The 144,179-nt window shown below is 39.7% G+C and overlaps 1 protein-coding gene across 8 annotated transcripts; it reads right to left on the bottom strand.

The window, feature by feature from the left end:
- Nucleotides 1-77,522: 77,522 nt before the first annotated feature.
- On the bottom strand, nucleotides 77,523-132,343 carry BDNF (brain derived neurotrophic factor). Of its 8 annotated transcripts, none has more exons than XM_081062276.1 (3): nucleotides 130,708-130,742; nucleotides 79,861-79,946; nucleotides 77,523-78,787 (listed from the first exon to the last, which is right to left on the bottom strand). In XM_081062276.1, the coding sequence occupies exons 2-3, from the start codon at nucleotides 79,879-79,881 to the stop codon at nucleotides 78,020-78,022; spliced, it is 789 nt and encodes a 262-aa protein (XP_080918402.1). In that variant the 5' UTR covers nucleotides 79,882-79,946; nucleotides 130,708-130,742; the 3' UTR covers nucleotides 77,523-78,019. The 8 variants fall into 8 exon arrangements, with proteins under 8 accessions (XP_080918402.1, XP_080918401.1, XP_080918403.1 ...); XM_081062275.1 differs by lacking the exon at nucleotides 130,708-130,742 and adding an exon at nucleotides 111,151-111,457; XM_081062277.1 differs by lacking the exons at nucleotides 79,861-79,946; nucleotides 130,708-130,742 and adding an exon at nucleotides 131,775-132,343.
- Between the last annotated feature and the right edge of the window lie 11,836 nt (nucleotides 132,344-144,179).

The raw sequence follows: 144,179 nt of genomic DNA, 5'->3' as shown, positions 1-144,179 counted from the left end.
TCTCAGTAATGAAACTTCTCCTAATGTCTCCACACATAAGATTCCGGTCCAACTGACCCTGCATAAAGAGAGGAAGGCTTTTGTTCTTATAGTCAAGGCGTCAGTAAACTATGACTCAGGGTCCAAATCCATTGTCCATCTGTTTTTGTAAATAAGATGTTACTGGAACACAGCCACACTCATTTATTTACATATAGTCTATGACTGTTTTCACACTATAGTGGCAGAACTGCAAGGTCATGACAGCGGCATTATGGCCTGCAAAGCCAAAAATATTCACTATCTGGATCTTAACAGATAAAGTTTGTCAACCCTTTATTTAGTCTTTAGGCCTGCCATATTTTCTGCCTGGAGAGAAACTTCTGTCTAGTGGAAACATCATTCCTCTCAAGGGAGAATTGATATTCCTCCCTGCTAAGGTATGATCTTGTCTTATGATCTCCACCTAAAAATCACACTCTGCAAATATAGGGATAATTTTTCTGAAAGCTGTGCTCTTCTGTCTTATCTCTAGTAACCTTGTTATATGTACTTTTTGTATAAGTCAGCAATAGTATAAATACAATCATGTTAATAGTTTTTCTAGCTATCATTTATCTTACTCTCTCATCTATCTATCTAAACATAACTTGAGTTATATATACACATATACATCTGTGTAATATAGTATTTTCATAAATATATGACTTTGTTCACTGAACAATAAAAGAGAAATATCATTATTTTAAACTGTTTTATTATCTATTTATCTAATAAGTCTTCTATTATTGTACATTTAGGTTGATCACAATTTTAACCTTCTTTGTTCTAATTTACACTGTCTCCAGAAAGATTTCATTTTGCTCCAACAGAAGTGCCAGGGAGGCTCACATTGGCCCATCTATGGCCATGTGAGCATGAATGGGGCAGAGGTGCTATGCATAGGGAATAGCACATTCCAATTGACTTTGCTGGGATCAAGGCCTGACCTTGGAGTTTGAATGTGGGGTCAGCCCTACACAATACAAACTAGTAAACAGAGGTTCCTCAGATAAGGTAATGTCAGACTTCTATAGATAGACACAAACTTATTTTTTCCTGAGGTCTGAAGAATAAAGAGCTGGATATGAAGATGCCAGGGCTTTAGCTGCCCTCCCTTTTCCTCAGCTGGGGCTCCCAACTCTGTTACAGTCTTACATCCACCTCAGTCACTGCACCAGACTGACTATAACAGTGGGGATACCTTGCCAGCCACAACTCATTATTCTGTAGTTCAGTGGGAAAATGAAATATTCAATCAACAGATGGCTACTGATCATTTTCAAGACAGTAGGATAATGCTAAGGATGGAATGGTAAGCAAGAAGAGTCTTCACTGTCCTGGGACGTGTAACAGAGGAGTGAGACAGCGAGAATTACAACAAGGCAGGATAATGTATGAAAGAGAAAATATGTGATGCTTTAAGAGCACGTTGCTAAGGCACTCGCGTGACTCTGGTTTATAGAGAAGTGATGATATCTCAGCTGAGATTAAAGGAGAGCTGGCATACCCAGATGAAGAAACTGGAAAAGTGTTCTAGGCAGGGGAAACAGCACTTTGCAAAGGCCTGGAGGAAAGAAAATGTTTAGAGAACTGCTCATTGTTTAGTATTCCTGGACCACAGAATATTAGGGTGCCTGTGGTGAGAAACAGGACTGGAGAAATGAGTGAGGACCAATTCATGAAAAGAGTTAAGTCATGTTAAGTGTTCAGACTATCCTGAGAGATACAAAGTTACAGGGAATGGTTTTAAAATGGAAGGTGAAAAATAGGATCAGATTTATACTTTAAAAAATTTACTCCAGTTGCAGTGACAAGAGTAAAATCAGGGTAAGAGAGCAAAACTGGAGACAGAAAGATCAATTAAGAGTGTGTCCCAGCAATTTAGGGAAGAGTTGATGGTGGCCTGAAGCAAAGCACTCGCAGTGAAAATGATGGCATGGATTTGAGAACTGTTGGGGAGGTAGTTTATCGGGTATTTTAATCTCTCTTCTCTGGGATCTAGCCCTCAAGCTGCAGGTACCACAATTCTGATTATGGATCTTCTGCCTTATTTCTAGAGTCTCCCTATTCCTCATGCTCTCTCTGATTCTTCTTCTTGCACCTGCCGTGCACTAGTGTACAGTTCTCCTACTTTTGCCTGATTGCTGGGGCTCTGCTATGTCCTGATGATCCTTCATGAAGCAGTTGGAGGACCTCTAGCACTTGCCCCCAACCCCCATCCCCACCACAAGTCTTCTCTTGCTTTTGTCCACATATAGAAAATGCTGCTTACTTGGATTTGCAGTGCCTTCTGATATCATAGACTGGAGCCTCTGTAGGATTCCATGATTTCTCTCTCAGCCTGACACTTTTGCTAGCAGTTATATATTTCAGAGAATAAATCTAGGTCCAAATTCAACTTTTCAATGTAATTGACTATTTTGTCAGTACTTGAGATGTGCTGAGCCAATCCAAGATACAATAAAAGAAGAGTAGGTAAGTGTCCTGTGGCCTCATGACATTAAAAAATGCCAATTCTGTGCTTTTTCTTCACATATCTCAACCATTTGAGAATTTTTTGTTTGTTTGTTTCGTGTTTTTTTTAATTAATTTTATTGGGGTGACAATTGTTAGTAAATTTACATAGATTTCAGGTGTACAATTCTGTATTACATCGTCTATAAATCCCATTGTGTGTTCACCACCCAGAGTCAGTTCTCCTTCCATCACCATATATTTGATCCCCTTTACCCTCATCACCCACCCCCCACCCCCTTACCCTCTGGTAACCACTAAATTATTGTCTGTGTCTATGAGTTTTTGTTTCTCATTTGTTTGTCTTGTTCTTTTTGGTTTATATACCACATATCAGTGAAATCATAGGGTTCTCTGCTTTTTCTGTCTGACTTATTTCACTTAGCATTATTCTCTCGAGATCCATCCATGTTGAGAATTTTTTGATGGAATGAAAAGTGATAACTCTCTCCTGCTTTCTTCTCTAGAGTTCTCTATGCATTCTACATCCCTGTATGCTGATGACTCCTAGGTTTATGTCCTCTCCTGAAATTTCCCATATATCCACTTCCCACTGGATTCCTCCAACTAGATGTCCCCCAAACACTTAAAGTCTAATCTGTCTAAAACCTGAACCCTTTGTCGTATTGCTACTTTTACTTCTCTTCCTCCCATCTTCTTTGTGCTGATAAATGGCCCCATAAATCACCCTGGTCAAACAAGCAAATGATGTGAGAGCCATCCGGGAGTTATATAGTAAACCTTCCTATATTTTTACTCTACATTTGTTAAAATTCTGTCTCTTAAATACATTTTAAAATGCCATATCTCTTCTACATTCTTATTGCCTTATTTTAAGTCTTTTATGTCTCATGATGACTAGTCATTTCCTAGCTTCTCTCTCTTCCTCTAGTCTTGTTCTGATCTAGGACAGGAACCAGCTGTTCTTCAAGGACAGGAACCAGTTGACCATCATCTTCCTGTTCTCAGAACCGAGTAAGAGGTAGACAGATGGAGTATCCTTGCTGAATATACATTTAACTTTGAAAAAGAGGATGATTAGGGCCACACATGTCTCTTCCTTTTGATACTCCCTCTAAACTAACATCTTCTCTTATCATTATATTTTCCTTCTGGGTCCTAGAAAATTCCTTTTGTGCTATGGAAGATGTCAACTGAGATTTCTACCAAGACTTTGAGAAGATTTGAAGCTCTTTTTTAAATAAGAAGCTCAGCTTTTTCATAGACGTGGCTACTGCTCAGTTTGGGGAGGGAGGAAGGCCTTCTGCTGGGTGAGAATATAAGTCAGGCTCCTGAATTTTCATAACAGAATGTCAGGCTTGACACCTGACAGCCTAAAACATATGCCTAAAGCATATGGATATCTTTTCAATCAACACAATGTCTTCACTTCCTCTAAAGAGCTCAATCTTGGACCGACTGATATTCAGGCCTGTCAAAAAGCTTAGCTGAGAAGAGTGATATTTGAGGGATATTTGGAGCTCACCATTCAATCTCTACATTTTAACCTTAAACCAAGTTAGAAATTTATTTGGACTACAGCTCTAATTCCATTAAAAATGCCATCGCTGGATAACATTTAAGTAATATGCTATCTGGTTTTATGTAGCAGTGGCAAAGAAATGTCTACTTCTGAAGAACCATCTCTAATGAATTTTTCTATTATCTTACTAAAGGTATCTTCAAGGAAAAAAATGTCTCTAAAGAAGTCGGACTTATTCATTTAGCATAATACCCTTAAGGTCTATCCATGTTATTGCACATGGCAATACAATATTTCATCTTTTTTATGGCTGAGTAGCATTCCAGAGTGTGTGTGTGTGTGTGTGTGTGTGTGTGTGTGTGTGTGTGTGTGTGTGACATCTTTATCCATTCATCTGTCAATAGACACTTAGGTTGTTTCCATATATTGGCTGCTGTAAATAATGCTGCAATGTACATAGAGGTGCTCAAGCCTGTCTGACTACAAAGCCAGTGCTCTTGACCATAGCGCCATACTACTAGGGTCCAGTGGAAACATGCCTATAGGCACAAATAAGTAGGCATAAATAAAGGGCTCTCCCAGCTATTCCGCATTCTTTTTGTCTCCTTGGGCACTAGGAGGACAACATACAAAAGAGGAAATGGTTACTTGAGACAATTATGGCGTTTGAAGCAGGATGGTTTTAATAGATTTTATGTATCAACTCTCTCAGGAGAAATCACACTTGCTTGTTGTACAGTGATCTCAGAATGTATTATGAATTCTCCTTGCTAGGTTTTCACATCTATATTCACACATCACCTTATTCTAGATGTTTATCCCTTGAATATATATTTTTTTAAATGTGCTTCTAAAAGCTTTTTCCTATCATTTTAGCCAGTTAATTGAGAGCTAAGCTTAAGGGACACCAACATGTTTAAAATAAGCTTTTAAAATTTGGAGGCTATAGGCTTCTTCTTCTTCTTTTTTTATCCTAATATCTCATTCGTGTTATTATATTTCTGAAATACTTAAAATAGTTAAAAGTGTAAAAAACCTCAGTATTGAGAGCTCTTAGGAGACTGCATTTTGAAGCTTTCAGAAAACGTTAAGTGGGAAATACATGCTACAACTCTATTTGTCTGGGTCAAGGTCATGGGAAATACATCTGTTTGCATTTGTAGAGCATAGTGTCATTGTAAACTACGCTGCACGAAGCGCTGGTGCAGAGAGCACAGCAGGGGTGTGCAGTTACATCATCTACGAAGCATGTATATCACAAATTGCTGGAAAGCCACCATCAGAATATTCTGGGGCCCACCAAAATGTTATGATGAAACACCCACAACAAAGGCTGTGCCCAGAAGGCCCCGCTTTTTTTCTGAGCAGGGTTGATTTGAAGAAAATGGAATGTGATTATAAGAAGCCTGGGCTGCCTCTGTCTCTTCAACTCATTAGGCTGCCATAATGTGCAAGAGGCAATAGGGTGGCGGGGGACAGGCTCATAAGTTCCACACAACACCCTGGGGCTTGACAAGGGAAGAGGGGATGACAGGTGCAGAGGAGATATATGAAGTCCTCCGTCAGATAATTCCTGTGGAGTTGGCGTCCTGGCCTTCAGGGCAGAGTTGTCAGGAGGGTGTACTCTATCATAGTCAAAATTTCCAGTGATACATTGTTCATGAGAAAAAATCAGACAAGATAATTACAGGAAAGAGCAGGAAGCCACCTCCGTCTTCCAATCAGATTTTCAATATTTAACCATCACTTCCTAAGTACAGTTGGGCTTGGTGAATTATGCAGCATCCACAAGGCTGTCCGAGAAGACTTGCTCCTAATAATGGATTATTGCATCACAAATGAATAGGGCTGTTTGTCTTGATATTCATCTCTATTTCCCGTCATTACTTCTGACTCATTTGCATTTTTACCTGTGATTTGAGCTTTATAAGAAATGTGAAAAATATGAAAAATCTAGTTTTGTTTTTTTTTACCATGGCCCACCAGTGCCCAATCTGGTTGACCCTATATTAATTAAACACACTTGTTTGGACATTTTGTTCTCACTTGCATGCAGGGCTTCAAAGAGGTACAAGTCCTAAGAATAGTCAAATCCAAATGTACTATTCCCACCAGAAGAGTAAAAACAGGCACTGGCTTGTTAGGAGCTGAAATAAGCATAGTTGAGATGGATCAAATAAAAAGAGGGAAGTGGAGCATGTAGAAACAGAGTAGAATGATAGTTACAGGGGCTGGAGGGTGGGGGAAATGGGGAGATGTTGGTCAAGAGTACAATTTTGATATATATATATAAATTTGAGATAAGAATATAAGTATCCATCAATGCATCAATGGATACGTAGATTGTTTCCGTGTTTTGGCTGTTGTGGATAATGCTGCAATAGACACAGGGGTTTCTGCCTTTATTGAGGCTGTGCCAAGAAAAAGCAAGAACACCTATATAATGAGCAGTATCTGTCTCCTCTCCTCCCTCCCTCCCTACTTTTTTCTCTCAGCAGCGCCCACCATGTGTCAGACGGGCACTGTGCTAGGCTCTGGGGAAATCACAGCTAACAGGATGCAGCCGGTGCCCAGGGATGACTTTATCATCCAGAGTGGAATATGAAAAAATAAACAGGGAATTGCAACTCAGTGTAATAAATGGAATAATATGATGATGACGATAACAATAATAGGGATTTATGTTCATTAGGTCATTCTCTCTACTATCCCTTGAGCCAGGTACTAATATCATTCCTATTTTACTGGTGAAAAGCTTGAGGCTAAGTCAATTTTGCGAGTCCGTACATTTTACCACGTGTAAAACTGGAATTTGAATCGTGGCCTGTGGCATGTGGATCCTGCCTGTGCAGTTGTAGAACTCATGCACTTTGACACGAAGGGGTTGTCATGGTGATGGGAACATGCAAACAACGTAGTCTTGAAAGGTCCAGAGCATAGTTAGGAGAGACTTCTTTGAGGAAGGTACAGCCAATCTGAGAACTGAAGAAATATTAATACTGGAAAGAATAAGGCCTGAAGAATAAGATAAATTTGGGTCTAAAACCTGGCTATTCCCACTTCCTAGCTTGGGGGATGTATTTAACTTCTCAGCTTCAACTACCTTATCTGCTAAAAAAATAAGTCTGGTATTATACCTATTTCAGAGTTGTTAGAATGAAACAAGAGAAAGTTCTAGCAAAGGGCTTGGCATTAGGCACCAAGTAAATGCTTTTTTCTACATTGTGCCAAACAATAATGTTCTGGATTTCACTGTGTGCTCGGGAACATGTGATCTGCACTAACCCCGAAGCCATGGGATAATTCAGATAGTTTCAAATGAGAGTTTAGATTATCTATTCTAATTTACATTAGCACTAATCCTAATATTTTCTTGGTTATTTCGGGTATTTCATTTATCTACTTGCTTAACAACTCATTCAGCTATTACTGGATACATTTAAGATAAACATTCATGGAGGAAAAAAAGATGTTTGGCTATTTCTCAGAAATAACAGAGCCTGAAAGGAGCATTTATCAAAACACTCAATTAAAAAAAAAAATCACTGTGACTGGTTGCTGGGATAAAAAGAAGACATGAATCTAAAATACCATCAGCTTTCTAATTGTTTCTCCAGTTCCTGGCCATTTGTAACATTTTAAAAAATTGTGTACATTATGACGGAATCACTCCCAGATGTAAGAAGCCCTTCTTCTCCACACCGTTTAATAAAACATTAGACACCATTGAAACAAACTGATGAAATTGGCTTAGGACAAATGGATGTACCACCGATACCTCAAGATGAGCAATCCCAAGCAAGATTCGTGATCTTTCTCATTAAACCTCTTTTCCTCTTGTGTGTCATATCTCAGTTAGTGACTATACTCTTAATTACTCAGGCTAAAAACTTTGAGTGATGCAGAATTCTAAGATAGCCCTTAAGACTCCTACCCACTCATATAATAGTTCCTGTATCATCCCTTGCCCTTCAGTGTGGGTAGGACCTGTGTGTATGATGGCTATCACTCTAGGGATCATGTTACATTATATGGCAAAGGTAAAGGGATTTTGCAGATGTGATTAAGGTCTCTAATCCGGTGATTTTGAGTTGATAGAAATGAGAATATCCTGGATGGGCCTGGCTCAATCAAGGAAGTCTTTTAAAAGACACTTTTTACCTTCCTTGAGCCAAAAAACTCCAGGCCACAGAGATTCCCTTGTTGGCCTTGAAAAAATAAGCTGCAGTGTTATGAGAGGAGAGAGCACGTGGTAAGAATCTGAGAGTTCTTGCTAGTAACTAACAGGTGTTCCCTGCTGACAGCTGCCATTAAAACGGGGAACTCAGTCATATAACCACAAAGAAATAAATTTTGCCAACAATCCAAATGAGCTTGGAAGTAGAGTCTTCCCCAGTCGATCTTCAGAGAAGAACCGCACTGACACCTTCACTATAGCCTTGTGAAACCTTGAGCAGAGACTCAGCTAAACTGTGCCCAGACTCATGACCCACAAAAATTCATGTATTTTTAAATTAAATTTATTGAGGTGACATTGGTTAGTAAAGTTATATAGGTTTCAAATGTACAGTTCTATAATATACCATCTATATATTGCATTGTGTGTTCATCACTCAGAGTCAGTTTTCTTTCCATCACCATATATTTGACCCCTTTTACCCTCTTCTCCAACCCCCCTCCCCACTAACCCTCTGGTAACCACTAAATTATTGTCTGTGACTATGAGTTTTTGTTTGTTGCTTTCAGTTTTATATCCCACATATGAGTGAAGTCATATGGTTCTCAACTTTTCTGTCTGACTTACTTCGCTTAGCATGATTATCTCAAGATCCACCCATGTTGTCGCAAATGGCATTAATGTAAGTTGCTGTAAATGACTAAGTTGGTGTTAATTTGTTATGCAGCATAGAAAACTAATACATTAAGTTCTCTTACTTCTCCTTTTCCAATGTCTTTATCCATCTCCTATTCTTTATTGCTATTGCCCTTATTCAGGCCCTCATGTCTCTCACCTCAACTGATAACTTTCTAACTAGTCTTCCTACTTTCAATTTCTCACTTCTCCAGGAAATCTATTGTTACAATTTTTGTTTTCCAGAAACACAGCTCATGTTTCCCTCTCAAAAACCATTCATTGTTCCTGTTTTCTCCACAAAAGGATATATAGCTTAGTCATTTTGGCTATGGGTTTTGTATTTAGAGAGCTATGGATTTTGGATTTAGAGAGCTATGGATTTGAATCTAAATTCTAAAACTTAACTAGCTGTCTGAACTTGGGCATGTTAATAAAATTGTTTAAGTCTCAGTTTGTAAAGTGAAGGTCATAATTACATCTTTTTTATAGGGTTATTGTAAGAATTAAATGAGACAATGTATTTAAGTTTTTGTTATATAGTGTGTACTCAAAAAATTGTACCTACTATTGTGGTTATTATACAACTAATTTCAATCTCCTTCTTCTGATATTTAAAGCCATAGATGATCCTCAATAGCTTTTCCAGTCGCATCTCCTTGTATATCTCTCCACAAATCATACCAATCAGCCACATCATTTTATCAATGACCTTGAAGTTCTTGGTTACATATCATGCAATCCATTTTTTTGTCTGATGTTTATTTCATTTCTTTAGAGGGTTTTGGGTTTTTTTTCTGCTGTTCTACACCTATCAAAATTCCACAAGTCTTTTGAGACTCAGCCTTTATGAGACCTCCCTTCTAACCAGAGCTAGTTTTCAGCTGGCACCCACCAGTATCACTGTGCTGGATACTTAATGCCTAAGTCTACTCTGATTTTGTCAGAGGTCCATTTGGATTGGTGGTATCATGTAAGTTGTTATACATATTTTAGTAGCAACCCTATTGTACACAATCTGCCCCCTTCTTTGATCTCCCAATTCAGAATTATTGTTTCCTCTCTTTATGTTCCCATAGCAATTTGCTTATACATATGGGTATGTTTGGTGTTTCAAACTATGTTTTGAATTTCAAACTACACACATGATCGTAAAGAAAGAAGGAATCTTCTTTAAATTTCCAGTTCATTTGGCACATAATAAATGCTAAAATATTTGTTGGATGACAGACTTCAGGTGGGGAGCACACAATAGCCTATACAGATGTCATACTATAAAGTTGTACACCTGAAATGTTATTAACTAATGTTACCCTACTAAGTTTAATCTAAAAAGAAATTACTTTCATTGACCTACTTGTCAATCTTCAGAAGGATGAAGCAAATTTTTATCTACTAATGGTTGACTGGCTTTAGCAGCATCTTATTTGGCTTAAATAATTAAATATTCTACACAAGATTGCATCAATTACTATGTATGATTTATAAACCTCAATAAAATCATAAAGACTTGGATGCCTATTTTATTTAAATGAGCATATCTCTGTCTCCATATCAATGTTTCTTTGCCAGAACTGTTTCAGATCTTCATTGCTACAACAAATCTTTTTACGTCAAGCAATTGCATTTACGATCCTGGGAAAAATCTGAGACCTAGTCTATGGATCTGGAGACTTGTGTCCATGGGAAGTAGGAACTCTGTCTTCCTTTTCTCTCTTCTGACCTATTTTTGTACATATTCTTTTTGCCCGGTTTCCTCTTTCCTTTCCAGTTGAGGACCAGTCTTCTTGCTGGGACTGTAGACCTCAAACAGAAATTACATAGTTCTGCCTTTTCTTTTTCATCTGGTAGGTAACTTTACATAGTAGTCACTGAAGAGGACATGTGTTCTGTTCCTCATCTTGTCCCACAAAATGTAGCCAAAAAAGTTTTGTCTTCAGAAGTACACATTCATTTCTTTCTGAGGACTGTCATTTAAAACTATTTTTAGAGATTTGTGATAGCCTTTGGTGTTCATTCTTAGTCATATCCTCCTTTATTCCATCTTCTATTCATTTTAATTCCAAGTTAGACTATTCTCTTTCATGAATCCCTCACTTCTTTCTTAGAATTTCAGAATCCATAAAATATGTATATAATGTGTGTGTATGTGCGTTTCTAATAATGCTTAGTATTTACCAAACACAGTGCTAGGTATTTTACATGAATTTTCTTAGTTAATTCTCCTAACGCATATATGTGGTATATATAGTTACTACCCTTTTTAAAAACAAACAAACAAAAAACTTAGAGTTTAAGTAATTTTCCCAGGCAGTTGTGCTCTTCCTTATTACCTCACTTTGCACAGGAGAACTGAGATTTAGAGAGTTTAAATACCTGCTCAGTGTCACACAGCTGGTAAGTGCATACTGAGGTTTCAAACCTACATTTTCATTGAGTCTGTAGTCTGAGCTCTTACCCTCATGCTCTAACTCCTTCCTTTCCTTTGAAGCTTTTGACATTAGCTTCCTTAAAATCGTCAGCACACGTCAGCCTCTACCCTATATTTCCTTTCCTTATTACAAATTCCAAGATGACAGGGTAACCACTCATTTCTTTCCTGTTAGAGAGAGGTTGGTCCAAAATAGCAGTCTCTTTGCTGTAGCTTCTATTATTTCAGAGATGATTCTGTCAACAAGGTAAATAAAACAATTTTTAACCAGTTTGATTTGAGCTGCAAAAGACTTCTAGTAGATGTCAAGAGTGTTGAGATTTCCCATCAACATATAGCTTGCCTCTGTACCATTTTTTTCATAGAGGCAGTACATTATTTTAGCATATGATAGTTCCCTAAGACTGTGCAGAAAATCAGGTACACAGATATTAAATAGTAGACTTGGATATTATAAGTTGAGCATTTTGCTTCCAGAATAATAAAAAATCTTTAATTATACCACAACTTTTAGAAAAAAAATCTGATGAAAGTTACTTTTTTAAGTATTTTCTTTAATATTATTCTTTTCTTTTACAACTGAGTCTCAACTTGACAGCATAACCCCAATGAGCTCAACTGATGGCAAAGAATCACTATTTTTAATACAACTAATGACTTCAACCTTGGTTTTAATTGCAATAGGATTCTTATGAGAAATACATTATTTATTACTAGCACTGATACTAATCTTTCTGTTCTCCATGCATTTTAGAAAATAACTACAAAGTGGTGTAATGGAATACTCAGATAATTGCACAAACACTGCAGTAAGGGCAAAGGTGACTACACTGCCAAAACTAAGCTGTGTTGGCCAACCAACAGGCAATGCTACTCAGGGATAGCTTGAAATGTTGGTTTGAAAGCTCGCAGATGAATGTCTAAATCCAAAGCATAAAAGTAAGTTTAGGAGTATCAATATGTAATCATGAAAACTCAGGGTTGCTAGTATATTTTAGGAAGGCATTAATGATCTATAATTTCTATCTGATTAAATGGGCTGTAGAATGCTTCCATAACTATCAATTCTGTTTTCTCTCATTTTATTCTCACTCATATGGTCTTCACTCAAATGCTTTCAGTGTCAAGTTTAAGAATTCCCATTAATCTTTTACCTTATTTATCTCTTATTTTTATCTCTTTTATATTTGAGCCATTGCTTTCCAGGAAGATAATTCGTTTTGGTTGATATATTCTTGACATGAATTCAACCAAATGTCAGGAATGCCTATGAGTTATAGTTACTTTCTTATATTAAAATATCGAATTTACCTTTGTTATGTATTTTAATCAAGCTGCTTTATTTGCAATTAACAGAAATCCGCTTAAATTAGCTTAAGCAAAAGGGGGAGCAAGGATGGCTCATTAAACCCTAGGATAAGAAATAAAGGTGAGGTTTTTGAGGGTCTGGAACCAGCATATGGGAAGCTAAGAGCTAAGAAATCACTTTCTCCTCTATGGGGTTATGGGCTACTGACTTGGTGGTTAAGTCCACCCCTTCTATAGGAGCCATAAGCAATAAACCATTTTCAGAATAAATAATTCAGAGATTCCCATGAGATGCTTTCCCATTACCCTTATATAAATATTTATTGCTGTTGTAAATTTTCACGTCTTCTCAAAACCTCCATCATTTACCAGGTAGGCATAGGGTCATGCGCATGGTAGATGTTGAATAAATGTTTATTGAATGAGTAAATATCATACCTCACTTTTAGAGTGCTGTCACATATTCCTTCTTGGATCTGATGGAGATGTGACAATGACATGTGTCACTCCACTGACTGACAAGATTGATTTGACTCATCTGACAATCTTTGTGCTTCCTACGGACCCGGCCTTTCCATATAAAGTATGCAAGTCTTAGAAGATCAAATGTAATGATACAAGTTCATGATAATTACCTTGAAAAGCCAGGCTTCCTGATTTGAAAAAACTTTTTTTTAAAAAAAAATAATTGAACAGTTTTTTTTTTAATTTATTAGTTTCAGGTGTACAAGACAAGGTAATACTTAGATGTTCATCATTTATATTAATTGAACAGTTTTAATTAAATACCTGAATTAAGGAAATCTTTATAAGAATAGACTTCATTTTAAATTTTTCCTACCAATTCCACCTCTACTTCAAAGCCAAAAACGTAGTGCTTTAAGACACCCTGATAATGATGAGACCAAGTCAATAAAAGCTGGAGGAAACAGAAGGAAGTTGCTTGACAAAACTGTCCTATATCAAATCCTCCTTGTCTGGAACTACTCACTCCCCTGATACTTGATCAGATTTGGTCCCTGGGATTCTGGTCCTTGGATCCGCTCTTCTCTTAGCATCTTGCCAGTCCTTTCTGATTCCCAACGAAATTCTTTCAATCCCACTTTCAACATCTCCAATTTGGTTTTTAGAATTTATCTTCAAATATCTCTTGTCATCCTCTTGTGAAAATACTTATTGTGATCCACCTACATGATTTTACTCCACCACCCACACTACAGACTAAGACTGATTCCTAATCACACACTCTTGTTACCTTGTGAGGATACAGTATTCATTAATATATTTCCAAGCATGGGTTTTTGCATCTGCTCTAATGAAGAGGGACAGCTTATTTATTATTGTTAATATCAATAATAGAGTTACCATATAATGTACTGCCTATACTTGGAAATGTTTGGGAGTGAAAAGAAGCACTATCTATACTATTAATAAATACTCTGGAATAACAGGTACACATCAAGATTGCCCTGGGCAAACTGAAACTATTGCCACCCTAATCATTAGCAATTATCTGATTTCTCTAGGAAAGTTTTTTTTTTTTCTGTTGAGATTCATCTATTTTTCTTGATGTGTTTACAACTCTCTTTGACATTGATGATTTTTTAAAATGAGTGATTCAAGAAATAGATTAAAGACAAAATTTATGGAATTGCTCTTTAAAAGCAGACAAATACCATTCCAAGGCAAAAATAAGGAACATTTGACAATTTACAGGGACACTTGAGAGGGACACTTTTCTTTTCAAAATAAGGAATTGATTATATTGTAAGAAGGAGTTATATACTTCTTTATTTATGACTAATTACCGGCTTTACATTAGGATGGAATTAGGTCTTCAGGTTCTCTTGAGAAGCCTCTGTAACTTGGACCAGTGTACATATTCTAGAATTTAAAGTTCTGTTATAGAAACACACATTGACTGAGTAGTTTAGCCTCTTTTATGTAGTAATTTCTATGTTTATGATAATTCTTTACATATAAATTTATAATTATAGAATATCTGAATTGACATGTACATTAAAAACCATTTACCTCTGTGGTTCTCCATCATAGCTACATATCTGAACATTTGAGGAGTTTAAAAAATATTTTTGTCTTTCCTATTTCCAGAACTTCTGATTTAAGTACTCTGGGATGAGACCCAGACATAGGCATTAAAAAAAAATTGCCTCAGGTGATTTTAATGAGCAGTCAGGGCTGAAAATCTCTGATGTAATTCAACTCCTTCATTTTATATCTGAGAAAATTGAGGCCCTCTTCAGCTGTCACTGTGGGTTAACAAGCCAAATATCCCTGTGAATTGTGAGATGTTTTTAAAAGGGCTCTGCGAATGTGACATCACCTTCTTTATTTAGAACTGATCATAATTTTTATGGCTTCCAACAGATGTCTTGGTTTCTTGAATTATCCTTTCACGTCATGGGGCTTCTAAGGCACTTGCTGCCAAAGGAGCCGGAAGGTATGCCTCTTTTTTTGTTCTCCAGGTAGTAGAGCATATTTCAGCCTTTTATTTCTTGCCAGTACTTTTGCTTCAATTTCTTCACTTATCTTTTTCATCCACTGAGTTTTTCTTCTAACACTGTAGATTATGTAGAGTATATTCCTGAGGATCTCACAACTTCAAAAATATTTTTCTTTTGCCTTTTTACCCAAGGGATAGTTTAGCTCAGAGGTCAGAAAACTATGGTGCATGGACCAAATCCAGCCGGCTTCCTGGTTTTGTAAATAAAGTTTTATTGGAACACCCTTTCATTTATGTATTGTCCATGACTGCTTTCAGGCCCAACAGCAGAATTATGACAGAGACCATATGACCTACAAAGCCAAAGATATTTACTACCTGGTCCATTACTGAAAAAGTCTTCTGACCCCTGTTTTAGCTCGTTTTAAAATCCTTGAAATGCAAGACATTTATAGGTCACTGCTCCTCTATCTTGTAATATCAAATGATGCTGGGGGGATGTCAGAGGTCTAGTTGGTTCCCACCCACTCTTTCTTTACCCTCATTAATGACTTGGCTTTTTGCCTGGATGCCCAAAGCACTCTTTCATTATCTTTGAAATCTAGTAACTTCTAGTCTATAACTTGGCGTCAATTGTTTTACATTAATTTTCTTGGAACACTGTACATTTGATTCTTTTTTGTTTATTTGTTGAATATTATCTTGATTACATACAGAATTGAACACCTGTAATCAATCCCAGGAGAGCAGGTATACACACCTTCATTTAACTTTGATTAGCCTCTATGGCACTGTGTTTTTTCATATTTATTTCATTTTGCTCACTTTTTAAGCCCTGTATTTTGTGTACCTTACAGTATTCTCAGTAATATCTATTCATTCCTTCCCTGATTCTTGTGTTCTGCTTTAAGATTGTTAAAAGTCTTATTAAATTCTTTGGGTATATGGCAACATGCTTGACCATAATTTTATCTGCTTGGTGGTAACTTTTTTTTTCCGAATGTACATCTACCATTGTTTTTTCTGTTTCTTGCCTCCTTTTCCTTGTAACATCTTTATGAATTTGTTTACTAGTTTCTTTTTAATTGCTACATATCTTTGAATGAGATTCGTTCTTTCTGGACTAGCTATTTAGCTTTGTTTTTTCAGTGTTTCTTAGCTTTTCTGCATGTTTATTTTTCCATACGACTTTGATGTCATTTTGTCTGACTCTACAAAATAGCTTGTTGGTACATATTTACATTGTTATTACATTAAATTTGTAGATAAACTTATAGATAACTGACATCTTTGTAATATTGAGTTACCTTAACCAAGAATAGAAGGTGACTTTTCATTTATTAATTCTTCTTTTAGTCCTTCGGGAATTATTTTCAATTTTCTGTGGAGTCTTTTGGTTGATCTGAAAATGAGGAAAGACTATCCTATATCATAAGTGATCCGGAAAGAGGAAAAAGAAGAGACCAGAAAATGTACCAATGATCTTTAAATTTATCTACATTGTCTCATTAATCCCCGCAACCATTTTGTATAGTAGGCATTCATTAGCCACATTTTACAAATGGTTACAATGAGATTTAGGTAATAAGGCTAGAAAGTGGTAAATAGTGGAGGGACGACATGAATTCATCTGTCTGGGTCTCTCCACTATACACTGTATTTGCAAAACCATGTCAGGTAATGGAACATCTGTAGAAAGCATTTATAATGGAGTTTGGAATCTTCACAGGGAGGCTAGAATGATGGCTAGCCTAGACCTCACATTAGAACTCAATACCAGAACCTGGTATTCAGTTCCATGCAGTTCACTTTTAGAGAGACAGTGCTAGGCTTGGATGGAAAAATATTTCAACTCTCATGCTAAAATTTATCGTTTGATTATAGCAACCTAGACTGCCGTGTTGAGGGGTTGTGAGGCTTCATCTGGGCACAGTGGCAAAGTACATGGGGCCAATTAGCAATGTCTCCCATGGGTATGAAGATAGGGAGAGGGGCCATGCTGACTACCTGTTAGCCAATCATTAACTGTACAACATGTCTAAAGAGAAGGGAAAGAAATTATGTGGGAACTTACAAGCATGTCACATGATGGAATATTTGAAATTTCAGGGCTGGGAGAGGGGAAGTTGTTGCTAGCTATTTTTAAACACTGGAAGAAAAATGTGGGGTCAACTTTCTGTGTGACTGCAGTGGTTAGAACAATGTTGTTAAAAGGTCAATCCAGATTCTGTAAAAGGAGGAACTGTTTAGTAATTGAAGTTGGATGAATATGGAAGACAGGGATTAGAGATGTTCATGTATTAGCTGACATCATGGTGATGTAGACATTCAGAATTCAGGCTTTGGGAATCACAATCATTAATTATGTCTGAGATATTAGACAAGTCAATTACCTTTTTATATATACTCCTAACTTCAAATAGCATGTAGGGTTTTGGATGTTGCAATTTTACCTTTATTGCATGATCCTTTGTTTAAAATATGTGTCCCCCCACCACATGTGCTCACTAATGAAGGCAGTGACTAGTCTTTTTGCTCACAATATCTCACACATAATAAATGCTCAATAAATGTTTGCTGAATAAATGAATGAGTGAATGCAAGTTTGTCACTCTCTGTTGTTTCCTTCTGGGAGCCACTATCAATCTGGTGCTCAGATCACCAATAACACTTGCTCTGAGGTACCGACTTATGTTAATCAATAGATGGGGCCCCAAGAGACAAAGGAGTCACTAAGTAATACCATACGTACTTCATGTCAATTTCACTCACTGATGCCAAATTTTACTCATAGATCCAGGGAGGGGTGAGGCACAGGAGGAGAGAGTTTGGGAAGAAAGGAGAGAGATAGGTGGGGTGAGGATAGGAGGGGGGTCTCTTGATAATTGCTCCTCTAGACTTTGTACTTCCATTTTATAAACCTCATCACACTCTTACTACTTGTGAAATATTGTTTTTTATATTAGATCCTTCTTGTTCACTGTCTTATTTTCCTTTTATACAACATGTCCTATGGGGGTAAAGACGATGTCTTCTTTACTTATAGCTATATTCCCAAACATCTAGAATAGTGCCTGGCACATTGTAGGTACTCAATAAATATTTGTCCAATGAGTAAAATATGACCTAGACTCTTTGTGTCAAATAAAGTAGTGTGTAAGATGTAAGGACACATAATACATGGGCTATGCCTTCAAGTACCCCACAGCCTTTGTGGATACTTAGGAACAAGCACACAGAACTCTGATACACACACAGAAACAGGCTCTCCCGCAGGAATTAAGTCGAAACACAGTGAGTTGCCTGTGACCACGGCTTCAGTGACCAATGCAAATTACTCTAATCCTTTTGGTGATTGCAAAAAATATGCATGTCCCTGCCTTTTCTCGTATCATCTTCTAATAGAGAAAGCACACGGGACTGACATGAAGAAGTCCAGGATACAGTCTCTTAACCTCTCCAGCATTCAGTTTCCTCATCTGTGAAATACGTGTATGAATGGGGTTGGCCTTTGGAGCAATGACTTACAGGACCTTTCTAGAGATGATCATCTTGTAAAATTCTTAGGAAATCTAAATTGCAAAGTGAGTATATAAGGGAATGATTGTGCAAGCATCTTCAGCCCAAAGATGCTTCAAAAATACTCTGAGTCATCACAAAGACAGCCAGAAAAATGGACCTTATCTCATATAATCGCATGCAAAAGAAATATTTTTTTTTTCATATAGCACAAAATAAATCCCTGAGAAACTCGAGAACAATGTCTTGGTTAAAGGAGTTTTTGATATTAGTTGAACTGTAAATGTTTAGGAATTTAATGTTGATTACAGTTGAATACATAAAGGACATTAGGAATGGCATGGGTTTCTATCAATCAGGAAATAGTGTTGCACTTCAAGCCATGAGAAATGTGTGAGTGGTCATGGTGCTAAAAGAATGGGACTGAGGGTCGGCCCGGTGGCTCAAGAGGTTGGAGCTCCGTGCTCCTAACACTGAAGGCTGCCAGTCGATTCCCACATGGGCCACTGGGCTCTCAACCACACGTTGCCGGTTTGATTCCTCGACTCCCGCAAGGGATGGTGGGCAGTGCCCCCTGCAACTAAGATTGAACACGGTACCTTGAGCTGAGCTGCCACTGAACTCCCGGATGACTCAGTTGGTTGGAGCAGGTCCTCTCAACCACAAGGTTGCCAGTTTGACTCCCAAAAAAGATGGTGGGCTGCTCCTCCTGCAACTAACAACGGCATTGTACCTGGAGCTGAGCTGCACCCTCCGCAACTAAGATTGAAAGGACAACAACTTGACTTGGAAAAAGCCCTGGAAATACACACTGTTCCCCAGTAAAGTCTTATTCCCCACCCCCAATAAAATCTTTTTTTTAAAAAAAAGGGACTGAAATGGGCTACCAAGAATGCACGAATGATTAACACGTGAGTGCTGTGATGGGGATTGGAATATACTACACATTTGATTGAGTGGAAAAAGTGTGTGTGTGGGGTAACTTGTCTCTATAAATGTGTGTGAGATTATTTTAATATTATGCATTAATAGACACAGCCAGATTCATTAAGAGGTTGTCATTGAGACTCGTCAATTTTTCCTACGTTGTATTGCTTGTATCCACACTTCTTTTTAATCTCCTCTGCCTTTTCTCTAGTTTAGACATAGCATTTCATGTCTCGACTATTGCAATATTCTTCCAATTAATCAACATACCAAACCAGGTTGACCACACCTAAAATCATCAGGTCAGTATTTCTAAAGCATCCCTGTAATTATGTCACTCTTTTGTTTCCATCCCTTATTCTCCTTCTCCCTACTCCCACAGAATTGCCCAGAATAGTGGGTTTCAAACTGCATTCTAAGGACTATGCATAGTATGTTCCAGAAATAGGGATTGTGTTTTCTTTTATTCAGCCATTGTCTGTCCAGTGTCTAGCACAATGCCTGGGGCAGAATAAGTGCCCAGTAAATATTTGTAAAATAAATGAATGAATGAATGAATGAATGAGGTGACTCATTGGTTGCTGGGAAATAGAAGTAGAAAAGACCAAGAGACTAGATTCTGGGCCACCTACTTCCTCTCAAATCAGCAGCTCCGTTGTTATCTACTTATTATATTGGTGTTCCCAAGTTAAATTTTGTTTGAAAAGGAGTCCTGTTGCTTCAAGTGTTTGAAAATCAATGAATTAGACAATGATCTCTTATTTCTTACACCTGGCATTCAAAATCCCAAATTAATTTTCCAAAGGCAATTACGATTACTCCCTAAATGTAGAGGATATCATCTTGTATTTTTGCTTAAAATTCCTGCCCTCAAACCCCATGGATCTCTGAGGGCAGCCATGTTTGTTATTATATGATACTATCCCTGAAAAACAGGTTTTGACTCAAGCAATTAGAATGCCTTGACATCTAGGCCAGAGGTGATTTGCTTGAGGGGGGTACCTGAACACCGCTGATCTCTTCATTATCCTTTCCTGGCATTTAAAAATTTTTTTTAAATAAGAAACTAAATAATAACAATCTGTTTGTCCATTCCTGTGGTGAAAACTATGAGAAACTCTTCATTATGAGGTTTCCCAATATTTAGAGAAAATCAGTCTGGAGTGGGAGAGACAGAAGAAGAGATACAGAGAGGAGAGACGTGAGACAAAGCATCCTGATGACATTTGAGCCCCCATGTTCCACATGTTTCTTAGGCTGTCAAAAGATTGGTTCCTATGGCATCAGACCCTGAGATGAACTTTGGGGTGCTGGATATTTATTAGGGAGCAATGCTCATGGAAAGGTGGGGAGAAAGTAGGATTTGGTAGAGGGAGAAACTGAACTGCAATGCAGTTATAGCAAAGACTTGGCTGACCCCACGTAGAGCTCTGTAGCATATACGGCCCAATGGAATCATTCTGCTTAAGCCAAAATGCCCTGGCCTGTATACTGCCACAGTGACCAGTGACTTCATATGGGCTGCCCAGGGAAGGACTTGTTCTTCAGTAAGGCAGTTCTCCACAGCTCAGGCAGAGCCTGAAGCAGCTGACAGCTGCTGCAGGCTGTCTACTTACCACATGGCCAACATCTGGGGAAATACATGCTTTGAAAGGGATCTGGGCAGCACATCTCAGGCCCAACACAAAAGCCCACCTTCACCCTGCCTTCCCTATATTTAATGTTCCCCTCTTTCTTTTATTATGTGAGACACTCCAATATGCTTTCAATGCATTTTCATTTTTGCCAAATCAAGGTCAAGTTAGATTTTCACTTGCCACCAAGAAAGTCCTGACTAATACCCTCCAGCCAGATTTCTCCCCAGAATACCTTCTCTACTCCTTTGGCCATGAAATGCGTATATTTTTCCCTGTCTACCCACTCATTCATGCAACAAGTATTTCCTAAGCATCCACTATGTGCCAGGCAGAAATCTAAATCCTACCTTTCCCAAAGCTCCAGCTGCTACCTCATGGTACTTAGGAAGCCCTTCCTGACCAATGGACCCTCAGCAGGGTTGCCCTTCTTTGAACGCCAATAGCGGTCATCTCTGTCATTCACTCAGCACTACTTTGCCTCTCACTGGACCATTTGCCTCTGGCAGAACTGTTTGCGTGATGCTGTCCTATGAAATAATGGGCCTCAATGAAAACTGGGATGAGAAAATTCTGTGGAACTTGTTGCAACTTCTAAGGATGTTATTTATTACATTTCAGTGTTCTTTCTATGATACAGTCAGGAGAAATTTCCTTCCTATCTCAGGATCAATGCCACGTGTGCTTCTGAATACTGCTTGGTTTTTATCTCACAATGCTGTGAGCTGTGTAACTGGCTAATTTGGTTGCTAAGGGCTCAAGCCAAATTTGTGACATCCTCTTAGCAATCATGTAACATTCTATGTCAGTGTCACTAACTGCTGCCTCCAGGTAATTGAGGCTGAAGATGTGTTTTATTTGTTTAGTTGGGGTTTTTAAAACTATAACCTGAATGCCTTTGGGCTAGGCACACAGTCTCTTGGTTGCCACAAACACACCCATTCACTGTTATACTGTGTTTTCCCAAAAATAAGACCTAGCCAGACAATCAGCTCTAACGCATCTTTTGGAACAAAAATTAATATAAGACCAGGTTTTATGTTATATTATGTTAGATAAGACCCGGTCTTATATTATAGTAAAATAAGACTGGATCTTATATTAATTTTTGCTCTAAAATATGCATTAGAGCTGATTGTCCTGCTATGTCTTATTTTTGGGAAAACAGGATAAATACAATTCATCACTTCACAGGTGTATGCTACCTTCTAGCTCCCTGAAAGTATTTGATTTCATGATTCTTCATCTGTGGTGTCACAAGAAGTGGGTAACCTGGGCCTGTACTGGAGTGCCTCCCGAGAGGACCCAGAACCAACATACTTGAAGCTTGGCTTCAGACCACAGCAGAACACTGCCCAATTCGCTCCACAGGCATCTCACAGAAAGGGTGGTCTCAATAGGCACCAGAGCTTGCTGGGGCAAATCCCACTCAATGGGGTAAGTCCTTCCCTCTCCCTCACAGCAGCCCATAAGCTGTGAACATGGCCAAACCCTACAGCCTGTCAGTTTAAGGATCAATCCCACCCACTGATGTGCCAATAGCAATCAAGGCTCAACTATAACAGGAGGGCATGCACAATCCACACAAGGGACACTCCTGGAGCACCCAGAGCAAGTGGCCAGGGAGACTGAGCCACTGGGCCCCATAGGACACTTACTACATAAGGCCACCCAACCAAAACTGGGAGACATAGCAGATCTACCTAATATATAGAAGCAAACACAGAGAGGCAGCCAAAATGAAGGAAAAAAGAAATGTGTCCCAAATGAAAGAACAGGAGAAAAATCCAGATAAAAACTAAATGAAATCAAGGTAAACAACCTACCAGAGACAGAGTTCAAAACAATGGTTATGAAGATTCTCAAGGAACTTAGTGAGCCCTCCAACAAACAGACAGCAAGAATAACAAAAAAGTACATAGAAACCACAAAGAAAAATCAGTCAAAAGTGAAGAATACAATAACTGAAATGAAGAATACACTAGAAGGAATCACCAGCAGACCGGCTGAAGCAGAGGATCTAATCAGTGATTTGGAAGACAAGGTAGCAAAAAACACCCAATCAGAACAGCAAAAAGAAAAAAGAATCCAAAAGAATGAGAAGATTTTAAGAGACCTCTGGGACAAGATCAAGTGTAACAATATTCGTATCATAGGGGTAACAGAAGAAGGGAAAAAACAAGAGATTGAGAATCTATTTGAAGAAATAATGACAGAAAACTTTCCTAACCTGGTGAAAGAAATAGACATAGAAGCCTAGGAAGCACAAGATGAACCCAAACAGACTCCCACCTAGACATATTATAATTAAAATGGCAAAGATTAACGACAAAGAGAGAATCCTAAAAGCAGCAAGAGAAAAGCAACTAGTAACTTATAAGGGAGCTCCCATAAGACTGCCAGCTGATTTCTCAACAGAAACTTTGCAGGCCAGAAGGGACTGGAACAAAATATTCAATGTGATGAAAAGCAAGGACCTACAACCAAGACAACTCTAACCAGTAAGGTTATAACTTAAAATTGAAGGACAAAGAGCTTACCAGACAAGGAAAAGCTAAAGGATTTCATCACCACCAAACCATTATTACAAAGAATGTTAGAGGGACTTCTTTAAGATGAAAAAAAAAGTCAAAATTATGAATAATACAATGGCAATAGTCACATATCAATCAACAATTACTTTCAATGTAAATGGATTAAATGCTCCAGTCAAATGACATATGGTGGCTGAATGGATAAGAAAACAAAACCCTTACATATGCTGCCTACAAGAGACTCACTTCAGATTGAAAGACACACATAGACAGAAAGTAAAGGCATGGAAAAAGATACTTCATGACTACCCTATGATCCAGTAATTCCACTCCTAGGCATCTACCCGGAGAAATCCAAAACTCCAATTCAAAAATCTGTATGCACTCCTATGTTTATTGCAGCACTTTACACAATAGCCAAGATATGGAAACAACCAAAATGCCCATCGGTAGATGACTGGATTAAGAAGCTGTGGTACATTTATACAATGGAGTATTACGCAGCCATAAAGAAGAAAGAAATCTTATCATTTGCAGCAACATGGATGGATCTAGAGAACATTATGTTAAGTGAAATAAGTCAGAAAGAGAAAGACAAGTACCATATGATCTCACTTATATATGGAATCTAAAGAAAAGACTATGTGAATGAACTAATCAGAGTCAGTTTTGGGGACGCAGAGAAAAAACCGAGAGTGGTTAGATGGGTGTGTGGGAGGGGGTTGGGGATAAGGGGAAAGGTAAAGGGATTTGGAAGCAGCTGGTAACCACAAGATGGCCTCAGGGTTTTTCTTTTGAAAATTAATTTGGGGAAGGTATTCTATAATGTTGTAAAGATTTTGTTGGGTATCCGATGGACATGCGTCCTATTTGGGAGACCACCTCAGGGATACTGTGGATACCTGATCATGGCATTGTACATCAGAAGCTAAACATTAATGAATGCCAACTATAATTTTATATATATAATGTGATGGTTCAGTGTGAGGTCGGAGGGATAGTGGATGGGGGGAGGGGGGTTCACAGTATGAGGGATATAAATGATGAACGTCTAAGTATTACCTTGTTTTGTACACCTGAAACTAATAAATAAATTAATTAATAAAAAAAAAAAAAAAAAAAAAAAAAAAAAAAGATACTTCATGAAAATGGAAATGAAAAAAAAATCTGAGGTAGCAATACTTATATCAGAAAAAATAGACTTTAAAACAAACGCTATAACAAAAGACAAAGAAGGACTCAGTAATTCCATTTCTGGGTAGTTATCTGAAGAAAACCAAAATGCTATTTTGAGGGGACATGCGCATCCATATGTTCTTGCAGCATTGTTTACAATGGCCAAGATGTGGAGGCAGCCTGGGTGTCCATCAATGGATGGATGGGTAAAGAAGAAGAGGTACATAAATAATGGAATATTGTTCAGCCATGGAAGGGAATGGGTTCTTGCCTTCTGGAGCAGCATAGATGGACCTGGAAGATGTTGTGCTGAGTGGAGTATATCAGACAGAGAAAGACATATGCAATATCATTTTGCTTATATGTGGAATCTAAGAACAAAATTAATAAACAAAACAGAAACAAACTTATAGATACAGAGGACATTTTGATGGTTCCAGATGGGAGGGGGTTGGGGTCTGGGTGAAAAGGTGAAGGGATTAAGAAGTACAAATTGGTAGTTACAAAATAGTCATGGGGATGTAAAGTAAAGCATAGGGAATATAGTCAACGATATGGTGATAACTATGTTCATAAGATACCAAAACTACTATCTGAAATAATCTCATTTATTTATGTATTTTTTTGTCTACTCCAATAGAAGGTAAGTCCCATGAAGGTAGGAACCTTGTCCTCATTGTTCTTTACTATATTGTTAATGCATATAGTAGGTGTTCAATAAATATTTGTAGCATGAACAAATACATATGAGCTTCTGAGGTCAGGAACTGTGTGGTCTTCACATTTGTATCTCTCTATCCAACCCCATCCTTATAATTCCCAGCATAGTGCTGAATAAATAGTACCTATCATAAATAAAAAGTGTTGTAGAATTAAATTAAATTGAAAATAGTAATATACCATTTTAATTTGTGTAGTTTCAAATAGGTTTAGCAAAAGGTATTCATTTGTCGCAGGTGAGGTTGGGTGGAATAGCACAAAAAATCATGAATTTTGATGGGAAGAAATGTGATAAAATGGATTTAAGACATATGACCCTTTCAGTCAGGATTAGCAATAACATCTTTAAATATCAAGAACAACACATCATAGGTTATAATGACCCCCTCCCATCTCTGCATTCAGGAGATATTTAAATTACCTTTTAAAATATGAATGCCATACATCAAGATGTTAAAAAGCCTTTATCTCTAGATAGCAGGATTAAGAATATCTTTCTAGTTTTCTGTATTTTCCATATTTTCTACAACAACCATGCATGATTTTTTTAAATAAGAAAAAATTATTCACAACCAAATTAACCTTTTGGTTATATTTTATTCTGGCTTCTACACTAGAATATGCCAACAGATCAATAGAACCAACAAAGGAGCTTAAATTCTGCAGTTATTTTTTCCCTAGATTCCTTATTCATTAATGTCTCAGAATAAATGTGAATTCCTAAATTATCCTTCATGAAATCTATTCAGAGTTTCGATATTAACTCCAGCTAATGAGAGCATAGCATGTTACCATGTCGTGCAAGAACAGAAAATAGCCTGGTAAATTCTCCATGTCCCTCTACTGATGTTAGCTCTGCCAACATCGGTTACTGACGTCCCCAGAACTGACATTACCCTTTCATTGATGTCATTGAATCAGGAAGCTGAAAAGCTGTTGCAAAGTGACTGTTTCTATTGCAAAGGTTTAAAACTTTAGAGATTGAAAGGTTAAAGTTAAAAATATGTATTTTAATTTGAACAACAGATGGCCTTGGAGTGACTACACGGCTGAATTAACTCTCGAGGCTCTATGGCTGTTTGTGGAAGGGGTAGAAAAAAAAAGACAACTCAAACCCTTAAAAAGCCCACACTAGAACACACAGCTCAAGTGCTGGTGACATCAGCAGAATCTCTCTGTTGAATTAGAGTCCCGAATTTGGTTTCAGAGCCATCTGTCAGCCTCCAGATAGAATAATCTTCTATGAAATTATACTGCATAGTTTCACTAATGAACCTTTCCAATTGTCAGGGCCTCAGCCTCACAGCTGTCTCACCTCCTGCAGCCGCCCTGGCTCCCTGAGCCTCTGAGATACATAGAGAAATCCACTTGCTAAAGTCCACAATGGAGCTGTCCTTTGGAAAGCTGTGTCCTGTCTTATATTGAGTTCTAGGGAAACAGACTTTGAGATGGGAAGTTGCATGGAGGTTTATTAGAACAGACTCTTGTAAGGAGATGAGAAAGGCAGTGTGGGACAGAGGGAAAAGCTGACCCACAAGCTGGTGCCTCAGCCTCAGACCTCCTACGTGGAGCTCTATTGCTGAGAAAGCCCCTCAGAGTTATTCCAAATTGAGTCACAGGAGCCAGGTCCTTGTATCCTCACATCAGCTATCATCGGACACAGGCTGCTCTCTAAAGGAGAGCATCTCCTTTGATGATATTGTTTCCTGTGGCTGAGACAATTTCCACTGAGCAACTCAGCCAATATTGCCAGTAGCTGAGGGATGTGTGCGGTGACCCTGATAAGGGGATCTGAATATAGCACTCTAGTGTCTACTCCATCCCTATCTACCCAGACCCTTCAGTGATTGTGGCATCAACACCTCTGGCACTCCTAGAGAAGTTCCTCCTGCCTTCTCTCTCAGCTTTGGCCAAACTTCTATTCAGGACCATGCTAGTCTAAAGGAAAACCTCAGTTACCTGGAATATTTAGGTATTCATTCAATCATTCGTTCTTTGAACACTACCAATCACATGCAGGGGATAAATCTCTTCTTCCAGGGAATTAAGGGCGGAGGGTAAGAAGGGTTGCAAGAAGAAGGAATGCCATGTGTAGAGGCCTGTAGGCAAGAGAGAGCATTGGGAAGTTCAGAGATCTGAAAATGGGTCAGAGCACAAGAAAAATGGGGAGAGAAGAGAAGGAGATTGGGAAGGGTGCTGTCTCCCATATGACAGATCTTTGGAATTAGTCTAGACATCATCCCATCATTCTTCCATTGCTTTGGCAAAACACTTTGCTGTCACCCTTGACTCAATATATATACATATATATATGTATATATATATATATGCATATACATGCATATATATATACATATATATACATACATATATATATACATATATATACATATATATGTGTGTGTGTGTGTGTGTGTGTGTGTGTGTGTGTGTGTGTACCGTATGTTCCAACCCCTTCTCATCACTGCTATTGGTACAAGCCTCATAATTTCTTGCCTGGATTATTAAACTAACTTCCTAATTGGTGTCTCTGCTTTTGCCCTTGCCCTTTGGGAGTCTGTTCTCAATAAGCAGCCAGAGTGATTTTATAAATACATCAATTCAGATTATCTAATGCCGAGTAAATCCCAAAGTTCTTGCTTGGTATGACCTCCAAGGCCTTGCCTACCTCGTCTATTTCCCCCCACCATTACCACTCTGACTGTATCCTCCTCTCTCACTCTGCACCTCTGGTCTTGCTGATGTTCAAACAAGCTAGACATGCTCCCACTTGGGGACATTTCCTTTTTCTTCTCCCTAGGATGATGCTAGCCAAACACTGACTAGCTACCTTACTTCTTCCATGTCTTTATTCAAAAGTCACTTTCCTAGTGAGACCTTTCCTGGCCACCCTGTCTAAAGTTTTAGTGTCTGGCAGATGATACTCATAGACGCCTTGATAACTATTTTTTTTTTAATTAATTTTATTGGGGTGACAATTGTTAGTAAATTTACATAGATTTCAGGTGTACAATTCTGTATTACATCGTCTATAAATCCCATTGTGTGTTCACCACCCAGAGTCAGTTCTCCTTCCATCACCATATATTTGATCCCCTTTACCCTCATCACCCACCCCCCACCCCCTTACCCTCTGGTAACCACTAAATTATTGTCTGTGTCTATGAGTTTTTGTTTCTCATTTGTTTGTCTTGTTCTTTTTGGTTTATATACCACATATCAGTGAAATCATAGGGTTCTCTGCTTTTTCTGTCTGACTTGTTTCACTTAGCATTATTCTCTTTGGAATATTTTTCTGGATGATTGAGTTGCCAGATAGCAGGTCTGTCTTACTAGGAAGTACATCTCCTTATTTTAAAGTTTGAGTGTATTTAGTAGATAGCTTTCCAAAACCTGTTATACCATTATCTGCATTTTTCAATAAGCACAATTAGTTCTGTACACCAAAGCAGTGGTGCTTTTAGAAGCTCTTGAGGTATGTTCCCCTGTACTAAATAGTCACTGCTTATTGTGTCTTGTGCCTGTGTTTTATAGTTTTCCTACTGTTATACCACTGACTAGTAGGCTTTTGGCTATAAATGTGCCTAAGACTTCTCCAACTTATCAAACTAGACAAGAGCCAAAGACAATGGCCTAGCATTTTACAATAACTGGAGAGTCAAAAGATTCTCTGGTCAACTAGGAAGCATAGAGGACTGGAAGTTAAACAATCTGGATTCTAGCATAGCCACTAATAAGTTAAATGACATAGGAAAGGGAGAGAACTGATCCTTATGGAGCTGTTATTTTATTTGCTTCACACAGTAACTGGGTGATGTTTGTATCATTTTCATTTTACAGATAAGGAAACCAGGCTATGGGAAATTAATCTGTTCAAGATCAGATGGCCTGCCTATAATAGAGTCAGGATTGATTCCAGTTCCCCTCATTCCAAATACTATGATGTCTTTACCATATTGAGGTAAAGCATTATTTATTTCTTCACAACAAATGGCAAACCCATTAAATCAGAGTGAGTATAATAAAAAAGTCTCCTATACCATGGGTTGATTGCCTGCAAGAATAGTGATTAAGAGAAGGGGTAAATGTTAAGCAGATGCAGATTAACTTCTGGCTCCCACAAGTCATTTAAACTTTCTGAGCCACAGTTTTCTTATTTGTACTCGTAAAATAGGGAAAATAATAATAACACCCAGATCAAAGGGCTGTTGGGAGCTCTTCTAAAATAATATATGTAAAGCATTTACTTTAGTTAGTACCTGGCATATAATAAGCACTCAGTAAATGACTGCTTTATTATTATTATTACTAAAGTAAGTGAATCCTTCCCCTTGACACCAGGCACCATTCAGAGAACTGTGGGGCCATTTGTACAGACCTCAAAGGCTTAAGGGTAGAGAATAGAACATAAGTTAGCTGTGTAGCACTGGAGTTAACAGAAAGGCAATGTCATCCAGGCATGGCTCTAAACATGTTTAGATATCAAAACATGGGAAGAATCTAGTCATCCTACAGAGCAGGGTCAAAGCACTAGAGTCCACTGGCCTGGGCATCTTACTGATTTCACCGGAAAGCTCCCAGCCTGGGCTGCCACCAGAGTGGGTCTGAGCAGCCTCTTCTTAGACAGAACATTATGTGGATTGGATTACATGGCTGTAAACTGATCAGTGCATATTCACATGCTGTCAAACAATTGGACTGTTTTAATAAGATTAGCAACTTGTTCCCTGCCTACAATTTTCTCACTGCAGGATTTCATTCAGAATCCTTCCGAGAAAAGTATCTTAGGGAAGTGGTAGAGTTGTACGATGCTCTGCATCTTCCTTCCTGAGGAAGACATAGCTATAAAAGACTTCCATGTCTGCTGCCCAGAACCACCTGTGCACCCAATAATATGCCAGAGTGTAGGGAAGATATTGAAGAAAATTTGTCTTCATTGGTTGATGTGAGCTTTTGTCTATTAGCTTTTATCTGTTCCTGTCTGTGAGGGGATTTCTGTGCTGTGATCTGGGGTCAAGTAAATTCCCCCTTTGGTCTCATTCTCTAGAGCAGGGGAAGATATGAGATAAGGTTTTTTGTTTGGTCTCATTCTCTTAAGTAGAGGAGATATGAGATGATGTTTGCTGTTCTGTTTATGCTGTGATGTGATGGTTAGCTTAGGGTTAAAGAAATAACTGATCAGGGGTTGAGAGAATTCCCTCTGTTCTGTCTGTTTCGCCCACATCAGCAGATGAAGTGAAGAAGTAGCTAAGTTATATCAGGATGATGTGACAGAAACATTGCCAGGCTTTGGAAGACCTTGGGCTGATGGTCCCAAGCAAGAACAGTAGACATGACTTATCCAGATGAATTGACCCTTTGGCAGGATGGGCAACATTTGTATCAGTAACTGCCGGACCCTCCCGCAACTGGCCATTCCCGGAGGGGAAGGCAGGAACAAAGATCTGGATTCTAAGGTACATCTGAGAAAATATATAAGACAGGTCTCAGTTGGCAGTGTTATTAATTATTATTTCATCATTTGGTCATTTTGTCATTGGTGATTTCTCATCATTCTAACATTTTGAAGACTTCCAGCAACATGCAGCTTACAGCACCAGGGGATGTCCTGACTTCCAGCAATGAACCTGGTGATGGCTGGCTGTTTCCCAGCCTCTCCAGTGTTGTTCCCCAAGATTAGCCTTCTTGAGAACTTGTCAGCATCCAGAAAACTTGTATGCAGCTTGCAGCTTACAAATCAGAAGACGCCCTAACATCTAACGACAACAATAGCAGCAACAGTCTTCAGATTGTTAACACCTTGAAAACTTATAAGCTAGCATCAGAAAACACCTTGACTTCTAACAATAAGAAAGACAACAACAGCAACATTCTTGGTACCTAGCAAGCAGCAGTGTGGGAGACGCCTGAGTTTCTCTCAGCTACAGACCTGGCAAGGTTTTGATTTATGACTTTTCCAGTGCTGTTCTCCCCCGGTTTGGTGAGCTTTTGACATCTACTGTAATAGTTACCATCCTATACAGCTCAGTACTGCTTTTGGATACTCCTTACTGGTGTTATTTGTGTATTTAGCCAAGTGATTTTTGGTCAATAGTAAACATATGTTGGGATCTCTTTAACTTATATGTATGTGTACTCCTTTGACATGACATTGTTATCAATGTATATAGTTTAGTCTTAACCACCTTTACTTTCTGTCATTAGCACATTCTAGTAATTACCTTTGTCTTTTGCTATTGCAGAGTGCTAAATAAATTGATTAGATACTGCTAAATAAATAATCAATTAGCCCCATTCTAGTGTGTGTTCCTCCTCCTTCTTTTTCTCCCACTCGTCATTACACAGAGAAAGCTCAAAGTAAAGGGAGTGGTAATGTGGACAGGTAATGTGGTATTCTGGAATGGTACACCTCACAATGGGTGTACAGACGATTCATCAATGGATTGAGAGCCAAGGTCTGCCTCCGAAGGCTAGAGTATAACAGATGGCTGTACATCCAATAGTGAGGCAGAATTTCACAATTATGTAATTGTTAAGGGATTGGTATAAAGGTTGTGGAATCACACAGACCTGCCTTTTAAATCCCAGTTCCTTCACTTACTAATTTTGAGAACTTGGTGAACTGATTTAATGTCTTCAACCTCATATAGTTTCCTTCTAGTAATACCTACTTATAGCAAATGGACCCAAGCCTACCTGCTTACTCACAAATGTTAGATCTGCCCAAAATTATGTTATTATGTTCTTTTTGATAGAGAGTAGGTAGTTTGCAATAGTTACAGGTAAATTAGGGCTATAGGTTTCCTCCTCCAAAATCTCTCTATCAGGTGCTGCTTTGCAATTAAAGCAAGTCTCAGGCCAAATTCTCAAATTCTGCCACAGATAAATAGGCACAAAAACCATCATTCAATCGGTTCTGAGAGTGTGACAAAGTCCCTGTCATTCTCTTTAGGTGACTGTGACAATTTTTTTGGAGGTATAATGCTGCCTCAATTTCTAGTAGAAACCAGGTAACACCATCCTTTCTTCAGAACCTTAATCCCAGGGATTCCTTTTTGAAGCAATTGGGCTATTGGGTGACTAGATTTTTGTATTCTATTTTAGTAATAGAGAGAGAAAGCACCTGTACAATACTTTTAGCCCATCCAGCATCTGGAACCTTCTTCATTTCACCAGTGAGAAATGATTTCTAACTGTTATTATGCTAGTTAATAAACCTTTGGTGTTGACCAGAGATCGTGATAGCTAAAGGACTAAAGTAGTTTTGTAGTAACTGCCTCTGGAATGTGTGATTCTAATAGGATCTTACAAGGGCTAACTAACTAGCTATCCTTAGAGTATGTTTTCCTAATTAGAGTCCTTTGAATATTACTTAATCTTCCTAAAGTGGTTTTAATTAGGGTAATTAATTAGGATGCTCAACTACCCTAAGGTGTAGATTGAAACACACACACACACATTATTACTACCTATGCTGACATATTCAAAGTTAAAGACAGCAAAGAATACTTCAAAGAATGAAATGAATGTTAGAATTAAATGATGCATATTAGGGACTTAGTGCCCACCAAATACTAAATAGCAGCCATTAACATTATGTAAATTTGTATTTTTCATAATAACGTTAACAGAGTTTGAGCCAAATAAGGTCATCCATCGTGGTGGTTGGATCAGAATGGTAGAAGAAAGTCCTGTGGTGAGTGACAGCCTGTCCTGAATTGTACGATGAATGATACCCCCTTTGCAGCCACCAGAAATACATGGATGGTGGGGGAGATTTCCAAGGGATTGAAATTCTTGGGTGAGGGGTGAGGATGGCTATAGAAAGCTTTAGATCCTAAAATTAATGTGATGTTAGTAGATATCACTAGACAGCAAATTCCATAAGGACAGGAAATTCTTTCATTTCCCCCCTGCTATACCTCAATGCTCAGAACAGGATCTAGTATATTGTACTTGCTCAATAGATAGTATGAGTGAATGAATAAATTAATTTCGAAACTCCATTCTGGTTCTCTTGAATATGTTCAGAGCTTAGTGCTATTCTAAGCATAAAGTAGATGCTCAATGAATGTTTACTAATTGAATGAATGAATGAATGAATGAATGAATAATCAGTTGAATGGACAAATGGAAGAATTACCTAAAGGATATAGGCAAACTAAATGAGAACAATTCTTCATGGAAATCCAGAAATGCTATATTTATAGCAACTCCAATGATAGTATTTTAGATAAGATGGTATGACTATAGCGGCATTATAACCAAATGAATGTCCCTGCCTGAACAATATAGGTGAACAGATCTAGAATGACCTGAATGAAGGGCTCTTGTATAGTTGTTGGAAGGCTTCCTTCCACGCTCATCATAACTTTTGTTTAGGGATTGTCATTTTCCTTTATGGTATTTTTTGATGAACAGAAGTTCTTCATTTTAATATCAAATTTATCAATCTTTTCTTTTGGGTTGACACATTTTTGTATTTGTTTAAGAAATTCTTTACTACTTTTCCAAGTTTAAAAATATATTCTTCTATATTTTTTACTAAAGCTTTAAAAATTTTGCCTTTCTCAATTGTCATCAATCCATTGGGAATCGATATTTTGTGCATGTTGTGAGATAGGAACACAATTTAATTTTTTACCTCCATATCATTATTCTCCCAATCATGATTTAAACACTATTTTATTAAGTAGCCCAATAATTACATTTCATCATTTTAAACTGTTTTTTACTAGAGGGTTTTTTTTTGGGGGGGCAGTTATATAAATAATGTCAATTTCATCCCCCCCAACTAATGTGAGTGGGAGCCTGGGGTTAGGAATTTGATGTGAGGTGACTCTTTCCCCATTTCCTCCCCCTCAGCTCTATTTATAGTCAAGTCTGAGACAGGTCAACACTTTCTTTTTCTTGCAAGTTCCTCATCTACTGAGGATGTCAGTATTTGTTGTGTGGGGGTCCCTTCTTGATTCTAGAATTTCTGCTTTCCCTTCTCATTCTGCTTTGTTCTCTTCCAACTTTTGTACCTCATATGTGGCCCAATAAAATCAAGGCTTTGGGCTACACAAATAGCAGTTTTAGTAATAGATTTTTTTTCTGTTGATTTTTCATCTAAAATTTTGAAAATTCACTTTAATTTCCTGACACCTCATCCATTCGTTAAAATACATTTTAACAATTTAATTCAAATTTTTTGGTATTCTGTACCATGAAGGAGTCTCTAAGGACTTAGTCTCTCATGTTGAAATAGAAGGCTATGGTTCTTTGTGTTTAAATTTTTGATCCATATGGAATTAATTTTTAAATATTAAAGGGTGTAGTAAGGATCCTACTTTATTTTTTCTAAAGTCATCCCGTTAACCCAATTATTTATTGAAAAATTCACAAAGTGGCATGCCAATACTCAACATCTTATAGGGAAAAGAACATTGATACAAATATGAGTAAGACATAGTCCCTCTCTTGGAAGAGCTCACATAAAACAAATGACTCCTATTATTATCATTTGCCAACTTGCATTGGAGATGATCAACTTTTCTACCACCAGGGCAATTTGAGCTAGAGAGGTACTCTTTCTAGCTCAAAATATTTATAGACATATATATACTGCTGAGAGTATAATGGAGGATATATTAACAATTATTGTCATGTTCATTGTTGTGTTACTATACATAGTAGATGAGTTTCAGAAAATTTGTATTAAATTTAAATCATATTTTAAATTTCCTTGGCAAGTTCTCTATTTAAAGGGATTTTACTTTGAATTATTTTCAAAATCATTTTGAAGAGTACATAATGACTTCCCAAGTCTTCCATGATGCAAATAGGAGTTTTCATTTACTAGGTTTCTTAATGCAAGATATACTTACACAATTCAGGTTCTTTTCTAAAGGAGGAAGAAAAATATAAAGAGACTATCTTAAAAGCAAATCAATGTGTGTTTTTAAAAATGCAATTGTTGGAACACAGACTTAAAGACATTTCTTAAGGATCATTTACATGAATTGAATTTGCTTGCTTCCACATGCAAAGCAACATTTTCGATGATTTTTTTTCAAAAGCTGATTTTTAAGCTTTGTAAAGTAGGTGCCAAATGGTATTTTAAAAACACACATTTAAAAAAAGAAGAACGTGCAGTTTTGCCTGGAGTGCAGATGGAGCCTGTGTCAATTGAAGGCATTTTGCCTAAGGACACAGAGAAAATCACTTTTTCATAAAGACCATAAACTCCACTTTTATGTTTCTGTTCATCTTAATTTGTGAAAGCTGGAAAGGAATAGGAGGTTTATGGGACCAGTTGTTTCGACAATCTCATTGCTCAAATTTTGTATCTATTATGCTGCAAAAATTATTGACCTTCAAATTAATAATGAAGGAATATGATAAGGTTTGGTTATTTTTTATTACTTCTCTTACTGATTTATGTTTATTATGTACAGATAGATCCTAATTCTATTTTATATCTATATCTAATTATCTAATGTATATCTTCTATAGCACCTCACCTTGGTCTTTCTAGCACACAATATATTAATACTTTTAAAATGATAGTAGTACTCTCATTATCAAGTGTTACCCTATGCCAGGCATTGTCCTAAGGAATGCAGAGGAATCATTTCATTTAAACAAATGCAATGTAAAACAGAAGTGAAGAATTAGAGAATGTTTGAGAGGTAAGGGGCAAAGGCAAGATCTCAGCAAGCACTTTGACTTGAAGCCTTTCCCTTTGTAAAACGGATCTTTGTAAAAACATGAATGTGAAACTGCTAGTAAGAAGATGATGTAAGTCTTCATTTATCGTCATGGAAATATGTCTATTACATATTGTTAAGTACAAAACAGGTTATAATACAGTGCATGCATTAGGATCCCATTTTTATAAAAATAAATTTGTGAATGTGCAAAAATGGCTGAAAAGATAGACCCCTAAATGTTAATGGCAGTTACTAGTGATTTTTAAAATAATTGTTTTTAAATTTTTGAATTTCATTTTTCAGTCATGGTTCTTTATTGCTGGCAAAAATTCCAGAAAAAAAAAAAAAGCAGCAGTACATGGCTGTAAGTGGGATCTTTGGTTTTAATACCTTATGCTACTGCATGACTTATAGATTATAACCTATTTTTTAAATTATGAATCCAATTCTCATATTATCATATAGTTGAGATAAAATTAATCTGGCTGGTGATCATTTTTCGTAACTTTTTTATTTTTAAAAATGAACTCATTTTTATACCTAAAGAAACAAATATAATATTATATGTTAGCTATATTGTAATAGAAATCTTTAAAAAATGATTTTAAAAATGAGCTCATTTTTGTCTGCTTTTTCCTATATTGTTTAGCCTTATTGTGGTGGTATCAGGCTACAGAAATCTGCACAAACTGGCCATACCAAAAAATGGGGGGAAGGTACTTATGGCTCATGTAACTGAAGTGTCAAGGATCTTAATGTCATCAGGTACCGGACCCATTTTTCTGTGATTCATTTGCCTCTGCTCTCCTTGCTGTGACAGGCCTATTCTTATTCGGGTTACTCATCCTAATATAAAATGTCTGTAGCTATTCCAGGCTTCACATCTTTATCCTGCTCTATTCAAAGAAAGAAAAACCATCCCCTCTGAGAGCTCTTGGGGAACCCTAAAGAAGCATCCTTCCCAGAGAAGCCCCAGCAAATGTCTCCTTGTTTCTTATCGGACCAAATAGGGTTACCTGTATATTCTTGAGCCAGTTACTAAAACCAGGAGCTGGAGATACCTCAAAGCTGAGAGGGGAACAGTTCTCCAAAGGAAAGTTTACATGCTGTTGATGGGAGACGAAGAAAATGGAGGCTAGAGAAGCCACCAACAATTTGCTGTCGCATTCTCATTGGCTTTCAGATTGTGGTTCTTCATAAGCACTTCCCCTCAACTTCTCCCTCCCCCAACACACACACATTCTTAACCCTTTCTTACTTCATTGTAGGCAGCTTTATTTCACTTATCTACTGAATAATTTTTCTCATTAAAGTTTTTATCCTCCCATCAAGACTCCAACATAACTTGCCTTTGGCCATGGCAGCAAAATCAAACTCTAATATCCATTTAAAATTTGCTCTCCTCACCGTTCACCACCACTTGATTAATCATCCTAAATGAAGTTCTCATTTTGCTCCTTCCTTTTGGAAAATCTTCAGTGGTTTCCTGCGGCATAACAGGTAAAGTTCATTCACCTATCCTGTCATTTAAAAATGTCAACAATCTGGCCTCATTTATAATTTAACTTTTTCTCTTGATCTTCAGAAAACATCATATTCTTTCTAACCTCCACAACCCTGAAAACACTGTTTCCTTCCACCTGGAAATCATTCTTTTCATAGATCTGAGTAATGAAGTAACATTCCATGCTATGTTCTTCTGCATACGTATATCTTTCTCTGTGTAGTATAACTGTTCATTAAAATACAAACAATGGCAATATTTATATGAATGCATAGTTCATTGATAAATTTATTTATTGACTATGCTGTGTAATGTCCTGCATGAGCAGGTGCCCACCTATCTCCCAGCTCCGTGTTACGTCCTTCTATTTCTTGCTTGCTAGGTCTTTGCCACGTTACACGTGTTCAATGTTGTTTCCTGTCTAGGGACTCTATACACATATCCTCCTCCCAAGACATGCTTTCCCCACGTCTTCACCTGGATAAATCCTACTCATTTTTTAGTTGGTTCCATGAATGTTATGTCTTTAGGAAAACTTTCTCTGACTCCCAACAGTAAGTTTGATCCTCCTATTACATATTTTTGTAGGACCCTTTACTGTTCCTTTATGATAGTTATTTCAGTTGTAATTAATTATTCATTGTTTATCTCTTTAATATCTATTTCTCCTAACACACTAGAAGCGTCTAGTACAATGACTAGTACTAGTGGGTGCTCATTTATTGTTGAATAAATAATGGTGGGTACTTTTTCCCCACCGTGGTGCTTTTTTTCATCGATCTTCACTGGCTAACAGTACTTAATCTAACATTGGTTTTATCTTTGGATAAAGCAAAGCACCCAAATCATTTCATTATATTTAGAAATATTCCAGGAAATAGACGTGAACGATCAACTCTAAAACTTTGAAAGTAACTTTACTTCCAGCTATTCTTGGTCCCTTCTCCTGTCCTTAATCACCTCACTCATCTAACAAGTGAGTCATTTCTGTAATGTAACATTTAAGAAGGATCTCTCCTTTACTTTATGCCCTATTCTCTGTCTCCTTTGGACAAGTGCAATGCATAAGATGAAAGATGATAAATATTGCATGAACAGGTCTTCCTCATGCCTGGGATTTTCCAATCCATAGCATGTGTGTGTGTTGTGCTTGTATAGTCATTGCTTTAGTTTCAAATAAGATCTAATGAAATGCTATTTTTTAAATCAAATATCAGAAATCCAATTAAGCATTCAAGTGGACTCCAATATTCTTTTAGTTTGGTCATTCTTTTTCACTATTTTAAGACCTATTGAGTCAAAATCTTATACTCTATAAACGGAGACTTTAAAGTTTCAGAATGAAGTTTGGAGAAACTAATTTCAGGTATTTTCTTACTGATCTTGCTATATTGTTCTATGAGGGCTATAGAGATAAATGTTGCTCTTCTTACTTGAAAAAAAAGGGGGAAATGGGAATGATATTAATGGCCCCTCTGTCTTTGGAGAAATGGAAACGTTCTAAATCTTGGCTGTTCAATATGGCAGCATTAGCCACATGTAGCTATTGAGTACTTGAGATGAGGCTAGTGCAATTTTTAATTCTATTTAATTTCTGAGAAACTGAATTTTTAATTCTATTTAATTTTAATTAAATAGTCACATGTGACTACTGGCTACTGTATTTCACAGCACAGCTTCATTTGTTCAAAGTAATGGATGAATGGGGTTCTAGATGGTAAAAAAAAAAAAAGACTCAAGAAATCAGTGTTAATTCTGGTCCCCTCTCTCTTCAGTTTTAAGTAGAGGAGGGAACTATTCAAAAACAGATGCTTGTTTCTAATAGGATGCCCTGGCTACACTGGACATTGCATGCTGTAAAAATTACACATCACCTCATCTGAAATACTGAAAGATAGACTTCCACAAAAAAAATGATTTGTTAAGCATGTTTAAACAGATACACTCCATTTCTTCTCTCTTATAAGGCACAGATGAAGCGATGTTTCAAGGGTTCCAAATCATACCAATAATATGAGCACGTATTGTGCCTGAGTATTTGTGGAAATGTTGCACATCCACCCAACTCATCACCTGTTAATTCACATCATTGTTTAATTTTCATGAATGAAATGATTCATAGTCATTTCATTCATGGGAATTGGTGCCAGTAAATTTCTAAGGGTTCAATTGCTAGTTTCTGGAGTTGAGAAACAAACATCTTATTATAAACAGGCTAAATGCAGAGCTTTCTGTCTTGTTTCCACCTTGGAAAAGTAATTTCATATTTGATCTAATAAGTCGGTTTCTGGAAGAATATTTGTTGACATCATTTTTGTTATTCCCTGCAGATTTGATATGAAAAAAAATAGCCTGGTCACATTCAAAATTGTAGATTAGCATGAAAAAGTGTCTTTCTTACTGTGGTAGCCCTCACGCCTCTGCAGTCACAATTTAGGGGTGTTTTTACCCTAGTACAAGAGACATGCTGTTGTAAAAAGACAGATTTGGAGGTACACTGGGCAGAGCAGCTGGAAATTGATCTCCTTAAAGCACTGATTTCATCATGTCCACGTTTATATTGTGGCTGCTGTTTGTTGTCTGCAGAGACAAGGCAGAAGTCTGCCCGCATTCAAATCTCTCCATAATCACTCAAGCAAGACTTACAAGGTGAATCACACTGCAAAGGCCCACATTTAAATTTTATGTGAATTTTGATCAAAACTAACATCAAGGTCAGCCTTGAAGGCAAAGAGGAAAAGAGAATATTGCATTAAAAAAGCAAGTTGCAGCATTCTGGAAGAGAAGACAGGTTTCCTGTCTGATGCCCCTACAGCCATGATTGTATGTTTGAGAACACAAAGGCATTTTTCATGCATGCTGTTGCTATTTTCCATGTTCTAATTCCCATTAACTCACCATGTCCTTATTGAGCACCTACTATGGACAAAAAACTGGGCTTAGTGGCACAGGAGGATCCATTTTCAGCCTGGTTGATTACTTAAGTCATGCATTTTTTTTAAATGAATTTTTTAAAAAATTTCAAACACGGAGAAAAATTGAAAAACGAACACAATGATTCTCCGTATATCCATCACCCAGCTTCACCAATTAGCAAACATTTGCCATTCTTGAATCATTTATCCTTTTCTGTTGCAGTTATTATGGCTAAATATTTTAAAGCAAATTCCAGATTTCAGGTCATTTCCTCCTAACTGACCTGTACACATCTTCCCCAAATACTAGCATTTTCTTCCATAACCTCAATATTCTTAACATACACCCAAGAATATTAAGAATATTTCCTTGATATCCTCCAATAGCCAGTCTACATTCAAATTTTTCTCATGATTCAAAAATGTCTTTTTTAAAATGGTTTGCTCAAAATAGAAACCAAACAAGGCTCATATATTAAATTAACTCAATCCAAACCAAGTTTAACTATCTATCTATTATCATATATATATATATATATATATATATATATATATATATATATATGAATGATTGACTCATTGAAGAAATCAGGTCAGCTGTCCTACAGTCCCTACATTCCCAAATTTCTCTTTACTTCCATGTAGTGTCTCTTATCTTGATTCTTCATCCCTCTATTTTCAATAAACTGAAAGTTAGATCTAAAGACCTAACTAGATTTATGCCCAGTGTTTTTGGCAAGCATACTTCATAAGTGATGCTATGTGCTACCATGTTCCATCACATCAGGAGGTACACAGTGTTGGTAAGCCCACTCTCAAAGCATCCTCCCTACTCCCAAGACTTAAGGGTGATCTTGGCATTTAACCCTGCAGAGCCTCAAATAGACAATAGAGATGATCATACCACATACTTCTAACATTTGCTGTAAAGAATAAATTATGTAATCTTTGCAAAGACTGTAACATGGTGTCTGGTACATTGAAACACTTAAATGTTAACTATTATTGTGAATAAGGCACACAAAGTATGTATTAGGTTGGTGCAAACTTAATTGTGGTTTTTGCCATTAGTTTTTACCTGCTAAACCGCAATTGCCTTTGCACCAACCTAATAGTATAGTACTAGTCTAGGGGGTACTTCATGATGTTACATACTATCATTGTCATTATAAATTATTTTGGCTGAACAGATCAGGGAAATTTCATTTGGTAGAATTATTTAAAGGATGAATGAAATGAAAGGAGCATAGACACCAACACACTAAGGCTCAAGTATCTTTTCAGGACTAGATTGTAAGATTCAAGACGGGAGGAATTTATTAATTCCTGTATCCACAGTATGTATCCCAGTGCATGGCCCTCAATAATGGGTGAGTAAAAGACTCTGCAAAACACTCAACTTCAGACCCTTATTCTGGTCCCTTATTGCACAATCCCCTGCCCCCACCCCCTGTAGCACCCGTATAACAACAAAGAAATTCCCCGCGTTGCCAGCTCTGGACACCTGCCTGCTACCCCCACTACATAGATAGTTTGGGCCCTTCACTTTTACCAATGTAAATTGGACCAATCTTTCATGCTTGTCTCCTCTGGAAGGACCTTTCTAAGACTTTTCCACCTTAAATCACTCTTTTCCATTTCTCATCACCCATGTCACTTACTGTTTGCCTAACACTTAACAAATGTTTACACTTAAGAAATTTGTAGATTGTCTTGATTTTCAGTAATTCCCTACACTTCCATCTTATTTCATGCAATTACATTGTGAACTCTTTGAGGACTGAGAAGATGTTTTCTTCCTTTCCAACTTCTATTCTCTTCTCCAACACTCATCCCCAACACAAACACCTGGCACAAGAGTAGAGGCATAGCAAAACTTTATATCAACACCCTCTACTAATTTAGTCCCTCCTCATTATACTTTTTCAATGTATTTGGAAATTTGAGGATATAGTCATTAATACACTTCCAGGATGAGGTTGGTTGTGGTTCTGTGCTCACAAGCACTCTGTTCCTACCTTCCCTACCACTTATCAGACTGCATAAAAATGGTCTGGTTGTGGGCCTGTGTCCCCATTAGACTGATGGGGTGCCAGAAGCAAAGATTATGGCTCTCCACCTCTGTTGCCCCAGGAACTAGTGTAGGGCTTGGCACATAACAGATGTTCGGTCAGTCAGTGATGAATTTAAGAAACAGTGGGTCACCCAATTTGACGAATTCACTTTTGTCCAAAATAGAATTTTGACTGATTATTGGGTTGATTTACTTCATCAACAAATTGTGATGCTTGAACCAACTACCTATGTAGGCCCAGTCCTCATGAAAATCTGAAAGATATTTCTAGGAAGCAGATAAAATGAGATCTACAATTGAAATGGAAAAATAAAATTAAAGAGAGACAGGAATTACTAATGGCGTTATTGTTCTATTCAGGAACATTGTGGAACTTTCAAGGTTTTAAACCTGAAGTAAAACTCTAGCCGCAGAATTTCAGACAGGAGACAGAGAGTGAGAGCTGTTTTGAACTGTGAAGCCTCTTGATATTGCTTAATTCACACTATAGTTCTCTCCTTCCTTCTAGAAGCTCCAGTATTGCTCTGACTTCCCCACCAATCAACCAAAACACTGCAGCTTCAGGTCCTAAGAGGAATCCTCTCTGTTTATGTTGCAGGTGTGTTCCTCTCACTGCCTGGGGTGGGGCTCCTCACTCAGGTGCAGCATGTCCAGGTTGTGTTCCACACGCCTTTCCTTTGAATCCTGAGCCCAGGTATAAATCAGACACCCCCATGCTGGCATTCAAGAGAAGAGCTGGCATTTCAGTGTTTTCAACACTGACATCTTCTGATTCAGTGGCCCAGCCAAAAGTAAAGAAAAAGTTTGGTATCCAATTATCTTTACCCTTTGAGTCAAAACGATGTCCTTACTTGTCTATTACTCTACCTGACTACTGCCTGGTTTGAAAAAAAAGAAAAAAAATGATAGCTCTCTCCAAGAGCTGGGAAAATTGACACTGGTAATTTAACACAATTTAGTTAAAAGATAATTCTCCCCTGTTGTGAGCCAGAGCTGATTTTTAGAGAATTATTACCACTCATTATTCATTGAGTTTTACCTTTTTGAATTTCCATTGATGTAGCCTGATGGGTTACTAAGAAAAATATTATGATTTTAAATTGCATTTTGGCATCTTACAAGAATATTTCATACTGCTTAACATCTGTAGTCAACAGATGTTTAAACACAACTCCCTCAATAACTAAAATTTGGCAAAATGTATACTAGTTGGAACAGCTTAAAATTCAAAATGTACTTCTAGGAACATGATACAGGCAGATGAAGTACTACTTGTATATGTTTTACATTAAATATAAAATGTTGTAATATATATACCATCCTTCTGGGAAATGACAGGTTTCAGGGAAAGAATAAGAACAGCCAGGAGACATTCAATCTCACAACACCAGAGACATTCTATAAGTGGGGTTGTGTCTATGGTCACTGCCAACTGCAGTGAGAACCCTTTCTTAAGCACTGTTATTAATTGTGGTTAACTCTGGAGGCTAGCAAAAGCAAAGCTTTGAAGCAAACAAGTTTGTCCTTCTTCCTCTTTTGGTATCTCTTTTCTCTGACTCAGATCCCCCCATAGCTTCCATGAAGATTGAGTCCAAGATTAAGACCTCAGACTTAATTTCAGATTAATCAGTCAACTTTCAGTTAATTCAGGCAAACATCTAGTCAGATCTCTCTCTCTCTCTCTCTCTCTCTCTCTCTCTCTCTCTCTCTCTCTGTGTGAGGCAGGGTAAGAGACCTAATTAATGTTTGACCTACTATTGACTAGTTCACCAACTGGCCCCGTGTGCTCTCTGTCATGGCTAGCTGGCTTAAAGAAATCCAGAGATGATTATGCATTTCATTTCAATCACAACTTTCAACAATCTACCTCCCTGACCCTTTATGACAGTTGTCAATTCAGAGCTTAGCTGAGAGTTGTTTCCTTTCCTCTTGTTGAATTAAAATCCAGATGGAAACCCCCGTTCCACAGCAAGCATCCAGAAGGCTGTAGCAGAATGAACAAGAAGCCCACTTTGATCCCTGAATGACTAAGTTCTCAGTCACAGGAAATATATTTGAGATTCTGAGATTCAGAATTGAGATTCTGAGATTCAGTATTTGAGATTCTGGTTTCTATATGAAAGCCTTCAATAGACACATATCTGCCTAAACTCATGATGTCATTATTTTCCCTGCTCTTCCATAGCTTAAAATCGTACTGAGGAGATCTGATTAAAACACATGAAGTAATAGAAGAGTAGAGGTATAGTAATGGTTAATTTTACATGTCAACTTGGCCAGGCTATGGTACCCAGTTATTAGATCAAATGCCAGTCTAAATGTTACTGTGAAGGTATTGTTTTAGATGTAGATTTTTGACTCAAGACTACTGAAACTTCAAGTCGTAGCTGAATTTGCAGCCTGCAGATTTGCTCTACAAATTTTGGACTTGCCAGTTGCCACAATTGCATGAACCAATTCCTTAAAATCAATCTCTCTCACGTATATAAATATAACATCCTATTGGTTCAGTTTCTCTGGCAAACCCTGAGTAATACAGGTATACATATATATGACATCTTGGTTCAGAGAAGGTGGCTGTGGCCAGGAGGAAGTAGAGTAAGCTTCACAGAGAGATAAATAGAATTAAGCTAGTAGAAGTGTGATGGAAGTGGTTCATCAAGAAGAGCATTCAGCTTGTACAAAGATCTGGAGATTGGACCTGTGCCTTTAAGGGGATCAATGGAGAGTCCTAGCCTGATATTTGGGAGGTTGTGTGATGGAGAGTGGTGGGTTCTAAGACTGGATGGATTGGTGGGACCCAAGAAGTGATATGTAGAAAAGAACCTCTTTCTTTTTCTTTTATGCAGGGGCTTAGATGAAATTACTGCATTTTACAGAAAATTGAGTCATCTTTTCTGAGCATCATGACAGCAGAGTCCATGTCAGGGTGTCTGCAGCTGTCCCCAGCCATCATCATATCCTCTCTCCTTCCTACTTAGCCCTAGAGGCATTTTTCTTTTCTTAAGAGGGAAGCCCTCCAAAGAAACTTTAAAAGAGTCTAATCAAGGAAATATGGAGAGCAAACGAGTGTGAAGGTATATTCACAATTTGACAAACATTGAGAGGAATTCTTGAGTCAGGAGATGGATGAAGAGTTGGCAGAAAGAGGGTTCACTTCTGAGAGGGTAGGGAAATTCTGAGAATTAGAAATTCAGGAACCAGGAGAGTAAGCATTCCTGTTTATACAAGTATCACAGACTATTTGAACAAATGGATCTTTTAAGTGATGTTTAAACAAAAAGACAGCACCCACATCTCAGGGTCAGAAATGATGCTTATGCAATTGAATCTGTCCCTCTAAAGAAGCTGCCACCAGAATAAGAGGGTGAGATGACAATAAACATTCACACCAAATTTATTGTAAAAATATTAGGGGAGAGGCAAAAAAAGAAAAAACTATCCTTAATCTTAACACTTGTAAAATTCCATGATGTAAGAAGTAAAGTTCTCCATTCTGAATCTCTAGCCCCATTACTTGTAGAGAACATGAATCTTATTTTACAAACTCAGATGTACAAGAAAGTACTTTATTTTACAGAAATTAAATCCAATTCTGAGCCCACAGCCACTCTCCTCATCCTATAAGATTATTAGGAATTCAACTAGAAATTCAGCCACTATTGTCACCTTCAGGGTTGGGCAAGGGTCCCAGAGTTTTATGTAACACCAAGTCTTGGGGAGGACTCTTTAAGCCGTTGGATTTAGTGTATGATAGTTACCGCTGAGACGTCCATGGTCTCAGACCCCAAGATCTCTTTTAGTTCTGACTCCTCTCCTCCCTTTTTTTAAAGCCAGGAAAAACTTTGTGAGGCTTTAGAATTCCTAGACCCCATCTGAGGCCTTCCTCCTCCTTAGAATGCTCCAGGACTCACAGACTATTTCCATTTCAGAGGCTTTCCCTTCTCTCTCCTGTTCCTCCAAGATACCAAATGTAACCTCCTCAATGGGTTTAACTTTTATAGAATTGCAGACCAGGATCAGAAGTGTCTTGAAGACAACATTGACTTCTGGCCCTATGAAAAAATTCTCCCTTGTGGCAAGAGACCACAAAAAGGCCTGACCTGCTGCTTACAATGGAGGAAAGGAAGAAACATGGGGAACACAAATACAAGTTAATATTGCAAAAATCAATTTATCACACACTGTTGAGAGTATGGTGGGTATATTTCCAGAATTTTTTTGTGTGTGTGCTTATAAAGCAAAATACCTATCTACATATAAGCTTTCCTTTTTTAAACAAAAAGGAGATCAGAGTTCTGGACAAGATGGTGCAGTAGGCAAATACTGTGCTTCCCTTCTCTCATGATCACATCAAAATTACAACTAAACTACAAAATAACCATCATTGAGAATCGCCTAAAATCTTGCTGAACCCAAGCCCTACAAATAAGGACATATAGAAGAAGCCAGCTTGAAACTGGTAGGAGGGGCAGAGATGTGGAATGGGTTGGTCCCACACCGGCGTGTGATCATTAAACATCCAGAGTGATATTTCGGCTGTGAAGGTCCTCTCCACCCCCCAGAGAAGCGAGGGGACCCAGCTCTTCCCCAGCTCGGGGTTTCAGTACTGGGGAGAGAAGTCCCCATAATTTCTGGTTGTGAAAACCAGCGGACATTGAGGCTGAGTGAGACAGGGTGCCTGAAGTCCCAGGTACTCCTCTTAAAGGAACTGCACAAGGGCTTACTCTGAGTTCCAGCACTGGGCCAGCAGCTGAAGAGGCAACAGAAACATATGGTGGGGAACTGAGTTGTCTGGCTTCAGGATGGGGCTGGAGGGTCAGCTTTCTCCTGACGAAGGAGCTGGCAGAGGCCTTTGTTTCCTTGTTGAAACCTCCCTCTTCCCAGCATGCAGATGCAGGTGGCTGCCATATCTGAATCTCCATCAAGCTGGCTAACACTGTTCATTCACCATGGCCTGGTGATTCTAGACCCCACCCCACACAACTTTCGGGTACATCCAAGCTGCTTCCTGTGGCTTTTTCCTCCAACTGCCTGCTTCGGCTCATGCTGCAGACTTTCCTAGGGTCTCTCAAAGATTTGCGGAACCCAGACAAGCAGCATCTGGCTTGAGCATGTCCTGTACCTAAGCCCTTCACTAGTGGCAGCCAGCCATGGTTTGAGGCTTGGCCTCTCAAGGGACTTCCAAGCATGGCACGGGTGGCAGCCATCTGCAGATTGCTTTGTGGCTCCTGCCAGGTACCTGCAGGTGGGACATGGGCTTGGGATGAACTTGATCTGCAGGAGGTCCTCTCCCAGGTGGTCCTGGTGCTGACACCTCAGCAGCCAACTTTGAAATGAACTGGCACATCACCTAGCTGCCTCCAAGGACAATACACCCAAGAGGTGGACTGGGCAGGCTCAGGAGCCCTAGTGAGGCAGATCCTGCTCTGTAGGGGCAGCCCCTGAACCACAACTCCTCCACTGTAGTCATGGACAGTTCTCAGAGCCAATGAGTCCGAGGGTCAGTTCCTCCCATTGATGTGTAAATAGCAACCAAGTCTCAATTATAAAAGGAGGGCACACACAATCCACACAAGGGACACAACGTGAGTGCATGGCACAAGTGACAAGACAGACTGTGCCACTGAGCCCCACAGCACAACCACTACATAAGGCCACTCTACTAAGATCAAGAGACATAGCAGCTCTACCTAATACTTAGAAACAAACACAGGGAGGCTGCCAAAATGAGGAGACAAAAAATATGTCCTAAACAATAATAATAAAAAACAGAACAAAGCTCCAGAAAAAGAACTAAACAAACTGGAAAGTTCTATATCAAGAGACAAGAGACATAGCAGCCCTACCTAATACTTAGAAACAAACACAGGGAGGCTGCCAAAATGAGGAGACAAAAAATATGTCCTAAATAATAATAATACTAAAAAACAGAACAAAGCTCCAGAAAAAGAACTAAACAAACTGGAAACAAGTAATCTACCGGACACAGAGTTCCAAAAACTGGTTATAAGGATGCTCAATGATCTCAGGGAAAACTTCAACAAAGGGATAGGAAACATAAAAATGGAGATAGAAAACATAAAAATGAACCAGTCAGAAATAAAGAATATAATAATGGAAATGAAGAATACATTATAGGGAATTAATAGTAGATTAGATGAAGCAGAGAATCAATTGAGTGACTTAGAAGATAAGGTAGCCCAAAACACCCAATCAGAATAGCAAAAATAAAAAAGAATCCAAAAGAAAAAAAAATAAGGAGAGTTTAAGGGGCCTCTGGTACAACATCAAGCATACCAATATTCACATTATAGGGATACCAGAAGGAGAAGAGAGAGAGCAAAGAATTGAAAACTCATTTGAAGAAATAATGACAGAAAACTTCCCTAACCTGGTGAAAGAAATAGATATACAAGCTCAGAAAATGCAGAGGGTCCCAAATAAGATGAACACAAAGAGGACCACACCAAGACGCAAATTAAAATACCAAAGATTTAAAAACAAAGACGGAATCTTAAAAACAGCAAGAGAAAAGCAGTTAGTTACCTACAAAGGAGCTCCCATAAAACTGTCAGCTGACTTCTCAACAGAAACTCTGCAGGCCAAAAGGGACTGGCAGGAAATATTCAAAGTGATGGAAAGAGAGGACCTACAACCAAGATTAGTGTACTCAGCAAAGCTATTATTTAGACTCGAAGGACAGATAAAGAGCTTTCCAGATAAGAAAAGCTAAAGGATTTCATCACCACCAAACCAGTACTACAAGGAATCTCAGAGGTACTTTAAGATGAAAAATTAAAAAAAAAAAATAGAAAATATAAGTAATAAAATGGCAGCAACTACATACCTATCAATTACTTTCAATGGAAATGGATTAAATGCTCCAATCAAAAGATAGGGTGAGACTGAATGGATAAGAAAACAAGATCCTTACATATGCTGCCTACAAGATTCACTTGAGATTGAAAGATGCACACAGACTGAAAGTAAAAGGATGGAAAAAGATATTTCATGAAAATAGAAACAAACAAACAAAAACTGGAGTAGCAATACTTATACCAGACAAAATAGACTTTAAAACAAAAACTACAATAGACAAAGAAGGACCCAGTAATCCCACTTCTGGGTATTTATCCAAAGAAATCCAAACTGTTACTTCCAGGGGATGTGCTCATCAATATGTTCATTGCAGCATTGTTTACAATAGCCAAGATATGAAGGCAACCTGGGTGGCCCTATATGGATGGATGGATAAAAAAAACTGATACATATATACAATGGAATATTACTCAGTCGTAAAAAAGAATGAACTCTTGCCATCTGTGACAAGATGGCTGGACCTAGAGGGTATTGTGCTGAGAGTAGTAAGTCAGTCAGTGAAGGACAAATGTCATTTGATTTCACTTATAAGTGGAATCTAAAGAACAAAATAAACAAACAAATGAAACAGAAACAAACTCACAGATACAGAGAACATTCTGATGTTTGCCAGATAAGAGGGGTGTTGGAGGGTGAAAAAGGGAAAGGAATTAAGAAGTACAATGTGGTTGTTACAAAGTAGTCATGTGGATGTAGGGTATAGCATAAGGAATATAGTCAATAGTATTGTAATTATGTATGGTGTCAGATGGGTACTAAATTTATTGAGGTGATAGTAGGAGGGGGTTGGGGGTAGTGTGAAAAAGGTGAAGGGATTAAGAAATATAATTTGGTAGTTACAAAATAGTTATGGGGATGTAAAATATAGGGAACATAATTAATAATATGGTAATAACTATGTATAGTGCTAGGTGGTTACTAGTCAGGGGAATCACCTAAATTATATAAAAGTCTAACCACTATGCTGTACACTTGAAACCAACATAAAATATTGAATGTCAACTCTAATTAAAAAATTTAAAAAGTGTGTGTGGGGGGAAGATAAAGAAGAATAAGAGATTCTAAGTTCCAGGTATAAAACAAATAAGTCATGGGAATGTAAATATACAGCATAAGGAATGAATATAGTCAATAACACTGTAATAGCATGGTACAGTGTCAGATGGTTGCTGGACTTATCATGGTGATCACTTCTTTAACATAGGGAATACAATCAATAATGTGGTAATAACTCTGTGTAGTGCCAGGTGGGTACTGTTGAATAACTACAATGTACACCTGAAACTAATATCATTTTGTACGTTAGCTATATTTTAATAAATATCTTTTTTTAAAAAGATCAGACATATGCAGTTGCAAATTGCCCTTTGTCAATTGGTAAAGCATAGATATTTTTCTAGATTAACCTTATTTTATTTATGACACTTTATCCATTCATCCATTCAGGGACACCCAGGTTGCCTTCATATCTTGGCTCCGTTGCTAAATACTCAGGTTGTTTCTATTGTTTTAGTCTTACAAACAATGCTATATTGTGCACATGTATGTATGTCTTTATGGTATTATTTTCTATCATTGCTTCCAATAAGTAAACTGACTGGGTTGATTAAATGGGTAATGCATGCTGAACACTCAAGTTTATTTGCAAAGTGCAGCATAGTTCTCTTCTGCCTGAACCGTGGGCTCTGGCCAGCTGTGGTCAGTTGGTGACCACAGTTTTCAAGAAAGACAGAGCCCAAAATTGAATTCCTCAGGATTCTAATTTTTATGAGTTTGATAAAAGTGGTACAGTGGGTGCAAAAAGTGGTTCCAAACAGCTCCTTAGTTTTTCCTCCATGAGCAGGACACTCATCATTAGTGTGCAGGCAACAGGAAACTGGGCTTTACAACTAACCTGCTAAATGACACCAGCAAGTCACTTCCCACTTGAGGTTTCAGATGCAAAGTGGGGATGGAACAAACAGATGATCTCTTGTGGACTTCCTGCAGTGATATCACACATGTCATATGGTCTTTCAGTCCTCAAGCACACACTGTTCCAGGGCGGTAACGGTCTGTGGCTCTACGGCCGACTGGGCTGCACTGCTCCTGTTGTGCCTCTCCAAGCTCCTACTTTATATCTTAGCAACAATAATTGGAATTAGCTTATGTTTCCCCAGAAGCAGACCCTGGGACAAAGATTCAAGTTGAAGGAGTTTATATTTGGGAAGTACAGGAAACACCAGTAAGGAAGTAGGGAAGTGACGCAGTGAAGTGGCCAACATGTGGCCGAGATAGGGTGTCATCAAGCCAGCTGTCACTGTGGGTGTCTGGAGCTTAACCCTAAGAAATGGTACAAAACACATGCCACACAGTTATCTTACCTGAAGAGCAAGCAAGGGAGCCTAGGTGTTTATATACCAACTCCCATCAGCACACCTTAATGTGCTGCTTATCACCATATCCGTCCTGCCATGACAAGCAGCACTGCCTCCCTTAGCTTGGAGAAAAACCTTCAGGTCAAGACTGCAAGAAGAGCTCTCTGGAACGCACCTGCAGGATATGGGCACAGCAGCAACCACTGTTGTAATTCTCCGTCACACTCCATATTGTTTTACTCATCTGTGCCTCGCGTTTTCTGATTAATTTATAATCATCAGACTTCCTACGTTTAAGTTCTGCCTCTGGCACTTACTGTGTGACTTGGGCAAGTTACTTAAGCTCCCTGTGCTTTAGTTTCTACATTAGTTACAATAGAACAGTGATAATCCTTATCTCATAAAACAGTTTTTAGGAGTAAATGGTGATGGATGGAAAGCACTCAGTGAAACCAACAAGTCAAAAGTGAGTCTGTGCCCAACCATGCACACAGTGAGTCAATGAGAACTGAAACGGGGCTTTGCAGTGGAGAAAGACTGGCTGTTTTATTATGAATGGCGCCACCCAGGAGAACGGGAAAGCTAATGCTCAAAAGCTTAAATGTCTTCATGGCTTACAGACAAGAGGCTTTATAGAGCAAAAATCATGAGTAATCATGAGTAAAGGGTTTGGGTCTCACTGACTGATGTTTGATTAGGTAAGCAGTTAACTTTCAACTTCCAGTCATTTCTTCCCCTCCTTGCATTGCCTTGTCTGGTTTTGGGGAGTTGGTAGTGTGGTCGTTCACTTTGTGGGCTGAAAAACATCTTACCAATGTGTGTTATCTTGACATGCAAGGGTGGAAGTTGTACATCTTGTGACTCTTACTCATTGTATGCTATTATTACTTCTTGGTTATTTATTTTTTCCTGCAGCCTAATAGACCCTAGGCTAAGCAATTTCTGTGATGGTTAACAGGGTGCTATGTGACTTTCTTCTTGTGGCTGTTAGTCCAAACTAGCTCACAAACCTATTTTGTATTAAATATATTTTTGAGGGAATTAAATCTCGACTTCAGTGGAAGCGTGCCTACCACATATTATTTCTTTAATAAATGTCAGTTATTATTTTTATTGTCCCTCAATAGCCACTGCAAGTGAGAGTTCCTTAAAGAAACCATCCCTGAGACCACAAGTTGGGTTAAGGGCTCAGGCTTCTTCTTAGCATATTATGGTGGCATTTTCCATGTATGAATTTGATTTCTCCTATGGACAGTGAGTTCCAGGAGGGCGCCACTATAGCTTACTCTGGTCTGCATCTCCTGCAACTAGTACAGGGTTTAGTCTGCTTTTCTGTAATCAGGTAATAAACAGAGACTCTGATTTTACTTATTCCTAGATAAACCCTTTGCTTTAAGACTCACTCTGGGTACAATGTAAATTTCACCACACTGTAGTAAATATACTTCCTTTATTCTAACACACACACTCCCACCCTTGTCGCCCTGAAACACACACACACACACACACACACACACACACACACACACACACACAACATTTTTTAATGTTTTTGAAATCAGGTTGAGTTAGCCTTAACACTGAAATGTTTTATCACTCCTACCTGGCTTTCTTTCACAGAGTAAGCTATTATTAAATATATGGTGGGCTCTACTATTAAATCTGACAACATATGCTTTAGACTGCAAAGTGAAAGATAACTTAGAAACGGTTCTCAGTTACTCTTGGGGAAGAAAGCAGTTTCCTCACCCACGCTGTGGATCTCATACTCCCACATTCCCCTAACAATTCCAGGAGCTGATTCTGCCCAGTCTCATCCTCATCAAGAATGGGCGGGGCAGACCAGTGGGTCCTAAGAGTGGAAAGGGACAGATGAGCTACGTTGAAATCATGTTGAACAGAGGTCTGAGGGTCAAAATGGAGAAGCCAAATCAGATGTCAGGATGAAGTAAACAACATGGAAGATGGGATAAAGTTCAGGGATAGAATAAGTATAGGAAGAAAGTGGGGAGTAGGAACCCAGTATAGAGGTGTAGACCCCGCTAGGAAGTCATCCTGTGTCAGATGACAGCTACATGGTGTGTGAATGACTTGGCCTGGAATGGATACCCCAAAACCAAGATCTGGAGCAGAAGGAACCCTGATAATAGAGGGCCTAGTCCCAGGCATCAGATAGTAAAACTCTTTGGGGTAGTGGAAGGAAAGGCATTGGCAATAAACCAAGGCCTTGAGAGGGTTTAATATCACTAAACCAGAAAAAGAATTTTGTAGGGAAAAAATAAAAAACCATCAAAGAAAAACCTAATTGGAATCCTGGCTCCTTGACTTACTGGCTGGAAGAATTCAAGCAAGCAATTTTGGATAAGTAACCTCTGTGCACTTAAGTTGTCATGATGAAATGCAGATAATATCCCTGGGCTGTTGTGAGGACTTAGTGAGATATTAAGATAATGATAGCGATGATATATTGAATACTTAATGTGTACCAGGGGCTTTCATATACTCTGTCTTATTTTCTATCTAATAAGCCTATTAGATAGGTGCACTATCATTGTTATTTTACAGATGAACATTGACTCTCTTGTGCCATGTCCCCTAGCTAGAGAATATATATATATATATATAATATATATATATATATATAAATATTTATATATATATATATAAAACTATCATGCATGGAAGAGAGTAGATGTTTATTTAACACATGTGTATTCTCTCTTTTCATTCTGTCTACAATGTTAGCCATAGATGATTTTAAAATCATCTGATTATTGAAGATCAAGTCTTAGAAGAGTATTCTGTCTCTGCTGGGCTAGGATTTGTTTAATTGTCATCATGTTTTTTGTGAATTTGATAGCTTTTTGATCGTGGAGGCCGTGACCTTATTGTAATGTGTTGACTCCCTCTGCTTCCAGTGTCACTCAAGGGACCTCCATCTACATTTGTTTGTGGCTGTTTCTCTCAGTGACAATTCCTCCTCTACCTGATTCCCGAAATGATTTGCTTCTCATTTGAGCTTGAGCAGCCTAAGAGATAATGTCAAAATCAATCAATCCCTGACAAGCTTTGTAAATGCAATCCCTCAGCTTTGCATAAAAGATAATCTCTATTGCCCAATTTCTCAGGATCAGGGAAGCCACCTAGAAGAGAACCAGGATGAAACGTCACGCCTGGGGGGACTGCAGCCATATAGCACCTGAGTACCAGCAGAAGAAGATGGGAGCTGAGGAGGTGTCAGCCCCTGGAATTTCTGGGAGCTATAGGTGGGACATGGGAGCCCTTGATCCAACATAGATAAACAAAAGCCCCTTTAGAGAGCCACAGGAACAATCCCTGAGTCTTGTCTTTCCTTCTTCCTCAGTATGGCCTTCTGTTTGGGCCAATGATGCCTCAGGTGATTTGAACTGGTTTCTGAGGAGAGATTAAGGCTGAGATCTCATGGTTACCTCTTCTCTCAAGACAAGCCAGCAGCCCTGGACTGAATGCAGCCTGTTGTGGATTTGCCTTACAATGTGTTTATATATATTTAAAAAAAATGAATTAGTCGTGACATTTAAAATGAGAAACTGTACATGAAACTGCACGTTTCTGCTTTCTCTTGAAAAATCACATCTGATAATCCGAGGCTGGCATTTCCATGGCAAGAAGAAGCTGAATCTAAGGAAGCCTCTTTGGATGGGGTAGGCACTCTCATATATGTCCTGGTCCCCATGTGGCCCCACACTCACCCAGGCTATTTGCCTGGTCCCAGGCATTTGGGTTTTAAAAGAGGGAGTAGTCAATAAATAGTGCTGGGAAAATTGGAAAGCCACGCGCAAAAGAATGAAACTAGACTGCTATCTGTCACCATATACCAAAATTAACTCAAAATGGATCAACGACCTAAACATAAGGTCTGAAACAATAAATTGCATAGAAGAAAGCATGTATACTAAACTTATGAATCTTGAGTTCAAAGGTGATTTTATGAATTTGACTTCAAAGGCAAAGGAAGTAAAAGCTAAAATAAATGAATGGGATTAAACTAAAAAGCTTCTGCATAGCAAAAGAAACCATCAAAAAAACAAAGAGGTAACCAATTGAACAGGAGACAATGTTTGCAAATGATGCCTCCAATAAGGAGCTAATATCCAAAATATATAAAGAACTCATACAACTCAACAAGAAAACAAACAATCCAATGGAAAAATGGGCAGAGAACCTGAACAGACACTTCTCCCCCAAAAGACATCCAAACAGACAACAGATATATAAAAAAATGTTCAACTTCACTAGCTATTAGAGAAATGCAAATCAAAACCACAATGAGATGTCACCTCACATCTGTTAGAATGGCTACCATCAAAAACATAAATACTAACGAGTGTTGGAGAGTTTGTGGAGAAAAATGAATCCTCATACACTGTTGGTGGGAATTGGTACAGCTGCTATGGAAAACAGTATGGAGGTTCCTCAAAAAATTAAGAATAGAATTACCATATGACCCAGCAATCGCTCTCCTGGGTATCTACCCAAAAAAATCTAAAAACATTTATCCGCAAAGATGTATGTACTCCAATGTTCACTGCAGTATTACTCATGGTGGCCAAGACATGCAATCAAACTATCCTTTGATAGACGATTGGATAAAGAAAATGTGGTATATGTACACAATGGAATATTTCTCTGCCATGAGAAAAGACGAAATACTGCCATTTGCGACAACATGGATGGATCTTGAGATTATTGTGCTAAGTGAAATAAGTCAGACAGAAAAAGTTGAGAACCATATGACTACACTCATATGTGGGATATAAAACTGAAAGCAACAAAGGAACAAGACAAACAAATAAAGAGACAAAAACTCATAGACACAGACAACAATTTAGTGGTTACCAGAGGGTAAGGGGAGGAGGGAGTATGGTAGAAGAGGGTCAAGGGGATCAAATGTATGCTGATGGAATGAGAACTGACTCTGGGTGGTGAATATACAATGCGATATGTAGATGATGTATTATAGAATTGTATAGTTGAAACCTATGTAATTTTATTAACCATTGTAACGCCAATAAATTTAATTTTTTTTAAAAAAAGGAAGAAAACATAAAAAAGAACCAGTCAGAAATAAAGAATACAATAACTGAAATGAAGACTACATTAGAGGGAATCAATGGTAGGATAGATAAAGGATCGAATCAGTAATTTGGAAGATAAAGTAGCAGAAAATACACAAACAAAACAGCAAAAAGAAAAGAGAATCCCCCAAAATGAGGATAATTTAAGGGGCCTCTGGGACAATATCAAGCGTAACAACACTTGCGTCATAGGGGAACCAGAAGAAGAGAGAGAACAAAGGATTTAAAACCTATTTGAAGAAATAATGATGGAAAACTTCCCTAACCTGGTGAAGGAATCAAAAAAAGGGAGTAGGGAAAAAATAACAATGGGCTTAAAAGAGAGTCCTAGTTTATACCAAAAAAATAAAAGGCATGTTATAACTATTGCCGTTATGTATTATTATACCAGTTTTACAAAGAGATAAATAGGAGACCTGAGAAGTTAATGAAACATGCTCAATGTCACATGGTTGGTAAGTGGGAGAACCATAATTTGAGGTTGGGGCTCTCTGGCTCCAAGTTATGTGACCACAAAATGCTGCTCTGCCTTTCCACCACGATGCCCTCACCCTGGACCTGCTTCCCCCTTATGAATAGGATGCCCACACATTCCCGAATGCCCAGGCCACCTGCAGCCCTGTGAAGCCCCTCTGTGGCCTATACCAATCACTGAACTAGATATCAGAAAATCCAAGTGGAGTCTTGCTTTTCTCTTACCATGGCTGGTATCCTCTCTACTTTCTGAATCCCTAATGAGAACATATGCAGTGATATTCAAATAGGAGTGGAGAAACTGCTTTGTATATCACTGAGGTTACCATTTGCATTGAGGTTAAGAGGTTAAGGTAAAGAGATTAAATGGCTCTCAGTTGTGCACTCAGCAACCATCTGCATTATACATCACTGGCCTGACTTTTCAGCCCCATTAAATTCTTTTAGGTCATCTGGTCCCAATCTTTGTGGTTGCCTGAGTGCGTATTTATGTCCCGGGAGCTACTGCCATTTCTAACCTGTGCTTTACGGCTCCCTCCTCCCCATCACCCTTAACTGCTTTTGCAGTACTTCCTGTATTATTTTAAAAGTCTTGCCTCTCTCAATTAGTTCTGAGAGCCCGCAAGGTCTGCATGGGTATCAGACATTTGTCTTCCCGGTTTCTGCATGGCATCTGCCTTGTTCATCCAAAGCTCCTGGTGAGCCACTTTTGCTGGACAACACAATCTCCCACCTGACACCACTGTCAAAACATGTCAAGGTCATTTAAGCTTCCATGCGGTGGTGGGTAGAACAAATACTTCTCTCCCATGTTTTGTGTTTTGGTATGGCTATCAAACTGCTGGTAGCCTCAATGTTTTACAGTGTTAGCTTGGTTGGTTTCTATCACAGCAGCCCTCTGCTCCCATACATACCTTTACTTTGCTCCATAGCATCCAGAAAAGATGCCTTGGGGAGCTGGGCCGGGAGGTACAATACTGAGTGTACCTTTGATTAGGCTTTATCACTGTACCAAGACTATCGGCCTAATACCTTCTTCTGTTAAACCGAATTTTCTGTGCAAACCCTTACTATCTTGCCCCCACTAGGCATAACTGGGTCTCAGTGATGGATGTGACTTCGGGTCCGGTTGGGACCCCTGAAATCTTAGGTGGAAATATTCGATGTTACCTTCCATCCTTAAATCACATAATCTGAAATAGGCTTATTACACAGCCTCCCTTGAGACATGGGTTGGCTTAAGTGTTCCTCTGGGTGCTTGGGTAGGCACCTTCAGTGTCCTCTTTCCTAAAGAAGCAAGCCGCATGACTTGAAGGCGATCTGAGGTTTGGACTCCTCTACAGTATGGGCTAAGTAACAGGACCACGGGGCCACAGTCACCACTGCAATAGGGGGACTCCTTCAGCAGCTTACGCAACAAGGAGAATACGGAAGTGGAACCCAGCGATGGGATTATAGTTGGGTGTTAGGAAGGCAGTAACTCCTTGTTACAGGCTTCCTCTGCAGATTGGTTTCTCTCTCTCTCTGCAGCCTACCTTTGCTCCTCAGTTCACAGGGTGGCATATGACCATCCCATAGCTCTCAAGTTTACATGTAATAGTTTCATAAATGTGCAAAACTTGTCGTCAATCCTACTTTCAAATTCCCACAGCAGAGAACCTGATTGTTTCCACTCGAATCAGTGTTCCCCTCTGACCCAATCAGCTCTGCCCAATCCACCATGTCTGTGTCTATCAGACAAAGGCAATCCACAGAGAAGGTCGATATGAGCTGGACAGCTATAAACATGTTCATTCTACTTGGGCATATTGTTTTTTCCATCGTGGTATACTCACTTGTACCTTTCTGGGAAGGCATTGAGGAGGTGAGGGAAGGTACTCAAGAGAAGCAGTAAGGTCTAGCAAACAATTTTGGTAGCTATAGTTACTGAATATTTCCTATGTGTCAGATACTGTGTGGACTGTGTCACAGGAATCACCTTCCCTAATACACACAACAAGACCTTATCAGTGGTTATTGGCTTCATTAAGTCACAGTAAGGACACCGGGCTCAGGGAGCTGGTTTAAAAGTGACAAGAAGGCGGGATTTGGAGTCAGAAGATCTGGATTTGAATCTTGTGTCAGCATTATACTAATTTCTTGACCTAAGGCAAGTATTTTCTTTATTTCTATGCCACAGTTTCCCCATTTGTAAAGTAAAGATAACGGAGTATTGCAAAAATGTGTGTGTGGGGGCGGTGAATGTGTGCTCTAAGGATTAAATTAAGAAATGCATGTTAAATGTCCTGGAAACTTAAGACACAACACACTTCAAAGGGATTACTGTTATTAAGGCAGAAAACTTCTAGAATGACCTTTTGGCCTATTGCCTGTTCCCAGGATGTACTAGGCAGCCATTGTTTGCACAGTTCTTTCATACTCTGAATTGGTAGCTGTATGTCTTACCTTTTAGGTGGCACTGTGAGTTTAGGGTGTGTCTTTTAAGTTTCTTTACATAACTTAGAAATGATGGATGCCTAGTAAATGATACATATACAGATGGAATTCAGGCTCTCTATACATCTGTCTTTCATGTTTTTGTTGCAATGTTTTCCAGAAGATAGTCTAGGGACCTTTTAACACTGAAGGTGAAAGACTTTGAAAATCTCAGAAAGCCCTGTATACATGCAAAGGTATTATTAAATTTACAGGAGGTGCTCTTACTGCTAACACTATGCAAATTTATGAGTAGTAATGGAAATAATCAATCTATAAGAAAAATGTTTTAATTTCTGTTTTGTTCGTTGCATTTGGCAAATGCATCCTATACAGGTCAAATTTCTACATTTCTGCATTCTGCCTTAAGGCACATATTGATATATTAAAAGAAGAAAGAAACGTATGACAACATGGAATCACAAAATCTTAGAGCTTAAAAAGATCATGATGGTCAGCCCTGCCTCTTAGAAGACCAGATCTAAGAGGCATAAAATGACTTGTCTAAGGTCACACGACAAAATAGTAATCTTATGTCATTATTCTTCCTCAGAAATATTTTGATGTCTCAGTTATTGTTGACATTTCCTTGGAAAGAGAACATTTAAAATGAAATATTTTCTTCCAAGGGCCAATGCCATGTATTTTAGGCTCACTAACGGAGATGGCAGAAATGAGGCCATGTAGAGAAAGCAGAAAAGGCCTGCAGGCTCACCACTGGTTTGTTGGCTCAAGAGAATAAATACGCCATTCAAGTAGCAAGAACACATCTAGGAAGGTGAATTTCTTCAAATTAAATATCTAGTCGCTTCATTCAAATAACTATTTGTTGAGCCTCTACTCGTGCCAACCGTGTGGTAGGCTCTATAAAGGAAACAAGTTCTACTCACAAACATGGGTAAGATTTATGGGACGTGGCAATATAGCACAGTGGCCAAGAACATGGGCTGTGGAACCAGACTAACTACTTACAGCTATGTGACCTTGAGCAAGATCCTTAAGCTTGTTGTCTCTCGGGTTCTTTATGCGTAAAGTGGGGCTTAACAACAGTTGTTGTGAGGTTCCTGAGTTTAATAAATATCAGGTGCTTACAGTGTCTGACATACAGTACGTGCTATCTGAAGGGTTATTTCACAAAAGATCTCATTGAGTCTCCTGGAAACCCTATGAAGTAAGTACTGCCCACCTTTCACAGAGGAATAAAGTGAAGTTGAGAGGTCAAGTAACCCCTCCAAAGTCACCCAGGTACCAGTGGCAGAGTCAGGATTTAAACCCAGGTCTGTGTAGCAGCTGGGCCTGGTCTCACTACCCACTGAGGTGAGGGCCGGGGGTTAACTCTGAGATGGGCTGCTACACTAACTCCCTAAGTTCCCCAGCAGAACTGGACTCTGGTCAGTGGTAGCTGGCTCAAGAGTGCATTCTTTCCTGGCTCCTTCTTTTGCCTGTGTCACTTCCCTACTTCCAACCAACGCTTTTCATCACCTACCAAATAAACTACTTACACTTTCAAATCCTTGTCTCAGACTTGCTCCTGGGAGAACCCAAACAAAGAGAAAAACATAGTAATAATAGCATCTCTCTGTTCGCACTGAGGGCCAGGTATTGGGCTATTTCAAATATATTCCATAATTGACTCCCTGGGCTCCACTCCTCCCATTACCCCTCTCATTTTCCAGGTGAGGAAACTAAGCCTCAGTGAGGGTAAGTGGTTTGGCCAAGGTCACAGAGCTGGAAGGCACAGAGCTGTGTACTGCCCTCAGAAGCAAATCTTGCTCTCAAGAAAGTTGTATTCTAGAAGCGCAACAGCAGGGCTGATAATGCTAAGTGGCACTAGAGAGGGAGAGCTACAGAGGGATGGAGATCTCACGACAGGGCCTGGGGGATTTTGTTTCCAGCTTGGGAAATTAGGAGGAGCTTCAAGGGAGGAAGTGGCATTTGAGTTGAGTCTTGAAGGATTTATTTATGCAGAGGCAGGAGTGAGAAAGAACAAGCAAAGCGCCAAGGGTGGGAAGGGCAAGGTATAAATGGGAAATAGGCAGTAGGTGTTTTTAAAGGTTCTGGGCTATGTGCAGGACAGCACGTCAGTGTGAAGCCTGAAACCCTAGGTGAAGTCAGGCCACCAGGGCCCTCAAGTCTGAAGCTACGGAGTGTATATCTAAAGGTCCCTGAAATGGTTCTTAAAAAGACCCAATGAAAAAAGAACAAATACAAGAAATAAGACCTAAGACTTTGAGATATAGTGATGACTTAACAGTAAGAATTGGCAAAACAATCTTAGCTTATTTAACTAGTTAGCTTTCTTCTGAAAAAGTCACATCAGTTTGCAGAAAAGTGCTTTGGTAGTTTTTGTTTTTTTTCTAACCACAAATGGAGGTGATTTTGCAAACAACATACTTGTTCATTGGAAGAGCTTTCTTTCTGAAATGATGTAATTTTCATCTTTGAATTAAAATGCCATCATGTATAGTTATTTTTCTATGGCTGGATAAAATATACCTAAATTTTAAATTTTATTTGTGAATTCTTTCCCTCCTCCTCTCCCTTCCTTCCTTCCTTCTGCTTGCTCCTGAGCTTGGATCCGTCCTTTGTCCGAGACCACTGGTTTCTCCTCAATCTTTAATTCTGATTTTTCCTTCATGTCTTGAATGTTGTCTTACATTCAAACTTCCTATTCACGGTGACATGAACTCTCGGCCACTGAGACACCTAGCATGGCAGGGCCAGTTCCCATCAGCACTGGGACCTGAGCTTGTCCACTGTCTCTCATCTAGTGCTCATTTCAGTTCATCATCTGAGAAAGCAGGATGTGGGGAAACAATTTTGGGGGGAAGAATTTAGTTTCTGAGGAATGTTTTACACAGTGACAGCAAACTTCTCATGTACCGCTTCAAGACCTAGAATCCATGGAGCATTTAGAGCTGGAGCCACCCTTAAAATCGTCCAATCCAGTGCCCTCCTTTTGCAGAGGAGATGACCAAGGCTGAAAGAAGAGAGGGGGACTTGCCCCGATCACACAGGATGGAGACGGGCAGAGCAAGGTCAGAGATTCCAATTCATTTTGTCTATGCACATGCTCATCCTTATTTTTTACAAAGTCTCCATTTCAACAATCTGCCCTTTACAGTCACATACACTGAAAGGCATTCGGCTTCACGATGGATGGAAGAGCTTCCAGTGGCCTATCTCCATACCAGGAGGACGCCATTCCCTTGGTTTTCCTCTGGATGGTCAATTTAGGTTGGTGCGGGTGGGGGTGGAGATGTGGAAAGCTGGGCTTTTGCAAGTTTTTCTTCCTTTCTCATCCAAAATGCATCACAGTTACTGACTTCTTGGTGAAACCAGAACCCAAAAGAGTGAAAGTGGAATTGGGAACTAGTAAAGGAATGCCCAATCCAGCCCAAACTAAGACAGCATCTTTGCGTAGCACTTCTGTAGCCATCTTTGTTCCTCATACTCTCAAAGTGAACATGTGGCAAAGGCTCATGGCTAGACTGTACTGTGGGTATGACACGTACAAACATGTCCACATGTGTGTGAAAGCACTGCGTAAAACACATACAAAGGGTAAAACAAAAAGAAGTCCTTAACTCTCCTTCATGTATCCCATTCTCTCTCCTCTGTGATGGGTTAGACCCAAAAAAGAATATTGGTCCAAATCTTGAGCAACCATCCATAGTTGTCAACCTTGCCTGCCCAGTTCCCCGGGAAGTTCCACCTGGGAACTTTGAAAACAGTATCGATGCCCTAGAGCCACCCCTGAAGATTCTGATTCACTTGCTCAGGAATGGTGTCTGGACATAACGGTTTTTTATTATAAAAAATTCCCGCAGATGGCTAACATGCGACTAAGATGGATAATCACTTGATTGGACTATCCAGGAGCTTTCTCTGACTACTACAATCCATTCCTTGTACTGCTGCTAACTTTTTGGTTACCACTTAGGCCTAACTGCACTTAAAATGTGGTGTTGTACTGCATAGTTCCATTTAACAGACACATGTTGAGTGCTTTTGGGCATGTGGCTAGATGGACTGAGGTGGGTACTTAGATGAATGAATGTGTTCACTGCCCTAGAAGAGTGTAGGGTAAAGTAAGGGGCTCAGTCACCTATACAAATGACTACTGCCTGCGAAGAGAGCAATTACTTTTTCCTGGGAAAATCCTGAAGTCTTCACGGGATTGAGCTTTGAAAGCTTTATAACGTGCAGGAACATTTTTTGTCTTCTTAGATTCCTTTGAATAGAAAGGCCTGCTTAATTGAATTTGCTTTGATAAGTCCACCATGATATTCAAAACAGCCTTGGGCCAGTGTTTGGGTTTGGAAGATAGAAGCTTCTCTACATAATAGAGAATGGGAGTGGGGAGCAGGGCCAAATGCTATGTAGGAAAGAGGTCAATAGAACACTTGGTGTCTTTTTGACCAAGAACAGAGGTTCATGAAACCATTTTAAATAAAATGAAATTTTAGATAAAATATTAGGTATTATGGCATATAAACCCCATATTCCATAGTTACTAAGAATCTTGTAGTAAAATACACATTATTCACCAATGATTCAGTAAAAGTGAATTCTGTATGTAAAATCCAAAGAAGTGCCAAATCCCACTTTGAGATGGGCAGAGTAAAACCAGAGGTTGCATATGGGGCAACATCTTATGGGAAGGTTGCCAGATTTATCCAATAAAATTACAAAACACTAAGTTAAATTTGAATTTAAATAAACACAAATAATTTTTTAATTTGAGTATGTCCCATGCAGTTTTGGGACCTACTTATATTAAACAATTACTTATTGTTTATCTGAAATTCAAATTTCATAGGGCATCCTGTTTTTTATCTTGCAGTCCTTGTCTGTGGATTAAGGTTGGGTGGAGTTTTTAAAATCAGAGAGGGAAATAGGAAGTGAACAAAGGCACAGAGGATGAGTTCAGGTATATTTTGGGAATTGAGAGAGGTAAGGTGGGAGTGTAGAGTATGGAGGGTGGGGAGTTGTCTGGGCAATAAAGTAGGAAAATAATCTAAAACCACATCCTAGAAAGTCATAAATGGCAGTCTCACTGATTTATGCTCTGTCAGCAATGGAGAGCCCTTCAACTTGTTAAATGGAGGGAAATCATATGTTCCATCCATCCATCCATTCACCTACCTATCCACCCATCCATCCATCCATTATCTACATCAAGGCAGCACTTTAGAAAGCATGTGTGTTCTGAATTTATATTCTGGTGCTGTTATGTACTCACTGAATGATGTTTAGCAAATCACCTAGCCTTTCTCAGGCTTAGTTCCCTGAGAAATGGGCATAATTAGGCCTTCATCATACAGTCCCCATCAGGATTATTACAATGACACAATTGCAGAGCAGACAAGGCCACCTTGAATGCCTGCTTGAGGACCTGCTTGAAGGTACCAATACTGTATGTTGCAACTCCTACCCTCATTACCCTAAAAACATTTCTTTCAGTCTGTCCCTGTCCTGTAGCACGGGACTTTACCCTTGTGCCCTCACCAGAGAGAAAGCTGCATCCCTATCAACTGCCCAGTCAGTAAGTTTGTGTGTAGGTGGGTGTTGCTATTTGTAGAATGTGTTACAAAGCATTTTCACGTTTATTGCTTCCATTGAACCTTCAGGGAGATCATTCTGCTATCATGATAGATTCTGCTATCCTTTTGCTAGGATACATTGAGGTGAGGGTAACAGATTGGAGGTAGTGAGCCCACAGAAGGCTGCCGTGAGAGTCCAGGCGAGATGGAAGACCTGAACCAGAGTAGTGGAAAGGAGAGCTAAAAATGGAAGGAACATATGAAATGAATGATACAGAAATAAAAACAAAGGGAAGGTCTGACCCACGCCTTTTGGTCTCCTTGCGGCCGCTTCCATTACCCCTAGGGACATGTCCTAGATAAGGGTGAAACTGGCTGCTCCTTGGCAGTTTCAGATGACACCACCTCTAACTTTCCGTTGGATAAAGGAAGGCCCAAAATAGCCTCTGGTCCCACAGGCTAGTGATTATTGGGACTCAGATTCCTGTTTGGAAAACACGAGGAAGAAGCCAGGCCCACTTACCCTCTCACCAGCTGACCTGGGGCATTTGTACCCTGGTGCCCGCTGACACAGAGCATTTGCCAACTTCAATCAGCCCCGTGGCCTGGCTAAGCTGGGCATGTCCTGCCTTGCTGCTAAAACAAGCCTCCAAGAAGGGGCCGTGGGACTAGAGATGATTTTTCCCTACTAAGTCTCCATCGGCACTGACTGCTTGGCGGTGTGAGGGGCGGTGGCGAGAGATAAAAATATTAGAAGCAGAAGACAAAGCCAATGTTAACCTAATGGTTACTTCTGAAAACAGAGAAAACATTCCAAACAATCAATGCAGATTACCTGTGTTTCTTCTCTTTGCTGAACTTCGTAAGGTCCTTTGGAGTCCAGCAGAATAAGCCCAGCGTTAGTGAAATGATATGTGGAAGCCTGTCCCTGGCTCGGAGGACACTGCTTAGAGGTGGGACCAGTGATGACCTTCCTGCTTGCTTGCCCCTGGAACTGTTCTTTGCACCGCTGGGACACCTGAGCCTCATCTGAGCCCTCCAGTAGCAGGTGGCACCTCTCTTGTTCCTGATTACGGGGAATTTAAAGGAATTTGAATATCCTGGTTCAGAATTCGGTGTTAGACTGAGCTTTCTGGTCATCCCATGCTGACTCTGAATGCTGATTTCAGTATCTAGAATTGTTTTTCTTGCTTCTGTGGTGAGGCTCCTACTTGCATTGGATTTCCTCTAGGACTGGGGTTCTGGCTGGTTAATCCCCAGGCATTAGAATTCCACGCCCAAGTCCTGGCCACCAGGATAGAACCCTGCCTCTCGTGAGCAGAATTCTCTGCTATCTCTGACTTGTGCTTACCTCGAAGAAGAAAAGTCTGGGACAGTGGTTCTACTTTGGTTGGTCAACAGAACCCCTGGAAGCTTTAAAATATACAGATGCCTGGGCTCCATTCCCAGAGATTCTGATTTAACGCAGCTGGGATGGGGTTGGTCACAGTTTTTTGTTTTTGTTTTTTTAAGTTACCTGAGTGAGTCATATGTATACATGAAGACTGAGAGCCACTGGTCTGGTGGTTAAGGTTAGGGGCCTTGGTGTTTGCAACAACATGGATGGATCTGGAAACCATGATGCTAAGTGAGATAAGTCAGACAGAAAAACAAATACTGTGCGATATCACTTATATGTGGAACCTAAAAAAGCTGAACTCATAGAAACAGACTGAAATGGTGGTTGCCAAGGGCTGGGGTGGGGGACTGGGGTCGGGGAATGGGGAGATACTGGTCTGAGTACAAACTTCCAGCTACAAGATGAATAAGTTTTGGGGATCAAATGTACAGCATGATGAATTAGTAATACTGTATTGTATACTTGAAAGTTACTAAGGGAGTAGATCCTAAAAGAAATAGTAATTATGTGACATGATGCAAATGTTAACTACCATTATGGTGGTAATCATTTTGCAATATATATCAAATCAACATGTTGTACACCTTGAATTTATACAATGTTTACATCAATTATATTTCAGTAAAGCTGGGAGGAAAAAAAAGAAAAATGCCAGAAAATATAGTGTTTTACTAAGAATGTCAAGAGATTATTGTCGTGCGGGAGACCCTGCTCGCTCCGCCATTTGTCGTGTGAGTCGCCCTACGGGGCCTCTAGTCCCGCTCCCCACATAAGAACGCGGGATATGGCTAGGCCAAAAAGGAACACCCATGGAGCCACAGGTAGGGGAGTCATACCACTATGGTCTCACTGGAGGCTGGAGTCACATGACCCGCAACCTGCTGTCCGCTTTTCTGCCTGCCAACCAACCGACTCTCTGACTCAACCCCTGACTCTCCAACCAGCACAGCCGCGGCAGTTATATCAGTGGCCAATTGGCTAACTGGTTACAGCTGACGGCCAACTAGCCACAGTGACAGCCATCTACAACCCGAGCCAGCGTGTTTCCACGTGAGGCCGAGAGCCTGGAAACTGCTCTGTGTACATGTCTGTAGATTATCCTTTACCCTTTCACACCGAAATTCTGCTCCAATCGGAGGGGCACATCCATCCTCAGCATTTGGACTTTGCTGCTTGATTTAGCCCACCACCTGTGGGATCTGCTCTTGAGAAACTGGGACCAAAAGCACACACTGAGTTCAGCTTTTGGGTCAGTTCTATTCAATTGGCAGGGACTACACAGAGCATATCCTTGAGGATTCTGAGGCTGAAACTAAGCTCAGTGAGGACTTCCAGGGTTCTGGCTGGTTCATCCCCAGCCAGGTGGGACAGGTGATGTCCGCCACACACAAAAGAGTGGGGGAGAGATCGCGCACGTGCTGCCCCTCTGCTGATGCTGGTGTCCCTGACAATTGCAAACCCAGCAGGGCAAGGGCCGCTGTCCTTTCTCTCCCCCAATCCGAAACACAAAATAACCTCATACATTTTTGATATAGGGAGGAATGAGCATTCCTGAATTTGGGAAGTGGTTCCAGAATGCCCTGTCTACCCAATTCTAGCAACTCATAGGAAGTCCTTCTGATCAGCTAAGAGGTTAAAGGGGTGACAGCTGCCCCATTTCCAGGTATTGGAAACAGCTGGCACAGAGCTCTAGAAACCCACGCTTCAGATTGTTCAGCCCTAGTTGTGTCCACTTTTGAAGGGTCTCCATGCAACATGAGCCTTAAAAGGGCAAGCCAGTGTTCTCTTGAAAGCTAGAAACTGTAAGTGCCACTAGTGTTCTTCTTTTCAATGGAAGCTCAGATCTTCTCAGAAATGTGGCTATTTTCCATTTCTTTTGTTTTTGTATTTTTCCAATACCCTTTACACTGTTTCAGAGTGGTTAACAAAGTGGCTTCATATCCAAAATATATGGATTCCAGTCCCTACTTTGCTATTCACTAGTACTGGACCTTTGGCAACCTAATTGAACTCTGTGCCTTAGTTTTCTCATCTCTAAAATGGGAGTACTAATACTGTCACCTAGTCTATGGATTGTTGTGAGGAGTAAGGTACCTGCTTATAATAAGCACTAGTCACTATTACTATGTAACGGGGCTGGATGACATGCAGCTGAAAGGTGAGGTAGGTAGGACCTTCCTGACAGGACATGGCTATTTTTAGAAATGTGACTATGGCTCTTTGTTTCTCTTTCAAACTATGTGAGTTCATCCATTTCACCCTGGCTTCAGTCATTTCCATTCAGCTGGGATGGACACTTAAGGATAATGAGCTTCATTTGGAATGTACAGTCTAGAAAAATGCCTTTTATTGTATTGTATCTCCTCCATTTGCCTAAGTTTGTGGAGTTGCCACATCTTAACTGCCAAGGAGTACTGCTAGTGGATAAACAATAGCTGCCTCTTTGAATCTTCCAGAAAAGACAAAGTGGCCCTCAATACTAATGAAACAGATGAAATAGGATCCCCTCTAAGAGTCAGAGAATATTAGAGTCTCTGATATCTGCATTAGGTAAGCCTAGCTTAGCTCTGTTAGCAGAGACTAAGTTGTAAACATTTTTTTTTGAGACTTTTCCATGGACCCACCACTTCTCTCAGTGCTTTATATATATGTATTAATTTGATTCTCACAGAATCCTATGAGGTAAGTGGTAATATTTTTACCTGTCTTTTATAAGTGGGGAAATCGGGGCACAGAGAAGTTAAGTAACTTTCCCCCAGTCACACAGCTCTAGTAGCAGAGGTGGGATTTAGATTCTGGCAATGAAGCTTCAGAATCTATACTCTGAATTAATGCATTACACAGCTCTCTGGGAGGTGAGAAGTTGGACCCCAAAGGAAACAGAGTCCTGAAGTCACCAGGAAGGGAAGATGGGCATGGACTAGGAGCAGAAGTGGATGGTACTAGGGAGAAAATATAGGTTACTCAGAGATTCGGACCCAGAAGGATCTGGGCCAGCAGTAAGTCAATGAGGAATTCCAGACCCTGCTTTGCCAATGAGGTCTGTCTCCCAAGCTGGCCAAAGCTCCCTAAAGGTTTGCTCTGAAGAACTATGCTATTGGATGAGGTGTTGCCATGACTTCTTATCAGATACCTTTGTCTTCAAGGTCAGTGTTTCAAGAAAGAGGATATATCTAGAGTGCTGGGGACAACAGTGAAATACGCTGAGAGCTGCGGGTCCTTGGTGATGTTGTAAACCCAAAGGAAGTGAGACACAAGCCCTTTTTGTTCCAGACATTGTTTTCTATAAACAGTGACTCTACGAGATGCAAATCCCGCAGTCAGGTTTTCCTGACTCTGCGACCCGGCAACACACTGGAGCTCCCTTTGCCAGGCACCGTGTAACATGGATGGACATAAAACATAGGCAAATATTGTCTGGCTTTGAAAATAAGCTTAGAGCCAGACAGAAAAAGGTTGCACCTTGAAGACCATTTGGGTACCTTTCCCAAGACATCTCCTGCCTGATTGTCAAATGGTTGGTAATGTTTTCATAGTTACATATGAAGCGAAAACCTTCCTTAGGGCATGCCCTGCCCCCACCTTCCCCCACTCCCATGCTGACCAAGTGCCTGATTTTAATCTTGTGACAAGTCTTCAGTAGCGAGAGCATCGATGATGGAGGGAGGCAGGAGATGAATAGTGAATTCTCAGAATGTTCCACAGCCTTTAAGTGCTTGAGAAGCCTCTTTAATCTCTTTTTGCCACAAATGATGGAGCAAGAAGAAAATGATGGACTCTTACAGCTGAAATTTCCCTCCAAGACCATCCAGTTCAAGAGGTCTTGAGTCCAAGGCCGGAAATGGCTTGGCTCACCTTCTTAATGACCGAACTACCAGGACTCCTAGTTTGGAAGTAAGGTAGGCTTGTCAGAGCACAGGTTTTCATAGTGCCTAAGAGATGGGCCATATATTTGGACAGCCTCCACCCCAGCTCATAAACAGAAAATCTTCAAATGCGGTTTGCAGTGTCTCAAATGCGCAAGAATGTGAACACACAGACATACACAAGCACACAGAGATGGGATGGGGGTGGGAATAGATTATTCTCCTGTCCTCATTGCCAGGAACCAGTTCCGACAATCAAGAAAAGGTTTGCCACAAAAACTGGAGAAGCCCTCTGTGTTTTCAATGTGGTCATTCTGGAGGGGTGAACCTAGGACTCCTCAGCTGGACATTAATAGCTGATTAATTCAGGAAGCTTATTTAATTTGTGACCAATATAGCAGTTTCACAGAGGGCTGTGTTGGCAGGTGCAGAGCCCAGATCCCCAGATGGAATAATTTTTTCCTTATTAATTTGCTGCATGTTGCTTCTCATTTCTCACAGTCGTTCCAAATGTGTTACAAACGACTACAAGTTCTGGGTCCTGAATCCACTACTGCTGTAGCTTTGACAGGAAAGAAAAAAAAAACAAAACTGTTGACTATAAACAACCCTGATCTTTCCCATACATTTCCCATGCATGCTGGACTTTCAGTCATCAGTGTACTTGCCCAACACTGGGCACTGCTCTGCCCCGCCCGGGGGAGCAACCATTGCTCTTGTGCATTTTAGGAAATGAAAATCTAGATGATTTGAAGGTTTTTCAGGGCGGTGGAAGGAGGTAGAGGTTTGACTAGGATCAGAACTCACATTTCCAATTTCTTGGGCTATCTTTCTGTTATCTGGAAGAACAGTGCCAGACTGATTGTCTCCTCCTTCTAGTCAGGTGATTCTCAAACTTGAGTGGGCATGAGAATCCACTCATTTAAAAATGGATTGTGGGGGCCCCTCCCCCAGAAATGATTCAGCACATCTAGGGCGGGGCCTGAGAACTTGCATTTCTAACAGGTTCCTGGAGACTCTGCTGCAGAGGGTTGGGGCACGCCTGGACAGCCACTGCTTTAGTCCAATTAGAGGAGAAGGTATGGGCGCTGCTTTCTCCAAGTAAACACTGTTTGGGATCTTTTGGAGGTCTCTGTTGTTTAGAGGATTTCTATTTTTTATTTTTCCTCCCTGCTCCACATACATTAAATCCCCGGTTAGAAACTTTTTCTTTTTTAAATATTAGGGCTCAATGGAGAATGTAGCTTGACTAAATAAATTGGAATGTGTCCTGCAGTACTTGATATGGATTTTTCCAAAATGTGAGCACTTCAGCCAGACAAAAATATTTCCCCTGGGTTCAGCCATTCTACACAGACCAGCTCCTGGTTTCTAAGGAGCCATCTGAACAGAATACAATACCAAAGGGCAGTGCTGCAGAAACATCCTTAAGATCTTTCTAAATGTAGAACATACACCTCAATCTCTGTCTCTCAACGAACATTTTCTGGTCATTTACAGGCTTAAGACATGCTCTGTCATTAGCTACTGTGTTTTGTGTGAGGTATTTTAGGACAGAAGGGTTTATTTTTCCAAAGGAAAAGTACTTTTGCTTTGTCAGATTAAAAAAAAAAAAAACAATTAGCAACTCACACGTAAATATATAATGAATGCAAAGGTCTTGTTTATTTGGTGTATGTGTGAAGGGGTAAGATTTAATTAATTGGACGACCAGGTTTTACAATTCCATGCTACTGATATTACCAAGCACACAGGATTGTTGTTATTCACACAAGCAAATGCTAGGTTGGGGTGATCCTGATCTAGTGTTTTGTACCTAGTAAGTCATTAGAGAAGTTGAGGTAAAGGCCAAGGAAATCCTTCAGACTGTCACATCAATGGCTCTTGTTCTTAATGAGGAATATAATGGGTAAGATTTTTCTGTTAATATTTAAACGTATTCCTCAGGCAATTTACTGCCTCTACTCCTATCAAAAAACAAGGAGGATGCCTTTTCTTTCTGCAAAAGAAAACTAAAATGGTGGCTAGAATTGAGGAAATGGATGAAGATACTCAAAAGACTTGGGATAGAGGTGCAGGTAGGTCATTCCTTAGTTAGAATGTATGTAAATAGTGGCTGATTTGGAGTGGCTGCATCTACTCTAGTCACTGAGTCTGGCTCTTAGGTGGGGATTCACAGAACCAACCACCAGTAACCACCACCACCAAGAGTCAGATTCCCAACTCTCCCTCCCTCCAAATCAACAAAGCAATCAACCAACCAACCAACCTCTAAAACAAGTTAAAACAGCCTATAGCTTAAAAAAAAAAAAAAAGGCCCAGTTTCCATCACTAATTTTACTGTTCAACATTTTGAGGTTGGATCAAATCCACAGATGACTCTTTCTGGACTAAATCCTTTATCTACCTACATTTATGTATACACATTGTTTCTTATTTCAATTATTAACATGCTTTACTTAACAATGGCTTACCAAAATGCAGCCATTTCTACTGAAACTGACATAGAACAGGCTTGATGTGAGAATATGGAGAAGTCATACATGTTTGACTTTAGGCTTACGCCCTAATCCTGCTGAATGCTGGCTGAACTGAGGCCAGGCCTGGTTGCAGTTCATAAGGTGTTTGACACTTTATTCCATCTACTAACCACTTCAATGAATAAGGGATAATTTAACACTGATCCCTTCTAAGATTTGGTTCAGATTCTCACTCAGAACTGTGATACTATTGATAGAATTTATGCACCTAATAAAAAGAAAACTTCATAGACACTCCTAATGATCGCACAGGCTTATCAATATGGTGAGAAACAATAGCTCAAAGTAATGATCTGGGTTATTTCCAGGCATCTTCATGATTAAACAGGTTTCACAGTTTGTACCCAGTGAAGACAGTATAAGCTGGCTATTCCCATTCACTTCAAGTTGGTTAATTTAGTAGATGCCTCCATTTTTTGTTTGTTTCTCTGACCTCATCTTCTAATGAAAATTCTGTCATATTTACCAAACTCCTTTAACTTCAAATAATTTGAATGTCGCATTTTACTCTCATTTCTTTTCACTCAACCCTTTCGAAAATATTTCAGTCTTCCTCGACTGAAACTTGGCTAAACCTGAAGTTCACCAGAGTCCTAATTCCATGGCTGGGCTCATGCTTTTACTGGTAGTCAAGGGTTTCTCTTAGAGTTTAGCGTACTTTGAAAACTTACTGGACAGATTATGATCGAGTACTTCATCTCATTCGATCTGCTCTTCCATGTACACAACACAAGTCAATGTTTGTTATGACTTCCTTGATCCTTATTTATAAGACAATACAAGAGGAAACCATGTGTGTATGTTTGAAATAGAAATGATACATTGCACAGATATAGTTCACCACGTTCTGGGATGGGTTGACAGTGTTCAAATGGGGAGTCGGAAGAGTAGGAACAGATGCTTTTTTTCCTTAATGGCTCTTTCTCTAATTTAAAATCCTTCCATTTATTTCCCTAAGATTTAGTGATAACTTTAAACACTTTAACTAAATTACCAGAGGCTTGGCAGCCATCACAGAGGCAAATCTTTTTAGAAATCCTAGCAATCTGTTAGATCGTGGGTACTGTGATATTAAATCTGTGTGGCTCCACATACAAAAATTAAATCACTGCAATGGATACAAATACATAATGCAAATGGCACCATCTCCAAACCGAGGGTACATGACCTGCCTCTAAATATTGAATTTCTATATCTTTTTTCAGTCATTGACTTTCTAAATTTGGGCCAATTTATTCTCATTATCCGTAAGTAAACCAACTTTGATTTTTTTAACAGTTATTTTATAATCAAATAGAGCCAGCCAGTCCTGGATCCTGATGTTGCTAGGATACACAGTTTGGTACTTGATCAAAGTATATCACTTCAAAGGGGGAAATTTTCAAGTGTCCTAGAAAATGACACTCCCATCTTCCACTGTGGAAGACAGGTCCAATCCTAGAGCTTCTTGGAAGCTCAGACGGCAGGATTGGCCTCTCATGCTTTGAAATAAGCGTCCTCTCTGGAGGGCTTGCAATTACTAAAACTAGTCAGGTTGGTCTTAAAGCAAGGAACACACGTATTTATAATAAAACACGTTTTCATGTTTGTTTTACAGTGAAGAGAAAAAACCCAGAACCCCCAGATTTTATGTACTTTGAAAATATATTTAAAAACATTAAAAATTCTATATTTAAAACATATATTATATGTTAATTAGTACACTTAAATAGAACTTGTATTTACAATAGGCTTCTGATGCGGTTAAGTTTTAATGCCAATTTTTTTTCAATAACATAATTATATAAATATACTAAAATACAATAAATATTTTTTTTGTTTGTTTTACATGGTGAATAATATCTTTACCATAGAGAGAACAAGGCCACAGACATTTACTTACATTTTCAATGGGAGTCACCATAAAAAAGCAACAGGCCTGCTGCCATGCATGAAACACTTCTGCCACAGAGACCACAGCAAGACTTTAAAAAACAAAACAAAACAACAAAACCAAACAGAACAAAAATGAACAGCAACAGAGAAAGATTTTAACAAAAAAAGTCTTAGGTCAACGTAAACCACCAAGCGTGTGACTGCGATGCATCTTATTGGATAAGAGAGAGCCACTGACCACGCAATTGCTGAATGTCTCCTACTCAACCATTTAACAGATCTGGCCTTTGCAGTGCTTTGAGATCATGATGGGGACTTTTTTTTTTTTTTTTAATAACGTTGTCCCTCAAAACAAAGCTTAAAAGTTAACATACAGCAGATATTCCAAGTATTCATTACATGTTAAAAATAATTACAAAGACAGTATTTTCAAACAGCACAAAACAAACCTATGCTACATAAATCCCTTCTTTTAATGACATGTATTCAGATCATATTGTAAAAGATAGGCTTGCTCTAAATGAAAGACTGAACAGAGAAATTATTTGCTGATAGTGTCGTCATCCCCTGGGTGATGGTAGACACCCTCTTTCGCTTAATCCCTCACCCTACTAAGACACAGCAATTTCTTGAGGCTTTCTGATACTTAAGGACACTGGTCTGGGATGCTTGAAGATTTGGACAGTGGGCTTATTAATAAGTGAATAGGCTGAGCACTAATTTTTACAGGGGTCCATTTTGCCCAGGATTACTATTCCAGGCTCCCAACTTGACTTCTTCTAACCTAAGATGGTAGAGGTAAGGCAGTGACTCTCTCCATGAATAGACTGGATGGGCAGAAGTTTGCTGTGGTCTTCACTGGGGAGCAAAACTTTGTCAGCTCTGTCCTGGCCTATTCCACTGAGCAAGGCACCGTCAAGCTGTTGGTGTCCCAGGACACCTTTCCAGATCTTGTCTCTGCATGAGATTTTCTATCGGTAGCCTTGATCATCCAACCTGAGTTTTGGGGCCTTTTCCTCTTTCCCTCCCTTTGCCCTTACCGAAAGATCTTAAAAGACAAAACCCTGGTTTCCTCAAGTCTAATTTCAAAGCAGTAAGTATTCAGGTAGCAAATATCTTATATCTCATCGCATCAATCTCATGATCACAATGCCACATTTGGTTCAGAACACGCTCCAGGATAATCTAGCTTTATGCAAAAAAATTATCTAGGGGTAGAAGGTATTAAGTCGGCTTGAGCGTGGTCCTGCAGCGAGAACCTCTTAGCACAGTTAGATAATGTAGGCACTTAAAGCGTGAGGTCCAAAGAACTTGACACATGTCATTCCGGAGCCACCTCTGAAGGGTCCTTCAGAGGCCTCCCTTTTGGAGTGTCTCAAGTACCATGCCCCACCTCCACCTAGACCTCAGGATGGCCATTCAGAAATTCCTCTGGCATTGCCCGGAAATGATATGTCACCTCCACACAGCCTCCATATGGCTGTTCAGTCTCATTTCACTGGCAGTGTGGACTCCTGTTCTGATCTAGGCATTTCTGGGTCCATACAGAACACCACCTTTTGCTTGCAAGACATTTTGAAGTCTTACCATGATTTTCCTTTCAAGCCTTACAATGATTTAAACAAATTGTTTACCCCTTAAAAAAAAAAAAATCTTGTATTTTTGATTTTTCGGTTGTTCATTTCCTCTTCTAAAAGAAAGAAATCACTGTTCTCCATGCTAATATGAGTGCCATGATATGATAAAATTTGTTCACTAGTTCACAGCAGTGGTAAAAAGTTTCAGAGCGCAGAACTGATTTTTCTTCCTTAAGAGAAAACAAAACAAAGAGGGGACCAAAGGAGGAGGGGGGGAAAGAATGTGCTCTAAGTAAATGTAGGTCTTTCCAACAAAAGAAGCTTTCTCTGACCAAGGCCCAAAGGGTGAGTGAGAGCCTAGGAGGTGCATCATGGGAAGTGGAGTGAGCACTTCATTCAGTTGCCTTAATTTTTATTCACTTTCGTCATCTGATTGATATTGCAAACAAATTTACAGCATACAAATGAATCTATTATCAACCAGAATATATATTGAAGAAATTCTTTCCCCATCCCTACTCCCAGTGGGAACTAAAAATAAAACAAAAACAAAAAACAAAACTAACAAACAAAAAAAACACAAAACAAACAAAAATATACCCCTCCCATCCCCATCCCCTAAACCAGTAAAGCGATGACAACAGCACCTTGACATTGTTTTAATTCCAACACTATCAGAAGTTTTAAAAGCAGTAAAACAGATATAGTACTAACAAGAACGAAGATACTTACTGTCTAAAATGTAAACGGAATGTTTTGGTTCAAATTTTTGTTAGTTTTTTTTTTTTTGTCTGTTTTCTGAAAGAGGACAGTTTATTATCAATTCACAATTAAAGCAGCATGCAATTTATTATTATTTTTTTAAACTTTTTTACGTTTTCAATTCTTGGCAACGGCAAAAAACCACAACATTATTGAGGAATGTAATGCAAACTTTTTAAAGTTGTGCGCAAAAATGACTGTTTCCCTTCTGGTCATGGATATGTCCAATAAATAGATTGTAGAACCACTGTACTGTATAAACTTCATTTATACATGCAGTTCATAAAATTATTTTTTCTTAACTGAATAATTTACCCTGTTATGTATATATACAAATAGATAATTTTTGTCTCAATATAATCTATACAACATAAATCCACTATCTTCCCCTTTTAATGGTCAATGTACATACACAGGAAGTGTCTATCCTTATGAATCGCCAGCCAATTCTCTTTTTGCTATCCATGGTAAGGGCCCGCACATACGACTGGGTAGTTCGGCACTGGGAGTTCCAATGCCTCTTGTCTATGCCCCTGCAGCCCTCCTTTGTGTAACCCATGGGATTGCACTTGGTCTCGTAGAAGTACTGCTTCAGTTGGCCTTTCGATACAGGGACTTTTTCAAGGACCGTGACCGTCCCGCCCGACATGTCCACTGCAGTCTTTTTATCTGCTGCTGTTACCCACTCGCTAATGCTGTCGCACACGCTCAGCTCCCCACGACGGGCGGGGTCAGAGTGGCGCCGGACCCTCATAGACATGTTTGCAGCATCCAGGTAGTTTTTGTATTCCTCCAGCAGAAAGAGAAGAGGCGGCTCCAAAGGCACTTGACTACTGAGCATCACCCTGGAAGTGTACAAGTCCGCGTCCTTATTGTTTTCCTCATGGGGCCGAACTTTCTGGTCCTCATCCAACAGCTCTTCTATCACATGTTCAAAAGTGTCAGCCAATGATGATGTCAGGCCTCTGGGACCTGCCTTGGGCCCATTCACGCTCTCCAGAGTCCCATGGGTCCGCACACCTGGGTAGGCCAAGCTGCCTTGTCCTCGGATGTTTGCTTCTTTCATGGGGGCAGCCTTCATGCAACCGAAGTATGAAATAACCATAGTAAGGAAAAGGATGGTCATCACTCTTCTCACCTGGTGGAACTGTGGGGAGAAAGCAGAAACAGGACATCAAACTGGTTAGGGCTTTTTTTTTTTTTTTTTTTTTTTTTTTTGCAGGGCTACAATGCAGCCCCTCTGATTGTAATCCAGGCCATTTTGCAGGGCCAAGGTTTTTTTATGTACTGGTGATAAATTCCAGCTGCACCAGACATAAGTTAATGTCAGTAGTGTTCCGTATGTGGTTTTATATAAACCAGAGGCATGCAGTGTTTTCTCCGAGATTTCGCATAGAAACCCGAGATTAGATGGCTTCTAAGTGAAAAAACGGAGGCTTCAAGTTCTCCTCCTTCCTCTCACTTCAGCAGCTTTGGAAGTTAAAATTTTTAATGATCTGTGCTCAGACTGTCACAAGAAACACAAAATCAGAAATGTTACCAAGCAACAACTACAAGTGTAACAGTAATTTTTTTTTCAAGTTACCAAGCTGGTCCTATTGCAGGAATGTGGGACAGGAACAGTAGTGGCCTAGCAGGCTTTAGTGGGCCTTTCTAGCCATGTGATATCTAGGCATGGATAGCACAGTGAAACACAAGTCAGGGAGCTATCAGGAAGCTTTATATCGACTTTTTTCTCCCAGAGAGATAATTTAGTAGAGCAGAGAAGATCGAGCCATCTTGTTTTACAGATAAGGAAACCAAAGGCCATAGAGGACTTCGTGTCATGAAGAAAGTTTATATGAGAATTTGGGGCTCCCAATCCCAGCTCCAATATTTTCCTACTACACTTGGGTGGTCATAACTGAAAATGTTTTGCTTATTTCCAAACAGAAATCATTTTCCACACATTGATTTTAATGATGTGTCTATGCCTGGGGCTGATATCATGAAAACAATGTATCTACTTAAGAGAAAACTGGAAAAGTCAGCATTAAAAAGGCACTGAAGTCAATTTTAAATGCCTCCCATATGGGGATCCACATTTATCTCCATAACTCTCTGAGCCCCTCACCCCTTGGCTTTTTTGGCTCGTATACAGACCCATCTAAGACAGCTCAGCTTCTTTTTATTGGAAATAGTATCCCGTGAGTATGTTTGTGAGCTATGAGTTTATCGTACCTTTAAAAAGTTGAGTGGCATTTTGCACGTTTTGGAATAGGCAGCCAGTGCTTCTTTCTGTGCTTTTGAAGTTTCCTGGGAAGTCCCTTAACAGCACACCACAAAATTAATCTTTTCCTGTTTGCCAGAGGGTTGCTATACTCTAAATTTGGCTCAGCATCTACAAGCATGCTCTGGGAAGCCAATTAGAATGAAAAAGCAAAATGAAAACATACCTATGGACCAACCCAAGGTTACCGTCAGGTGGTGAAGGACTTCAGAACCACTTACCCGAAGCATCGTGTCCCTTCGCAGTAAGACAAGCATCTCCCACCCACCCCAGCCCCGATACTCTTAACTTTATTCCTATTTCCAGTTCTGAAGCAATAGACTTCCTGAGAGATACACACATGGCACAGTTGGAGCACACACACTGCGCCAATCAGTAGGAAAAGGGAATATCTTTCTGTCCACGAAGCGTCCCTGAATGGGAAGGCAACCTACCTCCAATCAATAGGTCATACTGCAGAAATGGCTGAAAACTATAGTATCGAGAGTCAAATGTTTCTGTTCTTTACTTTTACAAGAGGTCATATTTTCTACCACTGAGAGACCTTATTATTATCCCCAAACACCAACAAATTTCCTGGTAGATTCAATCTCACTTTGCATGAAGAACAAGCATGCTCAGAACTGCTTGTATCGTGTTTCCCCGAAAATAAGACCTAGCTGGACAATCAGCTGTAATGCGTTTTTCGGAGCAAAAATTAATGTAAGACCCAGTATGCTATGCTATGCTGTGCCGTGCCGTGCTGTGCTGTGCTGTGCTATGCTATGCTATATTAGACCCGGTCTTATATTATAGTAAAATAAGACCCGGTCTTATATTAATTTTTGCTCCAAAAGATGCTTTAGAGCTGATTGTCCAGCGAGGTCTTATTTTCAGGGAAACACGGTAGTGCATACTGGTCTGAAATTAGGAAAGGCACCCTGGTTTGAATAAAACACAGATAGCCATTCTGCTACTACTTGGACTTTTGTGAAAGTTCTGGATTCTGCACCATCAAAGAAATGGATCCTCCAAGGAGGTTTCTATTCCTGGCAGGCGGTACTTACACCATTGAATGAAAATCCTCTCTCCTAATGTTCCCAGTCCAAATTAAAACAACCCAAGGGACACCTCAAAAGTAGGTCAATGAAAGAATGCAAATTTAGACTATTTTACTCCAGCCATCTACATCACACTGGTAGAGATTTGCTGTGATCAGCTATATTTTAATACCACATTTTATTAAATCTTAGATACCATCATTATAAAACACACCATTTTATGTACCACTAAGAAATAAAGTAATGCAGCCAATTAAGCTGCTGTTTACTCTATCACTTAGAACTGTTATTGTATACTTTCTGAAAAGATTTCTTTTAAACTTATTTGGACATATTTATAATAGGTACTGTACTTTGCTGTGTATAATGCACACCCACATTTTTGGCCCAAACTCTCAGGGGAAAAACCTTTTGTTTTCATTTTGTAATTCAAATTTTTATTTGTTTACATTTAGGTACTTGTTTTTTTGTATTATAAAGGGATTTTAGCATTTACTTTTTAATATATTATGGTACAAAAAATTTTATGTAACAAATAATTACAAAACACAAGAACAGATACAAGGTACAAGAAATGTTATGCACCGGTAACAAATTTACAATATTTATGCATGATAGAAGGCCAAGAACTCTTAGTCATTGCAAGTTCATTTTAAGTTCAACAAAACCAATTATTGTATTCCAAGGTATTATTTTGCATAAGGATATCGTTGTTAATTTCTAGAGTTACACTTTTTTTATTAGTTTCAGGTGTGCAAAGCAATATAATAGTTAGACATTTAAACCCCTCACAAAGTGATAACCCCCCCCAATCTACTACCCTTCTAACATCGTATATACCGTGTTTCCCTAAAAATAAGACCTAGCAGGACAATCAGCTCTAATGTGTCTTTTGGAGCAAAAATTCATATAAGACCTGGTATTATATCATATTAGTATATTATATTATATTATACATATTATATAAGACCTGGTCTTATATTATAGTAAAACAAGATCAGGTCTCATATTAATTTTTGCTCCAAAAGATGCATTAGAGCTGATTGTCCGGCTAGGTCTTATTTTCAGGGAAACAGGGTAGCTATTATAATACCATTGACTATATTCCCTATGCTGTACTCCACATCCTGTGGCGATACATATATGTATATATTTAATTATAGTTGACATTCAGTATTATTCTACTTCAGCTTCAGGTTTATAGCATATTGGTCAGGCATCTACACCGTCCACAAAGTGATGCCCCTGATAGATAAGTCCAGTACCCATCTGGCACCCTACGTAATATTTACAAGATTATTGTTTATATTCCTAAGACTGTATTTCATATCCCCATGACTATATTATGACTACTAATTTGCACTTCCTAATCCCTTCACCTTCTCTCCCATCCCCAAACCCCCTCCCATCTAGCAGCCATCAGTTTTTTCTCTGTATCTCTGAATCTATTTCTGTTTAGTTTACAGTTATACTTTTAACTCACAAGCACAAATAAAATAATTAAAAATATTTATATAGATATAGAATTAGTACTACCCATGTATAACGCACATCCTTATTTTTCCAACACAAATTGTGGCAAAAACAGAGCACATTATACACAGCAAAATATGGTAATTTTTGTGCATATGTAAAAACATTTTAAGCAAAATAAATTGGTTAAGGCAATGACAACTATATTATGGCTGCTGCATACCCAGAAAGAATAAAATGACATTAACTGTAAGATACAACCAAATTTCAAAGACGTTAAAAATATGAAAAATGTGCATCTTAGAATTAATGAAGTAGAATAAGTTTACCAAGTATTTACCAAGTGCCCATACTAACTGCTTAAAATGTCCCGAGGTACTGAGACATCGTCAACTACAGAATTCAAAAACTGTTTTATCATCACTATCACAGTAATGAGTCTTTTAATGACACCTTTTTTAATACTTGACTTGAAGTTTATTCTGCTATTTCACTGGTCTCATTAATCTTTTAATGAATAACTTTTTGGTTAGAAAAGTAGTTAGCACTCTATACATCATTTTCTCATCAGTTCCACAAGCAAATATTTCAGAGGGACAAATGGCATCTGAGTATCTATTACTTGGCGTTTATCCTGAAGCCTAACACAGGCACGCACCCCTCAAGTAGAACTTCTGCATGGAGTCAATAATTCATCACCTGTTGGGAAAGCTGAACCTCCCTCCTAGCCCTGCCCTGAGAGTGACGCTTCTACAATGCTAACTGCCTACTCGCTGACAAGGCCTTGAAGTCAAGGGAATCCAACAAACTCAATACTTATTAGAGGTACCATGTTACTTCCTAACTTTTTTGTTTCTGACAATGGTTTCTTGATCCTTTGGACCACCCAGGCCACAGGCTACAAATCTTGGAATGAAGTTTGATGATACATTTCTTCTATAGTTTTCAAATCCAGTCAGTGGAGAGAGGTCCTGCTCATTTTTCCTTGAAAAGCATTTCTCGTGTCCATCCCACTGCCATTTTCTTAGCTCAGCCCTCACCATCTCATTGGGTGACTACAACGTCCCCCCGATCTATCTGACATCCTGAATGTTCCATTCAACTCTAATGACAGCTGCCTGACTAACTACTCTCATGTTAGCATTCTCTTACACAAAAGCTTTTATCTGGTATTCAAAATCTGGCCTCACCCTATGTAGTTAACTTTCCATCTTACTCAATGCTTCATCACCTCTGCTCCGATCAGGCCAAAGTCCTTGGAGTCCCACACACATAATTGCCTGCAAGTGCCTTGTTCCAGTCTCCTGGCAAACTCCTTTCTATCTAACTAAATCTTGCTTACCCTTCATGACCCAGTTCAAGCACCAAATCATACATGCATACCTTCTCTAATTACTCCAACACAAACCTCCTTCTCCTTGAAAATTCCATCTTACATCTCCTTTAGTGCTCATTCCCCACTCCTTAATTGTTACTGCATTCGCAAATTATGGTCAGCCCTCAGTTGAATGATAAGCTTTCTGAGGGAATGGATGTCTGACACCCTCCCCCCATAATACTTAACTGAGAAAAATGTAATAGTACTCAGTAAAAACTTACTGATGAGTTTATTAAACCTTGAGAAAAGACATGAAATGATGTCATTTGGGGGCTGGCCCGGTGGCTCAGGCGGTTAGAGCTCCATGCTCCTAACTCCGAAGGCTGCTGGTTCAATTCCCACATGGGCCAGTGGGCTCTCAACTACAAGGTTGCCAGGTCAATTCCTCGACTCCCGCGAGGGATGGTGGGCTCTGCCCCTTGCAACTAAAATTGAACATGGCACCTTGAGCTGAGCTGCAGCTGAGCTCCCAGATGGCTCAGTTGGTTGGAGCATGTCCTCTCAACCACAAGGTTGCCGGTTTGACTCCCGCAAGGGATGGTGGGCTATGCGCCCTGCAACTAGCAACGGCAACCGGACCTGGAGCTGAGCTGCGTCCTCCACAACTAAGACTGAAAGGACAACAACTTGACTTGGAGAAAAGTGCTGGAAGTACACACTGTTCCCCAATAAAGTCCTGTTCCCCTTCCCCAATAAAATCTTTAAAAAAACACACACAAAAAACATGATGTCATTTGGAAAGTGTCAGTGAACTCACTGAAATGATTAGATCAAGTACAGGCTATACCAAACCCAAATTATAAGCTCTAAGAAATTTGATGGATGGCAATTATCAGCCATGAGCAATCTCTTGAGTTTCTCTAATACAATAAAACTTTACTTAAATAAAGAAAAAGCATAACCCTACAACATACTAACTGACCCTACTACTTCTTGTGTAGCTCTAACAGATCAACAGAAGAGTTGGACAGCACTCAGTAATAATCATAACAGTAAAATTTGGAATTTTCAGTCTTTTAACTTATTTTGGTTAAACTTTTCAATCATTTTATATACTGTATGAGGAAATCATAGAAGTTTAAGAGCTTCCATGACAATTCTTATGTTTTAGTCCTTCAGATGAGTCTTTATTACACAAAAGAGAAAGATGCTGCCCAGTATTGCTAAGGAGATCGTCAGTCTCCATCTGTTTATACATAATACATTCATTGGGGCTGTCTAATTCTGCTCTAAGGCTTACAATAGTGTACAATTACGATCAACTCAATCACATCTCTAAGGATTTTTTTTAGTCCCACTCTCAAAAAATTAAATATAGTATATAGGGCTAAAAAGGAAATCAACAAAGTAGGAATAAAGATTGGTTTGAAACATGACTCACAAGTCTTAAACATTCAGCCAGATGAATATCCAGGACAGCATGCTTTCCTGCTGTAGTCATAACTTGCATTTGTCTAAAAGACTACAGAACATTCACACACATCATCTAATTTGGTTGTTACAAGGAAACAGGATAGGTATTATTATCCCTATTACACAGATGAAGCAATTACGGTTCAGAGATGTTAAGTAACCTTTCAAGATACCACAAAGGTAATAGGTCATCTGTCTTCTTGTCCTAACTTTTTACCAGCAGGTCATGCTGCCAGTTTTAGAATATTCGACTGCAGGGAAGAGAGTGGCTGATACGCTACACAGAAGAAGGGGTCAAAGAAGGGGTTTATATAATACAGACACAGTTTTCTGCAGTTGTGTGCATCCTGGGGCCCAACTTTCTGAAGGCAGCACTTTTTAAGTATATTTCAATATCTTTTTTTAATTTATTAAATTTATTGGGGTGACCTTGGTTAGTAAAATTATATAGGTTTCAAGTGTACAATTCCATAATACATCTCTATACTGCATTGAGTGTTCACCACCCAGAGTCAGTTCTCCTTCCATCACCATGTATAATATGTGTCCCCCTTTTCCCTCTTCTACCACCCCCTCCCTCACTTACCCTCTGGTAACCATTAAACTCTTGTCTGTAACTAAGAGTTTTTGTTTCTCTATTTGTCTTGTTCCTTTGTTGCTTTCAGTTTTATACTTTGTAGTACTCGATTAATTATGACCTCTAAGACCCTTCCACTTTAAGGCTCCATTACTTCAGTGAATGGAACTTTAGACAACACAATCTTCCTCTAAAAGGAAGTTTTGCAAACATTTAGACATGTTAGAATGAAGTTTCCATGGCAAATGCTAAGAAGGGAAGTAAACAATAGTATGGATAGTTCAGGCATACAGGGGAAAAAAATGAAAAGTTTTGTTTGTTCCCAGGCCCTTTGGGTTTTGTTGAGCATGTAAGTAATGAAAACACAATTTAAAGATATAACTGCTCATTCTAGGCAGTTCTATAAGCAATAAGGATAATGGTAATGTTGAAGAAATTACCAATTGATATTTAATTCCTAACATACATGATGCAAACCTACTAAAAGACCACCTTAATGAAACCTTGCAAATCAATACAATCTTTGTGTCCAGTTTCACTACATGCATACAATAGCCTTACTTTTGTTTGTTTATTCATCAGACATGAAATCTATACTTTCAAATCTGTAGTCTAGGAGGGAGGTGGAACGTACATGTAAGTAACTAAAATATAAAGGTACAAATGACCCAGGAAAAAATATAGATAAAATTCTATAAAGAAAAAGAGGTTACTTCCTGTTAGAGAATGAAGAATGCTTTGTGAAGAAGATTGCAAAAGATAGAAAGGATTTAAACATATCCAGAAAAGACACCAGTGGATAGACGGCAGCTTCGTTAAAAGCATGGAGGTGGGAAGGCATGGAGTACATTTCTGAAGAGAAGAGTTCTGGCATGGGAACAGTGAAAAATGAGAGTGAATGTGTCAGATTTTGGAAGGCTCTGAGAGTGACACTAAAGAGTTTAGACCTGCCTTACAGGCACGAAGAGCGGATGAGAGTTTCTGAGCAGGGGAATGCTTCAAGAAGCCCAGTTCATCACCATGTGTAGGAGGACCCAAAAGAATGACTGGAAGAGACAAATTAATTCATTGATTTTATTCTTAGTGGCTACTGAACTTTAAAAATGAATACTAAGTAGTTACTTAAATGTGGGGTTGGGGTTGAGGTCCTGGATTTATCTTTTAACTTAATTAATCTGTTCGTTCGTTCATTCATTCATTCATTTTTAGGCTGAAGTGAGTTGCAAAAAGAAAAAGGGTTAGAGAGACGTGAACTGGGCTGAGTGGTAACCATGTCTGTGTTGGCCGAAAGGACAGCATGGAGGGATGTGGGATGGTGGGAATATAAACTCTCATTCCACTTAACAATTACACTGAACTTGGATTCTACTGCTCAGCACTTTTAATTCAAAGATCTCCAAACACTTTGCAAATATTAAGTAATTAAGACTCATAGGACCCTAGAGGTGTAGGTAACTATAATTATCCCTGTTTCATATAGGAGGGAAAAGGACGAGAGTTTTTAATCAACTCATCTACTTGTTGTGGATTCCCTGATAGAATAAGATCAGAACCTCAAATTCCAAAGGAAAACTCGGCCTTTAACTCCAGGCAGTAGTTTCTTCCATCCCACTGCATTATGTCTGTATTATCGTCCCATATGTTGCTCAGCTAAGTACACAAAGAAAAATGAAAAACCAACACTTCGCATTCCTCAAAGAAAATCATTGGTAGTGGGAATCCATAAACAAAGTGGGGAGAAGAAAGCTAATAATCATTACAGATGCTCATCTACTTACCTGAATGACTGACCAATTGAAACTAATGAATATTTTAGTAAATGATATCTGATAATGCAGATGCTCCAAAGCTTTGAAGGAAGTGCCTTTAAAAGTGTAGTTTTTAACCATAATGTAATTTACGTCCAAGAGTACCTGATTACACTTCCTACAAAACACAGTCCTTCATAGCAGAGGACTCTCGGATCCCCTAATACGCCTATGGTGTTGAGGGACATTTGCAGACATTACTCAGCCTCGCTAAACAGTGCCAGAGAAATTGCTCGTTCTTAGTTCAGACCCACAGTGGTACATATATGTAACTATCATGGAAAAAAAAAAGGATATTTCCCTGAATAAATAATTTGATAAATTTATATATGTATATCTTTAATAGAAAGTGCCATAGCTCTAGTCCTCTATTAACCTCCTGTATTCCCCACCCCATCCCTGAAAAAGTAAGGATTTTTCTGTGGGAGACCTTCCTACCCTACCCGAGAGTAAAACTAGGCCATATTCCCTAATAGGATAGGGATGGTTAAAGTGAACTGCAATGATGGAATGAACTTTGGAATAAGGGATAGAAAATGCCTAGCACAAGGACCAGGTTTGAGCAGAGAACACCCCATCTGGCATTCCAATCCCAGGCATAGCTGCCAGCATCCAAAGGTCTCTAAGTGCTTCCATCACTACCTCCCTAGGAAACATACTGTTCTCCTGTTACTGAGGAAGAATCCTTGAAAGCTAGAGCCACCCAGAGCTGGCAGTCCTATCCATATCCTGACTCCTTCCTTCACCTCTTTTTCAGAGCAAACACTGCCCAAAGGGCGCACGTCTCTAGTCTACAGTAATACTATGGTAGTCTATAGTCTTCTTGATACTAACCTTAGCATCAAGAACACCCTAGTCACTTGCATATCAAATGAGTAAGCTGTCTAAAAATGTCTTTTAAAATGTATTTTAGAACTACTAATTTTGTAGATAATTTTACAGTTAACATTCTATATATATATATATATTCATATATATAATAAGATTAGTAGATTAGAACTACTAATTTTGTAGATTATAATTTTGCAGTTAATATTCAATTAAAAAGCCTAACCTCTTTGACTAGGATTCTGTTTTCTTTAGAATTTCAGGTGGGATTTGTTATAATGAACTAAAAGTTCAGCTTTAACAATGTTCTAACTACGAAATTACCAAAAACCATGTATTATTTATCAAATTCCCATACATGGTAGACAATCATGTTAATTAGGAAGATTACTATCTCCCTGGTTCCATGACATTTCAGTCACCCACTCCGTAAGGAAAGACCTGGAAAAATTATCAAATATACATCACCTTTAATGATAGGTATTGATCTCTACAACTACTGTGAAGTCAGGGGGGAAATTTCCTATAAAGGAACAATGACTCTAGAAATAGAAAGTAGGGAGATACTAACATCATCATAAGACAGGCACTTAAATTGCATTTAAACATACAGATTTTGAATTTATAGAAAAATTTCAACTAAGAAATTCATTTTATGCAACCGAAAGTCTCAAACTTCAGGTACTTTTTTTTGAGTTTTACATTTATAAATTAAGTGTATTAATTCAAATCTGTTACTAAAAATGCTACAACAAATAGAGACACTTATGGGGTCTGAAATAAGTTTTAGGAAATATAGGTATGGGATAAACTTCCATGCACTAAAATTAAATGAAACCTGCTTCTCAAAGTGTGATCCATGGGCCACCAGCATTATCATCACCTACGAGCTTATGAGAAATGCAGAATCTCAGCTTCCATTCCTCCACCTCAACCGCCAAATCATAATCTGCATTTCTACAAGATTCACGTACTTCAAGGTGACTCATAGACTTACTAAGGTTGAGAGGCACTGGCCTACGTAAAAGAAGAAGAGAAAGGAAATGAAAGGGTTAACATCAACTTAAGTATTGTAGTACATTCTGAGCATGCCATGGGCTTACCTGTCATCTTTCCTCCTTCGTTCAACTTGTTTAATTGGGATATTTATTATGTAGGAAAACATTTTTGCTTTTGAATGGTAGCAAGTAAAATCTAGGTTCCGATTATGTCAACTGGCTTTTCCGCTATTGTGTTTATACCACAAAGTGCAGGGTACCTATAAACATGGTTGGTTGAATGAGAATTTATAGAGTACTACCAATTTAAATCTGGACTTCCACTCAAACCCTAATGTTATTTCAAAGCTACAAAGTAAGTGCAAACATAGTGGCCTCCCTGATCAATCACACAGCCTAATATCACTCACTCAATCAGAGTCCTACTGGAAATGACATGACTAGCTACAGCAGGTGGTAGATTTCCTGGCACATTAATGTTACTTTCAGCCAGATGTCTCTGATCCTTACAGCGTTCTTTTTGTCCTGAAATGGTGAAATAAAGACAGGCAAGGAGAACTGACTCATCCACTCAATGGAGATTTCTTCTTTCTAGACATGTCCTAAGAAAGATTGATCTAGCTCCTATTAAGTGCAATGAAATAAATAAGTAAACAAATAAAAGTCACAAAATAAAACAGCAGCAGCAGCAGCAATGACAACAAAACCCTAAAATACATTTGTGTAAGAATCAAGCATCCAAATCCCCTATCCAACCACATAGCCTGTCTCTAGGTCAATGAGGCGTTCAGCTGGCAACCCAATTTCTCAGTTGGGTTCCAACATTTGGGATCATTTACTTCAAGACTGAAGTACCCAAAATGGTTAAAAAAAAAAAAAAGCAAAATTTCCAAATAAAAGTATAAACATTTCAGAGTTGAACAACATTATGAGGGAGTTGATGGGGTCGTTCCTTAAACAGAACTGGAGACTGGTCCCCACTATTTAGGCTTTTTACAAAGGACTGCAAAGACAACTAGTTTCCAAACACCAAGAAGTCACCAAGCTCACCAGCACAGATGCAAATGACTCCTACTGGGAAACACTCTTGGTGTTGCTGTTAAATTATTTGCAAATGGGTAGGGCTGAGATAACACAGAATCCTATTTTCCCAGGCAGGTATCCCAAGTATTATTGGGTTCCACCTTGAGTACTGATGTCAACACAGCTAAGGGATTGTCTCCTCCAAATTACAGACAAGGCGCACCTACTAACAGGGGATGTTGTGAAAGCATAGCAGAGCACCGTCTCGAAGGTTCCTGGATCCAGGAATAAGCGTGCTTTGTACATAAAAAAAGAAATGCAAGGCTGACGCAACTGCATGCTTTGTCCCTAAGGGGAGAACATGCAGTAACTCTCTGAGACCAGAAGATAAAGGGAATCCCCTTTAAGAAAAGAAGTTTGCTATAATGTGGAGATTGGGAACATGCCAGAACAAACACAATTAAAAAATAAAAGAAAACAATGAAAGTTAAGACTAGTCCGCCCTATTTCAGTCTTTTTCTTCAGAATTAAATCAACAGGTTGCTTTTAGGGTGTTTCTGGACACTCCAAATTCCTGCCATGAGATGCTATGGGAATTTTGACAGCTGTGGGCTGACACCCACGAGACACTGCCACCACACAAATACGTTCTTAACGGACCCCAGAATTGTGGTAAAGACATGCCCTTCTCAGTTTTCCTACAGACGGTGCTCTTGAAATTTTCCATAGCCAATGTGTTCCTGTGGTTAATTAGTTACCTGAGCAATTTCCATTATAGAAAGAATATCTGTACATAATTAGAGGTAGGTTAGAGGAAGGTCCACAGTGGAAGGTTTCAACATCATTATTTCAGAAGGGCTGAAATGAGAATGGGATGGATGATTCTCACGTCATGAAGAGACCTCTTTAGATTTGTTTTGACCCTGTTCTGCGAAGTACACAGAACATGACATTTAAAAAAGCAAAAGAGAGGTGAAAATAGGTGGGGTAGAAGAAACCGGAAAGATGAGTTGCTTCTAGAGACAGAAGAATAGCATTCCATTTAAAACTACTATCAAGAAATCCTCGGGGAAAGATAAAATTAGCAAGAGAAGGCAATTAGCTCTCGGTTGCTCACCTTGATGAGACCATTTTCAGGAATCAGTTTGTTCAATTCCACTGAAGGGCAAATGCACACACCACAGCCCTTCTTCGGGGATGCAGTCATACCGTACAGAAATGTGTGCGTAGATGCCAAAACGTGTGTGGACATGCAACCCTTTCCTTAGAAACTCAATGTTCTGAGCATTAACGAGGATTAACCTTCTGCACACATAAAGAAAACTGGTGGTTCCACACATCCAGTTATCCTTCGGGTTATTTTTGTATCTAACTCTATCATTTCTTTTAATTACTTACTGTAAAGCACAGGAAAGTGTTCATTATTTGTGACTTAATGCAGGAGCAAAAATAATTGAATATGCTCCCCTGCTCACTCCCCTACCCCAGCCCCCAATGATTCTAAGCGTCAGTGTTCATCTGAATAGCACAAGTAACCCAGTTCCCCGGCCCAGTGTAAAATGAACCATGTGGACCCTATTCAAGAAACTGGCTGTGCTCCAGAGCTACTATAAAATACAAGGAAAATATTAACATCTCAGATGACAAAAGATCCATCTATATGGCTGGTCAGAAAATATCCACATTACTTAACCAATAGCATACTCCTGTACGAAAACATTTAATTCTGTAGTTCCATGAAAATCAGGGCTGTGAGAACATCTGTTTGCCTCCATCAGTTTTCACTAAACATTGATTCCTACAGAAGACACGCAAACTCAAACACTAATATATTTAGTCTAAGCAATGGAATGAGGGCTGGATTTCTACATAGTACCTATAAATAAGTACAGGATTGGTAGTGGTGGGGGTATGGAAGGGGAGCGAGTAGAGGTAGGAAGATGCGCTGGGAAGCTGGATAAATAAGCAATATCAAATTACTCTTTGTACTAAAAATAATAGCTAACATTTATTATATGAGGTAAATACAATAATCTAATCATTCAGTTTACTGATGGCTGAGGCTCAGAGAGGTTTAATAAATTGCCTAAGATCACACACCCAGCATAAGGTGGACATGGAATTTGAATCAGAGGGGGCTTGCATGCATCTTTCCACATGGGGTCAGGTGTGGGTGTGGTGTCTTATATTTTGAGGGAGGTCTACTTGGCAAAGATATCCTGCAGACCTTCACCAATTTTTTGTTTGTTTAAGCAAAGCCCCATATGATCATTCCTGATAGGCAATTTGTTTACACACTAATTCCACAGAAGTTGAATATAACCCTAATGTTTTTTCACTACCCTCTTCCCAAAATTAAATTATTCCCTCAAAGTACCAACCATATACACATCCTTAATAGGGCACATTAAGGTAATTTGTTTGAAATGTCAGAACATTTCCCCCACCCCAGAAGACGTCTTCGGCCACTGGAACAGCACCATATGCTGTTCAGACCAATAACCCACAACTGCCAAATACTCCTTGTCAACTCCACTTGAGTAAGAATGATTTCAACCAAGACCCACGTGACATAATTTTTTTCTTTTTAGTACCCCAACCTAATACCCTCAAAGTCTGGAGGCCTGGTACTGTAAGCCACTCCACTTGTAACCCAACCCATTTGTCCTGTTATTATTCCTGAATAGAGCTGAGGATCTGAGGTGTGAGCAAAAGAAAGGTACGCAAGACAATCTCAAATGTATCCTCAAGGAGTAGTTCAGCCAACTAGTCAGGACCACTAAGACAGAACACATGGTCCAGCATGGACAGAGAAGCAAATTCTCACAGACTGTGCCAACAAGAAACAGTGTCAAAACAGCCAAAGGAACAAGGGTCATGGGATGGAGAACTCACTTGGGTTCTCTGCCACCAAACTGGTACCTAGAGGCCCTCAGCATGAATGGCAAAGGCAAAATGGACCCCACAGCCTGAATTGATGCGAAACATATACCTGGGCTGACATCCTGAATGTGTGTGGCAGGTTAGATGATGATGGCACAAAACACAGAACACCTTGCTCCTGGCCATAGTGAGCCCCTTGGAAGGGAGCAGGCTTCTAGAGAAAGAACTGAAGGAGCCTGAGAACAAAACTGGAAATGCCTGTTGTGAAAGCCTTCACAGGTATTAACAATAGAAAATGTGTATGTGTCAGCTAGCTTCGGGCAGTCCACCCTTATGCCCAGGAATTATTTCTTGTGTAGGCCAGATACAGTCATCCACGCAACTCCCCAAGTGCAACTAGACCACATACGGAAGAGGAGTGGCTTTCCTCTTTAAAGTGGCCCTGTCAAAAATTCTATGAAAAGAATGTCCATTTGGATTGAAGAACCACTCGGCCAGGGTCCAATTACCACACTTTTCTATATAGTGAAACTAAAGGGAACTTCTGACTAAACAGAGCATCATGTCTTCAGAGGAAAAGGAGAATCAATTTTCAATGAGAATGGTAAGACATCACGTGAGGATGACTTGGAATACATGCTTTTCAAAATGTGGAGATGTTGTCTAGGCTATAAATCATGTTTTTTACAGGATGCCCAATTTGTATAATGCAGGAAACGGGCAACTTTAAGGGAGAAGTCTGTCAATATTGCATCATAGTTCATTGTTGACATTGTACCCTGGCAGTTTTAATTTATCCTACAGAGTACTAATTATTTCATTACATATCTTGGGGAAAGTGCAAAATCATTCCTTAAAAGAGCATCCCCCTGGGTATGAAAGTTCCAAGCTTAGCAAGTCTTCCTCTGTGATTTGGGATATATCGCTTGACCTCAGTCCCTGGAAATACTATTAACAGCTGGGGAACAAGCACTGGAAGCCTGGCACACAGTGCACAATTTTCTTTTCAGTTCCAATAAACATGTGGTGCTCTTCAGATCTAGCATTGCTAGTTAGGTGAATAATGAATGCATGCTCAACTTTCCACTGCAGGAAATTCTGCAAGCGGCAACGTGGGTCCATTCCATGTGTGTCACTAGAGCTGGCGTAAGCCCATGGCCACGGTGGGGCATTATTTCCATTGGAACTGATGCCTCCACCAGCTCCTGGAAATATGCAGTGCTCCCACTGCAAACTAGGGGCAAGGTCAGAGGCTGAGATGTCAGATGTTCGTCTCCCATTTCTCATCTTTCAGATTGACATGCACTCTGTTGGTGAGGCTGTAGAGAAACGGGCATTCTCACACACTGACGGTGGGAGTATAAACAGTTTAAGCCCTTTGCAGGGTAGTTATGCAGTATCTACCAAAATTATAAATGAATTTTCTTGCTGTTACAGCAATTCCACTTCTGAGAATAAAGGTAGAGATACAGGTAGGTGCACATGTACAAAATTATACACATAGTTATTAATTTCAACAAGATATATAATGGCAAAAACATTAGAAATAGCCCAAGTGCCGCTACAAGAAAGTAGATAAACTATAGTACACACTTACAATAGAATCCATGCAACTGTAAATAACAACTTAGTTCCCCATATCCTGAAATGGGAAGCTCTCTGAAATATACTGGTAAGTGATAAAAGAAAGTTGCAAAACAGTGTATGTATGACATACCTTTTGTTTAAAAATGGTGAAAAATAATATGTATTCATATTTACTTGTATTTCCATAAAACATACTATAAAGGAGTCACATGACACTCGTACAAATGATGTACAGATGATGTGTGTTGGGTAGGGAAACAAAGGTGGGCAAGTTACAGGTGGGGCAAGACTTCTCAATGTAGACTTTTTACCATTAGTTTGATTTTTGAATCATGTAAATAAATTAACTATCAAAAATTAAATAAAAAAATAACCAAATTTTTAAAAAATGTTTAACGTAGTGGCTTCACTTTTGGTCCCAAAGACTCTCCCACACTGCTCTGACGCAAAAGACATCCAAGAGATTTACACCAGTTCCTTTACTGTGTCCTAGTGGTAGCTACAATCTGAGGGATGACATCTCAATTTCTGGGACATTTCCATGGAAGAAACTGGTACAAGGTAGGACAGTTGGGTACAGAGGACAGTCTCTGGGGCTAGGGTTTGAAGACCTGAGTTCTGTTCTTGCCTTTCCCACTTACTACTAAGCTGACCCTCTGAAATAGCTGATAATCAGTTTTTTTTTCTTTTTTTACCTACAAATTGGGCCAATTCATGGGTGCTCCTTCATGGGTGAAACAACCCAAGGACACGGCTGCCTCAGCTCTGCGATCTGAGGAGGGTAAGAGCTCTCGCCCTGTCTCACAGCATCTTGCCAAGGGTCACTGACACTTGAAAAGGGGCTCTGTAAACTGTAAAGGATAAGGCTACAAACTGTTGTGAAACAGAACACCAGCCTGAGGGGTGACCACGGCGAAATACAGGAGGAGAATGAGACTCATTCCCACAATTCTGAGACACTGAGATGGTGGGAAGGAAACGAAACTTCCAAAAGATGGAACCGAAATATAAACAGAAAACAAGGGCAGGCTGACAAAGGTTTGAAAAGGAAGACATGTGGTTGAATGACTCCATATGCGCTCATCTGCAACTGACTGTACTGAGAATTCTGTAAGCTTAACAGGAAAATTAGGGAGACACGTACGGGAGCAAACTTCAAGGATACAGACTTGACCACAAATACAAGATCCATGTCAAATAAATGATCCAAAAGGATGGCCGGGATTCCTTGTAATCAGTATAGTTGTTGGAGACATGTACCTGTCACCTACAGGTAAGCTCCGACTTTCCTCCAAAATCAGATGCAAACTTCAAACACTTCTGAAAATGCTCCTAGAGGACCTTTTACCCCAAATTTAGAAACTGAATGAAACACCACTCTTTAAAAGGGGGGGAAAAAACCCTTCTCATCTCCATATGTACAGTCATCTGGAAAGCAGATCTCCTATTAAATACATGGTCAAAGTTGCATTGCGAAGTTAAACTCATCATGAAAATCCAAGGGTGGCTTTCCTCATCTTCCTGAAGTGAAACATTCCAAGAGGTGGGAGACAACCACAGGAGGAAGTTCACTGGAGGTGGCCTAACTCAGTACTGCTATCTAGATGACTAGTTAGGAAATATCAGAATGTTATATGGAACTCAGAAAAAGAAAACAAAGAACTCCTTTCTATTTTGATTAAGGAAGGTGCTTGGGCAAGGTGTCTGGTTCCAGCTGGGTCAAAATAGTCTAAATGGTGCAATGCACTCTGGAACCCCCTCTAAAAATCACCAACCTTGACTTTAGGCTGAGACGCTCCAATGGCATTCTGGGACAAATACAACATCCTCTCACCTCCAGCTTCATATTTCACAGCAGATCATGTTTCTTTACAAAAATTTCACTAGGAGGCTTACGATCCTGTATTATTTCAAGTCAGAGTCTCGTCCTTGCACAAGAGGCTTAAACTACCTCTGAGTAAGAATAACAAATTATATATTCTAGTTAATGATTCATTTATTCATTCAGCAAAAGAACTTACCAAGGGTAGATGCACTTTGCTTTAGGAAAATCAGTTTTAAGGTTGCGTCGCATAAAGCAAGAATAATTAATTTGGTAACTCTTAATGGGTTCTTTAAATGACTGAATTTTACATGGTTAATCAGTTAGTTAGAGAATCACAAGATCAAAAACAATCCTTTAAAAAACTGTGTACAGGAACACAGACACAATGAGCTGACACTTCCAAGCTGTATGTCAGGGTCAGGGATACAAGCTCAGGTCTCATCAGTAGCGCTCTGGTGGTGAAACTGAAGGTCATAGCCAGCTGCGTTTCTGTCATTCCCTCAGGTGTAGTTCCTGTTTATTCCATGAGGGAAACCCCCCCTCCCCAGATGTTTTCAATGCTCCATTTTTGCTGCTTCTCCCAGAACTATAAAGGTTGCCCATCCCTCTGTGGTTGGGTTATCTATGAAAGCCTTTCATTTGGATGTCAACTTGTCAAATTTAGAGCTTAGGATGATTGTAATTTAGCCTTCTCCTAAACTTTACCTTTTAACTTTTTGTTCATTTAACAGACATTCCGTGAGCACAGATACCTGAGATACTAAAATGAATGAGACAGAATCCCTGCCTTTGGGGATTTCACTGTTGAGAGGGGGAATGGGTTGTGGATTAGACACATAAGCTGACAATTATAATTCAAGGAGTACATGCATTCCCAAAAGAGGGAATGAAAAGGGGGGATGGGGGAAGGTGAGAGGAGAGGAGTCTGTTGGCTTAGGATTTTGTTCACTATAGATCATATTTTGCAGAGTAGAAGATTATATTACTTGATCTGCTAACCTCTTTGCACCTACAATCCACAAAGCAAGACAAAGTCCCCATGAAGAGTTCAATGTCAGTGCGCTTTGGGGGAACACAGAGTGGAAACCAAAAAGCTCATTTATGGATACTTACCAAGCACTGATTTCCCATTCCAAGTGCTTTCCTAGCTGCGTATGACAACGCTGAAATCTGTAACTTTTCCATGAGAGAAGGCCATGCTGAATTATGCCATACTTGCTAAAGGTAGCAAGTAACTATGGCGCCACCTACTATGTATGTGTCATTAGTTGGCTATGTGCTACGGGGACTAAAATAATGTAGGAGACAGTTTTTGCCGTCAAAGCATTTACAATTTTAATTGTAGAGTTAAAACTAAAATACAAGGGGGGGGGAAAGCCAACTTATAAGACAGTTTCTTTGGGGCAAAGACCATATCTCATTCAACTTTTTAAAAAAATGACCATTTATTCAACTTCCTACTGGTATGTATTCAGGGTAATCATGCCTCCTCCCCTCAAGATTCTGAATTGAGATCAGAATAGAAACAAGTTGCCAAATGGGAATCATAACACAGGTCAGCGTCATGTTAGCAAAGCTGTTAGAAAACACGATGGGACCTGTTGCCTACCATCTTGAACTAAGGCCCTGGGACCCACACAGCTGGAGGCAGAAAAATGGGAACTGAGAGAGCAGAGATCTTGGCATGGCCTGCAAGAAGCCAGCCCTGGTTTTATTGCTTTTTGCATAATAGCTCGAATACCAAGGAGCTATAAATTTGGGCATGATGGTCCCATAGAGCAAGAGAGAAATGGGCTCAATTTCAGCACAGTGGTTTGTTGCTTTGGTTTACATGTGATACAGTCCAATAGATGACAAATCTAGTCGGTCTCCCCAGTCAGATTACTCACTCCTCTTCTCATGGAAAGGAGCAAATAATGGGGATAAGAGAAGGGCCCAGAATGCTCCCCCGAGAGTGTTCCCTTTTAGGAATCAAGTTCCCTTGTAGAAACACAGGATGGGGAAAAAGGATTCCCATAACATTATTCTAGACATAGAGAGTTTAAGTAACTTGCCCTAGGCTACAGAGCTACTACTAGGTGGTGGCCCTGGAATGAAACTTAATCATCAGGCCCAGGAATGCAGGTACCAGGCCTCGGCTGCCTCATGAAGTTTCTATTTAGAAATAGTTCTTTAAAGTCAAAGACTATCCCAAGTATGCTAGTCTAGAAACATATTCTAGATGAGAACCTCACATCTACACTGCTAACACAGAACCTGACACAGAGAAGATATACAATAATGATTTAACAGTTGTACAATTGCTTATATACTTCATTACTAAGTTGTGAGATATAGGCCATAAATGACCTAGGAATTCATATAGGTCAGGTTTATTCCAGACAGGAGTCTTTTTACAGGAAGTAGAATTAAAACTGGGTCTTGATGAATGAGAATTTAGATGGATGAAAGGAGGAGAGAGTCATAAATAAATAAATTAGACTCCAAGGATTATAACAAAACAGTTTGGGTCTTGTCAGCTTTGGTACAAAGTAAAACAAATGTAAGCATGAATCATGCTGATAAAGTTTCTAATTGTCTTGACAATGAATCATAAAAGGTACTCTTTTAAGGTTGGAAAGAGCCAACAACAGTGGCTCAAATTCGTTAAGCATTTACTATGCCAAACACTGGTCTAAGCATTTCTTTACATGTTTTAACACACTTAATTCCTACCACTACCCCATTAAGACATTGAGGCACAGAGATTTGAAATAATTTGTACAAGGTGACAGACCTATTAGTGGTGGACCTAGAATCCAACTTGCTCCTTGGGCCCAGGGATGTTGTCCCAGGCCTTTTGCTCTCACATGGAAGTTTCTGATTAGGAAATATCTTTTAAATCAGAAGAATGTCTTCAGCAGCCTTCCCTCGCAAAGCCTCTGAATTTCTGATTATTTACAAGGCTGCAAATCCCTCCTCACCATGCTCTAATCCAAGTATTTGGACAATAAAGTAAATGATAAGTCTCTCTAAGTCACAGGATATTCAATTTATTTGGTTTCTAGGGCAGCAATTCAAACTTTCCTGCACACCTGCACCACTTGTAGAAGTTTCTAAACGTATCATATGCCCAGGCCCCATCCCAAATCTTTGAATCTTAGGAATTAGGACCCAATACTTATATATTTTTTCAAAAAGTTCCAGTTCTATGTTATATTCTCCAATAGTTCACTTACCAACATCCTCAGCTTTAAGCAAAATTATAACTGTGAAGCTCAAGGAACATGACATCAAAAATGATATATTTCCCCCACTTTTCAAGAGTATTTTTTTCTTTAAAAAAAGGAAACTAAATTTCAAAACCTTGTTAGAATAAACGTTTTTTATCTTCCACTGTAATTTTCTTCCTTGGCCCACAGAAGGTTGCCAATCTCAGCTCTAGAGAGAAAGTGGACACTAGGCTAGGATGACAATATTGGCCTGCACCTGTGCAGGCCAATGCGTCATCAATGACATCAATGCGTCAAGGGTGAAATATGGTTGCTTACTTGAATACTGCAGGTTATGGTTGTAGACAGTCATAGTAATAGTAAGAGAGTTGGGTTAGGAGAAGTCATTGGGCTCTGGTCCGATAGCTGTGCATGTTGGATCAAGTTATTTAGCTGCTCTGAGCTTCAGTTGCCCAATCTTTTTCAAAGGTAATTTGTAGGGTCAAATGGAATGAGACATGTGGATGTATTTTTTTAATGTATGGAATACTACATTAAATAAGATATGGAATATCTTTGGACAAGATTATTACCGAAATGTGAAATTTTATCTACACATGACTTTGGCCAATAAAATCACGTACGAATGTTACTGATGACCAACTGAATTATGGTTTCAGTACCAATGCCTACTGCAGCACTTCACCAGAGCAAGACTTTATAACCTCTGATACTGTTTCGGACAATGATGGTAAGAGTTCCCCTAGATTCTTCCAGGAGACGGACTTTGAGGAATAATCAGAGGCCCTGGAATAATAGATGCTTCCATGTATTACGACAGTCATTGTCACAAATGTGAAAACCAGAAAAACATATTACCAATTTAGGAAAGCATTTTAAAATCAATTTTACTAATGATGATAAATTTTAATGGTTAATAAAATGTTTGATGAGGGTAAACAGGATCAAATATATGATGATGGAAGGAGAATCAACTCTGGGTGGTGAGCATACAACGTGATATGTAGGTGATGTATTACAGAATTGTACACTTGAAACCTATGTAACTTTACTAACCCTTGTCACCCCAATAAACTTTATTTAGAAATAATAATAAAAAAGTGTTTATGATAAGGTCATCCTGCATTGCTTCTCAACCATTATACATCTATGATTATTTCTAAAAATTATGCAGTGGGAAACATTTCACATGGAAGCATGTACTTGATCAGATTACCATTTGTGAATATTCTGAACAAGCCCGAGAATGAGCACAGGAATGGGCAGGAGGTCTGTCATTATCATGGGGAAGGAAGGAAGCCTTAGGACTTTGGGATCTCTACTTTGTTGACTTTGATTTAGAACAATAGTTTTCTAACTGAGTTTTCCAGAATATCAAGGGGCCTCTTGCAAGGTTCAAAATTGGGTAGAGGGGAGAGGACCTAATGCTCCCATGTGTAATTCAACTAGAATAGCACTGCTTATTTTCATTTTAACTATTGGGGTTCCATATAAGATTTTGTTCGGAGAAAATAAACAGTCCCACAATTTACTTATTTATATTTATACCACAAATTGGAAGGTTGTGTGTATCCCTCTGAATTTGTCTCAAGGAACGAAGAACGGAATGGTTTCTGGCACTATTTATTTACCATTTATTCGGATTGCCCTGCTCAGGATAAAAGAGGCTAGGAGCATAGCTATAGGTTTGGTATTAGAAGGAAAGTGGGATCTATTACCACTTCCTGTGTCCTGTAATTTTTCTTAGATTCACAAAGAACTCTGAAAATCTGCTTCCTTGTTATGTATCAAGAGGTTAAACATTTCTGAGTTGATGATGCCAAACTGCTCTGAGTTACATTGACATATTTACACAATTCATGAATACCACATACAGAGTCTAATTTATACCACATATTTGCATAGAACACCTCCTGAGTTCACAATGAAAGGAAACCTATTGGATTGAAATGTGACTTTTAGTAAATTCTAAAAAAAACATCATTACAAAATACAAACATGTTTTGACTAATGTTTAAAGGCAAGATAGTATTTATTCACTATACTGATTTTTCTTCTTTTCCTTACTCAGCATAATCATGAAACCAGCTTCTAGTAAATGGAAGCAGTTTCACAATTTAAGTTTCTTTGGGGGACGGGAGGGACACACAGAATTTATAAACACTGTCAAATGGAAGACAGACTCCTTAATACTAAGAGGCCCAAATATGTCCTTGTATGTAAGGAAAAAAATCATCATAAAAGCAGTGGAAATGAACAGCATCTTTGGTCCAGAAGTTCTCCTTCTACTGTGGCTTCTACGCATTGTCATAAGAGTTCCTCATGAAATATCCTCAAATAGCAAAATGTTAAGACAATACTTAACAAGCATTTCTGCTGTCTTAATTTGAATACAAAATAGTATCTGAAAATCAGGGGGATAAAAAAGATCAATCTCTAGAAAGAGAAATAAGTTCCTCCAAAATGTTACAGTCCATAGTATGGGTTGAAAGTTCAAAAACAACTCAGAGGATATGTTTAACAGATTTTTTTTTACTAGACCAGGCCTCTTCTGAATTAAGTATATAAATAGGTAATAAAAGTCTTATGCGGGAGAATCAATGGAGTTCCTTAGCACCTGAAGAAAGACGGATCCACATAGGGAAAAGACACTCCAGTTAGTCCAGTGCCTGGCACCCACTGGGCACTCAATTAACTCTTGATGAATTAATGAATAAGAGAATCATTTCCTGTGTATAACATCTTTCTTTCTTTTGAAGAAAAGTTTTGAAACAGGAGAAAATATACATGCAGCAACATAAACTACAAAATGTATCACATCCTAAAGGGGATGTAAACTGTAAACTGCTTTGTTGACTCATGTCAATCTGAATACATGAAAGTGGTATGAGAGATCATAAAGAATAAATATTCATGAGTACTTGGAGTAGGCTGTGCGGCCTATGGTCTAAACTTGCATTTTAATGACATCTCCATGTTGGTTAATCTCCAACTGTGCTAGAGAAGAGCAAAGTTATAAATAAGTTATAAAAAAAAAAGTAATTCTATCCATGTTGAAGCCTGATGAGGTTGGGATAGGTGTCAATTTCTTTGACAGTTTACATTTAAAAAGAGAAACTCTTTGGAAAATTCTAATGTCTGAGGATTTTATGGTTCCCAGAAAAGAAGGTGAATTTTGCAAAGTTTGGGGGGTTTGTTTTTGTTTTTTTAGTTCAGCTGCTGAACTCCCTTAAAAATACAGTGTCAAAAGTGAATTTCGTAAGCAATCCGGGCATTTGAAACTGATCACGATTCTTTTTTTAAACATTCCATTCTGTCCAATCCCAAAGAAAAATAACTCCTTTTGAGAATCCATGTGTAAGTATAGAAAAAGCAAAGTACGGTGCTTTGCAAAGAAATGGGAAGGGTTTTGGAGACTCAAGTGACGCTGCTGCACATATCTCAGGTAGAAGATTCACAGACAGACATATAATCGTCACCCTTAGGATTATATGTGAACTAAAAATAAGGACCATACTTATGATACGATCAATATATTTGGAAAACTTAGGACTACAACAGGACTGCAGAGGATACCTCATTCCAACCTCCCATATTGGTACGCAATCCTTTCTAAAAAGAGTTTCAGCCTCTGCTTCAACAACTATAATAAGAAACTGACCAGATGCCAAAGAAGCCTCTTTTTTTCCTTTGTTAGATTATACATCCCCTTAATAAAATGCTTTGCATGCAGTAAAGTATTCAGTATTTGCTTAGTTAAAGGGAACAAAAAGCTCCTCTAGATACTACGTATAGTACCTAAATATATATCACTGGTTCTAGATTTGCTCCCACGGGCCACACACAACAAACCTACTCCCTTCTCCGTATGCCAGTGCTTCACATCTGTGAAGGCTGTCCTCTCAATAAGGATGCCATAAACATACCACATATGCTCCACGGCAGGCATTAACCGTCAGTTAGAACGTTCTTTCTCATGGAGCCTGGACAGCTGCAGAGTTCTTCACCCAGTATGCCAGGTAGCTACCATCATGTGATTGGAGTTACTAAGGCAGGCACAAAACCGCATGCCACTCCAGCCTAAGTTTTCTTGTCTCAAGTCAACCATTCCAAGTCCCCTTAACTATTCCTCACATGCCGTGGTTTCAAATCCCTTACGCATAATGACTTCAACGTAGACCAATTGTGAAGGACGTGCCTACGGCAACCTATTTCAAATCCTGGAACTGAAGATAATGCTTTATAATAATCTATTTAAAAAGTGGAAGAGAATTATTAGCATCCCCATTTGAGTATTATGCTTCTACCGGGATAGACCAAAACTGCAATCGCTGTGTTTATTGGCCCTAGTCAGACCCCTGGCTCACACTGACCCTGCAGTTATTTAAAATATTTAGGTTTCCTTTCCACACTCTGTTAAATCGTCCCCCAAATCCTTGTCCCAATTCCCTATTCTCTCCTCTATTTATACAATTGATTTTGACCTAATCATGGTATTTTACATTTAAGTAAATGTAAAATATAATCCAGATTTTATCGTTCAACAGAATGTCTGCTGGCTTTAGGTTTCAATATGATAAGCATATCATCTGTGCCTTCAGATACATTATCAACCAACATGTTAATGCTGGATGGAGTTTCCCATGTTGCATAAGAGAGAACATCTTCCACAGTTTGGTCTAGGAATGTGGCCTGGGACACCGCCAAGCATCTCTTCCAGCAGCATGAAGCAAATTTCTCAACCTTCAGGTTCTACACGATGTAAAAGAAAGTTATCTGTGTTTAAAAACACTCCCCATGATTCAAGAAATAAATGAACATGTGAAAAGATAGAAACTTGTTTCAATTTGGGCATAGTTTCAGTTTTCAAAAGCATACCAAGGCAAAAAGAAAGCATCAAAAAAAAAAAAAAAGAAAGAAAGAAAGAAAGAAAAAAAAAGGCAGCAAATGCTGATGGTAGCAGCTCCAAAACCAGGACTGATTAGACTAAATCCCATGTGGCAAAAATTTTATTCCATGAGTTTTCTTCTCTCTCTGTCTCTCTCCCCCCTCACCCACTCCTTTCTCCTCCTCTTTTTCAGAATGTTTTTTTTCCCTGAACAATCAAGTTTCTGCACTTGATTACTTCTATGGTTGATATAAAGTACAGACAATGTGATGACTTTCTTTCGTTATGTGCTTACAAGAAATTGGCACAAACTTAACATATACTGTTTTCTATTCCCTGAAGCATGATAACTGGCATCTCCACTGGCATCCAAAAGTTTGGAAATATTTAAACGAAAATCCACCAGTAAGTTTACAGTTGCTACTGTCTAAATCAACTTTAACATTTCATATGTTCCAAGTAATTTTATGAGTGAACCAAATTGTGCATAAGAAATTTTAGAACTAAGCCAATTAAAAGACATTTGTAATAGGTACTAGAAAAAAGAAAGTATTACATGTATTTCCTCCAATTTCTGTCTTTCTGTCAGCAAAACAGATAAACAGTTTTCTATAATTATAAAGTTTCTTTATTGTCTACATTGCTAGTCAGGATCTGAAGCAACTATTAATCACTCTATTTGTTCATTCAACAACATTTGTCAAAGTGCCTCCTCGGCTACCAGCACTGTTTTAGATGCAATTGTGGGAACATGGAAAAATGAATTAAATACAAATTTTTTCATTGAAGAATTTTAAGCTAATTTGTATTTATTGCTTCCTGGTTCCATTACTATTTTTAGTGCTGGCTCAGATGTATATCTTTATCTATTCTAAGGTTAAGATAATTCTTAAAATTTCCTTTTCCTTGTACTTTCTTTTTCTTTTCATTTTTTTGGTGTTTAAAGTCCTGCTACATATATGACCCTTTATTTTATTCTTAAATCTTCTCAAATCATTAAAGTTAAAATTAGATCAATAGATGAAAGAAATTCTTAAGGTCTCTCTACTTAAGTTATTTGGCATTATTGTACTTCGGAAAGTGTACTGAATTGCTTGTAGTAAGTGAATAAAATCAGAATCTTTGTGTTCAATGCTTCAGTACATATCCTTAAAAATAATAGCTGCTAAAAAGGAGACCTGTCCTAATTCCTGGCAGGCTAGTCTACATTTGGCTACTATATTAAAACGCTAAAAGGACTAAGGTATGTATTACGTTGTGGACCTGCCTTCTTTAAAATCTCATCTAGAATCCCAGATATATACTAACCTCCCTGCCCCCTATACACATCAAATCTGAATGGGTGGCAAGGAAATCTTAGTAACTGTATGTAGCCTTGGAAAAGGACTCATGGCAAATAAGCCATTTGGCTGGTAAAGCTGGAGATTTTGTTCTCTAGGTGGCACTATTACTTCAACTTTTGATAAATTGCTTAAATTACTTGAGACTGTCTGTTCAGTTTCTTTGTTTTTCCATTATAAATACCTTAATTTTATACATAATAGTTGTAATTAAATGACAGGCAGCCTTCTAGTTTTATTTTAAGAAGCCAATTTGAAGTTAAGTGATTTTTTTTTATCATATAATTTTACATTTCCTAGTTATATTGTCCTAGAATAAGGAATCTTCCTTTGCCTGCTCTCCTCCCTCCAAAAAACAGAGGCATGTCAAAAACACAGAAGGTCGTCATAAAGCTTCTGTCAGACCAAAGGAACCAAGATGAAAGCACATTTAAGAGCTACTAGGTTCTGCGAGCTTTCAAAATCAGGACATTACACCATGACAGCCAATGAAAGTTCTTTCAAATGAACATTTGGGGAAAACTGTATAACATTTGTTACTCTCTGGACTCTTCAAAAATAAACTTTAATAAACTTTTACTTTATTATGGCTGTCACTGAAGTTTGTAAATGTACTTTGCTCCTCCCCCAATCACTCTCCTGTCTCACATCCAGCCCCCCAATTCCTCTAATGGAACCCATTCTCAAACTTTAGGCAGTGTATAAATGAGACATCAGGGCAATGAGTCACTGTTTAGCACCTAGTATATTTGGTCAGATTTGTTAGACCAAGAGCATAAGTGTCCCAGAGTTTGTACTTGAATTTGCGTACTTACATCTAAATGAAAGCATCCATACTTCTTATCTGACCAGATAATCTATTTTTCTACAGAAAGGAGAACACCTTCCTGTTTCACTTAAACACTCATTTGCCACTCCCTCACCTAACAAAGGTCTTTCCAAGTCAATGTATTAGTGAGATTCATTGTTTCATGTCTGTCATCAATGATTCCATATATTTAATAATTGGGTCCATGACTTTTCTAAGGCTTTAGTATAAATATTCTGGAAAGCTAGAGACATATTTAAGTATAAAATTATTTAGGATTAAACAATTCTATGTCTTAAGAGGAATTTTAAGGGAACTTTGAGAACACATATGTCTAACTTTAAAAATACCAAAGCCCTCCTCCTAAGGTTAAACCCCACATACAAATGACATACGGATTTCATTTGGCAACATCATTTATTGCTTAACATTACTTCATACTAAACAGAGTAAATGGACGCAGAAAGTAATCGGTAAGTTTGCTCATTCACTTTTGAAGCCCATCTGGGCATGTTATTCATCCTAATAAAGAAAATTTATCGCAACACAACTTATGTGATTCTTGTTCAAATGATTTCTTTCTCCACAACGGCCAGTACTGAAAAATAAAATTCCCTGGATTTCTCTCTTCCTTTCCTCTTTAAAATGCAATTCGCAGCTTGAGATCACAGAGCCTGCCAGTGGCTGAATGGCTGCAGTAGATTGCTGAGAGTCCTTCAATTAAGCAGCAATTTTGCAATTAGTGGAAACTGAGTGCTCCACAACAATCATTTGAAAACAAGTTGAGACAAGTTAGCAATTATCCTATTAAAGGGATATATTCACTTGCATTGGGCTAGGCTAGCCCCCTTATGCAAACTAAAATCTTCCATATGGGGAGATACAAGTTGAAATGATGTTTTAACCATTACAATAAGTTCAGTATTATGAACATCTGAAATGAGAGAGCCTTTCATTTTAAAAGATATCCAGAGGTTAGCTATCATACTCTACTACTACTACTCTACTACTCTCCATGCTGTTTTTATTCAGGAAATCTAAACTTGTTCTTCTCTACTCTGAGACCAACTTCCTAAATCTTAAAATGTTAATGAACTACTTGTATATGACCTTTATATTGTGTACATCTTCAGTATTCTTGAAGCCTTAGTAGAAGATGAAGTCTATGATGGAGATACATTGTTGGCTGTTACATTCACTACCTGGATATAGAGGTGTGGGGGAGGGAGGGGGGCAGGGCGGGGCAGGTATTTACAGAAGGATTTAAAGACAAATGTAAAAAAAATGTAAACAAGCTCTTTGCTATACTATCAGGTGGGCGTGCTCAGCATGCAGTGTGAGCTGAGCTACAAACCAGAGATATTTATGTTGGAAAGAAATGAGATCATCAATCACCTGCATTGTGACTATTGAAAAGCTGGGACTCTTATTAAAGATTCCAGGAGGAAGACAATTATTTACATTCTAATGCTGCCCTATTAAACAGGAAACCCAAGGACTTTGAGCCAGGATTTTTAGAGAATTGCATTATCTACAGGACGCCCATTGCTCCCCTCACTCCCCCACTCTCCCATGAATGAAAAGGAACCAATAGTACTAGGCAACTCCTCGACCCTCTTTGGCCTTTATGAAAGTTAGGCAATTAACTCACCCAGTATAAATGAAATCATTTGAGGTGATCATTGCATTTTAGGCAAATGATCACATTCTTGGTTTCTTTTATTTGCAAGTAAGTTACACTTATTGAAAGAACATCCTAAAACAGATTTCCTAAGTGCTTTATTTTTCTGGATACTCAAATGTTGACCTACTATACACCTTAAATATCACTTTAACATAAACAAGATTTACATTACTAATTCAGCTCTGAATGGGCTATGAAAGGCTCCAAAGGTATGTGAAAAATTACGAAAATCCGCCAGTTATTTTGCTCTAAAAAAAAAATTACTGTTATTTTGCTTTAAAAAAATGTGATGTCTAAGTTGTCTGCAATGTTCTAATGCTTCAAAACATGTACGTAAGTCTTGTTTATCTGGAAATCATTTCTTTCTGCTTATATCATTTATAAATAGGAAACATTTTGTAAGAACTTAAAATAGCTCTATGTACATAACACTTCTGTCATAATACTTATTACCGGTCTATATTTACCAACATTTATCACATTTTGCAAAATAAAGTACAAGAAAAAAAGACAACGACTTTATGGCCCTGGAATTCCAGTAATGGTGACCAACATGTTTTAAATTCCAGTAAAGGTTATGGTTGCATTTCAACAAGTGTTTCTTTTTTTTTCTTACCTCTGGTGCCAGTCTAGAGGTTAACTTAGAAAAGTCTTAAGCAAGGTATTTGCAAAATCAGGGAATGGGAGTTAAGTGATTATTTTAAAGGGGTGCTGTTCTTCCCTCAGCCAAAATTTTTTGTGTAATTTCTACGTGCGATGTGATCTATTACGTGTAATAACTTGAAGCACTATGTGCCATAATCTCTGAAACCTCCAACCGAAAAATGATGATGTTGCATGAGGTAAACACTGAAGGCTCCTATGTTTAGACCAATTGAATCTCTACCTCAATAAATAAAAGATATATATATATATATATATATGTATATATATATATATATATATATGAAAATAAAGGAGAGGAAATATCTTCCAAGAAATTGGTCCAGTTTGAAGGTTTCATTTAATAACATAACACATTTTATATGCAGTTAAAAACCAAAGTTCCCAATTATATATATTGCTTTACTTTAAAAGATAAGTGTACTAGAAGAATTAATAAAAACTCAAAAATATGCTTTTCTTTGCTTCTGGCCAAAAACATTGCTGCATTCTTGTCAGAAAATGTTCACCGGTTACTGCTGGCATTGAGGAGTTAAGTAAGTGTAAGATACAAGGAATACCCTAAAATAAGATCCAGGAAGCCCTAACACACCACCAATCGTAGACTGACTGTCAAAGCTCCACAAGCGAGGAAAACTTTTTGCATTGGAGCCAAAGAGACACGACGAGTCAAAATTCAACGGGAGTCAGAAAGCATCATTCAACAAGTCCCTCCCACCAGCTCCGGAAGGGATCCCGCAAAGCCATCCCTTACCACTTCCCCACCCCCAGTCTCCCGCCCCCAGCAGCGGCTCTGGGCAGCTTGGCCGGCAGAGGGCACCCTCTACCTTCCCTAGCACCGCTCTCCCTGCCCCCTCCTCCTGCCTGCCCCCTAGCCCCGTCCACCACACACAAACACAGCATCCTCCGACTGAGACTTTAGTTTATCCCAGTGGCCGCAGGGCTTTTCTCCCCTGGGGGTGCCTCCAGTCTGCAATTCCTTGTTTTCTGATTGTCGGACAGAAAGCACCCCCATCCTCGACTATTTCTTTCCAGGTACAGTTCACTCACCCATTCCTTCTTCCCGGCTCTGCATCCCCAGAGATCCACAGGAGTCTGGACCTCCCCCACACACATCCCACCCAGCCCCCGAAAGTCAAAACTTTTACTTCCATGGAAGGTGCCCCAAGGGAGGCGCGCGAGGTGGGGAGCGGTGTGGGCACAGCCAGCCCTGGAGTCCCGCAGGCCCTTTCGGGTCCAAGCTGCAGGGCTGTCTCAAGTTTTCCAAGATACGTTGGCATTGGACCTGTACCGGTCCTCTTTGGTTTCAACTTCTAAGCAGCAGGTGATCGTGCGCCGCCCGGATGGAGACCCGGGGACGGGAATGCGGGCTGAGGGAGCAAGAGGACCCCCAACTCCTGCTCGGGGACCGCCCAGCCCACGGGAAAGATTCCCATCCCAGCCCCGTGACCGTCACCTCAGTCAGGGCCCCCGACAGCTGGCGCCCTAAATCTATCCCAAGATCCGTCCTCTGGTTTCGTGGGATCCCCGGGGCGCCGTCTTCGCTACCATCGCGCAGTCGCGCGTCTCCCTGGCTTTCTCTCTCCCACATCAGGGTTTCCCGGGATCCCTCTCCCTCAGAGGTCCTGGCTGCGCCTCTGGGTCGTGGGATGGGAAAAGAAAGCTCCGCAGGAGCAACTCTATATTCCCCCTCTCCTGGAGGGGAGGAGAGAAGGCGTTCTGGCCTCTTCCCACAACTTCGGCGCCCCCCAGCCAACTTTCCCTAGCGAACCCGCGGCTCCCGCGCCAAGCCCCACGCCTGGTGCTCGCCTACCTCGGGGTCCACACAAAGCTCACGGGTCCCCGGCGGCCGAGTCACATCGTTGTCCGGCTCCTGGCCCCTGAGCCCAGCCCAGGTCCCCGTCGCCGAGCCCCTTGCCGCCGGCCCCACAGCAGCGGTGGCAGCTGCAGTTCCAGCGTCTCATCAAAGCTTCGCTAGGAGGAGGTGGGCGGCGAGCCGGGCGGGCTCCTCTGCCCCGCCCGGGATCCCGCGGTGCGACGGGGTGCGCGGGACAGCAGGCGGGCGGGTGCGCCCGGGCGCGGCAGCGGCGGCGACTGGGAGCTCCAGCCTGCGCCCGGAGCTCGGGTCAGACATTATTTACCTCTTCGGTTGAGCTAGGATTGGTCAAACGGCACCGCCCCCAGCCCCCCTCTCCCTGTTCCCCCGCGCCACTGATACCGGTGCGGGGCGGCCGCTTAAAGGGAACGCCGCGCCTTTTCCGTGCCCCAGCTCAGCCCCCGGGACTCCCGGGACTCCCCGGGCCCACGCGCCCCGCGCCGTCTGTCCCCGGGGCCCCACGACCTAGCTCCGTGAGTCCTGCGTCCGCCAGGGGCACCTCGCCGGGACACACACTCAGCGCCCGCCGCTTCTAGGAACGACCTAAAACCCGCCCCAGGGAACCCCACGTCCCGCGCCCTCAGCTGAAACCTCAGCTCTGGACGCTGCGGCGGGAGGGAGCGAGTGCGAATCCGGAGCCTCGCGGATCTTACTACCCTCGCTGGCAACTCCCCCTGCTCCATCCCAGCGCCCAAGTTCTGTGGGAGAGGGTGTGCGTTTCCCGGGCCACAGACACACCTTCCCGCACCACGGAGCTTGCACACGCAAGTACACAATGAAATCGCACGGAGCAGGGAGGCTATTGGTTTACTCCGCTGCCCTTAAACACGCCGGCTTAACCAGAGTTCGTGCACTGACCTCTCCAGAGTTTGCCTAATAGGAATTCAATCGAGATAATAACCGCATTCTTTATTAATGAACGCCCCCAGATAACGTTACACCAAGTTACTTGCTCCAGCCAGGAAGCCGAGGCAATGACAGACCTCACCAAAGCCACACGCTTTCTAGACGACCAGAGAAAAACGTAAAGAGAAAGAAAAGAAACCCACCTTTTCAGACACTACTTGTCAAAGTAAACATCAAGGCAGCTGCTCCGCGGAAGACTTCGGCCCCCAAACTCCCAGACTCTTTTTTACCCCCCACGTTCCCTTTGGTTAGAAAGAAGAGGGGTAGGGGCGAGTCTTTGGTGCCCGGTCGGTACTCCTGTTCTGCAGCAAATAAGTTAAATTATTGATAGTGGAAATTGCATGGCGGAGGTAATACTCGCACCCCCTGAGCGAGGAGCTCCATTTGATCTCGGCAGAGGCTGGGAGATTTCATGCTAGCTCTCCGCGGGGGGAGCGGCAGCGCGAGCAGCCCTCTCGGCGGTGAATGGGAAAGTGGGTGGGAGTCCACGAGAGGGCTCCACGGTGCCTTGACGTGCGCTGTCATATGATACCTCCGCTGCCTCGAAATAGACACTCTAGTGCACGAATTACCAGAATCAAAATTCAGCGCATTTAAAATGATACATCTTTTATTAGAAGAGTTCCGTTCCAGGCATTGCATGGTTTTGCAGATGTTTTCACTTCCCTCCCTAGCAAACTTACACACAGAAACCGACCCTTTTAATAATGAACCTGGGTAGCAAAGATAAATAAAAAGCCTTCTGTTTTAACCTCGGTGGGTGGGTGGGCTGACAGTTGGCTCAGTTGATCCTCCCCCTCGCGCCCCTCCCCCCAGCAGAAGAGCAAACAGTCTTTCCGGTTCATATTTGCCGGTAGCCAAGACCCTTGGAGAGAACTTAAGTGGCTAGAGTCCAGAGGACCATTTTCAATTTACCATTGGACAAACGCTGTCAACGGTCTACCTAGATTCCTGCATTAAAGCTGAATTTTCTTCCCATTAGTTCAACCGATTCGTAGGACAGACCTTAAATTTTAGAATAAGGAACAAGACAACAATACATAACTTGGAGTCCTTGGATCTGCTCCAAGCATAGAAATTACCTGGGTGTCTGTTAAAATGCAGACTTCTTCTGAAACGGTGATTTAGTGGGGATGGGGCAGCGTCCAGTGATTAGCATTTAACAAGCACCTCGAGCAATTCGGAGGCAAAAAAAAACCTGAGAGCATGCATTAAGAAACACTTTCTTAAGGGATGCATAAATTGGTGTCAGAGGAATCCTTTATCCCCCCAAAATGTTGGTAGGCAGTTTTATGTGTATGTGCATTTTTCTGTAATTTCAAAGAGGTTTGACCTAATGATTGCTAAGACTCATTGCTGTGAGGATTTCCCTAAACACTCCACATTAATTTGGGGAAAGGGAAAGATTTATAAACAGTTTCCTTTCCTGGACCCTCTTGTGGTTGTCAAGAATGTGTTGTTGAACTGACTATACAATATTATTATATAGTCAGTTCAGTGTACCTAAGAGTTTACAGTTAACGAAATGAGTTCACTTCTATTAGCTGTTTTAGAGCTTCTAAAGACCAGTGATGGAAATTATTCTCATTTTATAAATGAAGAACCCAAAGTCCAGTGCCATGAAATAATGTGCCCAAGTTCACACAGCTAAGTGCCAGAGATTTCAATGAACTCAGGAACTCCAGTTAGAAACAACCCTGACTCCACACACCCCTACCCCAAATAAGCCTAGCTATCTGTTCCTTGGAAGTGTGATCATTCAGAGCAACTTTGCAAATCATTTGACTGAATAGTCAAATTATTCAAATATATGCATATTCTTAGAGTGTCACACATTTAGCTTTGCACCTCTGTCAACTTGACAGAACACATGACCAATACAAACTACCCTACTGCACAGATGGTGAAGTTTATTGTGGAATATTGAATGTATGTGAAATATGTGGGTTATCCAGAAGCAATAAAGGACAGAGGGCGTGAAGCTGGGCTTGGCCACCTCAAAGAACCTCTGTATTGAGTCCCAGGAGTGTAGGCTGAATATAGACACAATTTCTTTTAATATTGCCAAACAATTTAAGAGGCTAATTTTATAATTAAAAAATACTTGTATTACTTTATAAAATACCAGAGAAGCCCTACCCTGAACTTTTTTAAAATAACTTTATGGTAACTTCAAACCAATGCTTACTTTCTAACTTTAAATTTGCTTAAAAATGAGTTATTTCTCCAGGTTTTTAAGCTCAGTTGTAATTTACTTCCTTCCTGAAAAATACCTAGCAAGTGAACATCAAGAATCAGCAATCTTTTCAGTGCTGCTCAGTTAGAAATTATGGCGAATCTTCTACCTAATAAATTCACATTGCCACATCAGCATTTCTGCTGAAGGAAGAAGTGTTCTTACTTCCCAGACTGATTGTGTCTGTGGCCAATCTTCTTATTTCTACTCTCCCTTGACATAGAAATAAATGTTTGTATCCTTCCTTTCCAGTGTGTGCTGCAGTTTTACTGAGGAGAAGACAGAAGATTAAGAAATAGCAGGAATATTTAGAAATAAAAAAAATCATATGCCGATTTAGATGAACCCTCTGATGAATCAGATCTCTTGACATCTCTGAGCAACTTCCAAACTTTCTGATTTGTGATTATTATAGTGTTACCAAAACAATAAAAGACCAGACTTAAAACCCTTTCCTACTTGCCGTAAAAATACATCTTACATTCAAAAATAATGAAGCCAAGATGAAATAAAGTTGTGCCAGTGCCTTGCATAGAATTCTAAATAATATTTTAAATTTAATTCAGGTAGCATATAGAGTTAGCGTTAGAGATCTGAGATCAAAATTTTTACAAAATTATTTTCCTATTGTGAAAGGAAAGTGCTATTTATTTCACTATTGTGGGGCTTAAACAATTAATTTTGAATTAGTCAAAACCTTTATTTATTTTTGGTCATGGTCTAATACTATGCTAATCCAATGTTCTAGAAGGACAAAGGTCAGGAAGAAATGTAAATTCCCATCTCTTCTTGTCAGGAAATATAAACTTACCCTCATTACCCACGTGGGATTAGGGGCAGTAGGCTCAGATTTGACAATGACATCTTATTTTCTATTAATAATTTTAATTGGCTCAGTCAGTTCTAATATCACTATCAGCTATTTTATAGTGTCAATATAAACTGTTTTATGTTTAATCAGTTTATTTACGTTTCCTAGTTACTTCTGCCTTCATTCTTCCTTTAAAAAAAGTGTCTAGAATCAAGTAAATTTACCTGGAAATTACTGAAAATTGAAGTAATTAGTGTAGGGAAAATAATAAGTAAACAGAAACATCTCCTGCTGAGCAGAGTGGCAAAGGTGTTTTAAAATTCATGCTGGATGATGTCCGAGCATTCCAGCATTGCACTATGTCCAGCGTTGCACTATGTCACCCACAATCCTCCAAATTATTGAGTAAGACCTGTCCTGAGAAAAATCTCAAGGGAAAAATAATGTCCCTATTCATTAGATGGTACCATAATACCGTGTTTCCCCGAAAATAAGACCTACCCTGAAAATAAGCCCCAGTTAGGATCATCAGCCAGATGGACGTATTTAGTACGTTATGACGATGTTACAGAAGATGACATGACTGTATTTGAATAAATGTGTGTTGTTGTATATGAAAAAATAAGAACATACACCCTAATACGTCTTTTGGAGCAAAAATTAATATAAGAACCGGATTTATTTTCAGGGAAACACGGTATGAGATGTACTCCTTCCCTGTAAGCTTTTTATGAGCCATAAGGATAGTTCTATGCCAAACGCAAATGTGTCTAAATTGGTCAACACCTGTTACAGGATTATGTAACCAGGTATGGCCATTAGTGGCAAATAAAAGAAAGGAACCACAGTAAGAAAATGTTGGAAGGGCCAAGATTAGGAGAGTAGAACAAGCAGGTCAAAAACTGATCCCATCTGGGAATAATATTTAGTTGGATCAAGACAAACAGCCCAAAACTCATTATGAAACAACTGGGACTAACCCCCAAACACATGAAAGTCATCAACTTGTAACCCTCCCCATTACCAGATTTTCCCTGAGAACATTTAACAACTAATAGTAAAGAATAAACTGGTTTACTCGTTGTAACGTTTCTATAAGCATGGTCAAAGGGATGTGATTGCAGATTCAGGACAAAAGTTAGAGCTGACAATGGTAGCTGACTGTGGCATTTGTTGGTTTTCCTGGGAGAAAAGCCATGAGAAAACTCAGCAAGTTTAAACCAAAGGGTTTCAGGACATTGAATCAGATTATAAAGAGCAGATTACCATATTTTTGAGACGCAGCTAGGTAGGCTGTGTGATGATTGCGGTGAGAGAGTTTCTTCTGCTAAATTTTGTATTATTCACGGGGAACTTTAGAAATGTACACAAAAAGATAATTTAGGAAAAGATAATCACTGAACTTCCCGAAGTCAGATTAAAGAATCACACTAAGAATGAAGCCTATTTTTATGTGATTCTGAATCTACATAGTGCCTGTCTTTAATGGTCTTCTTGACAAAAAAAACCTGGGCAAGATGTGCCACCGCCTCCCTTGTCTAAGTCCTCTAGATAGCACAGGCATGATGGGAATAACGTCTCCCATAGCATATGTGTGGCAGCAAAGATCAGGCTTTAGATTTCCTTAGCATACAGGTCACTTGGGAACATCGGAAACTCTTCACTTTCTCAACGGCAGCTTACCTTCTTCACTTTACTAACTTCGTAGTTACATTCATTCAAACGATGAAAACTTGCTGAGCACCTACTACCGGACACTGCTCTATGGAGTATGATACAGGCAGATGAATAAAATACCTTTCAGCGCTTTAGGTGCTCAAATTCTAGAACATAAGATTTGCCTTTTAATCCATTTGGGTCCCTTATGAATCAGTTAAAGGTAAGCATTTTATTTTGTTTGGTTTGGTTTGGTTTGGTTTTGCCTTCCACAGGTTTGATGTGTATAAAGATGACCATCAGCATGTCTCTCGTGGCCTGGGGATAGGAATGATGCACAGAAAACTGGTTCCCAAAGCCAGAGGAGCAGGAGAGCTGGGAGGACCCACCATGGTTGATCAGAGCTCTAGCTACCCTTGGTTGGCAGTGTTTTATAGAAGTTGACAAAGAAGAAGGGTTTGGGGGTAGAGGGAGTGGTAGAGAGGAAATGAGACAAAATTTAGGCAAATAACTTTTCTCAATTTGATTAGGTAGACTTATAAAATGGTAGATCCAGAAGAGATCTTAAAAGACTATCTCATCTTCCTCCCTCCTCATAGGCCTATCACTGCAGACCAGGGAAGTAGACTACTCATCCTTTTTCTAAGACCTTTATACAAATCCACCAATTCTAGTGCTTGGAAGTTCCCAATTTATAACACATTTTTTGTTCTTGTTATAATTTATATCTTATTTCATTTCATCCAACCTTAGTGAAGATGGAGAACAGCTGCTTACTAACCTCTTGTGTTATTAAGTCACCACTCAGACGTTTCTCATAGTGAGATATCAGATCTCACAACCTTTCTTCATAAACTCCAACTTCCAATCCATTAATCATTTCCCTTGGTCTACCCTGGACCTCCTCCAAGATCTCCATATTCTTCTGAAAATATGGAGCCCAAAACTAGACATGTGTGTGAAATTATCCAGGGCTTAGGAAACATGGGAGTCATGAATTATCTGAATACAGCTGTTGGGAAAAACTAAAGGGAAGATTCAATCAGATTGACAAATTCTTCCCTTGTAACCTGGAGACAGAAGTGGTTGTGGGTTTTTTTTTTTTCATAAAAAGATGAGCCTTCGTGTCAGTTATATTTTCTACTCTTAGTTTTCAGTGGAAATATTTTTCAAAAGAAACAGATTTTGATTAGGACATTTAATTTTATTTATTTTCCTCTCGATAAAATTGCGTAAGAACAAGTGATTTATCTGTATTTCACTTAATATCCAAAGTGATGGGCCTATCACAGTGAAATTGGGATAGTGCTTTCTTAGACTTGAGTGTTTATTTTGATGTAATTTCTCTCACAAGGTAAGGTCTATGAAACACCACACTACTTTTAAAGTTTTAACTTTTTTTTCCTAAATTGAACCATTTCTTTTCATTTTGTCTGCACACAAAACCTAATTAGAATACAGTAAAACTAAGTTGAAATCCATATAAGAGAATGAGGACACCTATAATTAAGTTTACCTGATTATTTCACCTGTCAGGTATATCTCCTTTATGACCTCACAATCCAATGTGACCAAATATTTCGAGCCTTCTACTTCTCTATAGTCTAGCCGAGAAGCATAGGATCAGCAGAAATACCATTCCTACTATTCATGGTTGTCTGTTTAGGGCATTCAGTGTTAACTGAAAAATCCATCGGGTAGTTCCAAGAAGAAATTAGGCCAGACGTGGAATTAAATCAGTACTCTGAAAGGAAACTGAGTAGGAGAGGAGAACATTTACTCCCCCTTCATAATATCATTTTGAGAAATTGTCGAGGGACTCTGTGACCTAAAGAAGACTACTAAGAGTGTTGGCTGTAAGTAGGCACTTCTGAAGCCTTAGTCTACCAGTGCTGGGCACCAAAGAGTGGTAAGTCTAGTGGGACCTAAGACAGGGTAATGTTGATGCAGATGGATAGGACAAATATAATGTTTCATAAAAGTTGAGAACAGAGAGATGGGGTAGAATGGTAAATAAATGGGGGAGAGCACATGCATTTAAATTGCAAGGCCCCTTAATTGACTTTTGTTTTTGTAGTCATGGCTACATATGTGGTCAGGGAAATTCATTGTTTTTCTCTGCTTAAACAGTAGTCATGACGTGGGAGAGGGGCAATGTGTGTGAGGTAGGGATGTATATGGCTAGATAACAAATTTTTGAAATCAGATATTGAATCTATCATACACATTAAATATATTTCTGGATGCAATTCAGATCATAGTCAGCTTTCCTCAAGACAGCCTTCTTGCTGAATTATAAAAATTAAGACCCCAAATTTTCTTTATTACCAAATGCCATGCCTCCCCCAAATGCAATTTAGTACTGAGTATCTTTTATTTCATAGGCACATTTTCCTGGAGGTCTTGGGGAGAATGAGGCAATACTATCATATATTCTGACTTGTCTATTTAAAAAAAAAGTCACATATGTCTGGTCCTTTTAATTTTAAAAAGTGTTCCCAGGATACATAACTGAAGTTAACTTGCATTGCTCATTGCCCTGTCTATACTGAATGATAACTTGAGTTCTCATTCTCACAGAATAAACATATTCTTAAGGCATTACAACTGCACTGTGGATGCTTAGAACTACTTTGCAAGCCAAATTTCCATTGCTTTCCATTTTATCTGCACACAAAGGCTAATTAAATTGAGCAAAAATAAGCTCAATTCCATAAAAGAGAATCACGCTAACCTACATGATGCTAATTTATCTCCAAAAATATGCAGGAGTTTGACATATTCTTGACTATTTTTTTCTAATATTATGTTTTGTTATTGTTTTTGGAAATTCATGTTGTTATTCATTTATATGGTTTTGCCCTCCATTCCTAGGAAGAATTTAAAAAGTATCTAATTTACCCTTCAATTAATTGATATTTCTAAGAGCACAACTTTAGAACAGTATTTAATAATAGAAATTAATCATGAAAGTAGAATTATATGTAAGGATGTCATATGAAGAACAAAGAAACAGACTTAAAGAGTATTTTTGGGAAAATGATGTGGGTTAAAAAATATAAAGTTTAAATTAGTAAACATTTCCTAATATTTTTAAGACTAGGGACTTTAATAAATACAATTAATTTTAGAATCCCCCCTTATTTCTTGGTTATTTCAAGGGAATTAAATACAATGTTTTGTTATGCTTTGTTTTCCTAAGGGAAGGGGGAGGGAGATATAAGAATTTTTTTTACTGAAAACCAAATCAGGCGGTTGTTAAACCTCAGGTAAGAATCTAGAACCAAATGAAGTAACTGGAAACACAGGGAATAATATAGGAATTAGTGAAAACTTGAAGTTTCATCTTGTCTTAGTTACCGTATCAAAATCATAAGTAACTATAGAGTTTTAAAGAAGTTTAAAATATAACTAGTTTTATCCTACCATTTTGAAATTAATGTTTATTAGCATACTATTAACATTTTGTTAATTATGTTTATATTTTATTAATTAATCTAAGTTAAATAAAAACATTTTATTTTGAAAATCAAGATAATTAAAATCTTGCACAGACTAAAATCTCCCATTATTTTTTTATGTTTTGATTATTGGAAAATAGAAGAAATATCATTGTCATATGATATGGTTTTAAGGCCTATATGGTAGTTAACAGTAGTCAAGAGAATTTGAGTCCTAGTTTAAACTCTATCACTTTCTGGCCATGTGACTTGGGCAAGTCACTTCACTAGCTTATTCACATGGGGACTATAAGTTCCATAGACAAGTTTGTTGAATAAGTTGAGAGGTTTTCACTACTATGTTGCCCAATCAGTCAATAAAAATGAAGGCAGTGGGCTATAAGCTGTGGTTGTCAAGTGTGACAGTATACTCAGATCTTAGCTCAGGAAAAACAAATGATGCAGGTGATTTCCATACACTAGGGGAACCTATGAGCTGGATCCTCTTTAAGGTACTTTTTCCATCTAAACTTGGACTCCTTTCAGGAACTGCATATCATCTGGTAAACTTAACTTGGAGCTTATGTAATTATTTACCCTAAAGTTAGAGTCTCAAGCCAAGGTAAAGATTCATACTCTTATACGTATTACATAGGTAGCAGTGACAAGGCCTTAGATAGACAGTTTCATGCACCAAAATGTCCTTTAAGATCACTTTTTCCTGCTGGGCTGTTTTCTAGGTCATAGCAAATACACTGAGTTCAGACCATCCTTCCTGCCAAAATCAGAGTAGAGGCGGGTTGAGGTCTCCACGTAGACCTCCCCACATCTTTGATTCCTTACATGATTTTGGCAGTTCTGCAAAGGCCACTGACTTGTGCTATCTAAGACTTACCGTTATGCATACAATCCCTTGTTTAAAACTACATCTTTCTACAAGTTGCTTTCCAGGAGGAAGATGGAGAAAATGTATCAGGAAGATGCCCAAGTAGATGTGTAACTCCCTTACCCATACTATCTCCCAGCTTAGTTTCTAGAGCTGGTATTCTGAGCTGAGTTGGTGCAAAGATACAAAGGACCCAGACACCAATTCTTGGCATTCTCCCAAATGAGATGCTATTTCCAGAGAAGTTCCAAGTTTAGAGTGGAGTCTTCGGTGGAAGAACATTGAATTGCACAAGGAAATCCAATAAACATTTTAGTCCCCAACAGGGACTGTAAGCCTTGTAATTATGTTTAGGATGGTGCTTGTCCATCCTCTCCTTCTCTGTGTCTGTAAACAACATATTAGCTTTGGAGGTTTTTCATCCACTGTATTTTCGGAGAGGGGGTTCCTCATTCCCAGCATCTGCAGCGCTATATAGCCAGTAACCATTCAAAAAGGCAAATTTATGAAAGGGTTTCTAAACACACTAAATGTTAATCTAAACAATTTATAATGTTTCTTACTCAATAACTCTCAGAAGTCAACCAACTTGGAACCACCCAAAATAAGTTAAGAAAGGAGTTAGACATCATCCATTGGGTTAATAAACTAAATAAAGTAAGTGGAAGGAAGAATGTGCAGGTGAAGAGTTCCAGAGACTAATCTTTCTCTTCAGTGACTATATACTTATTTCTGGACAATTCTCTTTCCTGCTAGCATTTTAAACATGAAAACAATTATAATAATAACAACGAAAACTGCTGTTTTACAGATTAGTTTACTGATTAAAAGAAAGGACTTTGCAATTAGACAGACCTGGTTCAGAATCAAGCTTTGCTACTTACTGGCTCTGCTAACTTAGGACAGTTAATTAATTAACTGATGCCTCAGTTTCTTTACCTTTAAAATAGGAATAATAATAATCTCTGCTTAGAAAGATTGTTGTGAGGGTTCCATTAACCATGAAAATGTAGAATGCTTACCACAGTGAATTCAATAAAGTTAGATTTTATTATTAATTTATTTGATTCTCACAAAACGTTTTAAGTATTGTCACTGTCTTCATTTTGTGATTATGAAAACAGGGCTTTAAAAAGGATAAGTGACAATTCGTGGTTTGGAAGTCTTTCATTAGTTAGCAAGTATGCAATATAATTCTAAAACAGCATTTATGGCCACTAATTTTGAGATTCTCAGCCATCTCAGAGGGTTGTGGTGAAGATCTCTTAACAAAACATATGCGCAAACCTAAGAATGAGAGACCCAAATCAAATCCGAGCAGTTGCTATTACAGAGGGAGACATTTTATAATGGATTTTGGAACCGGAAAACTCTCAGTTTGAATTTTAGCATTTCCAATTAAAATTCATTATATAATTTGGGGTAAATTACTTAAACTCTGAGCTCCAGTTTCCTTATTTATACAATTAGAATATGACCTATTTCAGCGAGTTGCTTTGAGGGTTAAGTAATATATGTCAAATGCAAAACAAAAATACCCCAAAAAACTTAGTGCTGGACAAATGCAAAATAAATGTTATCCCGTCTCATTAAAACTTGTATATAGTTTCACATAGTATAGTAATGACAAAAATGAAGTCTTTATAGTCTGTTGAGATTAGTGAAGTCACATCGGGTACCTAAGGCAATGCTCACCGAGGTAATGACCAGAGTCTGAACTTTTTCTCTTTTTCAATGGAGTGAAGGATTTCTTGGGATATGAGGCAGTTCTGGTGGTTTTAAGGATAAACTTGAGAGTAACAGCAAGGTCACGCAATACAAACATGTCTAGTACACTCTAGCCATCTCATCAGTTGATTCTTTCTCCGCCTGACAACTTGTTTAATGGCAAAAGTGAATTTTGCATTTTTCTCAAATGCCAAATTTCTTTTGCCCAGAAGGAAATCTCCATGGCTAATACTGAAAGGGAGCAAGAGACTAAATTAACATTTCTGAATCTATGCTATGTTAGTAAGTGCCCCCACCCAAGTGCGCTGTTGTTAAATATGTTTGGGAAATGCTACAGAGTAGTATTTGCAGATTTTGTCACCCATAGAAATCAAACAACTTCCCTTCAAGTCACATGTCAGTTGCTACAGATATCTCAAAATGCATTGATGCTTATCACTACTTCATAATTATAGAATTTACCTTACTGCTAGATCATCTTTAGTGCATTAAAAAGCACTAAATGACTATATCACAGAATATGCTGTTTTTTTATACCTGTATTTCAATGTAATTGGCTTCTTCTGTAACCTTATACTTCTTTACCTTATTCATTTAGAAATAATATTTCTAAATGGGTTTACATAGGCTTGACCAGACTGCCAAAAGAATGGAGTCCATGGCACAAAATTGTTTACAAAGCCCATGTTAACCCAACATACCCCAAGGAGAAAAAATAACAAGGCCATTCTTAACCAGTCATGAAAGTTGTTGGGGAGAAAGAAGCCCTTAGTGGAGGAGGAAGGTCAAAGCAGAGGAAACCGTTGTTTTCTACCAAAGTAACCAGAACAGTAATGAGCATGGACAGTAGAGATCATTCTCAACTGACAAATTGCCTTTGAGGAATACTATAGGAAGGACTCTTTTATTCAAAACCCCTGCATAAATATTAACCTATTTTGGTTTCCCTTTCTATTTCTCAGCTCAGTTTTCTTCATGTTCCCTCTCTCTTTTCTATTCACTCACCCTATAATGTCCTATTCCAAAGACTTAAGGTATTTCTGGAGCCTTGCTACAATCGCCCAATTTGGGTATTTCTTCCCACAGTCACCTTATGACCTAAGGACAGTAGGTAGTTGATATTTTTCTTGAAGCAGGAGATAGGATAAATCAGTTTCAACTCCTTCTGGTTCTGATGAGTATGGGATTTAGCGTGTCCTGAAGGAATTTCTAGATGTCATAATAATCGTAACATGCACTCTGGGCATAAGGATGTCAGAGCATTCTCTTCTGTCTTTTAGGACAATTGATTGGATTTCCCTTTCCCAGTGTCAGATTTTTGAGTGCATTTAATGTTTACTCAGAGATTAAAATTTAGCTAAGTACTTTCTATCTTCTCTGGTACTCCAGAAAGTGCTCACAACTGGTCAAAATGTCTCATATAGGCCATATGTTTCTCCTAGCTTCAGACCGAACTGTTAAAGTCAGAGGTCACATGTTGCTAGACTTTTTTAGAATCTAGACTTTAAAGGCTTTTTTAATTTTTAAATTAATACTCTGAAATATATTTTGCCATATGTCTAAAATAGAACCCAAGAATGATGTCTGTCATCCCTAGTGCATCAGAAGTTATTTTAAATATGGCATCTTTATAAAAGTCAATAGCTGCCTCATCAAAGGGCAATCATGTCCAGTGTGGGTGGCTGTGCCAATTGTTTTTGAACTACTGTAGCAATCTAGCCAATCCTAGGGAATGGCTTGCAGCCTTTCTACACCCACATTTTTTCTTAATTATCTCCACCAGGCTGAGTTAGCTAAGGACAGATCTATAGCATTTCCTGGATGTCAAAATGCCCACACACCTTCTGCAAACCTTGGGCTACCAGCTCCCTTTCATGTTTCTCCTGGTTGGGCCATTTAATTATCTATTATCTAGCATACATAACACATTATTCATGAGACCCAGATGATTTCACGATATAATATCTTTGATTTTACAAGACCCCAACAATTTCAGGATATTATATCTTTGATTTTAAATTACCTGACACATTAGAACTTTTGCTTGCACAAAGAAAATAAGTACGTGGTAGTCTCTCATCATCCTGTCCCTTTAAAAAGTAATCTGAAGAAGTTTGAGATCATTGGACAAATTAAGACTTTTGGAGTCATCATCTCACAAAACGATAGGTTCAATATCTAGATTCTTTTATGGATTCAAAAGAGCTGCTTTGATTTTTTTTTATAATGTAGTTAACAAACAAGTTAGAAATTGACAGCACCCAAAATTGTAAACCAAAGGTTAGGGTGACTTAGGCCCTACTTTCGACCAAAAAATGGTTATCCACCATATCATCCAAACTTGGAACTAAAGTAGAATTTAGAGTTTATCCTGAGAACGTCCTCCTTGTTTTACGTTTGAGGAAATAGAGATTGAGAGGGACTAATTGATTTTTTCCAGCTCTTGATAACTAGTTGGGAGTAAAACTTGAACTCAGGCTTTTAACTGGGCTCCCTGTGTTCTCTTGAAAAAGGTAAGAATCCAGAAGTCTGTCCTCTTCTGGGGAACAGAGCAAATTAAAAGACCAGCCATGTCTCTCTAAGCTATAAGCTCCACCAAGATAGGTACCACTCTGTCTTGCTAGTTGCCGAATCTCCAGACTCCAGCACAGTTCTGGCCACATAACAGGTTGTCAATCAATGCTCATAGAATAAAATTATGAATGTTAGAGTCTATAGAAAGTATACATCTTGGGCCAAGTGGGAAATGGCCAGTCAAGTTCATGATCCCCATAAGTATCAGAATATCTACTAAGATAAGCAAGATTCCAGGCATCCAAGACCAGGATGAAATTCCAGAGGGTTTGAAGAAAACAAGCCAGCATGAATTCATGCATCAGATATGGGCTGGGCCAAGTGACCTCTGAAAACCTTCCCAGCCCTCAGATTCTATGACTCACAAGTAAAAGTAAAGTGCATCTTGGTTTTGGCTCCTATTCTGTGTTTTTTTGGGGGGGAGGGGAGGCGGAATTAGTGACTGTGCCTTAGATGATGTGTGAGCTCCGGGAAGATTGCTGCCTTCTTTGAGTTTCTAAGTGTGAGGGAGTGAAAGAATGGCTTAGAAAGAGAAGGTCATAGGCTGGTAAAAACTTTTCATTAGGCCTGCAAAATTTTGTAAACTAGTTGTAGATTTTTTTTTTTTTAATTAAGCAATCAAAACAGGAGGAAATAATGCCTACAACCCCCTTAGATGCCTGAGTGGGGTTTGAGACATTATGGTCTGGAGAGGAACAAGCATAGCCCTTGAAATGTGAAGAAATCGATTTTGAGTCAGGCTTCACCTCTTACAGGCAATGTGTTCTTAGAAGGCTCCAAACCTGTTTCCTCATCTGTAAAAGGTGACTGGTGATTCCTGCCCTATATGATTGCTGAAGAGATCAAATAAGGAAAACTGTAAACAGTTTTCAAAACACTATATGCATATAAACTATTATTACTAGGAAATACAAATGAAGTCTGCATTATAGCAGAATTCTTTATAGGACTACTTTAGAATGTTACGAAAGAGAGAGAAAAAAAGTCCATCTGATTGTTTTTAAACTCAGAATGAACACTCCAGAAATTGCCAAATAAATATGGAGGTAGGGAGACAGAACTTAACATTTTGATCTTCGCACTGTGGAGTTTTGGAGTATCAGTCTTTATGGAACATATATATCTTTCTTAAGAAACATTTGTTAAAGCAGTAGCTTTAACTTCCAAAGTAAAAGAAGAAATATTTCATATTTTTTATAGTCACTCTTAAGCCAAAGGGGGGAGAAATTTTTCTTTTTATTGTTTAAGAACTTAATCTTTCTCCCTTTAAAGGCGTACCCCTCTCCATTTCTACAGGATTCAATAAATGGTAAGCTCTCACTAATGTTAATGTTTATTTCTATTTATTAAGTACTACTCTCTGTACTATATGGATTATGGCATGTAAATTTAAGAGACTCACTGCCTGTTAAATTCACTAGAAAACAGACAAACATGCACACACACACACACACACACACACACAGCAATAGCAGATCAGCAGAGAAAGATACCAGCCAAAGAAAGATAATTTGAGATACTTTTGAGGTAGCAGTTGTAAAATTAAAATAGGCAACTCATTAAATTATCCACAGAGTGAAAGGAAATCTATAAAAATAGATATTTTTCTGGCAAGTCAGTGCTTTTCAGAACAAATTTAGTTTAAGCAGAATTTTAAAATCAGATGATATCAGTTTATATTTGTTAGAATCATTTAAACGGTTGGATTAGTTTGTCCTAATTAAAAGCAAAGATTAGCTTCGCTGGCATTTGGTAGAAGTATATTTTATAAAAAATATGTTCAGTTAGACATCATTTTAACTGACAGATTGTAAGCAATTTGATAGAGTGAATGTTACTCAAGCAAGTTGGAGCCTGGTCCCCAAATCACAGAATTAAAAATAAAAATCCTTTGTAAGTCATGGCTCAATGCTGACTTTTTCTCCTTTTTATTTCTGTGGTTGATCATCTATTTTGATCATCTATCTGACTGGCCCTTGCCTGTCAGATTGCCTGATTTGGGATGTTGTTTCTTAATAAAGCTTCCCCTAGAGGACAGGCCAGGAAAAGGAAAGAAACTAAATTCACTAGCTTCTTCTCTTATTAAGAATTTAGATTAGAAATTTGAGAGGAAAAGAGTCTGGCAAATGAATGAAGAGACTTATGTATGTTGATTCTAGATCTTTTAAAAGTCATGTTTCCAATTTACATTGATAGGCAATTGACCAATGATGATTCAGAAGCCAACAAAAACTTGTTTTTAAAATCCCGGTGTACTGCCTGGACTATACAAATTAGATGATATTTAAAAATAACCAGTACTCTGGTTCAATCAAAGTAAAATGCTGTATGCAAAGAGAATGTCATAGTGATACCTCCCACTTACGGAGTGTCTGCTTCCCACTTTGCAAAGCCCTTTCAGACATTCTCTTCTAGCCTCTAAAAATTGCTGTGTTGTAGGTCTTACTATCAATGACACTGAAAGAGCTACAGGCAGGATGAATATATTTTCATCTGAATTAATACTGATGTATTCCATTGGGGGAGCTAGACCAAACTAAAATCTCACACACAGAAATACTAATACGCAAGATCAGGGGGTACAAAAGTAGGCTAGGTTACTGTGAAATTTTTAAGGTTAAAATTACTCCCTCCCTCTTTCTTCCCCTCTCCTCTTTATCACCTTCTAACCTTCGGTCTGATTTCAAACGGGACAATGGAAATGTCTTGCCTTCAGGCTGAGGAGCTGTAGGTAAATACACAGAAACAGTGACTACCAGGTGCACCATTCTTAAAGTGACATTCATTCCCATGGCACTTGAGAAGAAACCATTTCATCTCTCAAATCGAGGATGTGTGTGTGCCCGCGTGAGAGGATGACGTGACCTTTTGTGATTTAAGTTGTTCAAGACCTCGAGGTTAAAAGAATTAGACTGTTAAGCATTTTACCTCCGTGTTTCCCAGAGACGCGAAATCTACAATTTTCTCGGTTCGACTGTCAGATAAATTGGCAAGTCGACTAAAAGGATAATATTCCCTTAACGATGCATTCATTGGAAGCCCTAGCAACTATATTAGGCAGCAGCGAGTATTCGCTAGCAAGACATCTCACGGAGAGAGGGAACTCTGCAATTTAGAGTGACAGATGATTTTTTTCTCATCCATCAAGCCGCCTCAAAATGTCACAATATTTACACCTCTTCCTTGGTGAATTAGAATCCAGAGACAGGCAGACAGGAAAAAGAAAAAAACAAAACAAAACCGACCGGTTGCCGCTTATTGGGGAAAAGCAAGCGTTGCACCTTTAAATTCTGCCCTCCATTCCCCGTGCCCCCCTTCTCGGGATTTTGCAATAAATCTCCCTGTTCTGCGTTCAGCCCTGCAGATCCGTATTTAAAACAGCACCATCTGGGAAGGGTGGGTGGCGATGGTGATGCGGACTCCTTGGAGTTCCTTTGCAGCACGCTTGGAATTGCATCAGACTGATCAGAAATCCCCCCGCCTCCAAGCCCGGCCCCTCCCGCCTCGTTCCCCTCCCTGCCCCTCCCCTTCCCTCCTTTCGCGTAGATCTGACTGAGAAAACGACTGGATCTCGGAACAATCTGTGCCCCATTCGCTGCAGGCTTGCTCCGTAAACCCTGCCCTACGCTCCCTTTGTGTGCCAGGCAACCTATCACCGTCATCTGATCTTAGTGCCTGTTTTTTATTTTTTCCTTCTAAATCTCCACAATATCCTTGCGTTGCCTATGAATCTTTTCCACCTGAGCAGAGTTGGGATTCTTTCTTGCGCTCCCTAAAACAGACGAGTCTTGAGTTTCGAAAATAGCTTTTCCCTCACGCTCCCCCACCTCCACCCCAAGCCTTTGCCCCTTAATTAAGGAGGGCTGATCCCCGGAAGGAGGAATCCAAAACGCCCAAGCCCTGGGACGAAAACTGCCCTCGGGCTGGGCTCCGCGGCTGGAACAAAGGGTCCGGGAGGGGGGTGGGTTGAGGGTTGTAAGAGTGTGGAGAGGACGGTGGCCCCCGTGCAGGGGCGCGCAAGTCCCTAGGCTCCCAGAGCAGAGACAGGAGGACGACGCTGCTGCGCGCTCTGGCCGTTCCGGGTCCCTTTGGGGCGGAGGCGGGGGAGGCGGAACGGAAGACTCGGAGGCTCAGAGCAGCTTCGATCTCCCCCGCCCCCGGCCCACCCGTGCGGCGGCGGCGGCCCCCAGGCTAGCCCGCGGTCCCTCCACCCGCGCCTCCCGGAGCAAACTCGCGGTGGCTGGGACGTCTGCGCGCCCAGCTGATTGGTGGCTCTGTCCAGCTGCCGCGCCGAGTGTTCTTCTCCACCGCCTCCAGCCGCCCAGGCTCCCTCCCGCGGCCCGCTCCCTGGCCAGGAAAGGACCTTCTCCTCCCAAGCAGAGCCCCCACCTTCCCATCGTTACCCCGCCTGACTCGGACCTGGGCTCAATGAGGCATCCGGCCCGGCGGGGGAGCTGAGCGCGGTCTCCGCGGCTCCCCTTCCCTTGAGAAAGCGGGAGCCTTCTAAGCCAGCGCCCGAAACTCGGGCGGGAGGGAGGGGGGGAAAAAAACCCCGAAAGAAACATCCAGCGAGGCGTGAGGGCGACCGAGGGGAAGAGAAAGAATGAGGAAGGGATGGAGGAAGGAGGAGGGGGCGGGGTGGAAGAAGGGGGGCGGGAAGGAGGGAGGGAGGGGAGAGAGAGAGGGAGGGATACAGAGAGAATGAATCCTCACTAGAAGAGCTGAAATTACCTTAATTCATTTTGTGTTGGAGATTTAGCGTTACCTCCTATCCTCTCCCCAACCTCCACCTCCCCTTTCCTCACCGCACACCACCTCCACCGCCTCATTCTAAATGGTACAAAGTCAAAATTTAGGAAATCGAATGTTGTGTAAAAGCTTCATAATTAGTAATGATTCTACTGTACACACACACACACACACACACACACACACACGGGCAAAGAGACCGGAAAAGAGGGAGGTGAAGGGGAGCTAGAGAGAAATCTTATATTTGAATCAGGCATTTGCAGGTCCAAGTTAACTAAACTCATTATATCCGCAGGAAGACTGAACATTTTTTTTTTTTTTTTTGCCTTCTCTCTCTTTACCCCAAGGTTCTCACCTAGGGCAATTCAAACTGGGCAAATACCAAGAAACAACCCTCACTCACGCTTTCCTTCCACCTCCTCCCCTCCACCACGCGTCCTCTCGGGAAGATCGAGTATCAAAATAGCTCAAGAATTGGGGTTTCTGGGGTCCCCGCCCCGGTGCTTACCTTCTTTGCGGCTTACACCACCCCGGTGGCTAGATCCTGGAGATAAACACTTGCATTTCCCAAAGTTAACCCAGTATACCAACCCGCAGCTTGCCAAGAGTCTATTCCAGCCTACACCGCTAGGAAGCCAACTTCAGCGAGCTCAATGAGGGGACCAAACTGGGGCTTGCCTTCCGAACGCTCCGCTCCAAAATATGACTCTTCTGCCCAGATCTCAGTGTGAGTCGAACCTCAGAAAAGACGCTTCTTAAGGGCGACACGGGGCTGGCTTTACTGCGGGACCAAGACTCTACCTGGAGTACCACCACCTCGGACAAATTCGTTGGCGCTGTCCAAGGTGCTGAATGGACTCCGATCTCCCGGATTACACACCCGGCGCAGCAGGAGAAAAAGCTAAAAAAATCTCTAATAAAGTGATACTTGATATTGCTCTAGACGGTTTCTTCCACTTCCTTACGTTTTGTCACGTGCGGATAGCTTTGCCAAAGCCATCCTGTTATTAGTTGATCACATGTTGATGAGACCCTTTTCTTCTATGAGAGGATCACCCATTTCATCACCGGTGATATGCACTTCTGATTTATTTCTCTCCCACCAACCCCACCCCCATTTGCACCCAAGCTCCCAATCTCTACCCCACCCTTACCCCCACTCCATCCCAACCCCAACCACTAACAACATTATTGTTTTAGATGGAAATTAGCCCCCTTGCAAATGTCAATTACATGCCCATACATAAATCATAGAATATTCTCATACACCACACACATAGAGGCAAAGAATGGAGTGCAGGAAGGCTGGGAGAGAAGCATCAGCCTTGAACAGCCAATATAACACACACACACACACCCCTCTCCAGCTCCAAGTTTGTTCCACGCAGTTTCACATTGCTGTGTTAAATCTCAAATGATTCCAATTAAAGTTGCACTATGTAAAAACGCGATTCTCCTGGCCTGAGTAGCTGCTGTTCTTTGGCGTGGGAAATGCTAGGAAGAGCTGTGATATGCCCGTTGTTAAGCAACATGTCAAGATTTTTCAATTATAATGCAGGGTTTATTGCTACTCACCATTGTGCGTTTGCTGTCCTGGAGACTCAAGTGTCTTAAAATCCCGTCTCCCCAACAGATGCTGGAAGGTAATGTGTCTTGTTTGAAGTCATCATGTGAGAAGTTCGGCTTTGCTCAGTGGATCGCCCACCACTTGGTGTGACTTATGAATCTAATAACCCTTTGCAATATCCGCAAGCTTAAACTCTCCACCACCTTGGCGACTACAGAAGACAAAGCAACTGGCATCGATGTTGAAAAACCTATAGATTTACGCAAACGCCCTCACTCCGAGAGGCACGTTTCCTTTTGAGTTCTTACGTGATTCTATGAATGAGCGAGGTTAGCGATGCCTGCCCAACTGCCCTGCTATATAGCGGGTGGTTCCAGGAGCTGCCTCCCAACCGCCCGTCACTGGGTCCTGGCACAGAAAGTTCCCGGGGAAGTGAGGAGTTTCAGGGTACCCTCATAAAAATAATTCAGCCTGCACACCGCTTCCCTTGCCCACTGCTCAGGTCACACCTGGGGCTCTGGCAAAGCTGAGTTCGGCTCGGGAGATTTCTCTGTCGCCAGGTAAGAAAACCTTCGCCTCGTCTGGCTAGGGCGGGAAGACCGCTAGGGAACTTGTTGCTTATCAGCGCCAGCAGCCTACCGCTTTAATAATAATACCAGAAAAGCGCAGGGGGAGGGGGTGAAGGGGGTGGCGGCAACGTCGACGACTATCCGTGCTGTTTACGTGACCAACTCACTGTGACTCCCTCGGTAAAAAGGAAACTTCTTAGAAAAGTTCGTGCCCCTCCCCCTTCCTCATCATGACTAAGGGTCTCCAGCTGATGAGGTCGTGATGATCGAGTGGGGGTGGGGGGCTAGGCGGCGGGCTGTGTGTGTGTGGGTGAGTGACTTGTCCTTGTCCTACGTGCGTCGAAACGCGCATCAGCCGGCGACTTTCCCTTTCCCTCTTAGGGACTGATGACGAGGCGAGAGGTACCCGGGCGAGCCACTAGTTGCCCACAGGAACCTGTGTAAACCGAGCTCTCCAGCAGCTGAGTTGAATGAAGTTATGACTGCGTTTGCTCTAATGGGTTATGGCTTTTTCAAATGTGAGTTAACAGCCCCGGTGCGCAGCTAGGTCGGCATGGCGCGCGGCGGGGTGTAGCGCCGCCGGCTAAGGCAGGGAGGGGTGCCACCGCAGCGGCTCGGGGCTCCGCGTCCGCTCAGTTCTTCTTCCCTGGAGTCGCTTCCGCAGCATCCGGGGGCTCCCGAGTCGCCAGGGTGCCGGGGTGAGCGCCGCGGGAAACTGGAGCCGCACGCGGGAGGAGCCAGGGCTGGGACTGCGAGCAGCAGGAGGGGGCTCTCCCAGGAAACCCCGCGGTTAGCACCCGCGCTTCACCACCACTGGCTGCGCAGGGTAGGAAGTGGAGAGGTCACGTGTTGGCGGAAAGTAACTTAGAAGGGGAAGCATGAACTTCATGGAGAAGAAAAAAGCACGAGAAAACAAACCACCTCCCCACCCCCTTTTAACCCCACCCCCTCCCCCGTGTGTAAAATAAAGGTAAACGCGGGTGAGGTGGGAGAGGCGAGCTGCTCTCTGCTAGAGACCTGGGTAGAACTCGGGAAATCTCAGGCAACAAGGTACAAGTCGACCATTGGCAATGTTCCCCAGCCTAGGGAGGCGCTCACCCAAGGTATCTTTCCACTGAAGCTGCCCTTTGCCTACCCCCAGCCGGCTGCTGCTCAGCCGAGCAGAGAAACCAAGGATGACTGTAAACCAGTTGTTATGGAGATGCTGGTCGCTCTGAGAAGCGCAAGTGCCCTGGGAAGTCCCCAGACGCATTTCAGGTTTCGTTGTTTTGGCACCATCACCATGATTTTACTCTGCCCAGGGTTCCCATGAAGGGGAGCCCACCGACCGCGTCACAGGCCCTGGCTGCGGCGCTGTTGACTGCAAGGATGAGGCAGATAGCTGCTGCAGAACATGGTGGATAGCGCTTAAGTTTCAGACCACCCAGCCTTTTCAATTACCAGTTTCTTTATGCCAATCAAAAGTGCTGTATTTAAATGTCATTCGTGCTTCCTTGTGTGTAAAAACCTCAGTTATGCGAGAGGATGATTAGAACATTAGCATTTAGTGGCTGCTACAAGGTCCTGCTCTCCTCCCCCGCCCATCCTGGAAAGGTCTTTCTTATGGAAAACAGGCTTTACTTCCCAATTCTGTATGTGGACTTCTGTTCACTGGAGTTCCCATTGGTATCGGGTTATTACTACTATAAGTAAGTCCAGTGTTGAGTTGATATCACTCTACAGATGTTTCCAGAGCCAACCCAGTTTATTCTAGGTTCCAGCCAAGGTACATGTATACAAATGCTTGCCGAACTTCATTAGGGAAAGTTCTAGACTTGCCTGGCTTCTGGAAACGTGAATTAGCTCATCCGAAAAGGATGCAAGACGCTCTCACACTCACCAACGCAACAGTTCTCTTCAACTAAAAGGACTACTCAGATTGTCCACAAAATGCCACTTTTTTGTTGATCCATGAATTAGCCAGCAGATGCTGCCCTAAGACTGGGACAGCTGGCACATGCCATTCTCAGAGGTCCTGGGGTCCAGGTTTTGTGGACCAAACTGGTTTCCTGAGCATAATTCATAATATTATAATTAAGTTTCCTTGCCTATTCAGTGATGCTAGTGTAGATCTGAAATCTTGAAATAACACAGGGAGATGATCCCTATATGAACATAATTATTCCTCGTTGTCATCTATATGATATACTTATCTGACTTCTTTGTCAGCAGTTTGTGGTCTGTGTAAAGATGATCAGTTATTTCTCTGATGGATCTTTATTCTGAAAATGAATGCCATATTTTATAATGGGACATCCTGAATTGTTAGCTGGGGAGCTTTGGGATTCAGAACATAAAGGACTGATTAATTTGAAAGAATTTGGACAACACATGATTGTACTAAAAATATTTCCCAAGGAATATTTTTGACCGTTGATCTTCTTTCTTGGAGTCATTACTAACACTTACAACTTACCAAGCAAGACAAGGGACAAGAGTTGCAATATAAGCTGAGTTGCTATAGAAAGTTGGGGAGGGGAGTGAGGAGATGGTGTTTGACATATTCCCTCCCCTCCTGATTTCTCAGTGTTCTGAGGGAGAATTCTCTTCGCTTGGTGCATTATCAGCTCTTCACCTCTTTATCTCCATCCACTCACATATTTTCTTTTTTTCCAACTGATGAAATCCGGTGTCTAATATAAGCAAAGGTTGCAGTCATTTCATTTGTTAAGATAGATGCCAAACTCTGTACCTGCCACAATTTTCATCTCAGGAGCACTTATTTCTGAGGCTATCTAATTTTCTCCACACAACCTTAGTTGGCTCTGATACACATATCACACTTTTCTAGGTTCATCTGACCCTATTCATTTTTAGCAATAGTAAGAACATTTCAAACTGAACCGTAAACAAATGTTGTTCCTTAAAGATCATGACCTAATAAAGTAGCCGAATCTTAAGCGAAGTATATTAATACAACTGAGAAGGAAGGCTTTTTGCTTCCAAACCATGAGTATTGTGTTCCTTTGGGTAAATTGTTCGATATCCCATGCAGTTTTCTACCGAAGTCACAGTTATAAAGCTTGTCTGCTGCCTGTGCCTTTATGAAGATGGGTACAAAAATTAAAAAGAAGGAGCCTATTAAGACTAGGATGATCAATCCAGTTATAAAATAAATAGAGCACAGGGATGTAACGTACAGCATAGGGAACATAGTCAATATAACATTGCGCAGTGACATAAGGTTACTAAAATTGTCGTGATTATTTCACAAGGTATATAGATGTTGAATCACTATGTTGTACACCTTAAACTAATATAATATTGTATGTCAACTATTATTTAAAAAAGACTGAGTCACAAAAATATTATTAAGTAGATACGTGAAGAGTGTCAGAATTAGTGGGAGAGAATTAAAACAGTAGTCTATGAAATCAGAAATGAAAGATTTCTTTTTCTGAGGAAATTAAGAGACACTTGGAATATCTCGAGACAAAGATTACTCTTTTGATTTCTAAAAGGAAATTCAGCAAGTCACATTAAAAAGAATAGTTTGTGTACTCCCTTCCCCATATCAAGGTAGAGATGATGAGATAATACTTTCGTTTTTTTCCCTTCCAACTTTTCTTTCCAAATCTCATTGGTTGTAGTTAATTGCCACACTCTCCATCTCACCTTGTATTGGATAGATTAGTGGGTATATTATTTTCTTCCTTCTCTTACTCCTACTTCCTCTCCTCCCCTTCAGTGCTTAATTTATGCCAGGTACTTTGATAGGGGCTGGTTATCCATATATTACTATATTACTAATTCCCTACCCTAAAGAGTCTCAGAGTTGATTAGACCCAAATTCTAATCTATAAGAATTTGGGAGTCAGGTGAAGATGATACAATAGAAGAGTGCTTGGTTAATTATTGCCAAGATGTTAACAGTGCCTTTTCCTGGCCATTACTTCAGGATCACTTATTATAAAGAATGAAGAACAGTGTCCAAGAGAGGCTTCAGATGGTGACATAATTGGAGACTTTAAAAAAAAGCAGATAGCAGAAGAGTTCTGTTTATGATATAAAGAGTGATTCTGACCAGGTAGGAAGGAAGATTGGCTCTCTTAGTCACTTCCTGATCTCTAATGGTTCTCCACAGGCAATAGAAGGAGAGACAAAGAATCACGACACACAATTTGGAAAGCTTTTTGAAAACAAGAATAGGCAATGATTGCCAAGAACCTGGTGTTGAGCTCATATTTAAAAAGAACTCAAGGAATCTTCCATTTACAAACCTAGTTTAGTTAGAAAGGAAACAATCAGAGCATCATAAAGAAGCAAGCAAAAGAAAACCTTGGAAAAGTGATGATTTAGTTGCACTACCCTCTGTGCATTCCTGAGCCTGACAAGTAAGCATAAGATAGAAGATCTGGACCTGACTTAACTCAATTTCAGAGAAACCAGACAACCCCATAATGAGGCTGAAGCAAGACCACATGGAATATTGAGGAAGAACCGAATGACTTTCTAAACCATCTTGCAGACAAGGGATGAATAAGAGTATGGGTGGCAAGTAGGGGAGAAGTGATGTTCCTAACATGAAAAGTTGATGGGAGATTAAGGCAGGTCAAGAATATGTCAGGTCAGGGCTTGTGAGAAAATATACTTAGCTAAATGTAAGATCATATTAGGAATTGAATAAAATAAGAAAATCACATAACTTAGAATCAAGGAAAGGCAAGTGAAAACTAGTAAAATTAGTAGAGTTTATATTGTAGTGGCATCTAACAAGGTATATTTGAGATCTAATCTGCCTAGATCTTCTGTGGGGAAGCTTTCACAGGTGCTAAATTAAAGCACCTTTATGATACTTAAATGTACGCATGAATCTCCTGGGCAGTTTGTTAAAAAGCAGAATCTGAATCTAGGGTAGGTACCAAGATTTGGCATTTTTAACAAATTCCCAAATGATAGGGTTGGACCACAGTTTACACATGCTGCTTCAGCAAATAGTATCATTTGCATTCATTGAAAACTAGCTAATCTATTTATTAACTGAAGTGAATTGAATGCAAAAATAACAAAAAAATAATTCAAGGAAGAGACCTGTTACTTTAACCTTACTGTTACAGAAACCATGAACTCTAACTCACTCTTGCATCCATTAATTCTAAAACCTTCCTGATCACAGTGGACATTGACCTCTTAGTGTCAATAACACTGGTCATAGTTTGAATGTTTGTCATTTCATAAGTATTGGAATAAAAGAAAAGAGAATCGGCTTGGAATATATTGGGCACATTGCAAAACTGCAAAGGAGTCAGGGAAAATTATTCTAGTCATGTAAAGAGGATTGGTTAGGTCATATTATGAGTCCTGAGCTCATTCTGGGTTTCTTTCTATAAATAGGATATTTTGGAACTAGAGAAAGCATAGCAGAAGGCAACCAGAATGACAGAGGGATTTGGGGAATTTGCTTCTGCTGAAAGGTTAAAGAAACTAGGTCTGTTTTCTTTTGTAAGGAGAGAAAAGATGGTACCTCACTGAGGTGATATCATTCTAAAAGTAGTGGAAGTAATAGGATGCGACAAGAGTGCCTTATGGAAACAAGAGTAGAAGGATTCTGGCAAGGAATGAAGGCCAGAAGAATGGCTCTAGCTTTTCTAAAAGCCCTCAGTTAGCAGTGTTCCTATTGGCAAAATTCCACTAGTCACAAAAGGAGGGGTAAACACTGGGTTTAGATCAGGAAATAAGTGAGAGACAGAAAATGAGGAGGCAAAAGGGATCTTATCTCTTCCTTCATTGAGAACATTTTCAAATGGGCATTTATTAATCATATGGAAGGCCTGCATTTGCACATAATGAACTTTACCAGCATCCCCCAGGTTCAAGGACTCTGCTTCTATCACACATCACATTTTTGCTTCCTCTTCATCCCCAAATGGCACATTGTCCATCAGTGCAGTGAAGAAATGTAAATAATCAGTTCCAATATGCAGGGCTCGTCCTCTAAGTTACTTCTTCCTCTGCACCAATCCTGGAAAACATTCTCACTTTCAGTTGATGGAACAGTATTGTCCATGACTTTGCCTACGAGATCTTCATCTGATCCCCAGAGCTCAGAGATGGAAGGATTTTCGGGTCTTCTGGTCAACACCGTGATTTTATAGCAGGAGACTATGGAGCTCAAAGAGTTGCTAATCACGCAGTTTTGTCGGTTTGATATTGGAATATATACACTTTCCAGAAACTTTGAAAATCCCCCAGTAACGACTTGGAAGATATCAGTCATACTAAGTTAACCAAGAACTCTAGTCTTCTGTCAAAATTCATTTTTAGCTGTGTCTTTTCAATGAGCTAATCTATGGTGGGGATTGCTCTGGGTTCACTGCTTTAAATAGTGTCAGGCTGCTGTAAACGGTAAATAATTCAGAGAAGCAGGTAGGAGAAGATATACGAGGTCTTCTTAGAATATATGAGGTCCCATAAGCATGTTATTATCTCTAACAGCCTTTCCCTCCACCAAGATTACATGTGATTCCCCATCCCCACTTTCAAACTACCTTGCCCAGTTCTGCATCCCAAATAAGGGTTGGCCTGAGGAATAGAAGAAGAAAGGGTTCCAAAGAGAAAAAGCCCTCTGTGAAATTCCTGAGGTGGTGCTTTATTTAGTTAGTGCTGTGTAAAAAAATCACCCCAAAACTTAGTAGCTTAAAATTAAAATAAACATTTATTATACCCATGTTCTCTGTGGGTTGGGAATTCTCAATCCCCTTAGCTTGGCAGTTCTGGATTGGAGGGGTGGGGCAGGGCAGGTCTCTTAGGATGTTGCAGTCAAGATTTAAGCCTGGACTGCAGTCACCTTAAAACTTGATGGAGACTGGGAGGTCCATTTCCAGGCCGTTTACGTACGTAGTAAGTTGGTGCTGTTTGTTGGTGGGAGACTTCGATTGCTGACCAGGACCTCTCAACAGACTGCCTGCATATGCTCTCAAAATGGCAGCTGGCTTCTCCCAGAGGCAACAATCTCAAGAAATAGAGAGCAAGCAAGAAATAGAGAGCCAGGCAGAAGCTATCCTTTTTATTACCTAGTCTTAGAAGTCACATAGATTCTCTTTTGCTACTTCTATGTGTTAAAAATGAGTCACTGAGTCTGCCTACTTGCAAAGAGAAGAAAATTAGACTTCACCTATTAAATGGAGGGTTGTCAAAGAATTTTATAACGTATTTTAAAATCACCGCTGGTGGGAAAAACCTTTAACCTGTATATGATAACAAAAAGGGCAATGCAACCAGGACACAGTGAAAGAGGGAGGGAAGAGTTTAAGATAGAGACTGGAGAAATAAGCATAGAGGTTAGATTATACAGGGCTTGTAGAACATTTTGGATTTTTATTCTTAGGGCTTTGGCAAACCATTAAATTAAAGGTGTTACATGATTAGCTTTACATTTTAAAACAATTACTTTGGCTGCCCTGTGAAGACTGGATTAGAAGAGTCTAGGTATGGAGTTCCGGAAGGAGTCTATTACAGGTCAGGTGAGAAATGACAGAGGCTTAGACTTAGAAAAGTGGGTGGATGTGAGATATATTTCAGAGGTAAATCAAAGGACTTGGTGATTGATTGGTTCATGGGGAATGAGGAGGAGAAAGGGTTCTGGCATGAGTAATGGCTTGTTTGAAGGAATCATTTACAGAGTGGAGAAAATTGGAGGAAACGCAGATTTACAGTATAAGTGAGGGGTGGGGTAGATCAAGAGCCTAGGTCTTTTAATTCTTATAGCTGCACTGGGAGACAGATTAAAATGATAGCTACCATCCATTGAGTACTAACTCTGTGCCAGGCACTGTGTTCAGGACATTCCTACGTATTTCTGTTTGATCCTCTCAATAATGTGACTAATTATAACTAAGGCATGGAGAGGTTAATTAATTTTCCCAAAGTCAAACGGCATGTAATTGGTAGCGTAGGAATTTAAATGCAGGATTTTCAGATTCCAAAGCTTACACTTTTAATCATAGACTAAGTTTACCTCTCCTTGCCTTCTCTCTCCCTTCATATATTCATTATTGCTTTTATTGCAGTTAGAGTATTGTGACAAGCCAGTCTCAACTAACTGCCTCCTCCATCCTCTATACTGTGGCTGGTATATGATTGAAGCTTAATATAATTTTGCTACATGATTTGGAATTAAACTTCTCCTTTTATCTCTGGGAAGACTTGTTGTCTAACCTCACACAACATAGAAACCTAGATTGGAATGCAAGGTGAGACTGGAAGAGGAGTATCAAACACCAATAGTATGATGTTCCGTGCAATTCGGGAGTCTCCACTTCTGGAGTCTCCCCTGCCCAAACCTCCATCCTAGAAGGTAGCAGCTGCATCCTAAAGGAAGCCTTGACAGAACATAGGCAAACTCCTTTCTAAGATGCAAGTTATTCTTGAAATCCAAGAGCTAGAAATCAAAGATGGGGTATACACTGCAAATTAGGGGGCACTAATGCGATGATTCAGAGTCGCAGAATGGGTCTGAGTTTACAAAGCACTGAGGAGAAGTTCCCAGAGTCTTGACAGATCTATGTTGAGGCAGAAACAAGGACATCATCATATTCTCCAATATTATTGTGATTCAGAATCTAAATAGTGACCCGAATGCCAGAGGTGTCAGCCAAGACATGGGAACAGGAGCGAGCAGGGCAGAGACCTGGATCTGCTGAGAGGGCCATGAAACCAATGATTTGAAATGAAGACAATTGTGAAAAGCCTAAAATGTCAAGGGAAAAGGAGAACTCTCTGGCCCCCACACTGGGCCTTTCTTGGTCTTTCCTGCCTCTGTTTCCTGCATCCTGTAAGCCAAGGTATAAATCTTGGAATCATCTGACGGGTTGGGAAAAGGACTGCCGTGAAAAGAACTCTCACTCTGACTCTATGGCTGAGTCTATTGTCTGACCCTGGCTAATCACTTTCTCTCTCTGGACCTCAGTTTTTTCACTCATATGATGGTAGTAGATTTTCATTTATTATGGGCTGAATTGTATCTCCCCCAAATTCATATGTTGAAGTCCTAATCCTTAGTACCTTAGAATGTAACTATATTGGGAGATAGGGCCTTTAAAGAGGTGATTAAGTTAAAATTAGGATGTTAGGGTGTGGCTCCAACCCAATATAACTGGTGTCCTTATAAGAGAGACACTAGGGATGTGTGTGACATGTGTGCACAGGGCAAAGACCATGTAAGGACAAAGCAAGAGGGTGGCTACTTGCAAGCCAAGCAGAGAGGCCTCAAAGGAAACCAAGCCTTCTGGCACCTTGAACTTGAACTTCCATCCTCCAGAACTGTGAGAATACAAATTTCTGCTGTGAAAGCCACCCAATCTGTGGTATTTTTTTATGGCAGCCCTGGGAAACTAATGTACATTACAAATTGCCAAATTATCTGCCTTCCTATTTCTGTGAAATTTCCTTCAGTAGGTTGGGTATTGTGATTGATCGAAGATGACTGAAAATTCTTTGACAGTTCCCATCAAGAGGTGGGATCTATGTGCTCCTCTCTGAAATCCAGGTGGTATATGTGACTACTTTGACCAATCGAATATTGCAGAAGAGATACAGAATATACAGAATATCGCAGAAGTGATGGTTTCCAGGTCCAGGCCTTCAGAGATTTTTAGCTCCATCTTCCTGTCTCTTGGAACACTTGCTTTTGGAGTCCTGGACCACCATGTCAGAAGGCACAACAGTGTGTCTGGAGAGACCATGAGAAAGGCCGTGAAACTACACAGAGAGGCAGAAGAACCCAGAGGTGCCCAGCCTTCTAGTTTGCCCTGCCAAGACAGTGGGCATGTGAGTGAAACTGTCCTGGAGCCTCCAGACAGACCATCCCCAATTGAAGGCCAATGTGGGTGAAAGAATGGCCTAGCCAAGCCTGCTTGAATTCTTATCTTACCAAAATCATCGGATGTAATATGGTTGCTGTTGTAAGTAAGCCACTAAAGTTTGGAATAGCTTGTTACAATGATGAAACAAACTGATTTACTGGATGCTTGTGGTTGTATCAACTCTGGACAAGCCCATTCTTACCAGGTCTCACTTAGTGGGAAGAACTAAGGTACAATTATTAAGGGCTTGAGCTTTGGACTGAGATTTGGATTTTGATAAGTTCTGCCATTGACAAGTCACTTGTTTTGTTTTAAAGTCACTTGACATCTTTGATCTCAGTTTCCTCATCTGTCATATTGGGATCATCACCCTTGTGGGGTTTTGTGAGAATTTATTGTGTTCATTGGGTATTATATTGCTAGGCAGATAGTGAACATCCTGTAAATGGTAACCACTGTTCACTGAAACAGAAATGCTTCTACTGAGGCTGACTATGATGATGAAACCAGGTTGTCAGTGGAGTGGATGAAATGTGCCTTCCAAACAAGCCACTCTCATGGTCTGCCACAGGGCTAAAACCCCCGCCATTGACTCCTTTGTTGCATTTCAGTTTAAGGATGCAATATCCTTTAAAATTCCAGTTCCACCCTGGCAAAATTAATGCATTCAAAGACATTATAAATTGGACACCACATAGCTAAATATAAAGAGCATAGGACTTACTGTATACTAGAATTAGTTGTGGCTGTGAGTGGCTCAAGATCCAAACAATAGTGGATTAAATGTGTTGGAAACTTGACTTCCACGTAAATGTCCAAGTAGGCAGTCCTAGGCTCCATGACATTGCATGGTGTCAGGGACCCAGGTTCTTTCCATCTTCTGTCTGTCTTCTGCCACATGTGTCCCCATTTTCAGTGTCACCTCAGAGTATAGTATAGATACTCCTTCACCATCAGGAAAGGAGAAATGGTTGGAGAAGGGCATACACTATTGCTTTAAGTGCAAGTCTGGGAAGTTAGACACATTGCTTTTGCTTATTCCCATTGGCCAACACTTACTCACATGACCAAGTCTACTTGATACACAGATAAGAAATGCTCTGAAATGTGGACTTGATTCAGGACATCCATGTAACCAGCTAACATTTAGGAATTCTATTATTGTGGAAGAAGACAGGGTGAGTGGGGAAAAGAAGTCTTTGTGATGGTTATTGAGCACCCTTCATCTCTATAAATTCCCAGGACCCCTGCAAAGGGTCTGGCACAGCACAGGAGCTAATAAATAGTTGTTGAATTAAACTGAATTGAAGAAACTGTGGACTCAGTGGCACAAAAAGGAGCACAAAGAATCAAAGTTACTAACTCATTTCTTTATTGTGTGATGTGTTCTAGGCCTCAGTTTCCTTCTGTGAAGTGAAAACTTTAAACCTAGTGATCTCTAGGAGGGCAATTCTGAACCTGACAGTGGTGAACTAATTAATATCTCTGTACTCTCTATTCTTAGAGTGTAGGTTTTATACCTTGAATTGAGGTAAAATCCAATCTGGAAGCCTCATGTTCATTAAAAAAGCCTAAGGCATTGCTTGGAAGTGTCAGATGCTGGCCTGCCCAAATTCCGAGGATAATTGCATTCTGACAACCTGAGTTCCCTGGCACTCTTCATTTGGATAAGGTAGGCTTTGCTTTCCATCTCAAATTATTTTGCTCAGCTGTCCTTGGCTGTTAAAGAGCGATGTCACCTCATTCGTAAGCCATTTTGCTCTTTCTTTTCAAGGGCTATGTACTTTTTGCTGAGGTTTAATACTAATTTTGACCAGTTAAAGACATCGTATGATTTCAGGTAATTCCCATGTATGAAAGGCTGTTCCCACATACATATATTGGAACTATTTTAGAACTTTAGTACTTGCCCTCTAGGGCTAAAGAATGACACCGAGACATGAAAATTCTGTCTCAGTAATCTGTGTGTTTATGGGAAGAGAATGAAATGCAGTGAGAAGTT

This window comes from Rhinolophus hipposideros (assembly GCF_964194185.1).
Source record: "Rhinolophus hipposideros genome assembly, chromosome: 10".
NCBI lineage: Eukaryota > Metazoa > Chordata > Mammalia > Chiroptera > Rhinolophidae > Rhinolophus > Rhinolophus hipposideros.
The sequence above is the reverse complement of the archived record's forward strand: the minus strand, read 5'-3'. Positions and strand labels throughout refer to the sequence as shown.

Excerpts from the sequence above, each read along its gene's own strand:
- BDNF (XM_081062276.1), bottom strand. The coding sequence starts at position 79,881 with ATGCCACTCAACTTTTTAAAG. Across the intron at positions 78,788-79,860 it reads TGCCACTCAACTTTTTAAAG|TTCCACCAGGTGAGAAGAGT; the intron begins GTACGATAAACT and ends TTCTCCCCACAG.